Genomic DNA, 144,179 nt, shown 5'->3' with positions numbered 1-144,179 from the left:
CTCTACTAGAAAGCTGTCTACATATTAGCTCAACAAAGTCAACTACTATTATCGTTAGCAAAAAGGTAAATGCAATTTCCAGGAAGAGTTGCGTCTATTTCAGAAGCAAGAAAGATAAAGAAAAAAATAATAAAAGAAAGAAAGAAATAAAGTAAGTTTCCAGTCGAAATATATATATATAAAACAAGATTGCCAAGTTGGTAACACCAAGAACGAGTAGTATAGTTCCTTCATCGATATCTTTTTGTGAAAAAGAAGAGGGTTGAAAGAATCGGGAAAGGAGAGGATGACGGGTATAAAAAAAATTATTTGATTTCCTTCAATCACCGCTGGTACCCTCTTCTACCTCTCTACCCCACGAAATACTCACCGACGAAGATTAAATATAAAAGAAAAAGAATATATATATTAATAATACGTTGATATGAACGTCGCGTCGATTGATTTATTTCTAATTAAACTTTCAATTTAATATTAATAACATAATATCATTATCATTATTATTATTCTTATTGTTATTAAATATTCCTAAGCGTTTATCAAGACAAAGGTTTATCTAATTTCTCGTTTCTCTTTTTTATTAATTGCACAAACATAATCCCATGGCAAGTAAGGGCAATTACGTTAGTGGATAAACACGATGGTGGAATATAGTTATAATAGTTATACGCTACGATCACGTTTACCATCATCCAACTACGTGTTTGCAATAATTATTTTAAATACGTTCCTACGTAAAACATTCTTCTTTTTTTTTTTCTTTTTTTCTTTATCTTTGTTCAAGTCGTTTGAAATAAATTGCATTTATTGGGATTATTCATTAGAGGATGAATGGATTTGGTAGATAATATCGGTAATGATTTGCGTACGCGATCGCGAAAATGGCAATAAAATAGTAGATGAATATGAAAAGAGGCAGAGAGAATGAGAGAGAGAGAAAGAGAAGGAGAGTTGTTTTTAATCGTTTATGTTATTAGCGATAACAAAAACAAATGCCATAGAATGATTATAAACGCATGACACATTAGGTATTATCGCTAGAGCATTATACCGAAAATATGCAGAAACAATGAATAATGCGTTTAATGCAGCCATATCGATTGCCTATAGCATATCGTTCATTTCTTTCTCTCTCTCTCTCTATATATATGTATATAAATATAGGTATATATATATATATATATATTCTCTATTCATATCAAGCCAGTTAAAAATGTATGCGAGGAAGGAGAATCGAAATAACAAAGATTTATTGACGATACATTATTGATATTAACAGTCTCGAAAGTACGCAGAGATCGAGTGTTACTAATGAAAGTTAGCTAGCTAGCATCGATCGCACTATATCTTTTCGAAGTCTTTACAATGTTTTATATATATATATTATAATACTCGAGTAAACAAATGACGTGCAGAAAGATAAAATCATATTTTATGACCGAGTTAAATGAAGAATAGAAAATTACAAGAATAATTATTATAATAAATATTCGAATATCATATTTTCTCAATATTTTTTTAAATAAAAAAAGGAATAATAATAATTTTTCACGATAAATCATTCGTTTTTTTTTTTCGTTTCTTTTTTTATCTCAAATAATCTCCTTTAATATTTGTATTTATTTAAATGAATGGCAAAATATATTCTATCGTGTTTGGGAGACGTTACGAGGAAAATGAAAATTAAAATAAAAACATCCTTAATTGGAAACGTTACTTTTAATGAGGAATAGTCGATGAAATGTCTGACTAGAGTTAGCAATTACTACTTTCAGCACATCTGCGTAGTAGAATATTCGCACGATATAAATGGATATATATACAAATGATCTGTAGGAGAGAAAATTTCATGAATAACAATGTTTAAAAAAGGAACAAAATTATGATATCAATCATACCATATATTTTATCTCAGCTGCTTTTATAAATAAAAAAGAAAAATAAAATAAAATAAAATAAAACAAGGATAAAGATGAAAGACGATATCGCACGATAAATAATTCATTTTTCTTTTCATATCAGCAACGATCTCAGTTGAACATTTTTATTTATATAAATGAAAAGAACAAATTTATTACAAATAGTAGCGTTACATTTATTACAATGTAGTTGATTTAAATATCTGACTAGGGGGGGATTAGCAGTTACTATTTCTGTGATATAACTATGTGGATTATTTATTGGACAGAGATCGTATATATCGTACCTATCATCGATAGACGACTTTCTCACCCTCTCTCTCTCTATTTCTCTATAGTTTACGTTTCACTACTACTGCATCATTACTTCGGACGCGAAGGGTGATTACGAGCTTTACGAATAGCCTGCAATAAAAGCGAACTTCTGCTTTAATTCGACATAACATCGCGGGCCATTAAGTAGAGCCGGTACTTCGTCATTTCACCATCGTATCTAACTCCCACTACTACTACGTGTCATATACACATACACACACACACACATACATATTTATAATACATACGCACACCTTTTGTTCCTTGCCATACGTTGGTCATTAAATCGAGAATGTTATTTTAAATAAGTGCGTATTCGAACTTATTCGTGTCTAAAATTGTTTTGAATTTCGTGAAATATCATTCGTTAAAATCCATTCGAACGAAACGCAACATGATTTCTGATCTATCTAAAACTTATTTATGTTAAAAAAAGAACAACGAAAATATAGAATAACAAGAAGAAAGAAAATAAAATTATAAAGATAAACCAGAGTGCGTACCTTAAGGAACTCCAATTACAAAAGAATTCCGAAAGAAAAGAAAAAACGTGAGAATAAACTTTTCCCAAATGATCGTACTTTGATAAAAGAAACTCTCCACTAAAGGGAGAAAGAGATAGAAGTCCTCGTGTGTAAAATCATCAGTCACTATTTCTACGTCGAACGAAATGGAGATAAATTTGAGACGCGAGATTAACAAAAAAAAAGACAAAAAAAAAACAGAAAAAAGAAAGGAGAGAGAGAGAGAGATAAAAAACGAAACAGAAGGGGAAAAAAATCTCGTGGAAATTCTATGGAAGCATTTCGTTGCAAGAGTTACTACCGACGATGTGAAAAGTCGTGGTGAATGTGAAAGGGGATAGAAAAAAATAAAAAAGAAGAAAAAAAAAAAACCATAGGAAGACGAGGCGAGAGAAGAAGAAGGAGAAAAAAAAGTAATAATAATAATAATAATAATAATACTAAAAAAAGAAAATTAAAATGAATAAAAGTAGAAAAAAAAATTGAAAACTTTACGGGAAAACGTTGTCAAACGTTGCATTTACATCAAGATTCGTTTTTTCACTTTTCTCTCTCTCTCTCTCTTTCTCTTTCTCTCTCATTTTATCCTTTTACTTTTATGTGTGCACATTTTGCGCATCTTTTCTTCCCCCTCTGTTTCTCGTTTGCACCATCAATTATATCAAGAAAGCAGAGATATTTCGGATTCTATCTCTATTTCGCGGTAATATATCTGCCGCCTAGTATATTACACTTTTAAAAGCTGTGAATGGGAAAAGCAAGAACGCGTTTATCGTTATCGTTTGACACCCGAGAATTTCACTACTGACTTTAGAAACATTGAAAGTGTTCTTACGTTTAAGTTACACTTTCTTCAGTTCTGTGAGAAACCCGTCAAAATTTTTCTTCAAATAATAAACACCGATAAACTCCGCGAAAAGAGGAACGAGGAAGGAGGAAAAAGGAAGAGAAGAAACTTTTTGCATACCGTAAATATTAAACGATCCATTATTCACCTAACTTCGGCCCGTTTCATTTCGTAATAATAGTTCTTCCATAGTACTCTGTGGGGGGTCAACGGAGAGAAAATGATAGCACCCTAGAGAATATCGGTCTTGTTTTATCTCTATCCTACTTTATTTTTCGCTTTTTTTTCTTTTTTCTTTTTTTTTTTTTGAAATTTTTCCTGTATTAGAAAATCTTTTCCCGTTAACGTACGAAACACTCTTCTCTCCTTTTTCTTTTTTCAGATTTTATATATATATACGGTTTTTTACGATATATCGGAAATAATTTATGACGAGTTTTAAATAATTTTCTAAGCCATTTAATCGCTGTTTAAGATAGACGATAAAAAATGTTTTACGTTAGTTTAAGAAAATAAAGAACGTGAGAAGATATTTTATCAAAGATTTATTACTTATATGATACTGATAACAAAATATACTAACAATTATTAAATATTTACTTGTGATTTTTAAAATGCGTTTTAATATTCGCAGCTAGATGTTTTCAAACAACGGTAGGTTGATCCGGTAAAATCTCGAAAGTTTCAAGAACAATTTCACTTAACCGATTTCTATAAGCTTCTACTTGTTGGCATTGACTTCGTATAAGATCGTATCGTTTTTCACCGTAAATAGATTCTTCAAATATATCGGGCGATTCCATAAATTGTTCCGTAGCTTTAGGTGGCATCAACATTATTTGAAGATTCATCAGGGCGTAAAAGAGTGCTATGTGTTTGACATCGTCGCAACTTTGGCGAAATGCCGTCCACGATAAACACTCGTCGACGTTGACTCCCTCATCTTCTAAAGATTCTTTCAAGGTTTCATAATAAATCTTGACAAGTGATTCGAAATATCGATCTCTAGTGGCACGATCGGTTGTCAAATATAAACAACAGACAACATCCATGGCAGGTGGACAATAACGTACCAACTGAAAATCTATCAAGTAACAACCAAGTGGAGTACCATTGGAATCGTGTTTGAACATGATATTGTTTGCCCAAATGTCGCGATGACATAATACGTTGCGATGCTTGTTAGATGGCTTTAATAAATTGGGCAAAGCCCATACCCAAGAATTGACGCGTTTCTTTAACGATATTTTTTGTTGTTCGTTCAAACTATCGATAAGATCAATGGTAGCTGAAATACCATAGATAGCAGCTTTCATTCCCTTCTTGGATAAATCGTCCTTGGTATAAAGTATTTCGTGAAGTAGGTGTCCGTAAAGATCGAGTATCGTTTGTCCCGTACAACGAAGCTTCTCGTCAAGGATCAAGGATCTCGAGTGAAACTTAGAAAGAGCTCTCATTGTCCAAGCGCAATGTTGTTCATCGAACGGTACATGTTTGTCGTGGGTTACGTATCCCTCGAGTTTCACATTCTCAAGTATTATGATAGAATCCTTCTTGCACAAATAACACTCGACGAACCACTTAAAACCTTTACCAGCACCCATTCTACGTATCACATCGGTGTAAAATATTACCTCTTTGTTGAACGTGTCGTATCGTAAAATATAATCGTACTGTGGGCTATCAGTTGCCGGCGGTGTTTTAGCAAAGAAATCTAATTTCTTCGTACTCGAGTCCTCGAGTTTAACGGTCACGCGAATATTGTAATATTGACCCAAATAACCACTCGTATTCTCAACCGATACCATGCTCATTTTCAATACGTTAAAATTATTATTACCGCGTAGCTTACGACTAACTATATATCTCAGATCCTGATCGGATAGAAGAATTTCTGGTTGTTGTTGTAGTTGTTGTTCTTGTTCTTGAAAATCCTTCGGTGAAAATTGATGCAATGTGCAATTAGAATCAACGCTCGTTGCCATAATGAATTCTTTTTTTTTTGTTATTTTTTCTCGTTAAATGATTACAGAGACAACCAATCTGTGATTTTATACCTAAAGTGCACTCCTTAAATATTCGAAATTCGTTTGAGAAATGTTACTACGTAACCGTGCTTTTAAAATCACGTAAATCGATGAACGACGAACGACGACGAAATTTCTCTTATTAGAACACGACCCAACGACTTATATTCCTCGCACTAAATCTTATCTTCTCTTGCATTGCTCTTGAAAAAAAAAAGAATAATCACGTGAAGTTTTCTCACAAGATCACATTTTTTCTATTTCTCGTATTTAACTAATAATAATTTGAAGATAACGATTGTCGGAATTTTACCGGAGATAACGTCGGTGTCTACTCTGTCTGCTTGTATATCAAACCTGTCTTTAGTGAAATCCTTCGAATAAACAATAATCGATATAACAAATGATAAAAAAGAAATATATCCACAGAGAAAGGAAAAAGAAAACAAGAAAAAAAGCTTAAATTGGATTCGTCGTGTATAATATAGTGTATGAGGATGAATAAAAAACGTCGTGTTATTTAACTACGCGAATCCGTCGATTCGAAATGAAAAAGAAAAATAATAACGACGTAGTAGAGATGAGAGAAAGAGAAAGGGGGAAAAAAATTAACAAAATAAAACAAGAAGAGATGAAAAACGTAAAAAGAAAAAAAAGAGAGAAGTGTATCTCGAATTTTAATTAGACTGATTAATGCGGTTGTCGTATAAATCCTTCAAACGATCTTCAAATATATGCATTTCACACGAGACAGTACACATGGAGTGAAGAGGAGAGTGAGGAAGAGAGAGAGAGAGAGAGAAAGAGACGATATCGCAATGCTAAATCGAAAGATTTGATGAGAATGCAGACGTCATTAAAAACGTGCCCGTTTTTTACATTGCAGAAGTAGATTTAATTTTTCTTTCTTTTTTATCTTTTTTTTTTTTTATTCGTATTTTTTTCTCTCTCTCCCTCTCTTTTTCTTTCAAATGATATTTATAAAAGACAATACGATACAAAGAACTTCCTGGAGAAAAATATTCTTTCGTGGTTTTCCATGGAATTGAGAATTTTTTTATTATTACTAGAAAAATAAGACGGAAAAATAAATTATAAGTGGATAAAAAATAAAACAGTCGAAGTAAAAATAAATCCAGGTCGTAATTCTCGTCTAAGAATGAGTGATTGGTTTCATATAAAAAAGTTTTCCGATAGAAGTCGTTATAGGTACACACACACACACACACACACGCACACACATATATATATATATACAGGGTGTCTGAGGTGTTTCCGGCCGAAAGGTGTCAGCATATTCTATACACGTAAATAAGAAAAAAAATATTGCATATGCATAGATCATTTGTAAGTTTGATTAAAAAATTATCATTAAAATTATGATTGTCCTTAAATTTCCTATTGTTTATGGTTATCCTTGTTTTCTTATAATTATCTATCATGTTTAGTATTTCGAAGTGATTTAACAAATAATCTCAATAAAATTTCCTGATAGTAGAGAAAGCATCGTTCAATTTGTTTCGATTGTGTATTCAAAATTAAGTGAAACAGGTTCGTTTTATTTCACAATAGTATTGGGCTTGCATTCATTTGGGATGTTCAGCACTTCGAACAAGAGATTAAGTGATTTACTATACGTGTCATAAAATTTGTAATCAGTTATTTAAACAACCTATGGTACGTTTATAGAATATCGTTTGTTCTTATTTTCGTGAATAGAATTTGTCGAGAACAACAATTATTATTTGGCTGAAAAAAAAAACTTTAGACACCCGGTATATTTTTATATTTATGTCCTATGTATATATAATATTCCCCAAACGTGACCATTATTTCAGTGGGGGTTACTCGATATCCCCCGTCATATTCTATCGTGGATCGTATGTCATCAACACACAGGGAACGTAATTAAGCATAGTCGCTTGTACGTTGAACATTCGCTAATTAAAATGGACAAGCATATCGTATGAATTAACATGATCGTACATTTGAAGGAATTCGACGTCGGATCTCTCTAGTATACCATATAATAAATCATATTAACTTAATTCGCGTGAGAAATAAAAAAAAATATCGCTAAAACGGATTTATCGTTATCATCATAATAATATAACGGGAGAAAGAAAATAAATATAATATATTATATTTGTATAACAAACTTAGTTAGTTTGTTCTATTAATTAGAAATGTTCTTAGGAAGGAACCTTTATAAAATATCCTTTCAGTTAACTGAAGGAACAAGTTTAAACAGCCTTTCAAAATTGACTGTTGCTTTCCAAAGGTAAGGGAAGAGAAGGGAAGAGAAGGGAAGAGAAGAGAAGCACGGAACCGGTAACTTCTTACAAACAATATATTTAACAATGTCGCACTCTAGGTAACACCCTAGCTGGTTATGCTACTTTACGCTTAAGCGAAGATAATTCGATTAACATCATTCTACAGGACAAGTAAACTGGGTGGAGTAGTAGTAGCCGTGTACTTTGGGCTTAAGTAATATACATAATAGGATAATTACTGTTGCAAAAGTTTACTTGCTTCTAACGTGTAGCTTCGAACAAAAAAAGGAACGTATAGAAAAGGAGAAGAAAACTATGCACGTTCTACACAACCGCTTACGCAACGTAATATTTTCACAAAAGGAAGATTATACTCTTTGACTTTTGAGTTGCAAATCGTTTAAAATGCATATTCTTTTTTTGTTTCTTTTTCTTTTTTTAATTAAACCCCCGTTTGACGAGCTTTAAATATAATAAACAATGTGACGTGAAATAAAAAAGAGAACATAGGCATTCTCAACTATCTATTATGTCATTAGGTTATACGCGTGCGCGAGCAAAAAGAAAAGAAATAGAGATAATTCGTAAATTTTTAATTTTTACTTTTTTTTTTTTTTTATACCTTTTTGAGGGAGTAAGAGGAAGAGGAGGAGGGAGAAGGTATTTTTTTTTTCTTTTTTTAATTCTTTTTAGTCCGGTAGATTTATAATTACGTTCGTAGGCACATGCAAACGGAACTGGAACGACGCTGTACTCCCAACTACGCGTTCATATCCTTTTTTGTTTTTTTTTTTCTTCTTTTTTCCTTTTTTATTCTCGCAAATAGAACACACGCGTCTCGCAGCGTACAGGGGGTCGAACGTACGTACATACGAACGAACGAACGAACGAACGAACGAGCACGATATAAATGCCATTCTAATTAATCGACGCGGTTTTAATTAAACTTTTAATTAACGAGTCGGAAATAAACAACGATTCGAAGAAGAAGCGTTTGCTGCTCTGACCACGCGTACGAATGATTAACTGCTGCTACTTCTACTACTGGAAAGTATAGGGAAAACTCGAAAGTAGAAGAAGATTAAGAAGAATAAGAAAAAGTTTCAAAGGAAAAAGCAACAACAAGAAGAACGATCGTTAAGTTCTTTAGAAACGAAGAAACGTTTACGCGCGACTTGCATATAAATTTATTACAAATCTTTGGTTAATAATCGAAATTCCCTGTCTTCCAACGACAACAACTTTTCCCCTACGTTGTTCGTCTATCTTTAATTAAAGCGACGACGAACTTCGAGGACTCCTAAATTTGTTACTCCGTCTTAGAATCTATTTGATCTTACCTTGCTTCAATTATTTACGATAAGTATGGTTTCAAATTGATAATACAAACTTGTCATGAGAATTAGAAATAATTTGGATTTTTATTTATTTTTCGTAAATTAATAATTAATTACAAAATATTGTTTGAAATACAGTTCGTTGATTAGAATGGATTAGGTGTACTTGGACGTTAGTGTGTCTCTTATTGAAGTTGAAACGTTTCGAGAAACTTAGCAATCACGATGATGCATTCGATTTGAACAATGCTGGGATCTTCAGGATAACGTCTCAATTCTATTCTTAGTTCTATCGGATGTCTATTTAGAATCCTATTCAGAGAATGCCAATATGTTGTTCGTCAATTTTTATTTAAAAGAAAGAAAAAAGAACAAACGGTATTTAAATTTTGTACAAAATTATTGACAACGTGTATAACCAAGATCGTTTGAAGGAAGAATGAAAATTGTCGATAAGAAAAAAGGAGAAAAAAATGGTATGATAAAGGTAACCATAGTACTTCTGACAATTGTAAGAATTATCAACTCAACGAGTATATCCTGAAAAGATCGATAGTCGTGTGCCGGTGTATGTAAATTTCCCACAATCGGATCTACGCTTTCCACACGACTTTATACTTTCAACCTGGATACAATAGGGAATTTTATATCCGTTAGAAACTTAAAAAGATCCCTGAAAAGTTGCGTTACAATGGTCTAGATGTATCCTCTACGTGTATATACGTGCTCGTATATGCGAGTATACGTACACCTGTACAAGAAAATACAATATATCATAGAAGTTCCTTTCAATGATAAAAGAGAATAATCCATAAAGAACGAACGACTTGCGAATTGGCTCAGTGTATGTATATACGTATTCCTCTCGCGATTTTTCATATCGAAAGTAAACGAGAACAAAAAAAAATCTTATGAAATTCAATTGAACAAATAGAGATAATCGTTTTCTGCGATTCCAGCCATGAACTTTCACCATTGGTGATTATTCACGCATTCTTACTAATATCAATATTTTTTCTTTTTTTAATTCATATCAAAATAACGAATGAATTTGTGGGGAAAAATAATGAATCATTTTTTGTTAATGAACGTTAGATTATTATCGGTGACTATAATATTATACATAGTATCTAAAACATATAGGATCTAAACACAACACTAAACACTTTGTAAGCAGCTGTGAATGAGCACGAGAGGTAGAACTTAACATAAATAAGCGGGCTAGGTATACAGGTGGAGCATTACGATTCTCTTTATGAGTTTCACCTTAGAGAATAGACTAGTGTACTGCATATACTTGCAAGGAATATACATAAGAGAGAGAGAGAGAGAGACTGGTAAGTGATCGTATTTTCTCATTCAATTAAGTTTACACTTTGTTTATTAAATATATATATTAATTTTAAAGGGTTCTAACGATTTCATTTTTTATCATAAAGTGTATATAGATTTACTTTCATGATCATTCGTAAAAATAATGTATATGAACGTTCGAATAATTTGATTTTTATTTAAAAAATAAAATGTACCGATTTATGATAAAATAAATATTTAGATAATTCTCGTTGTTAACACGTTTGAAGTTCTCCTCTGATCTCGTCAGCAATCAAATTGAGATCATTACGCCGGTAGAACTCACGTGTTTGCGAAGCCCGATATAGGGATTTATCAGGGTAATCGATTTGCTGACGATTCGGACGACCGTACCAATGATTGCTGATCATTGGTACGATATGATGTTTGTTCTCTTGGTAAATCTCGGACCAAATCAAAGAAGGATTCTTACGGTCAGCTCGTATCTTTCGAAGATCGAAATCTTCTTGTTTGTGCAATCGATCGTATCCCGATACAGTTTCGATTATTCGAGTATCTTCCTTCTTGTTATTAAAATATGTTATCGAGTGACGCGGTGCCAATGGTTCGGGAGTAGTAACCTTAAATTTGATATTTAAATTATATTTCAAATTAAACGACCAATTTTTATCTATCGTTCGACGATACATTATTAGGGTGAACCAAAAGTTCGTGCATTTTTTAATTAATATCTCCGAAGTAAATTTTACAAAAATAATTCATTATATGCAGTTTATATGCACAATAAACGCATGAACTTTTGGTTCACCTTAATATTACGCCTGTTTTTCTTTATTTTTATTTTATTTTGTTCTTGTTTTTTTTTTTTTTTATTTTTTATTTTACCCCATCGATACGTTTCCATTTGCGAATGTGTTCCAGGGTTGCTCTCATTCGAACCAACGGCGTGATAAATTCGATAAATTCGTGCCGATCCATCTTTACTATTTAAAATTCCACGCGAACGATATGTCAATTTTATAAATCGAAAATCAATCTCTCTCCCTCTCTCTCTCTCTCTCTCTCTGTATCTCCGTTAGCAGATTACCAGAACAACAACGGCAAAATTTCAAACTTGTTTTTTATTTTTATTTTTATTTAAATTAACACGACTATATATTTGCCATTGCGCCAAAATATATTACATTTGATAAAAGAAAATATGAAAATAAATGGATAAAGTTAACAGAGACCGCGTACAATGGACCAGGAAGAAATGTTATCCAAACGTCAAGGAATGTTAACCTAGTGAATGAAGAAACGTTACTATATCTACTACTATTTCATTCATACATTGACTATTAATGGACTTGATTGACTACTAACAGTCACACCGCGCCATCTTACGAAATAAGCTATAAGTTTACAAGTCATTCATTAGTTCGACTACTTTATGTCGTGAGGCGCTACTTGTACAAGGCTCGATTAATTTGTCAATGAAAAAAAAAAAGAAAGAAAAGAGAAAAAAAGAAGGTTCATTCACACATAAAAAAATAAGAAATGAAAATTGTACTATAAAAGTACGGAAGCAGCACTCTTCGAAGTGTTTCAAGAAAAGAAAAAAGAAAAAAACAATTCCTCGTTCGTTTCGAAAAGAGTTTAGAAGAAAAAAGAAATGGACAGGAAGCAGGGGGAGGGGGAGGGAAGAAATTGGAATTAGAAAAAGAATATATATATATATATATATATCCTAATAAGTGAAATAAATGAAAGCAATAATATAAAAAGGGGTAATAGTCGAATAAGGAAGTGTTTATTGTGATTCTAGTAATGACTCTTAACGCGTTTTCTACGGTTTATCCAAGAATGTCTCATACATTCCTAAGCCTAATCACAAAAGGGCACGAATATTCCCATGAGGAGAGTTGCCTTTTTCGTACGTTCTGACTTCCAAGTAAAAAAAAAAAAAAAATGCTAGAAGGCGAACATCTGCAGAGGTGAACAATGTTCCTTCGCACGCATACACCTAAACACGTAAGCTTACTGTTATAGCGTACTACCACTGAGGAAGAGGAGGAGGAAGAGGAGGAGGAGGAGGAGGATGCTGCTGCTACTTTAACCTCCGAGACGTGGAGAGTACTACTACTACACCTAACCACTATGATGCCCGAAGATCAAGAAGAAGATTCATTTCTCTACTTTCGTTGAATTCGAAGCGAATGAACCTACCGAAGGGGGGAAAATACCATAGAATCTTCGATGTCGGACAATAGACACGCCTTGCGTGGTGCTAGTTTCTTCTTAGAAATATCAACGCTAAGGGGAGAAAAAGTTTGGAACGTCAAACGGGAAACTATTTCAAACGTTCCCAAGGAAACTCTACTACGAAGGCTGTCAACCTAGGATTTATCAAAGAGAACAAATAGTTTCCTATCTTTAAAAAAAAAAAACGTACATTCGATAAAATACTATTTCCTAATTCTCTCTCTCTCTCTGCATCTTGAGTTTAAAAGTCGAGTTAATAAAATAGAACGTTCTTCCGTTCATTAATTCACGGAAAAAGAAAAAAAAAAGAACAGAGAAGAATGGAAAATATAATATAATCCATTATAAGATTTAAACGTTTAATTATTATTAATTTAAATTCTTAACGAAGCTAGCAAATCATTCCATGCATAAAGATATTTTTTTGAAATTTTTCCTAGTAATACGTGAGACAGACAGAGAGAGACATGTGTACAGACGTAGGTAGGTAGATTCGAAGGTAGTAAATGGTAGGTTGTACTTAGTATAGTATGTACTGCTAGAAACGTGAGAGTTCGTTACGACTTGCGACGTGCGTCACGTGAAAAGGTGGGGTCTAATCAAACTGAGTCCGTCCGAGGAACACGGTTAATTGCCTAATCAAATTAGTATAAGCAAACGTCGGAAACTCGGAGAATTTCTGACCCGTCAACGAGTCACGTTTTACCGTTTGTCGACTACAACGACGACAACGACGACGACGACGACGACGACGAACAGGAGGAAGAGAAGAACGAAGAGGTGGTTGGTGGTGGTGGAGGAGGAGGAAGAGGTGGAGGGGTAGGAGAAACTCGCGTCGCGAGTTTGCGCCCGTTTATATCCAGACGACCCTCGTCCACATCCATCCATCTCTTCTCTTTCAACGGAAGAAGATAGAAGCGTCGTGACGAAACGAAGAATCGAATCGCGTTTGCACGTGCCGATTGTCCATCTCACCTGAGCTTATCTCGATCGGTGAAAAAAGAAAACCACCACCACCACCACCACCACCACTACTACCACCACCACCAAACTCGTTTCTCCTCTTCGAAACGAACGAACTGAGTTCTTATAAACTGAACTACTACGCAACCGCTCCGGTTTCTCTATCTCTTTTTCTCTCTTTCTTTCTATCTTTTTCTATCTTTTATCGCGATCAAGTAAAACGTAACTAAATCCTATGTTCACAAGTAGATAGATTGATTGTAAAGATATTGAATAGAATTTGTTGTTAAGCAACCGAATGGTAATTCGATGGTAAAGGGGAGAAGGGAATCGTCATGGTTTAACGAATATGGTATTGGTACATTCTTGTAACGCGTTTGTTGTCTCTTGCCTTAGGGAACACGGTGTGCACTCTCGTCGAAGCGGTCCAGATAGAGAGGAAAAATAATATAAAAAGTATCGGAGAGACAGAGCGAGTAGAAGGGAGAAGAAGGGTTCGGAAGAGAAAAGAAGGCAGGATTGAGGGAAGAGTAGTAGTAGTGGGAGGTGGTAGTTGATGATGGAAGAAGAGAAGGATAAAGCAGGGGGAGGGGGGAAGCGTATAGACTACTCCTCTCATACGACACATAGGGCAGAGTTTAATCAGGTTCGACTAGTTAGTCAGCAGGTGCGAGCAACTCAAGCACGCACGCACGCACGCAGGTAAGGAGGAGTGGAAACGGAAGGAACGAACGAGGAGCGAACTAGCGAGTGGCCTCCGAGAAAACACAACTCTGTAAGAGCACTTCTCTCCTATACCTACCCTACCCTAAGACAGCAAGAAATGTCAGCATCCGCAGCCACCGGAGCTGCAACACAAACAACAACCCATCCCAGTGACTATGATCGTCATCTATCGCACTACCTTAGTCAAAAACAAAACCAGATCTTTTATCTCTTTCTACCTTTTCCAACCATCTTACCTAAGAGTATTTCCAAGAGCTCTTCTCACACTCGTTCAAATCTCCCCCTTTTTTCTTCTTCCTTTTTTCTTTTTCTTCAATCTAACCATTGGTATAGAGGTGTGTCAATCTTTGATATTTTAAAATAGAATGATATTTCAATTTAATAAATGAATAATGAAATAATAATTAATAAATCTTTTTGTTTAGACATTTGTTCATTTTCAATATACATTTATGTATTATATCGATCAGTTTATCGACGAACAATCGAACTCATCTTCACTTGAACTGATTCCTTCATCGTAATCCATGCTTATTATGCTTCGTAATTTCGTAAATAATATTCTTATTCTCACTATTGTCGAGTTCAAACTATCGTCTAAGTCAATATGCATTTACAATGCATATAAATGCATGTATTTAAGATTATTGTTTTGCAAGCGTGTATTATCGAAGCCATTCATGAAACGGTAATTGCCCAAATAAAACTTAAATAAACATTATTATCGTAGGAATTATCGCGTTAAATCGAATTATCGCGACGACCGAGTGTAACCTCTCGAGTGTTAAAAGGATTCATTTAATTGTCATTTCTTTTTTTTACTTTTTTTTTTCTTTTGTAAATAAATATTCAAATTAGTCGAGTAAAAGAGTCTGCCTAATAAACTTTCAACGCTCGTCAAAATGTATAAGTAACATAAAGAATACGATAAGTATTAAGTATTCCACTAACGTAACAAAATGTGTGACTTTCATTAGAATCAGGAAGATTTGATCGAACTGGCATCGAATTGTCGATTGCGATAACTACGACGAAGACGACGAGGACAACGTTGGTCGTGTTAATGGCGACGCGTCTCACCGTATACCGTTAAAAACCTCGCCAATGCCCAGTGAACCTAATTAATGGCGAGATCGTGCCTGCTCAGCAGGCAGTACCTACTAGCATAAAAGCTGGACATTACGAACACGTTTCTGTCTTTCTTTCTTTCTTTCTTTCTTTTTCTTTCATTCTTTATTTCTTTCTCTCTCAATCTCTTTCTGATACATCAACGATCAGTAATAACATAGGATCCATTCAACGATGTTCGCATATATCAAAAAGATATACTATTATGAAAGTATATACGAGAATTACATGAATAGAACACGAAGGAAGAATGATATTAAATCTTTTCAAACTTTCTTGCCGTGTGACACACTAATATAGCAAAAAAAAAAAAAGAAATAATATAAAAATAGAAAAATAAAGAAAAAAAAAACAAATAATAATTAAGCAAATTTTAAAGTGAATAAACACACAGATCGACTATATGGTTATATAAATCATCTAGGAATGTTTTTACTGGACTGTATTAATATGTATACCATTCTATTATATATACGTAGGAGATAGCAAGTTCAATGATGGTTTTAAGTTCGTAATAGGATTCTTAACTAACATTCGTCATACCAGTTGTCACGCATAGCTATTAACGATGTCGCGTTGTCAACTATTTAACGGATAATAAGCATATACCTTACTCGAGTAGCAGCAAGCAGGTTGTGCAGCAGGTACGGTAGAAAGATAGCCGCAGGACAGGAACGTGGCACGTGCTCGAGTACACCCGTTAAAGTCCTTTTACCGTGAGAGAGTATATACATATAATTAGTCTGTTCCTATCGCTAATCTACGCTCGTTTGCTCGCCAAAGATATCGTCGCAAAGTGTCTGGTCAATCAAGATTCGAGTACTGCTGCTGTTGCTGCTGATGTTCCTGTTGCTGTTGCTTGGCGCCGGTCGTCCCTTTAATGATCAACCAACCGTATTCAAATAAAATATTCTTTGAATTTTATCCAATCTAAAAATAATATATATATATATATATACGTTATTTATTTTCTATTCATAAATAGAAAATATCAAAAATATAATTAAACGTGTAATATATAATACGATTATTATAAAATTAAAAAAAAAAGAGCAGGAAAAATGATACCAGCTTAAATATATTGCTTAGGATTTGAAGAAAAAAAAAAAAGAAAAAAGAAAAAAAGAAGAGAAAATTAATATTTAACCGTTGCATTGTTCATGCAAAATAGATGAGAGAAAAGTTTTAAATACAAAGCAGGATGGTCCGTAATAATTAAAGTGCAAGTGCGTGTGTTACCTTTGTAAGAGTTATTATATTTCTTTTGTACATTATGTGAATCGTATCTCGAGGATGTCATAGGAGGAAGTGGAGGAGAGTTCAGGTCAACGCGTGAAGAGAAAAGCTGTTGTCTTGCTGTCTCGAGCGTACTCGATGAGAAGACATCTTCTTTTTTTCTTTTTTTTTTTTTTCTTACTTTTCTTCATTTCTTTATTTCTTTCTTTCTATCTTTCTTTCGTGGGACTAGGTAGAGAGAAAAAAAAACCTGGAGAAAATGAGACACAGCCATGTACTAGGCTTCTCTCTCTCTCTCTTTTTTCTTTCTTTCTTTGTTTCTATCTCTTTCTAGTTGAGAGATAACGACAAGTGGAAGAAGAGGAGGAAGAAGCAGGCCACTCTGTTAATGCGAAGTAATGGACGACGGCTGAGTCGCGAGCTACACAAATAATAGACTACCACTCACTCGTTGGAGACGAGGACGTGTTTCTCTACCAAGTCGATTCATCCTTTTCCTACTTCCCCTCTTCTTCTTCTTCTACTTCTTCATCTTCTCCTTCTTATTCTTCTCAGTCCTCTCTTCGTTCCTCTCTTCGTTCCTCTCTTCGTTCCTCTCTTCGTTCCTCTCTTTACTCCTTTAAATAACGGGCCATCCTTTCGAGAGATGGCTAATTCAGATTTACCCCGGAAGTAAATACATATATACATACATACATACATACATACATATATACATACATACATACATACATGCATACCTTCGAACCTGCACAAATCCAATATGCTGCACTTCGTCCACTCGAGAATCCCTCTTTTCTTCTTCTTCCATCCGCTAAATAACCAATTGAAAATAGCAATCTCCTGTAAGAGAGGATCTCACACTCTCTCTTTCTCTCTCTCTCTCTCTCTCTCTCTCTCTCTCTATCTCTTTTTATTTTATTCGGCTCTTTACATCTTCCGGGCACGTGCGAGTACTTTGCACGTTGAACTCTAGTTGATTCTTTTCCAAGTACCATTTCCATCACCTTTTATAACAACAAAAAAAACAAAGGTTTTAATGAAAATAATTACCCATTAACTCACTTTTATGATTAACAATCGACAATCGTGTGAACACCGCTCTCTACCTCTCTCTCTATCTCTTTTTCTCTCTTTCTCTGATTATAACTATTTGATTTTCCGTAACGATAAGTAAAAGGAGAAAATGATTCCATAAAATAATCATAAAATAATCATAGATCTTTTATCAGAGCAATTTGAATATAGGAACGTGTTAACGCGAGAGAAAATAGTGGGTCAAGTGCAAATCTCGAGAGTGTGAATAATATATTTCACATTTGCTACTGGTGAGCAACGGCATTCTCGATCTGAACGTCTAACGTTTAACGTTGAGAGAAATAATAGTAAGTTCTTTAAAAAAAAAAAAAAACAAGATAAATATTAGTCGAATATCAAATTTGTTTATATCAAATGCAATATATAATAATTCGATATATGATCAATGGTTAATGCGTTATATTACTTTTATTCGTATTGTGTCGTACCTATTGGAAATAATTCATTCGATATAAATAATAATGAAATATTTTATTCGAAATACTGATACGTTAAACAAGAGTTTACGTAATGATAAACAAATGTTTCTACTCGATTTATAATAATTTTTTAAATCTTATAAAAATATGTACATATATATATATCGAATGGTTTGCATCGGTGTCATCGTATTCACTTTGCTACGTTCTTGATTTATCGAAGAGAAGCACTTGTTGTTCCACATACGTGCTTGCTTGCTTGCTTGCTTGTCTACCGATCGCATGACACGTACAAAATCTTCATAGCTAGGTAACATACATGTCCGGTTGTCGTACCCAAATCCTGATTTTTGCTAACTCAACTACCCGTAGTAGTAATAGTAATACTAATGGCAGAGTAGTAACGAGTGAATAAAGCAAACTAAAGCAAAAGAAAACTCATTCGCATCCAGTTTGCGTAAAGAGGATGGTCATTGCTCTCTTTATTTATTTCTTTTTCCTTCTTTCTATCCATTCGAGACTAAATTAACCGTAAAACGTTTAAGTAAGTAAACGTCCCCGTTAGAAAAATATAATCTACTGTAAGATCGAATCGTTTAAACGAGAATAAAAGAAGAAATAAAACCATCGAGATAATATCAAATAGAAACACACAGCTGAAGACTACGTGATTGGCTGCTATCATCTTGAAATGTTTGAAATGGTGGTCTTTAATCGTGTAAATATCATTTAAACGAGGATAGTTCGCACACATCGAATGATTCGATGCGAATAAGCGTTATCATTAAATACTAATAAGATATATATATGTACATATGTAAGTACAAGTAACAAGTACATACGTAGACGACCGGTGCTACGGTCCATGTAAGATACGGCTACTGTGTTACGTACATGAAGAAGAGAGTTTATTCAGGTGAGCACCTTGGGATTGCCTTATTCGTAGCGCCAATGGATGACTTCTTCCACCCAGTTAAAGATTCGTCAGCGAACGGCCTTGACATCGATCGTTTGCTTCTTGGTTGATGCTATCGAGGGAAAGCGTTTGGTGCGAAAGTATCTCTCTCTTTCTCTCTCTCTCTCTCTCTTTTCTTAACTAGAGAAAGAAAGAGAAATAAAGGATAGAATAATAAAGATGTTTATTATCTACAGGTAACCACCCTTCTACAACATGGAATCCTATAACACGGTTCATAAATTGCGAAAATCTTCTTACAACACTGTATTTCTATAACACTGGATAACACAATGATTGCTTAACATATTTAAAAACTAAATTACATTAAAATAATGACGCGAAGAAATAATGAACTTATCGTTAGGATCTCATATAATATGGTTTCACTCAACACGGCATTTTCTAGGAACCTATCTACCGTGTTATAGGAAAGTTACCTGTATATAAATATATAAATATATATTAATATGAATATAATTCATTATTAATACTTTTGTTAAATTGGTTAGTGTTTTGTATTTCTTTATTATCTTTATGTGGTTTTCCTTTTTTTCATGGATATATATATATATATATATATATATATATATATATATGTATAGACGTGCTAGTAAATCTTTCCGAGTAAATGCAACCCCATTGATTCGCACCAATAATTCTCACGAGAAATAGAAGATCCGTTGGTCCGATATGACGCGTGGCGTGGCGGCGGCGCATTTACTTTGTTGCGGTTACTTCGATCCGCTTAGAAAACTAGATTAAGAAGCCTAAGAAATTCTACACTCGTTTACGTCAAGCGTAGTTTGAATGGCTCAGCGGGTAGCCTCGATCATCGTAAAACTTCTTTGAACGTGTCTCTTCCTCGTCGAACCGTATCCGCTTCTTAATAGTTCACATTTTCAACCTTTCGTAACCTGAAAATTTAATCAACTAGGATGATCACGATGATTGTTCATTGATCAATACTCGCGAGAACCTAATTTACGTTTATTCTGATAGGAGGAGGAAGTGGAGAAGGAGAATTATAATAATTTTTAATTCTGTTTTTTTTTTTTTTTAATGTCAATAATCAATTGGAAATAAACAAAAATATTTCATACGAAAGGGTAGAGGCTAAACTAATCATTCGCCGAGAGGAAAAGAAAATCCTATCTATCTTCATTCGTACGCGTATTTTCCATCGATGGAATTCCAATTAAGAAAGACGGAAGCTTAAAATCCCGCGATAGGAAAGTAAAGGTATGCTCTGTGTACCTTCGTTTAAATTATTACGGAAATACTTGAGAGAATTTGTTCGCGATTCTTTAGAGAAAATTTAACTTTGCCATTGTGTTTTAATTCGTTTTTTTTTTTTTTTAGAACGATATTTAAAATATAAGAAAATATATCGTTTTCGTTTGAAATTATTCGGGAAAAATTCGATTTCGTTAACTAGAATATATATGTATATATTATTTTTTTTTTTTATATTTTGATGAAATATTATACGATGTTAAATTTGTTATTAATTATAATTCGAGCCAGTTGATATTTGAAATATTGTTTTCGTAATGTTGGTATATTTCAATCGATACAGCGTGAAAATTAGACGAAAAATGAAAATTGTTTTATCCGTGTAGTATGATTATCAACAATAGTTGGTAACAAAGTTCAAAAGTTATGACACATTTGCGAAGAATAATTTTTATCGTTGCCATATTTCTCTCTCATTTTCTCGCCTACCTTGAATCATTCTTCTCTCTCTTTTCTTCTCTTCTCTTCGTTTCTTTTTGATCTGTGAAAATAGGAAGAAACTTTATTACGTATAAAATAAGACGCCCTTTTCTCGTATAACTAGAAGGGCCTCATAATTTTCTAAACAAAGGACAAGAAACTTTTGCTTATTATTATACATGCAATTTCTAAGATTAAGCAATAAAAAAAAAGGATAAATGGTTGTGAATATTTCAAGAATTTTTCACGATAAAACCTGCATCCAACTTATTCCTGAAGAAATTTTCACGTAATAGCATCGAATAATTCCAGCACGATCGTATCCGTACTAAATCGAAGACTATAATTCAAATAATGAAGTAAATAGGATTTTTCTATATATATATAATTATGAAAATTTATTTGAATAATAATTACAAAAAGTTATGAAAGAATTTCAATCCTCTACCCTCTCAGACCCCCTTTTTTCATCAGCCTTTTTCCTCTAGAAGAAAAATAATTTTTATAAACATTTTATCCAATTGATTAATATTATTTTGTATTTTGTTTTTCTTTTCTTTCAATTCTATAATAAAAATGTGAATTAATATAATATGTAGTATGCAATAAATAATAATATTTATAAATAAAATGTAATATAATATATAAATGTATATTATAATAAAATATCTGATATGGGATGGTCATTTCTATAGGGGAAAATCATATAAATTAAAATCGTTACTTTTAAATTAAGTCATGAAAATTTAAACGTTTCCTTTTAAACGGTAATATTCCATTGATATACTCGAGGGAAGAAGAAACAACGAGAAACGTTAGATTAAATTTCTAATAGAAATATACGTTCGTCGATCATTTCGATCAAAGGTCGAAAGCAAAGAAGCAGAACGGAAAAAGTTGAGGGCCTGTGTTAGTTGGAACAATAGGATACCGTACACGTTCGTTGCACTTCACAAAAAACAGGAAAGAAGTCACGATTGGCCTCGACGACCGTGCGAGTTTGAAATAACTTGAGACAATCGTCCGTCCGTCCGTCCGTCCGTCCGTTCGTCCGTCTATCCGTTCTTATTCACAATACACGTACATACGTCAAATTGTTAAAGTACAAATATAGTCAAAATATGTCGTAATTTAACAATGGGTATAAAAATGAGATAATTTTCTATGGATTTACTTCGAAACCATTAACATACGAAATACGTTGGCATTTCAAGTGTTAAAAAAAAAGAATTCTTCTTCGAAGCGTACGAAGTAAAGTGCATTGCTTCGAGTTAAAAAGAGAAAAACAAATAAAAAACAAAAAGGAATAAGATAAGAAAAAGTATTTTCAAGCGACCAATTAACGATTGTTAATTAACATAAGAAATCTGCCGATATTTTAAGAACCTAACGATTTTGAATAGAGAGAGAGAGAATTCTTGTAACTAGGAAATTAGGATAATGATCGGGGTGTTCATTGGAAATGCATCGCGTCGTGTTGTAATAGAAATGAAAAAAAATAAGATAGAAGAGAAGGATTTGTAAGAAAACAATGACCACGAGCAGCGGCAGTTGTTGTCGACCCTATTCTTTCGAGTTGACTGTTCGAGAATGCACATCACGTGCTTGTATGACACGCACGAACGTGGTCTAGGGTCTGGCATCACGATCGAATCGATCGCGAACTCGACAACCTCGTGAGAATCAGACGAGAACGTTTCAGCGAGCACGAAAGTGAACGAACCGAGATCGCGACGTTGAAAACACGCTGATATTTTCTCTTTTCCTCTCTCTCTCTCTCTCTCTTCTTCGTGTGTTTTTTTTTTTTTATTTTTTTTTTCTTATTTTCCATCCTTATTTTTCTTCTCCCCCTACTTCTTCTTCTTCTTCTTCTTCTTCATCTTCTTGTTCTTGTTCTTGTTCATGCATTCAGTCAACTTATTACTCGTTTTTTCTTTCAAGGTGAAGGATCAACGATGTTCGTCGCATTTCGGCGCCTTCTTTTGAGAAATGCGACGACATTTTTATTTCTTCCTGGGCCAGTAGGAATTTCACGTCGTTATTCGCGAAACAGGCGAAAATGGTGAACGTCAGTGAAGACGTCGAGAACGTGAAAAAATTGGTTCCACCTCTCTCCCTCTCTCTCTCTCTTTTTTCTCTCTCATATTTGGGAACGAGGCAAAGGCAAGGGATTGTGGATTGGTTGTGGTATATACGTTTCGAAATGTAATTTACAAGGCAGAACGGTTAAAATAATGGTAAACTTGGAGGACAAAAAAAAGGGCGGTTCCGTTTCCCGTTCGTTAAATTTAAATGATGCTTACATTAGTCGGAAATTAAAACTGATTCTATGCTGAGATACTCGCTCGAATTATTTTGTCCGTTACTCCTTTATATAATTATCTTACGTTTGTGTAACAAAATTTATTTTAAAACACTTATGGTTAATTAATTAGATAGAAGACGTCGATGGAAAAATGATTTCCGATTAATATTTTTTCTTTTCTTTTTTTTTTTTTTTTGAATACACACGATTAAACGTATCTCATTGTTGTATTTTCCAAATACAAATAAGAAATATGTGCCATCATTATCATCATCATCCTCATCATCATCATCATCATCGTGTACTATCGTACGAGTAATCGTCTCTCACAATCCAGCAAGTTGTTTCTCGTTTCTACGCTGTTACGACTAACCCGTTTATCGCATACAACTTTCCGTTCGCGATACGGTACGGTACGATACGGTACAGTACGATGCGGTTCAGTACGGTGTGGCCAATTTGATTCCGAGACATTCTCTCTCTCTCTCTCTCTCTCTCTCTCTCTTTCTCACGTGCGCGCGAAATTTTGCACTCTCAAAGTTGTAATGTAAATTTTTTAACATTATCCGCAGCATCAATTTTCTCTCTCTCTCTCTCTCTTTCATACACACGCAGCAGAGTGGTAAGAAACGTTCTCTCTCTCTCTCTCTCTCTCTCTCTCTTTCTCTCTCATTTATTAAAGATACCACAAGAGTTATAATTCACCAAACCAAATTTCTATATTACGCTGAACAATATTTCTCTTCATCTTTCAACCTATACAATAATTTCTTCGTGTTTTAATCTTCGTAAACACTGCTCGTACGTTTGTGCGGTCAGTTCGTGGGAAAAAGTGTACGAATTTATATTTTTATTTATTTACCGTCCATATTAACATAAATACCAGTAACTATAAACGTGAACTGAGTCAAAAGAAATGGAAAAAAAAAAAAAGAAAAATTGATCTTATGATTTATATAATATTACAATTATTTATATTATAAAATCAAATTACGAACTCCTTGATTTTAATAGATATTCTAAAGAAAATTGCAAAAGTACGAAAAAACAAAAATAATAAAACCGATAAACTGTGTGGAAAAATTTAAATGTGAAATATTTCATTCTCGGAGATTTGAACGCTTGCATAGACGGGACAAGGGAGGACAATTTTAATATCAATATATTTTAATCATATAAAATATAATATAATAATAGATAAATCACATGAAATAAATTATAATCATTAGTTAACTTACAGATTAATTCCAAAATATCATAATTACGAAGCACATATACCTGTAGATCCATTTATGACAACAAAAGCAACAACGACAAAAAGAATAAAAAGAAGAAAAAAAAACACAATAGAGGGGAATAAAGAATCAATAGATTTATCGTTTTAGATGGCAGACAATAAACGTTCGGGAGGATTCTCGATAGACATGATGATGGTAAGCAATACTATTGGAGAACAACAGTGACTATCGAGTAAAGAGAGAACTGCCTTTTAGGGCAGTTAAGCGCACGACGACGCCTCACCTCGTCCTCGGTCTTGTCTCGTCTCTTCTCTCTTCTCTCTTTTCATCTTCTCATCTCTCTTCTCATCTTCTCATCTCTCATCTCATTTCTTCTCTTCTCTTCTCTGGGTCTTCTCTTCTCTTCTCATGTTGACTAGCCTCGCTTGGTGGATCGGTTCGGATCGCTGTGCTCATCGCACTCTTCTTCTTCCCCTTCCCCTTCCCCCTCCCGTCCCTTCCCTTCCCGTCCCGTCGTCTCTCTCTCTCTCTCTCTCTCTTTCTCTCTCTCTCTTTCTCCTGCCGACCCCGATCCTTCTTAGAACGCGCGCAGGAGACTACACCGGGTTTTTAGCGCGATCTTGAAAACGGAAAATGTCTCTTTTTTCGCTGTCCACGATCCAATGCCAAGGCTCAAGGCTCACGGCTCACGGCTCAGGAGATCTTCAGACAGTTTAATCCTACTTTAGTTTGTTTCGTCCATTATAAAAGCTAGATTTGATTTTAAATCAAGATTTTTCCTCGACTAAGTTGTTTTCCTCCTCTATGGGATTTCAATTAAACGCGATAAATAATATATTATTAATTAGATCGTTTAATCTATTCTCTGTCGTTCTTACCCCAATAAAAAAACTCACAATTGCGATTTCATTTATTTGTCAAAGATATATCATATAGAAAAAAAAAAAAGGAAGAGGAAAATTGATCACACTTGAAAGCAATTTGTCAGAGATTATCCGAAGATAATTTGTCTTGTCTGGATAGATGTGAACAGTGTATTCCCATTCGAAGAAGAATACGAGGAAACAGAAAAGCTGATTGGTTAGGGGGAAAGTGCACTCATGTCGGTAAGAAAAGGATGTGGGGGAGAAAGAAGAAAAGAAGAAGAAGAAGAGGACGAAGAAGGGGGAAGGGGTGGAGGAGGAGGAGGAGGAGGATGAAATGGTGCGATAGCGGTAGAGACAAGAGAAAAGGAGAGAGGGTTCAAGAAAGTAAAAGAAAGAAAGAGAAAGAAGTAAGTATAGTAGAAGGGAGGGAGGTGGAAAATGCGCCCGGCTACGAAAGGGGGCCTGGGCAGGGGCCAACGATCGAGAATGACCAACCAACGGCGGCGATGTGTGTTCGATGATGATCCTGATATACTAATTTTTCGAATGTCCTTCTTGTATAGAAAGAAAGAGAGAGAGAGAGAGACAAGATCGAATACTCGGTTGCTGATAGGACTGAGTTTTTCAGAGGGTAGGAGAAATCGAGTTAACATCTGAGAATCGTCGTCGTCGTCGTCGTCGTTGTCGTCGTCGTAGCTGCTTACGTATCATTCAGAAAAGAAACATCATAGATCCTTCTCTAGAGATATTTGTCTCGTCTGAAGCATAATGATAAAGAAAGATTAAATGCGATCGAGTAAATGCGAAGAAATAAAAAAAAGAACAGACCCGATCTGTCGGAGGTGAATAGATATCACAATATTTGAATTTAAACGGATAGATTTTGGATCGAGCAAATGTTTAAGACGATATCGTAAATCGTTGTAAATGTAATCTTGTAAAACACCCGGGTCGTAGTATTTTCTAAGAAAATTTAGAACTAGTATAGGGGATAAGAGAGAAAGAAAGGAAGGAAAAGAAAAAATTGGCAAATAAGTTGGAAAATGTTAGTGGCTGAGGTCTCTTCTTCGGTCAAAAGCGAAAAAGCTTAATTAAAGGGCCAGGTAGGACTGGTAGAGGTAGAGAAGACGGCGAATTGCAACGGGACGTCCGGCGCGATGCAACGGACAAGGAAAGGTGGGCCAAGGAAGAAGGGGGAAGAAGGAGGAGGAGGAGGAGGTAGACGCATTCCAGGAGGAGACCGCGAGCGGACTTTGAATCACGACGAAAAGTCTGGGCCGATTACTCGGGGCGTTCGATTTCCAAGGGATTCGGAGAATCCTGTCGAAGAAGGTTGGTTGGCCAGTGGCGGCAGCGCCGGTGGCGGTGACGGTGGCGATGGCGGTGGCGGCCAAGTTTTCGGTAAATGTGTCGAAGCCCGTTCGAAGTACTACGGCGAGTCCAGCAGTGTCGTTGGCCTCTCTCTTCGTTGCTGCTGGTGCTGCTGGTGCTGCTGATGTTGGTGCTTCGTTGCTAGCGGGCTGTTCGCCCTGCCGTCACCACCACCACCACCACCACCACCACCACCACCACCATCGCAACCACCGCCACTTACATCGTCCTCCTCCTTTTCTTCTTCTTCTTCTTTCTTCTCCTTCTCCTTTGAATTTGTCTCTTTCTATGCATCTCGTACCTTCTCATTCTCTCTCTCTTTCTATCTGCAGAGGACGGATGCGTATACGGTGACGGTAGTGGTTGCCGCCACTGGTTGCCGTAGCAGCGGCCGCCACTGGCTGCCTCCAACGGCACGGAGAATCCGAGGCTGCCGAAGCCTATCCCTGTCCCCTCCTGCCCAGAGAGAAGCCATCCTCTTATTCCCACTCCTCCTACGGAGCACCTGTCGTGCCAGGGAGTTCTGCGCGTTAGGGGCGCTCGCCGGAGGTAAGTAGACGGCAGGTTATCAGTCGACAGAACATCTTCGTCGCGAACGGAACGGAACGGAACCGTGAACCGGCGTGCTTGCGCATTCTAACGCGGTGAACTAGACCTAGACGTATACTGAACTATAATATCAAGAAAAACGAAAAAGTAGAAATAACTTTCTTAACGTTTTCCTGTTACAGCTGTATCGAATCTTTTTATTTAAAAAAAAAAAAAAAAAAAAAAAGAAGCTAAGAAAACATTAGGGTCTTATCGATTCTCGCGTTAACGGGATTAATTATATTAACTTTAACAAGTGTTTATATTCTTCCCCTTCTTCTTCTTCTTGTTATTATTAATATTTTAGTATTGGTATTCGGTATCGTTAGAAATATCGTTTTGAAATCGTCCGCGTTTAGGAATCGCATGCGCGAGAAAAAGAAAAGCGAAGTATAATAATCTCTCTGTGAGTTTGCGCGATGCTCGCGACCGCGCCAAGGTAAACGCCGACAAGGAGGTCACGGCACCGGTGAATTGTGTTAAGTGACGGATCCAAACTATCGTTAAGAGAAACTTAGAGAAGAGCGACTACGATTACGACTACGACTATATAACAATTATTACGAGGAACTTGGTCTGATTGAAAGTCTAGACGAGTGTTCGATAAAGTGTTAGATACCGAACTTATTAACCAGATAAATCATCTTTATTACGTTCCTCGCGTTCTAACTCACGAGAAGAGATCGAGAGTTTATACATTCGGATACCTGGAAATATCTGGAAAGAGGAATAAAGGAAAAGAAAGACAGACAGACAGACACGAGAAAGGACGAAAGCGATAAGGAGATAAAGGTGTCTGCCGGGATGCGGCACGAGGAACCGTTCGGTTCCAGCTAACACGTGGTGACGATCCACACACTCCAAGATCGCGAGGTAAATTCTTTCATCATTTCAATCGTCATCCTAATAGTAATATGATATCTTATTTAGAGTGTTATTATTCACCTAAAAGTTGGCATCAGAGTTTTCGATTAAACTCGATATATTTTTGTCTAATTTCTTTCTTTCATTATCTGGCTATCATAAACAAATGATTCCTCTATTAAGTATTAATAAATTGTAATTTGGCAGATACTCAATTTTTTAGCTATAATACACGCAATCAGGGTATCTTAATAATTAATATCATTAAAGTACAGGATTATATCAGTTTGAACGATTAATCGATAAATGTTGTATTGTTCTCATTAAGAATCTAGGACAATTTGAATGAGAAACCAATGAACCCGATAAAGTCATATATTTCTCGTTTAAACATTGCCGGACAATTTTAATGGTAACAATTATTAATCGATATAATCGTTCTCCGACTAATTAACTCTCTCATACAAGTGTAAAATTTGTAATCATCCGTTGGATAAAAATCTTTCCGGATTTATAGGCTACGTATATGCACGTATATGCACGTATATGCACGTATATGCACGTATATGCACGTATATCGAATTGAACGTGGCTATTCAAACGGATTTAACAAATATATATATATATGTGTATTTAGCAGATGTTTGTTCAACGTATCCGATATCGTTTAACGAATCAAAGTATCCATATAGTCCGTGGAATGCGAATACATATCCATATGTATACACATACATGTATACATACATAGGTGTCCTCATTTTCCACGGCTCGTTTACCTGAATTTTCACAATAAATCGATACCAACGTGTTAGAAAATTTAATATCCTTCAAAAGCAAACTCAATGAAACCTGATTATAATATTATTCCATTTAATCGATTGGATACTATTTAAAGTATCCAATATAATCTATAAACAAACAAAATATTATATTTAATCCGTCGTTAACTATTAATTACTTGTTGTCTCGCATATATTACACGTCATTTAAAAACATAAAACAAGAAAATATTTGTTTAATATGTGCACGATGCACGTACCCTATACTATGCTACTACGAACAAATAAAAAAAAAAGACAATTTAACGGATTACAGTTAATCAAAATGAAATTGAAAATACATATTTAATTATTATACTTTACTTAATATTAGGATGAAAACCAAAAATTCGTACAATCATTATGTTCTTTCAGATAATGCAATTTAATTGAGAAGTAACGAATAAAATTACATTATACACGAGTGAAATAATATTTAAAAAAAAAAAAAAGAAACGCACGGAACTTTTAAAATAAACCTTAATAATACTTGACTTAACAGTTAGAAAAGTCAAAAGAATATTTCTAAAGGATTCGAAAAATCGTGTGATCCTCGATTTTGGCGAATAGTTACTCGAGTTAACATAAGTTCTCATCGCCGAATGTCCGCTTGGCGATGTTAACGCGTGCGGATTGAGCGAAACCGCGGCGAGACATCCAAGCGGATAAGGTTCTCTTACGAGTAAATTCGAAAGTGGGGAGGGAATGTGGTCGGTCGGGAGGCAAGGAGGCCTCACCAAATTTTCGTGCCGCCGTGATCTCGGCGCAATGTGCCTGGGATCTCCACGTGCTTCGGGACCAACTCTTTCTCTCTGTCTCTCTCTCTCTCTCTCTTGCACTCATCTTCGATCTACCAATCCTCATCTTTCCTCCTCTCATCGACCTCCTCATTCCCTCTCGTACGAATAGAGGCCCCATTCCCGCGGGCCTTACAACAACCTCTTCTCTTCTCTTCTCTCTTCTTCTTCTTCTTCTTCTTCTTCTTCTTCTTCACCATTCTCTCTCTCTCTCTCTTTTTCTCTCTCTCGTTCTTTCTGTCTGTCCGTCTGTCTGTCTCTTTTACTCCAATGGTTTCTCTCCCTGGACGCTTCGGAACCAACTCGAGCACCCAACCGCTTCGCAAAGCCAACTGAGACGAGAAGTTAGCGAGCCCATTCCGGTTAGCGGGTTCGAGAAACGCTTGCTCTTTGCTCCCGTGTCGTGTGTCCGACGACAGTAGATCGATTCGTTTCTAAATAATGTAAGATTACACACGCATGCATGCACGCATACACATACACACACACACGCGCGTATCAGGTACTCTCGTGTGTTTAAACATTTAACGTTAAACGTTTTTTTTCTAAATTATAATATTTTTAAATCATTACTTCACGAATGAATATTAATCGATACGATCGAGTATTAGAATATAATAGTCCTTTTAACGACACTATCATTTAATTATCTTTAAAATCAATATGTATAAAAAATAATAATTACTCAGGATAGAAATGATTACATCGTGTTTGGGATTCCTAATGGTAATAAATGTCTATGTTCATTTTAAAATACTTTTATCAACATTGCCACGCGTTATTCGAATACTTTTAATTCGTTCTTTTTAAAAAAAAGAAAAAAAAGAAGAGAAAAAAAAACTAAGAGGTAATAAATGTCGATAATGATATTCCCGTGAAATGCGTTAGAGAAAGAGAAAAAAGAAAAGAAACAAAAATATGATAATTTATTCGATAATAATATTAGAAATCTTATTGACTGCGAAAATGACGAAGATTAGTTTATCTAACGTTACGATTAATATATTTGTTCAAAATTTGTAGAAGGGGGAGAGGGGGGGATTAAATTTCATATTTATTTATGACTCTATAATCGCGATTTATTAAGATTATTCGTCAAATTTAAATAATATGGATATTACGAAAATAAAAAAAATGTCGTTCGATTAATAATCGTTCGCGAAGAAAAATTGATCTACGGGGAACGCGATGAGAACGTGAAATCTATGTGAATTATCGTTAGAAAAAAGAATAGAATGATATATTTATTTTAAACGCGGACACATTTATAGTTATATTCTCGCTTTGATAGAAATCAATGGACATTTTTTGGCAGGACGAAAAGAATGTAATTTTTTTTTTTTTTTTGAAAATTTACATCGAAATAAGACGGGGGAAGGGGGAGGGGGGGAGGGGAACGTTCGTTTGTCGTCGTCGTCGTCGTCGTCTCACCCGCCGACGGATATCAGAAGAGAAGAAGAACGGAGAGGTAGAAGCGGGGGGGATAGAGGGGGGGGGCAGAAGGAGTACACTAACGGTTTTCGAACAGGTGTCATCTCCTTTTTCCGCGCTTCATGAAATATTCACCAGGCATACGATTACGTTAGTAGCTGCGCACTAATCCGTGTGCTTCGTCTTCTTCTTCTTCTTTTTCTTTTTCTTCTCTTCTTCTTTCTTCTTCTTCATCATTCGTTTCTTCGTGGTCGTGGTCGAAGGGCATTCAACCTCGGCAATGTGTGGTGCGTGTGTTGTCTCAATGTGAGATCACGCCCGACATAACTTTGCATTTGCTTTTTCTCTCTCTCTCACACACTCTCTTTCTTTCCTTCTTTCTATCTTTCTTTTTCTGACCCCCCTCCCCCCACCCCCCCGCTCCACTAATTTCTCTTCGAGAATTAACATTGGCACTTCGCGACTTCGCCTATTTGTCCAAAGCACACGCGAGAAATAAAAAATATTATATACTCTCCCATCATATTTCTTTCTTTCTCTTTCTTCCTTTTTTTTTTTTTTTTATCGTCTATGTATTATACAGGTATGCATGCATATTTGTTGCGCGTATACGTATCTTGTCAGTCCTCCTCGTGGGAAAATAACGATCGACTTTATTCTCTTACCACGTTTTTCCAACGATACACATACATATAATACTTACGTGTACCCCTACCCTAGCAGTCGCATGCTCTTTTGCGAATTCTAATTCCTCTCTTGCGCTTATGTAACTACGTTTTCGTCTTTCGGAATTACTCGGCACGAATTTTGCCGACGGCGACGTTCCTACCGGAATCGTGAAATACCTTGTTTTCTGACTCTTTCTTCTCTCTTCGCACAGATTTACGATTATTTTTTTTTTTCTTTTCTTTTCTTTTCTTTTCTTTTCTTATATTTTTCCCTTTTTAATATTTTCCTTTCATTCGTTAATAAAACATACGAATTGTTTTTTGATTGTACGCAACCAACGGGATATATCTTTAAATAAAAATATTCATTCGATTTACAATGAAATATTTTGTATTTAATATCAATGACAATTTTAGGGGGATCAATTGAAAATAGCCAACGATAAATTGCGATCGAAGATTTGATCGTAAAAAACTATCGATTTTGAATTTATAATATTATATTAAACGTTGCGTATAATAATAATTCAAATAATTTCAAAATAAATAAATATATATATATATTCTATAAAATAATAATAAATTTATGATTTAATAAATAATCAACGTTTGTGATTTTTAATACAAGAAATTTATTATTTTAACATATTTATATGGATAATAAATGTGAAAAATGTATAAGTAAGTCGTTAGATTCCGAGTAAAGGCTTCTATTCATTGGTGGCTACCGTGTATACTGTTGGAACGATCCATAATACTTTAATCAACGTATCGAAAGCCGAGATATATCTTTAAATAAAAATATTCATTCGATTTACAATGAAATATTTTGTATTTAATATTAATGACAATTTTAGGGGGATCAATTGAAAATAGCCAACGATAAGTTGCGATCGAAGATTTGATCGTAAAAAACTATCGATTTTGAATTAATAATATTATATTAAACGTTGCGTATAATAATAATTCAAATAATTTCAATATAAATAAATAAATATATATATATTCTATAAAATATTAATAAATTTATGATTTATAAATAATTGACATTTGTAATTTTTAATACAACAAATTTATTATCTTAACAAATTTATTTTAATAATAAATGTGAAAAAAATGTATAAGTAAGTCGTTAGATTCCGAGTAAAGGCTTCTATTCATTGATGGCTACCGCGTATACTGTTGAAACGGTCCATAATACTTTAATCAACGTATCGAAAGCCGAGATATATCTTTAAATAAAAATATTCATTCGATTTACAATGAAATATTTTGTATTTAATATTAATGACAATTTTAGGGGGATCGATTGAAAATAGCCAACGATAAATTGCGATCGAAGATTTGATCGTAAAACTATCGATTTTGAATTAATAATATTATATTAAACGTTACGTATAATAATAATTCAAATAATTTCAAAATAAATAAATAAATATATATATAAATTCTATAAAATAATTGACATTTGTAATTTTAATACAACAAATTTATTATCTTAACAAATTTATTTGAATAATAAATGTGAAAAATGTATAAGTAAGTCGTTAGATACCGAGTAAAGGCTTCTATTCATTCGTGGCTACCGCGTATACTGTTGAAACGGTCCATAATACTTTAATCAACGTATCGAAAGCCGAGAGATATACGAGGCGTGTTGTAATCGGAGCGGAGTTAGGCTCGTCGCGTGTTCCTGTGCGTCGATTATTGCCCGACGATTCGAGAACGCGTGCACCACGGACGCACGCAGGCACGCATGCACGCACGATAACCGGTATCGTCACAGATCCATGCCATTATCCATTATCCGCGCAGGTATTACGTTCATTTGACACGCTATCCGAGTATTCGAGGTGCGCATAACCGACAAAGTAACGCGATTCCGCGTCCCGATCTGGGACATAACGCGCTTGTGTATCCCCCATGCGTGGCTAATCCCACTTGATCTCATTAAACCGATGTTGGTTCAAAGATAGAGAGAAAGAGAGAGGTAAAATGAGAGAAAGAGAAGACCGATCAAAGAAATTCCCAATGATAACGTTCAAGCGTATTTTGTTTCGTTCGCGCGAAATTGTGATTTGAAATGAAACTTCGAATTAATATCTTCGCATTTCAAACGTTTATAAACATTTTTTAATATATAAACAGGAATATATTGATAAATTACTCCTATCCTATATTATATCTTATGTTTCTATACAGGTATATTAGAGAAATCCTTTGGTTTTATATTTTATTTGATTTTTCATCGTCAGTTGTATTTTATACGAGTTTGGCAATATGTATACAAATTTATAATCTTATTTTCTTTTAATTTATTATAATTTTCTTTACTATTTGTTTTTTCTCTTTTTCTTTTTTTTTTCTTTGGTAAATATCGTAACTTGAAAGAAAAAAAAAAAAGAAAAAAGGGATTGAATATAATTGTAAGTTTTATTTATACGAGTTAAGGAAGAATGGAAAAAACATTTGCATAATCGGTTTGAAAAAGGGAAGGTATAAAAAAGAAACGTTAGAAAGAGGTGTTTAACTCGTCGGAAGTTAACTTCCACCCTTTGGTAAAGTCGTTTCTTATATATATATATATATACCACGATTAAGCATTAATGCATTGCGCTTTGCATGCGCCGGATTCCAAGATTTTCCTACATCTTATTTCCTGTTACTTTACTTCAAGTAGGGATTTCTTTTTGCCAAGTGTTTCGTACTTAGGCGCACGCGCGCTATATAAACCAACAACCATTTCTACAACTTCTACGGGCCCATTAATTCTTAACGAACGAGTATAATAAGGATTTGAAAAAAGAGCAATTAAGGACCAACCGAGTTTAGACGAGAGCACGCAGCGTTACTGCCGTTCATTTAAGTCTATCTTTTTTCTTATCATTTCAAGTAGACTTTTTCTACCCTCCCATCCACCTCCTACCTCCCCCCCCCGCCCATTTAAGACGAGCCAACTCTTTTTTCAAGTTTTACGATCATCCTCTCTAATAAACTCCTTTAGTACACAAATGTTTAAACGTGTTTATATTATTCTTCTACTTCGATCTATCAACTTATATTCATTCTGCTTTCGTACGAATAAATGAAACGAATAAAAAATAAAAGTAGGTAAATCTATCGATCATTGCTACCAGTCACGTACCCGATGATCCCGACGAATGTTGCAATAAAACCGGAATGAGATTCTCGAAACTTTGTAACGGGGTGACCACGGTGCTAATTACGTCGACCATTCGTAGAGCGTGACTCGTTAACACAACCATTACCACCATACCTTTCAAACTTCCATTCACAATGTTACATCGTCAGTCATACGATCATCACTATAATACTATATACCTGTATATTTTTATCGTATATACGAGTACACGCATACACACACGCGTATATACACGTAAGTAGATACAAATCGTATCGAATTAACGTGAAATTGTATATGTGCGTGGTAATAGTGATTGAAAATCGTATCAATTGGCACGCGATAATTGTTCCTTCTTTTTTTTTTTTTTTCTTTTTAATTCTTCTTTGATTTCTCATAATCGTCGTGTCGCATCCCCGCTGACGATGCCAACCGACGACCGAGTTGCATTTAACCGTTAACGTTAACATAAGCGATCAGAAACGTGCGCAGTGAATGGATCGTAAAGTCAATTACGTGCACTCTTATACGGGTCGTGCGAACTCGTCGTGTCTCTTTCTTTCATTCTTTCTTTCTATCTCTCTCTCTCTCTCTTTCTCTTTTTCTTTTTCTTTTTTAACAACATGCTCTTCTCGTTTCGTTCTCGATATTCTTTACGATTCACCGAGTGATAAACTCGCGTGTTACTGTACTCGTATCTCGTACCAAGACACCAAATAGAGATGTAAAAATTCCATCGAGAGGAAGAGTTTAATAAAAGTCGATCGTTCGGTTCGGAAAGTTTCCGGAAGAATCGAAGAATTGCGAGCTATGTTCTTGCAGAGATATACATAGTACATTCCTCGGATGAAAGGGGAAACGAATGAATGCGAGTAGTTTGAAAAAAAAGAAAGAAAAAAAAGAAGCGAAAAAATTCTCGGGGCTAATTTAATATTCGTAAACAACGTTATAATATTCGTAACAACATTCGTAAACAATATAACATTGTAATATTCGTAAGAACATTCGTAAACAACGTTAATTAAATATACACGCGAAAACATTGGATGGATAGAATCGAAATTTATCCATTAATTATTTTTATTTCGTTTCGAAAAATAGATTACCTTTTCTGTTTTTTATCGTTTTACTTTCACTTACATTAAAAATTTGTGCATTCGTATTAATTATCATCGGAGACGCTTATAAAAAATTACGTACGAGAATTTTGGTCTTTTGCAAAAGTATAAACAAATCTGATGTCTTAAATATCCGATCGAGAATTTTCACGTCACTATCCGTCGATGATAAAATTATCAAAGTATATTTCTCGATTGGTTTTTATTTTCTCCGCGAGGGAAGCAGGAGATAAATTATTAAATTAATTAATTAAATGTAAATATGTAAAAAATCGATTAAATCGAAATACGCGTGAAAATATTAAAAGATCAATGTTACGTAAAGAAAGTTCGTATTATTTAATCGCGTTGATCTTACGTACATTTTCAAATTGAACATATATAAAAAAAAAGTAATAATAATAATAATCGTTGATAAAAAACTTGTTGGCAAGTATCAAAAGAACTTTTATCATCGATCGAAATTATTTAACGCGTCCCTTTGTTACTTTCATTCAATCTTTAGTTGATAAATTCGAGTAGATAGTAATAACGTTTTATCGAGTAACAATAACTATGGGGTTCTCGCTTGCTTATGCGTTCGGAGAAATCTATAAACTTTATCTTGACCGGCTGTCGAGCATTAAACGGCCAGGAAGAAGAAGAAGAAGAAGCTGGACTCTGTAACGCTATCTTGACCTGGTTCTCGTCATCGGCAACATTTCGTGTTAATTTCCCTCCCCCTTCTTCCCTCCTCCTCCCCCTCCTATCTCCTCTTTCTCTCTCCCTTTCTCTCTTTCCCCTATTTCTCTTTCTGTTTGCCAGTTATATCCGGTAACAATATCTCTCTCTCTCTCTCTCTTTTTATCTCTTTGAAAGTTGAAAGGACACGCAAAGAATTAAAGAGTTGGACCACCATCGTAAAAACGTCATCGAACGACGACTTAATCTCCGCACACACAGTTGGCCAAATTATTCTTTTAAAAAACATAAAAAAAATATAAAGAAAGAAAATAAAAAGAAAAGAAAAGAAAAGAAAAGAAAGCAACTTCTCACGCAACGCGTATAATAACCTTTATCCCATCCAATTTGTATCCTCGAGAAAGACATGTACACGCGCCACCGGTGGTGGTTGTGGACTTGTATATCCCCCTCCCCCCACCTCCTACTCCCCCCTCACTCCCACCCCTCGTGCTGCTAGCAGGTTACCTTTCGTAAAAAAAGATTTCAAACAGGTTCCTCATTTAATTTCACGAATGAATATGAAATTGACTATCCTTCGAATACCCCTCCCTCCTCATGCATCTCGTGCGAAGAAATGATTAGAATCTAAGATCAATCGTTCGATACATCTATCTCTCTCTCTCTCTCTCTCTCTCCTAACCGTTATAAGTCGACCATTAAATCGAATGATTCACGAGTTCCTAAAAGTATATGTAATGTTAGATATTTACCAATATATGTGTACGCGAATACGTTAGATAAAAATACGAATTTATAATATATCGTATTATAATTTCAAAGGTTTGCATCGATGATCCTTTAAAAAAGAAAAAAGAAAAAAAGCAATTATCATTACTATCATTCCAGTAAAAATCCAATGATCTCCGATACGCCGCTTATTTTAGATATAAATAAATAAGTAAAAAAATAAATAAATAAGAATGCGAATAGAAAAGTTGTTTTGTTAATGCGACGCACGTACCGGCAACGAGACAAATCGACGGGGCCCCGTATATGCGAGCTTTGCGTGTTCTCGTCGCGCGATTGACGGTGAGTGACATTGAGGTAGTTGGGATGAAGAAAAGAGGGATCCTAGGTTGGATACGTTGGTTGGTGTTGTCACATTAAAACGTCTTTCGAACGGTGAGAGCTGAAAAGGGGGAATATTATTATTTGCGTGGGATCTGTCTATCCCTCGCACACATTGATTTAAAGAATAAGAAGAAGAAGAAGAAGAAGATGATAGAGAAATAGAAAGAATAAGAAATAGAAATAATGGTGCATAGAGAAAAGGATAGAAAGAGAAAGAGAGAGAGAGAGAGATGGAATATCTGGCCGAGCGGTCTGCTTGAACGAGAACCACCGTTATGAAGACGCGTGCAATCCAACCGGCTCGCTCGAAACATTTCTGGAATGTATTGTACGCGTTCTGCCACTTCTGCGGCTTCGTTTCTACTCGCGTGTAATGAGAAAGAGAGAGAAGAGAAAGAGAGAGAGAGAGAGAGAAGGTAAAAGGAATATGGTAGTGGAAGTAAAAGAGGAAGAAGAAAATAACATAGGTAGAAACTTTTCCGTTGTACTTTTCTACTTGAATAAGATTCGATAAAATTTCTATATAACATTATAATATATTTAATACTATTCTATTCGCGACGATTATTTGTAACGTCTACGTTCCGCGTCAGATATTTATTATGGTAGTAGTAGGTACCTGTAGTTCTGTAGTGTGTAGGCTTAATCAGCGTTTTAACAACGTGTTGTCTGACGAATCTAAAACACACGAGGCAGGCAGGCAAGCAGGCAGGCAGGTAGGCAGGTAGGCAAGCAAGCAAGCAAGCAAGCAAGCAGGCACTCTGTCTACTCTCTGCTACTTGTCGCCCACGATTAATCCTTCCGCATGCGGGACCACCCGTTTCGAGTTCGACACGCTTTCGCCTAGGTCTAATGAGTCCTGGAATTCATTGCCATACCTCTATTTCTCTCTCTCTCTCTTTTTATCTCTTTTTATTTCTATTTATTATCTATCCATTCTCGTTAGAATATTTATTAACTCGGTACGAGAGGATAAATACATTTGTATCGAAACGAAATAGAATACTATTACACGGTATGTAGAGAGTGTATCTTTATCCTCGGTAATTTCTTCATTGACAGTTTTGATGGACGTTAAGATTACAGAGTGATTCTGAAAATAACATCCGTAGCTAAATGCATGCTATTGTCTTTGTAACATTACGACGTTAGACACGGACGTCTCGGTTCGATTTCACGCTACTTTCAGCAGCAACACAACCTTTCTCGATCGACCAACCAACGACGAGCATCGTTGCGCTCGAATAAACGTCCAATGAAAACTTTCATGAACGTTTAAAACGTTAATCATTATGTAATAAATAATCTGAGGAATTCATTTTTTCTTTCTTTGTTTCATTCGATATTATTATTATTATTATTATTATTATTATTCGACTTCTTTAACAATCTAATCATCGGTCTAGAATAATTACATTCAGATTAATGATATGTATATGGTATCGAGCTTGTTTCGAATTATTATTTTATCAATAAGTCCTGTGCTATAAATTCTTACAGGTATAAATAAACCCCATTATAATTAACGTCACCAAGCCTGTTCTCCTTCGTTTCGATCGTTCACGGTCCGTTGAAAACTATCGTAAAGTCGGAGAGAAACTGTACCGTTCAAACTCTGTGTTTTCTTTTTCTATTATATATATCTTTCTCTTTCTTCCTTTCAACTATGACTTCACGTAGTCGTTGTCCTCTCTCTCTCTCTCTCTCTCATTCTCTCATTCTCTCATTCTCTTCCTCTTCGTGTAGGAAGAGTTAACAACATCCTATCCTCCTTACTATCTTACATTTTCTGCTTCATCTCCCTTGGAAGAGAAGGAGACTTACGAAGTGTTCAGTCCGTTCTACTTGTTACTTTGTTCGAGTAAACAAAGTACCACGTGTACGTTTTACTCTACCTACAAGACGATACATAATACGACGTATATCTGTTTTTGTTTGCTTTGTAACGTTTTGGTTACTCTTGCACTATCGCGAACTAGCTTTGAATTTAAATTCAAGATTATAAATAGGTTTATTTTTATAAGAACCTTATATCATCCGATTGATTAAATATCATAGAATAATTAAATCTAAACTACGACGATCTCGATTCCTTTCCCTGTCGAAGTAAGTTATTGCGTTAGAATGAAATAACGTTTCATTGAAAATGATATAGAAAAAGGATCGATATCTCTTCTTACTCTCGCCATCGGATCACACACGGAAAGTCTTTGAGCTCTGTCAATGGGAACGATGAAGCAACGATGCGTTTAATCTGACAAAAACGTGCCGAACCTAACGAGCCTTGAACAGGCTTGAAATCGTATCGACTCTTCTATCCAAGAAGATATTTTCTTCTTGAAGATTCTAAACTTTTACCATCGTTTTTTATTTCCCCCCCCCCCCGCCCATTCATCGTTTCATTGATTATAAGAGACTTTGTTATGATTTGCAATAAAAATGATCGTCAATTTACTTTCGTATTGAGATATCTCTGTTTGTTTTGTTTTTTATGGGGGGGAGAGGTTTTTTTCTTCTTTTCTCTTAAACTATATTCTCTTTTACTATTTTAACATCGATGTTAGACAATTTATAGCTCGTAGAAAGAATATTTCTTTGGTAATAAAACACCGGTCATATCTTTTTCTCTCTCGTTCGCACGTTTCAATCATCATCATCATCATCGAGGATAATCGCGTTGCAATGAGTTTGTTCCGGGCAAGATAATCGCGTGCCAGAAACAAACGTATGACCCTTCCTCTCCAACTAATTTATTTTTATCTTTTATACGGAAATTAAATACCAAACACGTTTTGATATTTCTTTTTGACGCAATCACACGTTCGAAACGATAGAAAATTAGCCGATCTTTTTTTTTACGAGCAAGTCTTACCGTTAGAACGATCAGCTAATTCGTACGAAGCAAGCAAGCAACCCAAGCAGCAACCCAGCCAGCCAGCCAACCCAGCCAACCAGCAAGCAAGCAAGCAAGCAAGCAAATGTGTTGGCTCGCGACACTCGTAATTCCATTGTCTTTAGAAAAGAATAACTCGTATTTCCGGAAGAGTTATATTGTATGGTAATTCTCTTGAAGTTGAAATGGAAAGGTGGTAATATCAATAAACGCACGACGCGCATCGTCGATTTGTAATCGAGCTCTCGAAGAACATCATCTCCAAAGGCGTGGGAATGTTCAAGCAAATTCTTTTCATAATGTATTTTCATTTTCATACGGTAAGTTATAATATAACGTTCTTTCGTTTTTTTCGTTTTTTCGTTAGTTCGTTCGTTCGTTCGTTGATTCATTCGCCATTAATTTATGATTACATTCTTTCTAAGTAAAACAAAAACCCATTCCGGCCACTTTTCCTTCCTTCCGTTCTGAAATAATCATTCCAACGATATAATACGTACGTGTTCTAATTAAATAACTTCACGAATTAACTTTTCCGGATGTTTAAACGAATATGAATAAGATATACTCTAACTGTGTATACGTCATAACTTTCAGTTATGTATTATTCAATGGTGAAATTTCTGATTAAACAATGCATCATTAATGTTCGTTAAATAAATATTTAAAAATATGAATCGAAACCCCCAATCCCCCATCCAACCAGACCAGGAGAAATATATTTAAATTCGACGAATCATCGTTGAGAAATTTACGATCCCATATAATGTCGTTTATGTCTGTGTAAACGTCGGATAATATATATGTGTATCCTGATCGTAAATACACATATGTATGTATTAAAACCATAAGCATGATTTCTCTCGGCTGCGTCAATTTTGCGCTCCAAACCTCGTTGGGATTCGAACCGCGACCTGCCGGACGGTGTTCAGTTAATTTGCTCGCCAGACCATGCTGCTCGGATAAATTAAAATAGATCCGGCTAGGAAAGTGTTCCTTCAAGATCGTTGTCCCGGTCTTTTCTCGTTTCGTTTGGTCTCCTCTCGTCTCGTCTCGTCTCGTCTCGTTTCGTTTCGTTTCGTTTCGTTTGGTCTTACAATACGATCGATCAAAAGAAAAAAAACAAAAAAATAATAAATAAAATCATAAATAGGAATATCAACATTGATATATTTTTATCTCTTTTAGGGAAGCGTGTTTCATCGTGAGAGGCTGGGACCTCCAGGATGCCAGGGGTGTGGAAGTTGCTACGCATGCTGATCTATATGGTAAATTAAATCGTTCATTTACAGATCCTAAGTTAGATACTTAGTATCATAAATTTGAACAATCGTTGATAGACACATTTATTTATTTATTTATTTATTTTGATTTTATTTAACGCGAAATAAACCCATTAATATAGAACCTTATAAAAGGGGTCAGGTAAAAAATAGAAATAATTACAGATTATTTAAACAATGTTTGGTAGATGATATATAAACTGATTAAATATAATATCTTATTATAATGATCTTATTACGATGATTTACATTACTCGTGGTAACAAAATTAAATTCTCACATTTAACGCGAGATCATTTATCTTTCATCGTTATAATTATTAATTTTATTATTATCATAGTAATAATATATAACGAGATCGTCAATTGTATGAAATTATTTCTAACGTTTAGACAAAATCGTTAAAATAAAATACGAGAGATTATCACGGAGCATCACTTTCCTCCCATCTTACTTAAGATTATTATCTTGACTTATAAAAAAAAAGTTAAGTACGTCGATAGTATTATCAAGTATCGATCCCTGGTTGTACGATACATGTTTCGATAATACGGTACAAGACATCGCGGCTCGTTCGAACTTTGATCATTCACCGAACTTATCTAAGCTCTCTCTCTCTCTCTCTCTCTCTCTCCTTCTCTCCTTCTCTCTATCTGTCTCTACTCGAGGAGTTATATTAGAATCGAGTTAGACGTGGGAATCTTTATGGTAATCTTTATTCCTCATCTATCTTTCGTAGCGGTTTCTTTTGTCCATCAATTAGATCCTATGAAGGAATAGCAGCATTAGAAACGAGCAATTCCGATAATGGACTGTAGTCATTCTCTAGCGCGATCCTTTAATTAAAGAATAACGGTTTGAGAAATACGAGGTGGATTTTGTCGAATCTAATGATCCTCAAAAAAGTTAGCCTTGGTACCGGTTTAAAAGAACTATAATAAAAAAAGAAACGAAATCTATATATATATATATGTAATTTGGAGAAGATGAAAAGAATAAGTAAAAAGAAGAAGAAGAAGAAGAAGAAGAAGAACGGAACAGAAGGAAATAAAAAAAAAAAGGGAAGAAGAAAATAAGAGCTAGTCTCGAAAAAGCGATCAAAGAGAAACTCTCATGATAACTCGATGACAATGCGATGACGACGCAGGAATCGCAACAGCTTGCAAGCGGATATTGGTGTCTACTCTAAGTACCGTTAGGTGAACATCCAAAGATCCTACCTACCCCCACCATCACCACCACCATTACTACCACCAACATCGACATCGATATCGTCACCCTAAGATCGTCCCCGTCTACCAGCACCATCCATTTACATTATTCAAGAGCACTGCACCACTGCTAGCTGCTATCGACGGTGTCTGGACAGTGAGATCTCTTATTGCGCTTTCGCCTTTGAAAACGTGCCTGCACGTCACGGATTTCACGTTTCCTTCTTCTTCTTCTTCTTCTTCTTCTTCTTCCTCCTCCACCACCACCTCCACCTTCTTCTTCTATTTCTCTTTTATCCTCTCTTTCTTTCTTTCTATGTCTATTGCCTTAACTCGACTTCAGATATCTCAGGAATAGATCTCAACTTAGAACGGGGAATCTCGATGCCAGAGTGAACTCGATAAAAACGATTGACTGGACTGTATATTTGTATACGTGTTGCGTGCGTGAGTATGTCTGCTTCTGTAAACCTACGTGTCTGCCAGCTTGAGATCTAAAGCCGTTATCACGATAATCTGATTATTTTCAATAGATATTATACATCGAAAATCGATTCCCGTGTCGACAATTAGTTTGTTATTAGTTTTCTAATATCTTCTTCTTTCTTTTTTATTTTATTTCTTTTTTTATTTTTATATAATAGAAAACAACGAACACACACGCCACCTGTGAGTGGGTGTGACTTGGCGAATCGAACGCGCGAATAAAAACCGGATACGCTTGTTCTCTTTGACTCGTTCGGAGGATATTTCACAGTTAAATATACAAAGAAATAAAGAAAACAAAAGCAGAAAAGCACAAATAAAAAAAAATAAAAACAAAAGGGTTAAAAGAGAGAGAGATAGAATGAACGAAAGGGTTGCTGATCGAGTTTGGTAGGTGAGTCAGTAAAGAGAAACTATTTCCGCGTGTCAGACGTGAACACAATCGAGTGGGCAGTTACGGGCATTAGTATTCGAAAAGCCGGGGGAAATATATCCAGAATGAGCAGCTAGCTAGCTGACTAGCTGGCTAGCTGGCTAGCTAGCTGGCTACCAGCATGCTTGGCTCAGTCGAATAACTCGGAATACTGATACATTCGTGGTTTTAACGAACTGCCGTTGAGGAATCGTAAAGCTTACCCCTATAGAAGAAGAAACGTTTCCGCTTTTAAAGTGTGTACATGATAAATATCATTTTCATGTACTTATATTACATAAAGAAATTTTATAATATAACCATAAATTATTTCTTATCCGTTGTCGTATCAATGAAATCGTTCGAAAACGTTTGAACGACTGTAAACGTATTCCATAATCCGATCTTTAAACTCACTTTTTGTTAAAAAGGCCACAACATTTCGGACAACAAAGTAGCCCTACGTTGCATGGAAAAAATTTGATTGCTATTCAAATGAAACAAAATTGATATTATATTTTTATTAATAATGATGTAATAAACATAGGAAATTAAAAAACAAGAGTAATAATAGTTTAATTACATTCTTGTAACATTTGTCGAAGATACTATCAACTGTTTTACGTAAATAAGACGAAAATATAGAACCCCTATTTACGTGCAACTATCGCAATAATTAAAAATGTTCCACCGTTGCATTACAGCGGTGGGACACTTTTAATCCCACCGTACCCTACCTCACCCAAAGAGTTGAGAAAGAGAGTAAAAGAGAGGTGGGGGGGAAGGAAGGAAGGATTGTAAGATGATCCTGAAACGATCTTCTCTCGACGAGTTAGCAAAAGATTCAGGTTTCTGATATAGAAAGAGATAAACGACGAGCACGAGCTAACTGATAGCTAACGTATGGTGGTGATGTTGATGGTGGTGGTGGTGGTGGTGGTGGTGGTGGTGGTGGTGGTAGACGGTCCGCCAGGTGCGTAATCATTTCTAATGAAACGTTGTCATTTAACAGTGCGATTGTAAGAGCTCAGAAACTTGTTTTCACTTGTGCGAAAAACAGCGACCGTTAATGCAGCGGTAAAGACGCCTCTCCCGTTACAGCATTGCGCGAGCATGGAATACATGGGGAACACCTTCCATCGTTTCAGCCTCGTTTACGTACGTGTCGCGGATTCTCTCTCTCTCTGTCTCTCTCTCTTAATCCCCATATCTCTCTTTCTTTCTTTATTTATCTTTATTGAGCTAACCACGTTCAAAGTAATACGACAGGATAGACTTACATGCACATACGACACAACGGAACGGAACGGAACGTCATTTCTAGAAACGTTCAGATGAGAGACGGACACGCCTAATCTCTCGTGACCTACCTCGTAATCTTCTACCTAGTCGTGATCTTCTCTCTTTCTTCCTTCCTTTCTTTCTTTCTCTCACATATGTGTGTATGTGTATGTGTGTGTGTTTCCAGTCACGATGGCCTTCGACATAAGACGACCGGATTTTCATCTCTCTTCAAGTTGTTCCGTATATAACTAACTGCTACTCGTAAAGGTTTCATTAATAATATTTGAAAAATCTTGAACAAATTTAATATCTGTATAATATCTCTTAACGTGACGAATTGAAAGTAATCGAATATTTTATATAGTATAATACGAAAAGAAAAACACTGGAATTTATTCATTTCATACTCGATTTCGATTTAATTATAATTAATAAATAAGTATAATTATATATATACACACTCGATACACTTATATATGTTTTTGATAAAAGTGCGCACGATAAAACGCTTAATAATAATATATTGGATCTCGAATATGTCCTTAATTATAACTATTATTTGTTATTATAATAAAAGATAGAAAGTTAGATCGGAAATGGAAGATTCTATGATGCAACAGAACTCTCGTTGCGATCCATCAATCGAGATGATTATTACGCTACTCGTGCACAGTCATTATCTTCGCTTGGTAGCAAAATGTATTGGATGTTGCTGCGTATGATCATAATATTTCTTCGATCGAGCATGAAGAGTATTTCGCATAAATCAATGATTCCAGTTTTCCCTATCTATTTTTCATGTTCTCTCTCTCTCTCTCTCTATCTCTATGTTTTCCTTTTTCTTCTTTTTATGATAGCAAAACATGGTAGATAGGGGTGGGGGGCAGAGGTGGGGGGGTGTAAGTAACGTTTAAATGCTTTTTTATGATGCACGACTAGATCCTATTTCATCGGAGTTTAAGTATACGCGAAAGAACTGTGAATTATCTGTAATTATACGATCACTCACTCCCCTAGTGCTATTTCATTATCGATAATCATGTGAAAAGCGTGTAATTATTTCGCTGCTGACGTAGAACGTGTCTCTTGTGATCCTTACTTGTCTGTCCATTTACGTATATAACACGACAGATTTTCTATAATCAATCAATTAAAACGTTTATTATGAGAGCTTCGGTCTTCGTTATCGCTTAGAATAAATCATTTATATGAGATAAGCAAACAAACTACTCGACGCAATCCTTTTTTTCTTTTTCTTTTCTTTTTTTTTTTATTTAAAGAACTGTTATCTCCTCCGGCACGTTCGTTGATTACAAATATTTGCTAAACAGACACGACGAAAATTTAATTATGCATTCCTCGTAAACCTCCTTCTCTTACGCGATTGTTTAATTTCTTAATTTAGAAATGAAAAGAGAGAGAATTTTGAAAAAAGAAAAAAGAAAAAAAAGGTAAAAAAACGACGAGGAAAGATTTTCTCGAGAAAATAACGCGCCGGAGAATTTCATAGAAATTTTTCGAAATAAACGAAATAACAACGCAATACATACGCCGTTTCAGCAATGCAGAAAATTATAGTTGGCGAGGAATAGGAAGAAAACGATGTTACTTTTGACCTAAGCTCTTCAAAGACAAGTACCCTACACCCATTCAACATTGTCGTGTGAGATAGTAGTATTCACGTGAGATTTCAAAGAGAGGGTCTTTTTTTTTCTTTTTTCTTTTTTTTTCCTTTTTTTCTTCTAGTAAGAACCATAATTTTCTCTAACCTCGATCGGAGAGGTCGTAGCCGTTTCGTACCCGTGTGTAAGAAGAAATTTTCTGAAATAACAGAAAACGTCGGTTAGATCACGTTCCAATGAAATAATAGGATCTCCTTTACTCCCCGTTTTTCATTTCTTTTTTACATTTCTTTCTTTTTCTTTTTTCTTTTCTTGTTTTCTTTTTCTTTTTCTTTTTTTTCGATCTCTTTTCCATACACCCATATCATAAATACGAAAGAAGGAGGAAGATTTTTATATCCCGGCAATAGGAAAAGGGAGACATTTTCTTGAAAACGTGATTCGATTCCAGCCACGTTCGTACGAAGAAATCCTCGTAACTTGGAAATCCTTTTTAACATTACTCCAGGCAAATAATATCTCGCGAATAAATTTCTATTTCAAAGAAAACTTATCTAAGTTTTATGTTACTACGTTAAAGACGTGGATCAACATGATCGTAACTCAGTTAGTTACTTCTGTTCAGAATTCCAAGAATATGTGTTTCTTTCTTTTTCTTCTTCTTCTTCTTTTTTTTCTCTTTCTTTTCGTACACACGCGGGTACGGTTTTATTTATCCTTCTTCTCCAACTTATAATTGGAAAGGTAAAGATATTATAGGTAGGTATATTAAAAAAAAAAAATAAAAAAAAGAAAAAAAAAAAAGTTGAAGAAAGTTTATTCTTTGGATTCTTAGATGGTTGGCTTGAAGAACGTTGGTAGCAACGGGGACATCTGGCCGCTGGAAAGGCCAGAGGGCATGCCAGCCATCCAATCCCTCGAAGTGATGTGCGGAAAAGATCACATGGACGTTCATCTCTCGTTTTCGCAACCTTTTGAAGGAATAGTATCGTCCAAGGGCCAGCATGCCGATCCACGATGCGTTTACGTTCCACCGTCGACAGGACAAACCTTTTTTTCGTTTCGGATAGCATATGCCAGGTGAGATCAACGAAACAATATTACAATCAATTAAGAATAATCTAATCGTTAGAGAATTTGAATATCTGCTGTTTTACAGATGTGGTACAAAACCAGACATGCACGGCCAGTTCTACGAGAACACCGTTGTCGTTCAATACGATAAAGATTTGCTCGAAGTTTGGGACGAAGCCAAACGATTGCGATGCGAATGGTTCAACGATTACGAAAAAACTGCATCTAAACCGCCAATGGTGATAGCCGATCTCGATGTTATACAATTAGATTTTCGAGGTAAATGTTGACACGGTTTAACCATTAATCATACTTTTTCTTATCCTCTTTTTCTACACGATTAAATTCTATACAAAGTTATTGACAATGATATCACGTGGCTAAATACAGCGGGCAGATACAACAACACCGGGGGTACCGTGATCTTCGTGGTAGAAAGAGTTTAATGCGCGAAATCATCCCGCTATACTCTTCTACACGGGGACTCGTGTATCCGCGGTTGACCACAGGTGTGGAACCGCAGGATTGCTACTTAATTTTAGCTTTCGTAACGCGAATGCATGCGTCTTCGCGTAGGAGAGCAGTGAATCCTCTCGGCAAGAGAATTTTAAACTTGTGTTTGTACGAACATCCACGAACGAATATTTGCGTGTTCATTAACTGTGTAAAAAAAAAAAAAAGAAATGCAAAGGATTTCGTTTGCGAGAGAAATAAATCGTTATTTTCTTGTTGTTCGATCTCGCAAAGGGTTTTACGATCGTGTTAAAGTCTCGACAAAAAAAACGGTATATAGAGATTGAAACGATTTGATATTCAAAAGGGGACAACGTTGACTGTTGGATGGAAATACAACATGGAAAGGGACCGTGGGCTCCACCGGTGTCTGGCATCGTTCCTCTTGGCTCGACTCTCACGCTGGTCGTCGCAATAAACGATTACCGAGGTAACGAGCGACAGAACTCCCAAGGTACACGAGACTCCTCGCACACCTAAGACACGAACTTACTCTAACATAATTCTCGTTATTAAACTGGGCGCAGGTGAGTTCGACATGCGAGTTAAATCGTGCGTAGCTTCGGACGGCGGGGGTCACACGATACAGCTAAGCGACGAGTTCGGATGCGTTCTCAGGCCTAAGATGATAAGCCGTTTTCTCAAGGCTAGAGGATCGGACGATCGTGCTACCGTAATAACATACGCGTTCTTCCATGCTTTCAAATTTCCCGACGCTCTTAGCGTTCACATCAAATGCAAGGTGAGACGAAATAGTGTTTCGATTAATCGATCGAACGATAATTATTCGTTCGTTTCACGATGAACATTTCATTTCATTTCATTTCATTTCATTGTTTTGTCCGTCAAGGTGGAGATCTGTCGGCACGGTTGTCTCGACCACTGTCAGCTCAGCGGTTCGGTCGGCCATTATATTCAAGAACGCAAGGATCAAATCCTTCAGCAATATCACCAAACCACAGGAACGCCCATCATTCATAACGACGATAATAATAGTGCGGAGAAAAATGACGGAGGCGTAAACGACGAGCAAAACGACGGTTCTCTTTACGACGACATCATTCAGAACGGCGACGAGATGACTTCGATAGGCGGACAATTTCTGGGTATCGAGAAGTCAGTTGTTAAGGCACAGCCGCAAACTAACAATCGACTACCAGCACCCGTGATAGAACCGCAAAACGAGGACGACGTACATCCGGACGATCTTTCGCGGCCGTACTTGGTAATTATGATTTATATATTATAACGATTTAGAAATTCAATCTAAAATTCCTCCTATCGTATCATTCAACACCACTCCTAATAAGTATTATTTCAATCTATTCGCATTGTAATTGAATCACTCTAATTGTCGGTTGCATCCAATTATCAGCCGTATTATATTTCCACCTCGTTTCGAGTTCCCAAGCTATGTTAGTAGGCTCGCTTTAGCCAGATCAAAGATCTAATTAATTAACGATACTCTCTACTTTTCTCATTGACATAATGATCTCTTTAATCACAAGGGGGGAGAGGGAGGGAGTTTATATATAATCGAATAATTCTCGCGAAATAAATAGGTTTATTTAAATAAATGAAATCTCTCCTCTCTCCAATTAACTCAGCGTTAATAATGTAACGTATTATAAATGAACGAGATAAAGACCATTTGATTCCCAGTGAATTATTCGTTATCTTATTCCAGGAACCTCCAAGAGTGACGAGATACGAGAGCGACCGGGAACAATTTCCTCACGGACCGCGTAACTTAGAAGAGGACGGTGATTCGAGGCCAGTGACACCGTTGTCTTCGGCCAACGTGAGGCGAAAGAGATCGGTCGTGGTGTCGGACAGAAAGGTACGAAGCGCGGACGTCGGTGTGAGTGGAATCTACGAGGTAATCTCGGAAGCTGACCTGGCCTTCAGTCCGGACACCCACGCCGAAGCGGTTACGGTCTTTCAAGGAAGAATACGGGAGGAGGTCGTATATGGTATTTGTTTGCCGATGCCAGGCTTCAGTGCTCTGTTCGTAGTGGTAGCCCTTTCAGCCGTAGTCTCGGCACTGGTTGCCGGTGCTATGTTGCATCGATTGCAAGCCCAACGCGAAGCGGTCGTTGGCGGTAGCAGAAAAAATCGAGCAACGGCGGTCGGACCCACGACCAACGGTTGGTTGCTTTATGGTCTGCTTCGCGTACGTTGCACGACGAGACCACCACCACCCCCACCGCCGCCACCCTCATCCGCGCAATTGCAAAAACAAACTAACGAAATAGTCTCCAGAGAGACACCTTCGGTTGAAAGAGGCTGATGATATGTTATGAACCTGTGTACACGACTCCCGCGACTCGACGATTCATTTCATCGGACAGCTTATCCAAGCAGTGATAATATGCTCTCCGAGAGACTATGTGCAATAATACGCTGTACAAAGTAAAACGTAAGGATGCGTAGGATCAAGCCCGATTAATCAATCTCTCCGAGTCGTATTTAGTCGAGAGTTAGTAATCTTTTTTTATTCATTCTCTTCCTTTCTATCTTTATTCTACCTTTCGTTAGTTCTTTCTCTTTCTCTTCTATTCTCTTCATTCTATTCAAAGGACATCGTCGAGAGATTTCGTCGTTCGTATTCACGAGAGACAGTGGTCTTCGATCGTTTCAACTACATTTCTCGAGCCATTAATGCCAATCTTTATTGTCTCTTTCTTTCTCTCTTTCTCTCTCTTTCTCTCTCTCTCTCGAAGCTCAGGATATCGTGAAACCTTTAAGGATAATAGCGATACGTGTCTGGAAAGATACATGTTCACCTTCATTGCCGATGCACGTTCGGAACAAAAATCGTCTTTCTTCTTCCATTTGAAATCATCGAAACTGTTTGACGAGTTCTATTTGACTATCATTTTATTTTAAGTTAATCAAACGATCCTCCATATCACAACGATGAAGTTGAGATTTCTTTTCTTTTTTTTTTTCTTCTTCTTAGTAAGGAAAGGTGAACGAAATTGATCATTTCTAGGTGTCATGATAATGATGATGATGATGATGATGATGAAGTTCGTAAATGTATGTATAATCTAAATTGTAAGATCAAATGACACACGTACTTAGTTAGATTTTGAAAAACTAGAAATGAGATCGTTGTCATTTAACCAGACGCCATCGAACGAGAAGAGACAAATATTTCATTTTTTTTATTTTGTCTTTTGTATGTGTGTGTGTGTGTGTGTATGTGTTTTTTTTTTCTCTCTCTTCATATCGTAACGCATCGTCTTCTCTCATTTCTATAACGAAAGACGTTAATACATATTTTTTGTTCTTCTTTAGATGATAATTTGTATACTCGTTGTAAAAGTTCATTAGCCTTATTTATGGCGTTCGCGTCTCGTCGTTTCTTTTTTTTTTTTATTTTTTTAATATTTTAATATCGAATCTTATATTATTTTATTTATCCCAAAAAAAAAAAAAAAAGAATGAAGAAGAATAAAACAAGAGAAGACAAAATGGAGAGAAGCGCCGCGAATGCCCCACAACAACACGTATTAATTGTTAAGAATCAAACTTTAAGTTTATATATATATATAAATAATAATAAATATACGTGTGCGTAGACGTGTAAAAAAAAAATTATTTTCTCTCTTTGTACGTTTAGAAATTTAAGAAGATAAATATTAATTTAATTGTACGAACAATTCTTCCAATCGTTCTCGATGATTTTTATTAAATCATATATTTTGTTTTTTATTCCCTTTTTTTTTTATAAATATAAATTTTTCTTTGTATAGCGTTAAATACAAAACAAAACAAAAAAAAAAACAAAAAAACAAAAAAACAAAAGTATTCGAGTTAAAATTAATTCATAATGATTTGATTCGATAATATATTTCCCGAGGTTGTGTTTTTACTATTTAAACAATATGCATTAAACAACTTAAGACAATAAATATATTTACAGAATCTTGGACGATTACTGCAATCTCCGATGATTATTCATCCCACAAATAAATATTTAAAAAAATAAAAAATAAATAAAATACAATAAAAAAGGAGAGAAAAAATCCTTTTCTATAAAAAAAAAAGAAAAAAAAAAAAAAAAAATATAAAAAAGAAAAAACAAAAAAAAAACAAAAGCACGAACTGTCTCTCCTAGCGGATAGAATATTATTATATAAAGAAAAAATATACATTTTTGTAAATAAAAAATAAATTTATTATAAACATACGCGTATAAAAAAATATAGACATTGCCTTTCAAATTGGACACGTTCATCCAATGATCAAAGGTACGTTTAAATAAACTTATTTCTACGTTCTCTTATATGATAATAATAATAATTCGCTCGCGTCTCTGAGTTAATTATTAAAAAAACTATCGTCTAAATTATCTTAATCTACTATCGGATATTCTCTACGGCAACAATTTTGGAAAAACATTTTTTAAAAGATATTTGATTATTTTTTTTATATCAATTGAACGTAAAAAAAATTAATTTATAAATATAATGATCGATATACTATAGTATTATTATTATTACTTAATTACACGACTAAAAAGACGCAGAAAAAGATGTGGTATAATAAATAAATAAATAATAAAATAATAATTTAAAACAACGTCGAGATGTGAAAAATCTTGTATAAACGCGAGAAAAATCTTTCAACTAAACCTTACTTTTACATTTTATTTTCTCTGTCATCTTTTACATGATTCATCCAATTCCGATATTACTCTATTGAAATTACATTGATAGATTATTATTATTATTATTATTATTATTATTATTAATATATATAAACAAAGAATAATTTATTGGCACCGTCCAAGCTTGAAAAATATTTTCAGCTTCTTTTTCTTCTTTTTTTTCATTCGCAACACAACGAGAGTAAAAAAAAAAAAATAGAAAAGTATTTCTTCGTCTTTTTCTTCAATTTGTTTTTTCATATCGTTAACGAGAACGTCACTTAAATTAAACGATTAAAAAAAAAAACTTCAACCCAGATACCAGATAAATCGCATACAATTATTATAAACAATTAGAAACGACTTGTGAGAACGGAATAAACAACGCATGAATAAAGTTTGATTATCTTTGACTAAGTATTTCGGCACTTTTAATCATCGTCGCTTTTCGATATTACATCGTAAACGAAGAAGCACAGTTTCATATGTTCTTCATGAAATCCAACAGAAATAGAGAAGAAGAAAAAAATGTTTAATTTAAATAATGACTACGCATATTGTAATATGAAACCGTGCTTACGAAAAGCGATAGCCTCTGCGAAAATTGGCAATGAACATGGGAAGAAAGAATAATAATAATCTTGATCAAAAGTTTTCGTTTAAAGTTACAACGTGTTTATATATATATATATATAAATATTTTTCTTTTTTTAATTATCATATTATAATAAAAATGATCGTACTTGTAGCATCTTTAAATGAACACACAGTGCCAGATGTACGATAATTTTTATTAAAATCGATAGTTCTTTTCGTCTTTCGGCATAAATAAAATAAAATAAAATAAAATAAAATAAAATAAAAGAAAAAAGATGTTGGTAACTGACGAATGCGTTTGCGAAAAACAACAATTGTACTACATTCGATCAAGGCACAAAAGTAACTGATTCATTATCCTCTCAGTCCCAATAGTTCGCCGAGTTAAGAAGATAGTTTCTTCTAAAGTTAAAAACGTTCAAGGAGACACTAGGAATAGAAGCACATCCTCGACGATTTTTTCGGTGCACCGTTCTGTTCTCTGCTGCAATAGGACACCGATTTTCGTGATTTTATCGAGAATGGTCTGAGACGTATGCAGAGGTAGGTTGATAATATGCAAGAGCAAAGTAAAACTGCAAGTAGAACTACGAGGGTCACCGCAAAGCCAGGTGTAGTCATGCAAATCATCGTTGAACCAGCTGAAGTCTCAGTTTTTTGTGGGAACACCATAGTTGGTCCGTTCAAATCTCCGTTGTTATTCTCGTCGATGGAAAACGTTAAATCACCGGTAGACACGACTCTGATGATTCTATTGACGCCGACAGATTTTTCCGGTGTCGCTACGATCTCTCGAGATTTCCTTCGTCTTTCGTCTCTCGGTCTACCAGCAGCTGCTTGCAAGTAAGCTTCCAAATGTATGGGCAAAGGTGGTGGTAAACCATAACCAGCATCAGGTGGTCCATTAGATTGATGATGATGATGATTCTCGAATAAGCCTGGTCCTTGCGGTTCGAGTAACGGAGAGGATTCGGAACATTGTTCTGGACAGTGATATCTGCATATCTGTATTGTACACTGAAAGTGAACCTCCATGGAATCTGGAAACTTGAATGCTTGGAAGTGCGCATAAGATAATACAGAAGCCGAAGCACCAAAGTTCTTGATCTTAGTGAATCTCGACATTAATTTAGGTCTCGTGATGCAACCTCTCTGATCTACGAGCTGTATCGGTGCTCGTTTGCCATCGTGAGCCATGCAATTTCTTACAAGCATGTCAAACTTCGAATCGTCGTCCTTGATCGCCAAAACCATCGTCATAGTTTGTCCAATCTTAACCAAACCCGAAACTTCGGAAGCCCATGGACCTTTACCAACCTGTATCTGCATCCAACAACCGACATTGTCCCCGGCAAAATCCGCTCTAACTACGTCCAACATGTCGACCGGGAATGGTCGGAAGGTAACTGATTTCTCATAGAGATCGTGCCAAGTGCATCGTAACTTGCGAGCTTGGTCCCAGACTTCTTGCACCTGGGGATCGTATTGTATGACAATGATATTTTCAAAGTAGGTCCCTGATCCAGCTCCATATCCATAAAGACCATTCTCGGTATTGCCAGCAGTACCACAAGCGTGTACGCTTATTTCAAAGTTTACGGATGTACGACCAAGCCCGGCAGGTAAATGAACACAATTGACGTTACTGTAATGTCCCTTGCTGAAGACTATGCCATAGAATGGCTTGTCGAAGCCAAGATAAACCTTCATTAAACTTTTCTCGCACTTTACGTCGAGCGATACGATCATTGGCATGTCTGGGGTCGGTGCAGGCCATGGTTCAGCACCTACCGCGGTACTGACGCCACCTCCACCAGTCGTATAGATCTTATCCATGGCCTCGGGTTGCGTCTTATGAGCTGGCAAGGGCGGCGGAGGACCATGATAAGCGACATTGTGATGAGGTCTCGGATGAGGCATCCCAATCCCACCTCGACCTGGCGGCAACGCGAGTGGATTACCTCGGAGTCCGCCAGATTTGTAGTGACTTCCGGCCCCATCCTTTTCACCCAACGAGTCCAATACCAGCTGGTCGGAACTATTGATGTCGTTGTCCTGCCGATTTAACGCAGAGTTTTCGTTCCTCTTCTCCTCGCCTGGAATCGCCTCGACTACTTCCACCTCTTCTGTTCGAGCCAGCTGTTTTAAAATAAAGAGAAAGAAAATGAGAAGTTATAATATTGAAAACAGTTTTTGCCAAAGTACGACGGAATCAAGTGCCTATGGAGAAGATTAATGATGGCGAGGAACGCGAAAGTAGATTAACGTCGGCCTCCTGCATAATTAGCGACTCGCAAATCTCTCTCTCTCCCTCTCTCTCTCCCTCTTTCTTTTTCCCCCTCTCTTCTTTCTAATTCTTTTTCTTTTCTCGTTCCTCCCGTCCCGAAAGACCACACGCGTCATCGTCGGGGAACAAAAAAAATCTTCTCACGTTTTTATCACCTTCAATCTTGTTATTAAAAATGAGAAAAAATAATCTCTCGTTTCGATCTATCTTAAAAGAAAATAAATAATAATCATTTCTCAGGCTAGGTAAGGCTCATTTATTATCGTCAAATTGTTTTTAAACAACTCTCGGAAGAAGAAGAAGAAGAAGAAGAAGAGACTTAAGACAATGGGGGGGGGAGAAGAAGATCGAGAAACTCGATCCAGATTGGTTCAACGAATGATTACTATAGGTCGGCGGCTTGGGTAGTAGGGACAAGGTAAAAGACAGAATAGGAGCATCGATGTTGTGTGTACTCGTATATAAGCGTTCGAACATGGTGGCTTATTGCGTCACGCGTAACCCTGGGGCATAACGGGCCAGCCGTGTCTTTAGCTGCGGGTCAATCGGCCATCAAGCACCAAGACACCACTTCTGATGCGCTCTTCGAATGCGCCGAACAACTCTCCTTGGCCTTCCAACGACCGACCGATCGGCAATGTCCGGGCTCGTCTCGTCATGGCTTTCCAACCCGCATGTCCCATAATTCGAGGAAGGCCTACTAGGTCACTCGTGCTACGACCGTTGCTTGCTTAACTTCCTTACTTGCTTGTTTCATTGCTTTTCCTCATACCCATTCGATTCTCCTCAACGTAAAAAGATACGACACTTTTTTTTTCTTTTTTTTCTTCTCTTTTTCCCGTTGTAAACCGTACGAATTTGGAACAATACTTTTTAACTTCCCGATTAAAACAAAACACTCTGACCGACTTTTAATAAAATGGAACATTAGTTTAAGCTCCCCCTCCCCCTCCCCCACGCTACTCATTCCCTTCCTTCCTTCCTTCCTCCCTTCACCCTTCCCCCGTCGTATAATTGTACGCGTCAGCGTTAAAATAATTCAGATCAATTTTCTTGACAAAATAAAAAAGGTTAAAGGATACGATAGGGAGAGAGGGATGAGGATGAAAAAGAAAGGCGTGTAAATGGGTCGAAATAATCATTCTCCCTCCCTCCCTCCCACCCCCCGTTTTCTTCCCGAAGAATGCAATAATGCGATAAAGCATCGAGAAACCGGTCGTCGTCGTGGACTGTGCAACATTCTTGAGTACTACCTTGTACCATAAAGGGGTCTCTTGAGAGGAAGATCACTGGTTAAACGTTACTTCGAAGAAGAGGACACTGATAAGTTGTAAAACGCTCCATTCACCATACTCATGGTGCTTCCATTGATCGCGTAAACGATCTTTCCGAAGCGTTATCTAACTTTATAAGCGTAGATTTATGTTACTGGTTTATCGATAAGTAACGACTTATTTATTAACTATTACCAAGTCAAATAGAATTTAATTAGATTAGATTATACCACTCTTATCGAGTCAACGCGAATAAACGTTAAGATTAAATCTAACGATTTCTTTTTCATTTAATTTAACAAAATATATATACGATGACAAGCTAGTGTAAAGATAAAGTATATAGATTCTACTTGAAATAACAGGTTAGTTAAAGTTACTTTTCACGCACTGTGACGCGCGACTAAAAAGATTAAAACACAATTCTAAATTCTTCACGTTTAAAAAGAAAATAAGATATAAATAATACCGGAATGGGGTTCGATAACTGTCAAAATGTAAATGAAAAGAATGTAAGAGAAATCGGTAGAGAAAAAAGGAAATGAGAGATTTTGGTGTATGTGTGTATATATACATCATGGTAGGTACCCGTTGTTCTTGATAAAAAAAAAAAAAGAAAAAGTAAGTAACCGCAAGAAAATGTTAGCCATGGCTAAGTAAGATTGCATTCCGAATGCGGGTCTGCACGGTTGTTGCAGGTTTGTTGAAAGATAAAAGGCGTGAGCCTTTTGCGAACGGATCGAAAATCGTGTCGGGCCAGGAGAGGAGAATGGTGGGCGAAAATATATGTAGGTGTATGCGTTTTTCTCTGTTTGTTGTGTGTGTGTGTATGTGTGTGTGTATATCGTCGTCGTTGTCAAGGAACCGGTCGTTCTGAGCGCAACATTTTTGCCGGCACCTTGCAAAGAAGCGTGGTTGCAATAAGGGAACAAGAAGAAGAGGAAGAGGATGAGGAGGAGGATGAGAGAGGGTAGAGAGGATGAAACGTTATACAGTGCTTGAAGAACAGTCAGCAAAGACATGGCGGATGAGCCGGATCGTACAACCATTTCGAGACATCGAAGTCGCCCTTAGCTCTGGGTCAGAGCACTGGTGGGTAACGGCATTGCGACTACTCCACAAGTATCAACTGAGAGAGAGAGAGAGAGATAAATATGTGGGTTATAATGTCGTAATTATCCGAGAGCAAACTCGTACCGATCTCGCTTCTGGGCGGTCTCGACCTATTTCCAAAATCTTTTACCTTTCCTCTTTTATTCTTATTCTTATTCTTATTCTTATTCTTATTCTTATTCTTATTCCTCTTATTATTATCATCTCAACCATATTTTTATCTCTTTGATATACATTCAAGATTCTTTTACCTTATCATCCCTCTTTCTTACTCTTTTTATTTTCTTTCCTATTGTTATTATTATCTTTTTAATAGATATTTGAACTCACCCCCTTGATTAGGAGACAGGCTAGGACGAAAACACGTAACCGCATACCGCGTTGGCGTCCACGGTGAGGCACTCGAAAGTGCAACCCCTAAAATAAGAAAATATCAATAAAGAAAATATATATATATATATATACTAGGTAACACATTTGAAACTAGATCAAGTCACGGTAAACTTATCGTTGTAAACATTGAACTACCTGTATTTAATCGAGGGACGTTAGCACGATACCGGGACGTTTTTCCCGCGATAGTTCACAATGGCCAACTGGATCCTGTAATCGTAAAGTAGACGTTTTAACCGTAATGAGAAAAGTGCAATAGACGTTCGTCGTAAACGGGAGTCAACGAAAAAGGAGACGAGAATAGAGGCGTTAACCGTTAACCGTAGTCGCTACCGAGTAGTACGAGAGAAAATACTTTTGTGAGCCGACATAGCACGATGTCCTTCGACAGTTCGCTCATGTTTGATCGGCAATTATCAGAGAGACGAGCACGCCTCGTTCAACCAACCACTAGGTCACCCGTCCCAAATTCCTACCGAATGTCCGGCTTTTCGCTCCGTTATCTTTTTTTTTTCACAAATCCTCCCCTCCCGATCATTCGATCGATCGATCGAAATAATCAATTATTCGTAATCTAAAGAAACGTTTCATATATTTTTTTGTTTTGATAACACATCCAACTCGCGACGCGTGTTGCATTTATCCAATTAAATAATAACGTTCTTATCGTAATAATATTTGATTGCTTGGAAAATTCTCGTCGATTTGAAAAAAAAAAAGAAAATAATATTTAAACGAACTTTCCAATTGTACAACTGCAAAACCAATTTGCCGAGTGCTTGCTGAATAAATTGAAAATTATTCTTGTTGTCTAACGAATATAGAAAAAATGTAAAAATTTTTCTTTTTTTTTTTTTCAGTATAAGATATTGTTTAGTATCGTCACGTATTTGCGAATGTAGGCAAGTGGGTTTCGTTACTCTTGCATATACTTGTCTCCGTTGAGAAGAGTCAAGAGACGTTGGGAAGACGCGAGACCTTGACCAGGTGACACGGTCCGTCGGGTTGTTGGACGTTGACTCTCCGGCATTGAATTAGCGGTTGATATACAGTATGTACCTACTGCACGTACTGTTACATCGCGATATACCCGTTCACTGTGTCAGTAACGCGGAACAATCTTACAAATAAATGACTTAAGTATCTTCGTTAAGAGATAACTATAATCACAGGTTTCTACGAGTAAAACATAACAAAATCGTTATTCGTAAATAATATCCTTTTATTTTGCCATCGTACCGATCGATTCTCTCTAAAAGTACCGCATGGATTATTCGAAACGGACGCAAAAAATGCCTCGGGGCAAAATGTTAAAACAATTACGGGATCTTTGGTCGAACCGTTCTCGATCTCGAGACTCCGGTGCGTGATCGATACCAAGGACAAATCGTGACTTGTTGTTCCAATAAAATGGAAATTAGATAAAGTTCGATGACCTCCTCCCCTCCTCCACTCCTTATCCCTCCCCTCTCCTCCCACTACTATCTTCCATCTAGTATTTATAATCCAATATTCGGTATTAAAATCTTAGAAAAATCTCTTCGTATATAATACGAAGAGATCGAAGAAACTCTCAAAATGAACGGGTCGTAATGTAATAAAACAAAAATAACGTATTCGAATTTTAATCGATTTGCAATTCGTGTCGTACTAATCGTGAACACTTGTTCCCCTCATACAACGTTCGAATAATAAAAATCACCTGGGGGCTATTTACACGTCCGTTCTTTTCCATACTAACTCGCTGAATCGAGCACGAAGAAGATGTGGCGTAGTGCCAAATACATATAACGGTTTGGTAATTCCAAAGTCAGGCATTCGTATAATGAGTACGTACATACCTAATAGTGACCCATATAGAGAAAGGAGAGACCTCGAGACCTCCTCTCTTCTTTCATTCTTTCGTTCTTTCGTTCGTTTACCCGCCCCACTCTCCTCCTCATTCCCCCCTCATTTCCCCTTAACATCTTTCCTTTCACTCCCTCTTATTCTCATCGTAGCCTACCAAAACCGTCCTCTCTCTCTCTCTCTCTTTTTCTCTCTTCACAAGTGTGATTTTGACCAACCTACCTCGAAAAACGTTACGTGCATACTCATTTGAATAACACGAGAAAAAGCTTTGCCTTCTTTCGTAGCTTTCTCAAATCTGTTAAACGTTTATGTATTCCTTATAAATATGAAATCTTTCCAAACGGTGATTTTTAGAAGAGATTTTAGTTTTATGTTATATTCTTTAATTAACTATATTTCTCGAGATTAAAATTGGAACAACGGCAAATAGAAACGCGAGTAATAAGGAGTAATAATTAATCAATTATAATGTTATTACAGGAAACGATTAAACCAACACGTTCATTAGCTCGTTTTTTTATATACCTTTACAAAAGAAGTAAATCTAACTGAGAGATAAGGAAACATAAATCTAGATCGATGATTATATTTCATGTATCATAAAGTAAAAAGGAATAAGGAGAGTATGTACGTGTTATCTAGATTAATCTATCTTTTGCATGGTATCAATCGCATGGTAATTGATTACTAGGAAGAGCAACCCGACAACTCGATAGTGAAACCATACACGTTGCACTTTCTCAGTGTGGTCTGAAACGTTATTAAACTGGATCATCGGCCATTTATCTATACATACTCGCTTCTAATATACTTTCTAATCTTAAACGATATCTTCGATTGAAATAGAAATAAAATATAAGAAGAAAAACATGAACAAAAAATATGATAGAAATATTTCATGTTATCAGCAAGTTGTTTATTTACAAATTTCATACGTAAACGAAAGTAGATACGGAAAGTTATCTTCCCGTACGATGACAAGAAAGTGAAAAACCACGTGGTAGTTTGTAATACTACCTTTACCATACGCGGGACACGTAATTTTGCTCTCACCGAGATAAATAGATGGAGATAGAGAGATAGAGAGAGAGAGAGAGAAAGAGAGAGGTGAGAAAGAGATTATTATCACCAGCAGTGTCATTAACGCATTAAGTGGAACTAAATTGCGCTACTCGTCGTAGGCATAATAACTCAATCGTTGACGTAACGAAAATTGGATTAAATCCTTCGCACGATATTCCCTCGTTAAGCTTTATTGATAGCAAACGTAGCATTGTCATTAAATTATTCTCTAACGGCAAATAAATTGTTTCGCAATTAGATAATCCGATATCAATATCTAATTTGCAATTGTTTTAATATTACATGTACCTTAAATTGGCTTGTTTTTTTCTCTCTCTCTCTCTCCCCCTCTTTGTATAAAACGTTATAACAATCGGATGCCTCGTCTCACTTCTTCGAATAATTCCAAAAATTCGTGAAAGGTAGATAATAATAAAAGCGTAAGAAAATAAAAGGAGGAAAATTAGAACGAAGAGGGCAAAAAAAACAATCAAAGGAACTCGAACGAAATAGTTAATTAATAAAAAAATAAAATAAAAAGAAAAAAATATAAGAATGAAATAAAATAAACGAACACGAACGACACTTTGGCACGACGTGAATTATAAATGAAAAAGAAAAAATAAATAGATAAATTATTTATATATTTATATATATATAAAAAAAGGTGAGAGTTATATAAAAGCCTCACCTAATATTCGTAACCCTGATTTACGTCGACCGCGATTCTAACGCAAATTAGCAGATTAGTAGAGATTAGCCGCAATTTCGCGCGACGACACGCGGTTGCGGCGATTACGGTGTTGATTGCGGCAACTGCGGCGTGTCCGCGATCGCGAAGGTGCACGCGAGAACTCGTCGACTCGGAATGGGATACACCTGTCCGATATACAGAGTATACTACAAACTTGCCGGCCCGCCCCCTGACCCAGACACACAGTACAGTTATATAGGTCCCACACGAGGAGAACCGAGGATATCTCTCCTCGTTCGAGCTCTTGCGATCCTGACAACCACCACGCTTGCACCTCCTCCTCCTCCCCCTCCCCCTCCTCCTCCTCTTCCTCCTTTTCAATCTCCTCATTCTCCTCCTCTTCTTCTTCTTTCTTTTCTTTCCCACCTCTTTACTTATTGAGTGGTCCACTACCACACCGCAAACCTAACTCGTGTTCATTCGAACCCGATGACAGCATCTGAACATCTCTTTTGAACAAGAGAGAGAGAGAGAGAGAGAGAAAGAGAAAGTTTATTACAGAATTTTGTAAATTTTATTGTTTTCATTTAAAATTGATCGTTTTAATAAGATTATGATAGAGATTTTGACCAGATATTTCTGTCTGGATCATCATTTTTTAAATTGACAGAATGAGATTGCAAGGAGATACGGATGTGAATAATTTCTTTATTAGCGAGTTTATATATGTGTATATATAATGTTATTGCAATCAATGCATTTTTAAAAAGATTTTATAAGATTATTTATTAGGTTGAAATTATATTATTATTCTTAATTATTGACGATTTGAAAAGTTATATCCTATTTGGTCACAGTAATAATCCGATATTTTATTCAACAACCCATTAGTATTATATTTTACCAATGTGAAGATTTAATTTCTAGGCCACGAAAAGCCCGCCTTGGAATAAAAATGCGCGTCGAGAGCTTCCAATTATCGACACTCTGGCGCTAGTGTAGGTCGAACAGGGAAGGAACAATATTACCAAGAACCTGCGTATTTTAAATTAGGAAATTTTAATATATTTATTCGATTATGGCATCATTTTCTTACCAATTTTTATAAACAACACTTGAATATGTTTTGACATTTTTTTAAATAGTTAAACATTTTCCTCTTCTATTATTAATGGAAATAAATTCTATATTAAATTTAGGTTTACAAATTTTTTAATTTTACGTTCATGTGGAATTATCGATCTAATATGTTGTGCAAAAGATTTATATATTTGAATTATTTTCAAATAATATAGCAAAACAGTATTGAGAATAAAAAGTAATATATGTGAGAAAAATATAATAAAATGTATTATATATTATTATTTTTTTAAATTAAATACTGGTTGAAGAAATAATTAAAAAAGATCATTTTCTGGTACGATAATTTGATCTTTATTTTATCTAATATTTACAATTGCATTTACACAAAATACCTACATTCCTTCATTTTCCTGCATATTTACATTTAAATTACAATATAATTAAAATATGTTGTACGTTATAGCCAATCCGCGAGCTGTTCCAATTGTCGTCGTACTCTGTAAATAATATTGATAATATCCAAGTCGTGTGTTCTTCTCATTGTCGTTTAATAATTAATTATATAAACAGCCAATGATCGTTCTGTTTGAATTTATTTCGTGTAGAAAACGAAAAGAAGTACAAATTTTTTTCTAATAGTCTTCTTCTGCAGAATTATATCACACTGTCTTTTTCGCAGATTGTTAATCATTTTGCGCTTCTTCTTAAAAACTTTATTATCTGCTTCTCTATAATTGACAGGTCACGAAATGTATAATATTTCGCAGACAACGATACTACCACCGGATAAGAATGACATACATTATCTTACACCATGACCAATACTAATTAGCGAGTGTCGTGAGCACGTGACAATTTCTATACTAAAACGTTTAATGCACAGGAATAACCATATATGTTTTTTTTTTTGTAATTTTGTTTTTTCTCTTTTTTTTTGTTTGTTTGCTTGCTTGCTTGCTTTCACACCGCTTGTGATGTTAAATTACGTGCTTTAACACATAGTGTGATCAATAAATTATGTGAGCCATCTCAAACGTTGATCTAAAATCTCATATATTGCGAGTGCAGCAATGTTGCCCCCTCCTCTTTTCTAAACGTATTTTTACGAAGAACACTTTTTAAGAAAATTACATTAATAATGTATTTTGACGTTAAAACACATTACTATATTGTCTTTCGTATATTGCGCCATATATATTTACTTTAAAGATTTAAAAAAAATATTTTAGAAATCATTATTCAGATTAAAAAATTCTTAGCTTAACAGTAAATTATCGAGTTTATCTATTCGCAAAACTTTACTTATTCAAATCGTTCCTCTAATAATTAAGTCGATTATTATTGCATTGCAATACAAGCGTAAAATGGTTACGCTTTCTTTTTCATTTCTCTTCTTACTTTTTCTTTTTTTTGGTTTTGTTTTGCATTGCTTTTTTATGAAAATGCTCTCTTTGCGCATCTCTCTGCGTTTCGATAGAAAAACGAAAACAAAAAAAGACACGTATATTCATTATTTTTTTAATTTTTTGTTGTTGTAAAAGAACGGTTGTGTATATTTTTTTTGTAACGTAACTTTGGTGGTTTATACTTAAAAATATAACGACTACGCGACTACAGTGAACCAGCACCGAAAAAGATATTTTACTTAGGAAATTATCAAATGTGTGGCTTATTTGTGTGTATGCTTGAGTGTTCGTTTGGTGGTTTGTTTTTTGCAAAAAATGTCGATTAAAGAGGATTACATAGTCATCATCACATAGCTTTACCAATAATACTTTTAGTCTCTTCGGCAAAAGAGTAAATATATATGTATATATGTATACGTATATATTATGAGAATTATCATCATATATGCATAGGCGCGCGTACACGTCTCGTGGCTACGTTTAAAATAAGTTTCTTTTTTTTTTTTCATTTTTTTTCATTTTTTTTTCTTTTTTAAATAGGCGTATATCACGTAAGAGCTTTGAAAAATATATGTGTATATCGCACGCGATAAATAGTTCTCTATTAACGATTAGGTAATACTCGCGGCATATAACATATAGAATTTGTTTGATAAACTTCCAATAAACAGCTTGTAGTTATTTAATACCGTTTAACCGCATCATCATCACCATCATCATCATCATCATCATACAACGTATCAGAGATTCGTGATATTGAATAAAGACAAAGAATGCTTTGATATTTAATTATTATATCTATTCGACTATTCATTTTTTATGAATAACGATGTTGCGTTACGCGAGAGCAGAAGCAGGTAACGAACTGTGTTTCGGTTTGGTTTTATTTAAGAAAACCTTGATGAATCCATTGAAATCAGCGCTGACAAGTACGTGACCACCGCAGCCTTTAGTACGTTGCTCTACTACAGGATCAACTGGTGCATTGTTCATATTTGAATGTCCTATACTTTTAGAATCATCCTTTCCTTCCCATTGCTCCCTGGCTTCTATCTGTTTAATGATACTATCTGGATTTGGTGCAAATACTGCACAAGTAACAACAGCATTGTGAGCTTTTATTCCTTCCCAAAAGTCATTACGATCTCTACGAACGCTTGAAAATTTGGAATAATCGTGATGCGTCTTCCATATGTAAATGCATTGATTTTCTGATCCGCTTACTATGTATTGACCATCCGGACTAAAGCTCGCTTTTATTTGACTGCTTACGTTAACGTATCCCTTGTACTTGCAGGATAAATTTAAATCTCTTAAATCGTACAAACGTATTCGACTATCGTTCGAGGTAACTAGGATTTTATCTTCGCCAGGCATCGGTTCGATACCACTTATTTTTCGTCCGGTTGAATTTTTTCCTCTCGTCGAACGTACGTCTATTTGAGTATGATACTTTAAATGATCGGTGTTATAAAATATACATCGACCGTCGTAAGAGCCAACGACTGCGAATTTGCCATTTTGACAAAAGTTAGCAGCCGTAATTAGTTTTGTTTGGCCATCTACCTCGTTCCATACAGCTACCTTCTTATCGGGTATATTCCAGAGACGAAGTTTACCATCGAGCGAGCCGGAAAGGAAATATCGATCATCTCGTGGATGAAACACTATCGCTGTTACAAAGTCTATATGCTGAAAGCAACATAAGCATTCCTTTCTTGATATATGCCATAGTCTGACGGTCTTATCCATAGATGACGATAAAACGAAATAGTTCTTCGACCATGAAACGTCTAGTAAATCCGACGTATGTCCTGTATACGTACAGAATGGCTTTGGCATAAATGGACTTTTCGTTCCTTCTATCTCACTGAAGGCACTCGCTACGACGTTAGGATCCTCCATAGATTGCTGAGATACTAAAGATTCTTGAGACGGCGTTGGACTGACCTTCTCCGCGTTATACTTTGTTCTCATATCTTGGAAATAGGAGAATGCATCTCTTAAAACCCAAATTCTTAAAACACGGTCCTGTCCGGCAGTACCTAATAATCTACCGCATGCTGAAAATTTCATACACCAGACTGGACCAACATGTTCGCCACTAAGATCCTGTACATGTTGCAAACAACTGAATTCGTATGGGCCTTTGTGACTATTGGATGCTTTTAATTTGATGTATTGTTGTTCCCCAGGGTAAACGTCGTCGACGATATCCATCACATCTTCTTTGTGTCTTGCGTGTGATACTTCCTGAGCGATAGACTTAGCTTTGTCCATCGTTTTCTTAACCGTAGATCCTAAAAATCGTTTTAGCTTTTGCGTTCGCTTACGAACTCTACCAACTGAAACATCCTCGTCAGGTGGTATACTCGACATTTTACTATCCACGCTTTCCTCATCACTTTCTTTCTCTTTTTCCAAACTGGAATTACTTATGTACTCCGAGGTAAGTCTCATTATATGTAAAGATAAAGGATTAATGCATTGTGGTAATTTATCTTCGGCTATGCTTAATGGCACTCTTTCTCCTGTATCCAAGTTGAGTACAGTTACTTGTTCTAATATTTCCTAAAATCATATAGTTAAGACAAATATTAGATCTGTTAATTGATTTTTTAAATCGATATTATTAGCATTGATTGTATTGTAATTACCATATCTGTAAGACGTTTTCCTGAATCAGTTCGCGTTCTTACAAACATATTTAATTGTTTCACCATATCTTGATCACCAGCAGATTTTCGTCTTTCTCTAGAACCATGTGGACTAAAGCCAGGAAGTTTATGAGGGCCTAAAGAATATCGACCGATACTGTTGCTCGATATAGATCCCATAGGACTACTACTAGATTTATCACTAGATCGTACGCTAAGTATTTCTGCTTTCATTCGTTCTATTCTTTCTAGTTCTTCGGTCGACGGTCCTTCGGCTTTTGATTTATCTTCATCCTAGAAAAATAAATGATAGTATTCTCAAGATATTACTTATTTCCATTCGTACATTTTCTCGTTACTCACTTGTGGCTTCACAACGTATTGTCCTTTGGTCGCAGATCTTATATCAAGAGAATGTTCGAATTCTCTTGTAATAGACTCAATGGTACTTGCTGGACTTGGTAAAGGAGAAGCTGGTACTAAGATTTCTGTAGTAGGTGGCTGAAATTTGTATATTCATGTAAAGAAACGCTTTTGAACGTTAAATTATGAAAAAATTAGATAATAGAGAATTGAGAAAGATTTGTCAAACCATTATGTTCTTACGTATGAATGATAGGCTGCGTATAAAAAGGACTAGAAGGAATTAGGTGTGTAGGTCTATTTGTTGTTTTTTTATATAGAAGAAAAAAGATATTAGAATATCTTACAGCAAGATCGGTAGGCGTTTGCACTTTAGATTTCTTCTTACGTCTTGGTGGTGCTACAGGCACGTCTACTTTTGTACCATCCTCCAAGGCCTTTCCATTATTTTTTGTACTCGCGATGACGTCGGGTTCTTGAAGCATCACAGTCTTGTCACTTTGCGGACGAGAGACATAATCACATCTACCGTTAACAGAGGATTCCTGAAGGATATCCCCTGATAAGGTAAGGACGCTTGATGACTGAGACAGCTTACCAGACGTAGTATCCTCGTCTTTGTTTTGAATATTAGCAATGGAGGACATCTGGTTTTCACGAGTAATAACAGTCGATCCAGAACACTGGGCTACACCTGGTGCAAGTATCCCAGAAACATTATCCGTTGGACCAGCTAAAATTCGACCTACTCGGCCTAAAGAAGTCATACTTTGCAGACTGAGAGTATCATGTTCTATTATTCGGAACGGGTGGGTCGTTTTAGAAGGCATCGGATAAACTCCTTCGATGGAAGAAGTTTGACTATCCGGAGGAGAACTATTGACAGGAATATCTTCATCTTCTGTCTGCATGCGTTGTCTCAATTCACGAAATCTCCTTCTACCCACAATCTTATCCGTATGTGTCACCTTTCCATCTTCCTCCTACAATGTTAATATAGATTGTTAATTTTTATTATATCAGATGTTATTTATTAATGTAATATTATGTGATACTTACTAAAAGTCTATCCTTGCTGTGTACTCTTTCTAAAACTACATTATCTTTAATATCAGAAGTCGGTTTAGGGTCTGCAGGTTTGACAAAAACATCATCCACTATTTCTTTAGTAGAATCCGGTACACCCTGAATTTGTATCTCTGCGCTTGTTGAATCACGCTGTCTGACTTTCCTATAATACAATTATTATTACATTAAGCGATGAAATACATTCATATATATATACATATATATATGCAAAGAACCTGTTGTTTCAGTACAGATCATTGACTCATATTTCTCAATATATTTCATATAATTTAAAATATTGACAAGATAAACAAAGGAATAATCTGGAGATGTTTATTATGTAATAAAATAGTTAACTAAAAAGATATTTGTAGAAGTTATTAATACAAAAGATATCAATGAATTGAAATAAAATTGCATGAATGTAAAATAGATTTTAAATGATATGATAAAGAGGCGTAGTAAAGTAATAAATAATTACTTCGATACGCGATGGAAAGAATCGTCCTCCGCGTCGAAGAACTCCTCGGAATCGCTGCTTCCAGACATCGTCGTCCTTGGTGAACGATCGCCGTTGACACTCTGGTCAGCATCGGTGGTAAGGTCGCAACGCGCGTCACGCGATCGCGAAGACAGTAGTCGTGAACGTAGAAGGAAGGTAAGAAATTTCAGGACGCAATAGGAAAGAAGGAGACATCATTCAGTTCGCTCTCTGTCTATCTCTCTCGCGAGGATAAAAGAGAATAAGAAGGAGCGAGGATGAGGCGATGCCAATGAGATTAGAGGAAGCTTACGCGAGGGACGAATGCGAGGGTGAAGCAATGAGTGAGGAACTTACTAGTACGCACACGCGTAGTACATAGGTTTGGTATGCGAATACATATCAAATACATAGGTACTTGTTATACGCACGTCATGTCGTTTGTACAGGGCTAAAAGTCTGAGCGGAGCTGGTGATGGAAGTAGCTACAGAGGAGTGAGATGGAGAGGGTAAAAGAGAAAGATAGAATAAAACTAAGAGAGAGGAAGAGAGAGAGTAAAAACATCCATGTCCAAGTCGAAAAATAAAATCTCTAATTTTTTCTAGGGAATTTTCTGAATGCTCTGAAGTTAGTCGAAGTGGCAACCCTGTTAGAGAAAATTCAACGAGAGCGCCATGTCGCTCGAAGCGATATTGCGATTGGTCGAACGGAACGAGTTTCTTAATCTCGAAACTCGTGCCGTTGCCCGCTCGTCGGCATGCCTGCCGCAAAGGAGGCGAACCGTCACACAAAAGCAAGATGGAGGATCTCACAGTCGAAGTATGCGGCGAAAACGGAGCATATTATAAGGTTCGTTCTGTGGAAAGTATAGAAAATGTTGAGAGGAAGATGAAGGCCGTTGATAGTACGTGCTACGAGCCGTGAAGAGCTTCTAATATAACGTTACGCTCGCTCGTACTTCGCGAAAGCGCGCACCTCAAATGTTCGCGAGGTAACGCGGCTTCTTCCGACGCCATGTCTCGTTTGACAGGGCGTGAATTTTTCCCACGAGTTAACTTTTCGTCTATCGTGATATCCCACGTCTGGATATATACTGGTTAAACTCTTACGTTTAATCGTTTCACCTAGAAACGGATCCTATCTACGCATTAACGATGGCATTGTCTAACGCGTGCCGCTGTCACGTCCAGTCTCGATCCATGCCACTCGATGCGTTTTCATCATTTTTATTTCATATATATTTACATGATTTCCTTTTCATCTTTTTCAGGCCTTTGTCACCGACGTCTTTGAGGAAGAAGTTCTGGTAACATTTGAAAATGAGTAAGTTTCTTCAGCTGTTACTTCCAAGCTCCATTACATCTACAATATTATAGAAGAGCTTATACTACTATCTAGAAAATACATACATACTAGAAATTGCATCATACCAACGTTTTTTATTACCTCGTGCTTTAAAATTCTAAGAAAAAGCTTATTAATTATTTATTTTATTGCTTACTTACGAAATTATTAATGGGAAACTATCACTTTGTATTTCTTAACATGTTCATGTCCATGTTTGGTCATCTCTCTTGCCCATTAATCTTTTGTTTAATGCACTTGCTAAAGCAAAGAAATATTCATTTTTTTTATTCACAATTATATTATTTTCTAATGCTTTTACTTCAGTTTGATCATATTTGTTGCTATAATGGCATATTTACTTGTTAAATAATTAGAATTTTGTTTAAATGTATGCTCTCTTTATTTTATTCCATTACAAGTATATTGTTATAATATAAAAAAAAGATACAAATGCGGTATTGCTTTATTCGCGTATTGTACAAGCCAATATTATGCAAAACTTTTGATTTATATTAATTTAACTACATAGCCAAAAGTTTTAGCATCTAAAAAAAAAGTTCATGCATTTCATATCTTATTTGTACTGTGTATCATTTAGTATGACTCAGCATATTATATGACATTTTAGCTGGCAACCTGAGTCCAAATTCCCTTTTGCTCAAGTACGATTACCACCAAAAGATGGTATCAAAGCAGATTTCCAAGAGAACCAAGAGATTGAAGTATTTTCTAGATCTAACGAACAAGAAGCATGGGGATGGTGGAAAGCCCTTATCAAGGTTCGTAAACATCTGCATAAGTATTGAATAATTTGATTCGAAGTACTTTAAATGTATTTATTATATAGCGTTATGCGATACTATGTAATTCACATTTTTATTATCTTACAGATGATCAAAGGAGGTTTTCTAGTAGTCGAATATTTGGGATGGGATTATACTTATACAGAAATTATAAGTAATGAACGACTAAGAGTAAAAAACCTCAATCCCCCTATTGATAAAAATACATTTCACAAGATCGAAATTGAAGTACCTGAAGATTTGAGAGAATAGTAAGTAATAGTTTAAAATTATGATATAAAAATTTGATTATCTTTTAAATCTGAATTCTAACATTGTCCTACGCATTAATGTAAGTTTATTCTTTTATTGGAAGATAATATGGATAGCATGTAATTTAATTTATTTTATTATAGTGCAAAAATGGACAATGCCCATAAAGAATTTCAAAAAGCTATCGGGGCAGCAGTGTGTCGATATGTGCCTGATCGAGGAGTACTGCTGGCCATCTCCCGTCATGAAAATATACACCGTCACAGTACCATGCTCCAAGAAATGCATTTTCGTAATTTATCACAAAAGGTATATTTTCTTAGTCTAATAATCAACTATAATTATTTTTGTAATATTTTTGATAAAACGTTTGAATCATCATCGGTGATCATTCATCACACTTTCGTTGTATAATTTTATATACACTTATTTATAGGTTTTGCTGTTGAAAAGAACAGAAGAAGCAGCTCGCCAACTCGAATCTACGAAACTTCAAACGATGGGGGGGTAAGTCAATGATATAATAATTCATCTCGTAAATTAAAAGTATGAATCTTGTGACATTCATCACCTGCCCTTATCCACATACTGTCCTCATAACCATCCTGTCTGTGGTTTGCATTTACTGGCAGAAATATGTTCACAAGATTTTTAACAGATGGCTATTTTTGCAAGCAGTGTAAGCAATATTTTATTCAATTGACGCTTATTAATTATTAATTTAATCATTAGTAGGATTAATGATTAACAATTAGAGGTCTCATTGCTTTGAAATTAATTTTTATATCGTATTACAATTTAAATATTAATTCTTACAGAATGATTTGTCTGTAGAGAAATTAGTTAATGTAATCGTTAATTGTTAATTAAATTAAATATTACTTACAACACTGTTTACAAGATTAATTATCATATAACTTTATAGATATACAAAGGCACATTACTACTCATTTTTCATGTACTAATGCAATCTCATTTATCTTTCATTAGTACCATAACTGTAAATAGCACGCATAAAACATAAGCAAAGTACAATAAGGAAATCTATGTGGAGTGTAATTTATTGCATTAACAATTTTACACATAAGCATGTTTCTTTGATAATGTGTAATAAAAAAAGAAAACAATTCTTTTTATTGCAAAAAAAAATTCTTAAAGAAACATGTTTCTTAGTGCAGTATCATTAGTTTTGATTTTCGATTATAAACGAAGTTAATTTACTTCGATGGCTTGATGCATCCCTGTCCAATTATAACATCCAGTAGGATAAAGTGATCGCAAGGAGTTATTTTCTACGTTTTGAAAAATTTTGGTTTATAGTAGACCACATTATAGGAACAATTATTTAAGAAAATTGATCAAATTCTTCAAGCATAACTCATATTGTTTTCTTCTACATTTCAATGGCATTAAATTAACAAATTTCTTTCCATACCGTTTGGCAACATATATTTAAGTTTTTAATTAATGTAATTTAAATGCGACACGGAGATAAAAATATTGAGTTGATTTTCAAAGATTTTTGCTGCAGCCATAATTCAAGCAGTAAGCTGTTTCCTCCCATTGATCATAGTTGAGTAAGTATTCCAAAATAAAATGCCAAAATATTTAATAATTTGATGCAGGTATGTGTGAGTTGACTTTTGTCTAATATAATTTAATATAGATAATTCAGTAGATCAGTTGGAAACAAGAAATGACACACCTATTTATATTCTTTATGAAGGAACAAACAGACAGAATGGAAGGGACATAGGGTAGGGCCATCTAATATAGAGATTTCACTGAGCTACACCAGAGTTTCTTTCTCATTTCAGCAAGTTTAGATCTTCAAACTTTATATATCAGCGTGTCTCAGACTTTGAGGCAGGAGTGAGAACAAATTCAAGGTGAGATCACAGCAGCGTGGTTTAGATATAAGTTAGCTTACTGTATGACAAGCTACACAGCTGTATTTTCCCATTGAAAGATAAAATTACACTATAAATATGCATGCTTCGGCGTTGTGTAGTTCTTTCACAGAGATCATATGCTTTTCAAATACACTGATACAAGATCTATATATATATATATATTTATATTTATATTCTTTTATTTTTTTTTATGTGCTCCGTAGTCAATTTTGAGTGATTGTGTAAAATAGTTAACTGATACATAAGCGTGTAGCTGTGATCAATTTTTTTTAGTTACAATCTTTATCTTTAAAGTCAAGTAGAGTTTTAAGTTCATGGATTTATCTTTTAAAAGGAAACATTAAACCTTGGCCTGCCGATGTTTGAGAAACACTGATATATTCCATGTTTTGCACATATGTATTTAAATAAATGGTGGCTCTATCCTATGCTGATACATGACGCGAATATACACATGGTACCACATACTGTATATTATCTTATAAATAAAGGGCATTTCCTCCAATGATCCTCCAATGATCAACAATGTTAATCAATATAAATTTATATGTGGTAACTACTTTTATCAAAATTTCTTGTAGCCAAATTTTAACATAACTTCATCATCTCTTCCTTCAATTCATACACCCTCAACATTTCATTATGTGTATTCCATATATATACATAAATATATTATTATAATATCATGATTTTTAATATTACAGTTATAATTGACTTTGCATGCCAATTCGATGATTTTGAAATGCATAATTTAGTGTCAATATACTCATTTTTGTCAATCATTTGAACATCAATATTTATGCACTTTAATTTTTTTATTTTACAGTAAATGTTAATTTATGTATGTTCATCTTGCATGATTATTTTTTTGCATTACTATACATATTCAGATAAACTTTCGGTAAAATAAGAAAATATTATTCTCTTACATAATGTATTTATTGTGGAAAGTTATTCACTCGAATCTGCCAAAATGCAAGCCACAGTTAAAAGAAAAGAAAATTTTTTATATTTATAAATATAAAAATTTATATTTTATGAAACAAACATGTCGCATTTGGCATGTTATGATATATGAATATATAAATATATATGTTTATGTACGTACATATATATGTATTTATATATACATACATCTTATTTTATATATTTACTGATATATATAGTTAAGGCATGTTACTTTCTGTGTGATACGATCATTATTATCATATTATAATATTGGAGAGTTTAAAAAATCAGTTAGAGATCATTTAATATAACATTAAATAATTAATTATCAACGGTACGTGACACATTGGCACATAATCATAATTTTATTTTATATTTCACATAGGATAAATCAATCGATTATAATTATTAATTTAGGAGACCTTAAATTTGTTACATGGAAAAACCACATGTTATCTTTCCTTATCATCTCCTAATTTTTTTTTATAGATATAGTGATGTCTGATATCTACACAGTGATATTCAAATGCAAATTGTTACGATAAATATTTTGATGTTTGTAGATACACAGATGAATTTAATGTTCGAGAAGACCTCATGGGACTAGCTATCGGTGCTCATGGTGCAAATATACAACAAGCAAGAAAAGTAGATGGAATAACAAATATAGAACTGGAAGAAAATTCTTGCACATTTAAAATATATGGAGAGGTAAAGATTTAAATATATTAAATGAACAATTTGTTCTCTCTCAAGTTTGTAATTTTATTTTGATAAAGCTGTTGCATTGTCATATTTATTTCAATACTTTAGTATTTATCAGATATCTTTGATTATGATTGCACGTTAACAGAAATTTATATATAAATCTTTTTTTTTTTTTCTTTTTTTTTTTTTCTCATTCTAGACGCACGAAGCTGTCAAAAAAGCTCGTTCAATGTTGGAATATAGCGAAGAGTCCATTCAAGTTCCACGCGTGTTGGTAGGAAAAGTAATTGGCAAAAATGGTCGCATTATACAAGAAATTGTGGACAAAAGTGGTGTAGTAAGTATTATTTTTATTAATATTTTTTGTTATAAATTTATATTGGTAAGTTTTTAACTAATTAATTGCTTGAAATTAAAAACTGAAAGTAATATTAAATATGCTTGGTTGCATTAATTTTCATTTTCAGTTGATATTCTAATCGTATTATGGTCAGTTCTGTTTATGTAGTATAGGGACAGTATATCATAGACCCTCCTCATCTATTGGTGTATCTACATTTTTATTCTGCAGGGTATACACAAACTTAATTTATATTCACTTATTAAAGTTTGTCCCGCAAACAAGACTAATTCATTTTATAAAATGTGGAATCTCTATGCATTATTAGTTTCAGTTTAACAGCCCTCAGAAAATTGGCAAAATCGATATATGTTTCAATTGAAAATGGAAGTTATAAATTAACATAGAGTTACGTTGTATTTGATATACGTGCATTGTTTGTTCTCGGTAGATAACAACTGGCTCGAGTGGGAATACTCACACTGATAGAGTAAGTATATTACATTATATTGTTTGTGGAATTATTTCATCTGGTTCATTGTATCAATTGAATATGTTTGAAAGCACTTACACATCTTACATGAACCACTCGGGCCAGTTTTACTTTTTCAATAAACACATCTTTGTGATTTATCAATATTAAATAATCACCTGCCGGAAAGATATCGTTAATCATATTGCATTATAAGTAAAAATTGTTTAATTTAATGAATATGCCTCTCTTTCTCTCTCTTTCTTACATTTTATGATTATTATACATCATCTGTTTTCTTATTTTATATAAATGAATGTATACAATAACTATGAAGCAAAATCTCATAGTATATATAGGGTCTTTGATAATGCCAAATATTAATATCAATCCATATATGTAAACACATATCTTTATATGCCAAAGTATATCTATTATAACTTATAGGAAACATATATATATATATATATATAACAACATTATATGAAATATTGTTGTGACAATTAATTTATTAGTTAAATATTTTTTAAATATTTATCTCGTTTCAACTTTAGTATATCAAATCTTTCGCATAATAGAGTATTTACTTGAAAGAAAAAATATATGCCACAAGGCTTTTCGTTTTTCTATGTCAATTAGCAAAGTTTATTACGGTGTGGTTACAAAATGTAGAGCTGTTATTACAATATTATTAATGCAAAAATAACAGCCTACATTATACTGCATATTTAGATAAATTTTACAGACTGATCAACATTTCAATTGACGGAAATAATAAACAACGATGACTGAAAACGGATGGTATGGATATGAAATAGAATTACAATCTGTATCGGTAAAGCTAACTTTTAATGGTGTTTAGGATTTATGCTAAGACAATATACATTTCAGGTACGAGTGAAAATAGAAGGCGACAACGAACCGCAACCGACGATCCCACGAGAAGAAGGCCAAGTACCATTTGTCTTTGTTGGAACAGTTGAGAGCATTGCGAATGCCAAACTTTTGTTGGAGTATCATTTGGCACACTTAAAGGTATATTCGTAGATTTATTGTTATCCTTTATGATAAACATACGAAAGATATACATTATATACAGAATTATATTTTAAAAAAGTTAACATAAATATATCTAAATAATCTTTAATGTAAAACTATGGGTATTTGATTTTCTAGGAAGTAGAACAGCTACGACAAGAAAAACTAGAAATTGATCAGCAATTAAGAAGCATGCATGGCTCAACAACTGGACCAATGCCTAACTTTCCACCAACAAGGCGAGGAATGGTTACTGGGCCCGAAGAGGGTGGTAGTGGTCGTGGTGGACGAGGTGGCCAATCTAGAGGACGGGGAAGGGGTAGGGCCCCTGCCAGACATAATGCCGGTAATGCTATTACTGATTACATCAACAATATAGAAAACACGCATAAACGTGACGGCAGAGTTCGTGGTGGATCTGATAACAGAGACATTAACAATAGAAATCATCTCATTACTAAGTAACAAACAATTCGATCTTTATTACTGCTTTGTGATAATATGCCGAATTTTATTACATTACACTATTTCATTATAAGCTTAACTTACGATGCATTCTTCGTCAATGTATGTGTTAATTATCTGGCCTCTCTATAAGTATTAATTTAAAATGAAAACATGTGATTTAAAGAACTATACACTGTATCAGAGAATTGTTTTTAAATATCACGAAAATTGTTACGATTTAATTACACATTTTGGAGTAATTTTTACAATTATACATTGTACAGCAATAATATCTTAGAGAGTAGGATTGTTTTGGATCACTATATATATAGATAGAGTTCTAACAAAATCCTTGTTATTGTAGTACTTAGCCTACGTTCTTATTCTTTATAGTAACTACTTATTGTTAGTATAAGTAAAATAATGTAATTATTTAATTTTTATTCATACTTTTTTACCTACTGATCTATATAACGTCATAAATACGAGTGCAAAGCATATTAAACTTTGCTTTCACTTTTCTGTTATTTGATTCGAATGTTTCTACACTTGTTACGAATTGAATAGATGGAAGAATTATGTTCTTCAATTTTTACATGTCCATATTCTTAGGAAGCAAATACATTACATCTCTTTCTCTCTTTCTCTTTCTGCACATTTTATGCAGTTGTAATTAGAAATATTTCAAATCTGTATCTATATAATAATAGTAAGCATTTTTACCATTTTTACAAGATCAATACCAAATAAGACTGTACTCTAAGAACACATTTGTTATAATATCTTTCAAGAGATTCATTATTATAAACTGACTTCAACACATGTACAATGATGGCACGTATAAATTTACTTCACAATTACAATTTATTTCATATACATATAAATATTATATAATACAAAAATATTTTTGAAAATAATATGAAAGTATTATCATAATATTGGACAATAATATGTATTTATGTACTAATCATGCTGTCGTTACATTGCCTTGTTTAAATATCTAATTGTTTAATTAAACGCGTTGCGAATTTAGAATAAAATCACAGTATGACTAATTTTGTTAATTTTGTATTATGATCATATTTATCTAATATCTAAATAAAACTTATCTTGGACATAAACATACTGTGCATAAAATTAATTATTACAATCCAAGTTAATAAAAGGATTGATTAAATGAACTCATTTTTGTCTCACGATTGTTAATTCGTTAATTTCGTATACAAGAAAAAATTTAATGTATGTTTCGTTCAGTAATAAGTTTTATTTCTTTCTATAGATCATATTAAAACTTTTAATTTGAGAGTTGGGATTTAATTTCTTATTTTAATAATATTATAAATGATCTTTGTATGAGGTTTTGATAATTTTGTTCTTTTTACTTCCACATTGTTTCATAGTTTTAATTTTGTTTCTTTTGTAGGATCACGTCGTGACACCTTAGACGGTAATGAAGATCGTGTACGAGACCTTCCACCAAGAGGTGGTCATCAAGGTGGTGCAGGAAATTCAGGGTACATGGGGGGCAGACAAGGTCGCCCACCGGTTCAACGTAGAGATCGTAGAGACGAACGTCGTCGAACGACAGACGACGAAGACACTGTTCTTGATAGTCAAGACGTTTCGAGCATTGATAGAGGTAAAATTGTTCTTTAAATCGTGTATGAAAGAGAGAAGATGAGAGAAAGTGAAAGAAAGTGAGAGAAAATGAGAAAAAATCGCTCCGTCCTAAAGAATATACTCATCATACATAATTGATCATGTAATACTTCGGAAACGTAGCATGAAACACGGTGCAAACATTTGTGACCATCTAACACTAATTCTTTTTCTTTTTTATTCATGAAATAATAATTACTAATATATATCTATATATATACATATATATATATGCAATTAATGACTTGTGTAAGCTAGAGTGCAGCTTTGTTTTTGTATTGTCATCCTTTTTTTGTCTGAATGTATTAGATAAATTAGAATAATGTTCTTTACCTATTGCTAAAGATGGTCACAATAATTTGTATATATAGAATCGGTGTCGAGTATGGAGGGAGGTACAAAAGTGATCAGACGAAGACGAGCTCGGCGATCTCGACAGAGAAGTTATACGCCAACTAATAGTGATAAAGGTAAATGAATATTTGTGTTTCATTAATTTCACGATGTTTTTAGGACGATCGATCGGTTTTTTCTCAAAGAAAATGAAAGAAAGAAAGAGATAGAAAAAGATGATGATAATAATAATAATAATATTAATTTTAATTACCGTTGTTGATAATAGTATAGTCAGTGTTAAAATCTACATTTGTTCAGGCAGTAATGCCGGACCGGGTGACCAATCAACAATAACTAATAAGGAAGGAACACCTGCAAATGACGTATCTGTGGCGAACAATAGTTCTCAAGGTTCAAAAGGTCATCCTCGACATCGTCCTCCCCGAATGCAGTTGAGCAACAAGCCTAAGGAAGCTCTGGTGAACGGTACCAGTGGCTAAACAACCATAATGGTTAACCGTAACAGCTGCTACTTACGTATAACACTACACCTGATGATGAGCTATTAACACCCAGCACGTAACATGACGTATACCTACGCAAGGACTTCACGATTATGGATCGCGACATGATTAGTCTACGCTCGTTGTTAAGACTGTTTGCTACCGATAAGAATATGACAGTTTAAGAAATGGTCATTCTCCTTAAACACATTTAAGGACACATATTAATATCCATGCATGGTTTAGTTTAATGATAGTAATTATGCTATCATGTTTGATATACGGATACATTCATTGGGAGGTAGTAGCAGCACAATTTGGTAAAAAGGGTTCCCTGATTGTGAAACTGTGCCTCATTTTTATACCGAGCTCTTAACTTACATGACAGTGCTTTGGGTGTACTTTATAAAGTATCTCCATTGGCACTCGTTAATGTTTAACGATCCAATAATAGGCTGGATATTCGCGGCTCGTACGTCAATTACCAATTTGATTGAATTTCACCTAGATATGCCGTTAAGCTTTAACGAATGCATCCAATAATTAAAACCCTCTTTTTCTTCTTTTTTTTTTAATATCTTTGATTTTAGTTTATTATATTATCATAATTGTCATTATTAGTTGTTAATTAAAGCATTTATAAATTGATAAGAGATAGATCATAATGATATTTTGGATTATTAATTATTCGTCTGCATTCTTAAAATGATTAACTGAACAGGAGAGAAAATTTCATTTTACTGGATAATGTTTTACAGTTTAAGAGGACAAATAAAATAAAATAAAATAAAATAATACGAAATGAATATTGCTGATGATTTTGTTGTGTTGTTTGAATATGTTATATTTTTATACGTGAAGACTAGTAGAAGAACGAATTAAATATGAATTTAATGATTTTTGACAATGTAATATTCAAACTGTTCGTTAAATATTCATTTTTTTAAAGTTACGCATAGTTGATTGTAACACAAGTTTATATTATTCTTTTATATTAGTACAATTTAATTCTAACGAATCATTTAAATATTATACTTTATTTTCTATATGTCTTAAAAATATAGAACAAAAAAGAAAAAAAAAGTATACTAATTCAACGAAAAATAATAATAGAAGTGTAAAATTGTTAATCATAGTAATTAGAAAATATTTTCATATTATATACAGTTTGCTGAGAATATTCTTCTGAACTGTAAAACTGCCATGAATGAAAAAAAAAGAAAAAGAAAAAAGAAAGAAAGAATCTTTTTTGTCCTTCGTATCTACATTTTAATAGACGATTCATTAATTTTTACAGATAGAACCTGTAATGATATTTAACGAATGAATTTGTACCACTGATTAAGTTGCTTAGCGTCATAACTGGGATGAAATTTAATGAGATACAAGAAAAAGTGGATTTCGTTGTTAAATTTACAATGGTAGGCGGCAGCTGTAAGAAATCCTGGTTCTAAGGTGTTCCCAATGATGTTCCTTCTATTACTTCACAAGATTTGAGTTTTTTTTCTTTTTCTTCTTGGTTTACGGTTATTAATAGAGTTGTTAACGACACTAGATTTTTATGTTTCAATACTGAGTGTTGATTAATAATACCACGATGAATGCTAAAATGACTTCTTTGATTATATGGGAAAACACAAACGGGTGTGCACAAGGAATTAGACTTTTATTTCTGAGTACACTTCTTTACGTGGATTTAGCTTTTTTTTTACTACAGTATAAGCATGCTATATCAAGTATTAGAATTTGATACGAAGTTCATTTCTGCATTGTTTCGTATGATTTAAAAAGAAAGTAAACGTATACTTAGTAATACCAATGTATGATGTGCCAGAGAGAGGGAATGATAGATGTTTTATGATATCTAGCTGAAGTGCAGACTTAGCGCATACCTTTATTACTATAATACTACTTAGTCGAAATGTGGATGTCTGAAAAAAAAAAAGGAAAAAAAAATAAACTGGCTTTACTATACTAAGCTATAAAATAGATATGATTGACTGTTTTAAATTGATTATCAGTGATATTCAAGATTCAGTTATCAATTTAAAACAGCTATCTCTTCTTCCGGATATGACAACTAATCGGACGTGTCTCATGGATTTTGCAAAAAACGCATGGCGGTTAATGCAACACATTGACACCTAACAAAACAGCTGCCATATAATCTGAATATTTTTATGGCAGCCCAAAAACTGAGATATCCTCCAACTTGCTTGTTTCAGATACATTTGTATTGATTGCAATTTGTGCATAATTTAAGAATAAAACATTTCTGTACATAGACTGCTCATTAGTACATTGAACAAAACAAAACAAACAAAGAACAAAACAAAACGAACATAAACCGAAATTTTGGTGACCTCTCCTTCATTAAAAAAAAAAAAATTATTATATATCCAACGAACGCCAATCCTTTTTATCCATTAACATTTTTTCTTAACATATGTATGCGTATTAGAATCGAAGTAAAATATCATTTGGAAGTGTTGATGTGTAAAATACTTGACAAAAACATCAATTTTATAATAATAACTTATGTAAATAATTGTTTGCGCTAATTTCATTCTTAACAATCAAATAATACCTCGTTTGAATTCGAAAAAAATGTGCGGGAAAAAGAGCGTCACTATGACAAATAATTTGTTTATCTTTTTATACAAATATCGTTTTTGTGGTCATATATTTGCAATCTATTACTTTATTAATTAGTATATGTATTGTTTTTCGTAATAATAAGTTATTTTTCGCTATCATTTATTTTGATTTGTAAATTTGATTTAATTTTTTTTTGTATTCGGTTAAGAGGCGCTTAATCGTTTGTCCAATTGGCGTATACTGCGCACAAATTCTAAACAGCTATTGGACATTTCAAACGAATGTTCAGTTTTCAATTACAACGTACAATTTAATTTATTAATATTGTAAAACTAAGTCGTATAGTTTTATCACAAGTGTGTATAAAAATGAATTTAACGATAAAAATTGTTATAAAAAATAAGAAAAATAATCTATAATTTGGACAGGATTGGCAAAACGCGCGTTTATCCAAGATGGCGCCTTATGCAACTTGTCAATGGACATTTAATGTTCTTCTGACAAGTAACGTAACCCGTGATAATACCATAATCGGAATCCAGTCAGCTGTTATGTCAAGCGAATATCCTTAACCAACAAAATAAGTCAAAAAGAATTTATTAATCGGCCTTAATTAACAATTATTTCGATAATACTGTGATCTTCCAGTGTGTTGTAGAATTCTTACGAAAGTTCTGAAAAAATAGGTGAGTTTAATACTTTCTATCAACTGTAGTTATGCTCTCTCTTTATGCTTTCGAATTTATTGCGTTTAAATTCTTACTTCTTCTGCATTAATGCTAGTCATCTGAGTAACTCGTTTGTCCCCTAATATTTTTATTTTGTTTTATTTACTTGATTTTTTTTCCATTCTTTCCTCTCTCTTTTTCTCTTTCTCTGTCTCTGTCTTTCTCTCTCTTTCTGTCTCTTTCTTTCTCTCTCTCATTCGATTAGCCAAATTATTCATTCATATTTTCGCTCATCAATCGATCTCATTGATTGACGTACTTGTACGATCTCTCTTTTTAAAACGAAGAGGTCAATGCTACTTCAAAAATATTACTCACTCGTTATGTTCACGCACATATAAAAGTGTGTATCACCTAACTTACCTGTTCGCTTGGATCATTATGCAAATGGCGTTTGTTTTATGATACACCTTGTCAAATGCTCATTTATTTTCATGATTAATTGATTTTCAATGAACAATAAATTGCACTTTCGCATATCGTATTTATTATACATATTATTTATTATTTGAGTTATTATATTGAACTATTTTATGTAATAGTTTTTTTTCTTTTTATTTTTCTGTTTTTACCACTTTATTTAAAAGCTCGCTTATAAAAATATTACTTATCTGCGTGACAAATTAATTAGATGCAAGGCCTTCAATTTGTAATTTACTTTAATTATGCAAATAATCGTTGCGATATAACATGTAAATAATTCTTATTACGATATTCTTGTTTTTTTTTTTTTTTTTTTATTTTTCGTACTGTAACCTTCTGCAAATTTTCCTATTTTCTTAATAAATGTAAGATATCCATGTAATAATCATTGAACAGAACGAATGAAAAACTATTATAAATTGCATTACATAAACAACGAGTCCATTTTTAGAATCTTGTTCGAATATGAAAAATACTAAGAACAATGTCTTATGAATTAAACGTGTCGAAATGATTTCTCATATTACGTGATTTTCAAATATTTCGACATACCGATTATTCATGCGTGCTGTATACGCGCGGAGAAATCGTACAGAAAAAGAAAAAGAAAAAGAAAGAGAGAAAAATAATGTTTCTTTTACATCGTGTTATTTTTACTTTGAGAAAAGATCAAACATATTGAGAGAGTATTCGAATAAAATTCGATGATCTAAACGTATTTTCTTTTCTTGTTTCCACAAATATTATAATAATTAATAATTGTTAATTGTTACGATCGATTAAAAAAATAAAAAGAAAAAGAAAAGAAGAAGAGAAACACAAAGTTCACGAATAAAATAGTCTAATAATGTAAAATTTGAAATTCAAATTCAAAATGATTTGACTTAATTCGTTTAATTTAAATAATTTCAATATGCGTATATAAATTGAAGGTAAATAAAAATCTTAGTCTCAATGATGCGACACACGTACGTAAGAATTTCGTATGGTATGACTCATTAAATTGAAAAATGGTTTTCTTTTCTTTTTTTTCCGTGAAATGTCATACGTGCTTGGATTAGATACAGTTATCTTTGTGTCGTGATCGAAAAATAATTTTTTGCAGTCTAATCAAATATAATAGAATTAATCGTGTATTTAAAATGTAAAAATGTAAGGTATATTTTTCATGATTATTATTCAGGTACGAAAGTTTTAAGAAATAATAATATAGTTTTATATTATCAATTTGATGAATGATATTTAAACGTGTCTTATTTATTATTACTGTTGTTATTTTTGTTGTTGTCATAGGTTTTAATTTATCTAATTGACTGAATTGAAGAATGATATTGTAACAGTATTACAAGAATACTTCCAAGATGTTCAAAGAAAATGATAATGCTTCTGGAGGATGTAATGGTCCCCCACCACGTGCTCGAAGATTTCCAAGATTTTCCTTAAGAAGATTATTATACTCAAGTCCACTCATTGGTCGAAGAATAGTCCGAGCTCCTAGTTCTGGTAATAGAAGTAACACTAAAGGTAATTAATCCACCGATCGTAACTTTGTATTTATTTATTAATCGTAAAAATACATAGACTCTTTTCTCTTGTTCCATTTCTTTTTCATTTTTACAGCTAAAGATCCAGCGGGCAGTAGAGTATTTATAGAAGCCAGAGTAAGTAATGGTTCAAGCCATTATCAATTTTACAACATAGACCTACAACGTGCTTCCAGCAAAGGCTCTGTACTTTCTTCTGCCGGAAAGGTATTTATAGAACTGTTAAAGTTCGACTGAGAAGAAATGTTCGGAGGAAATCGTATTGTAGAAAATTCCCTTTTTTTTCTGTCATCAATATTTCGACCTTTGGTCAAAAGAATAAGATATTTTTCTAATAATAGTATTTTCCCGAGATTGAATAATTCTTGCCTGTATTAACATCTTCCTCGTATTTTCTATTACAGAGTAATGAGAGTGGATTAATGGAGTGTCCGCTATGTTTAGCCGATCTACCAATTGAATTATTTCCTGTTATACAATCTTGTCATCATCGTACCTGCTATGATTGCTTCCAACAATACCTTAAGATCGAGATTTCCGAATCAAGAGTTAATATAGCTTGTCCTGTATGTTCAGAACCACTTCATCCTAATGGTGAAAAATTAATTAAATTTTTAACAATATTTTTTCACGTATTATATCAATTTTATCTAAACAAAATTATTTAACGAAAAACACTAAGACGTACCTTTGTTTTGGTTTTAATTGTTAACAGATATTCGAATGATTCTAAATGATTCAGCTCAGTTAGAAAAATATGAAGATTTTATGGTACGAAGAGTTCTTGCTGTCGAACCCGACGCAAGATGGTGTCCAGCGCCGGATTGTAGTTTTGCTGTAATCGCAAGTGGTTGCGCATCGTGCCCAAAATTACGATGCGAAAGACCCGGTTGCGATTCATACTTTTGTTACCATTGTAAAGCTCGATGGCATCCTAATCAAACATGCGATGCAGCTAGAGCTCAGCGTTCGCAATATTACGAGCGAAGTTCTTCTCTTAGCTTTAGTCAAAGTGATTCGCAGCACAGTATGTATTTTTATTTTATAAGTTTGCATTTGTTTATCATTATTCTTTCTTTCGGTTATTATGCCATTCTTATTCTTTCAGGAGATGATATTAAACCATGTCCACGATGTCAAGCTCTCATCGTTAAAATGGACGATGGAACTTGTAATCATATGACATGTGCCGTTTGTGGAGCCGAATTTTGTTGGCTTTGCATGAAAGAAATCAGTGATCTTCATTATCTTAGGTATTAATATTATTATTGATTAATGATATCAATTATATTAGGCAAAAATTTCAACATGTTTTAATGATACGTTTCGATTATTTTTGAACAGTCCTTCTGGCTGTACTTTTTGGGGTAAAAAGCCGTGGTCCAGAAAGAAGAAGATTCTTTGGCAGCTAGGAACTCTCGTTGGTGCTCCTGTTGGAATTGCTTTGGTTGCTGGTATAGCGGTACCTGCAATGATTATCGGTGAATATATATTTATTTATTATATATATTTATCATTAGAGGAATTTTTATCATTGACATTTTATATGTATATACTTTTTTTTTATCGTAGGTATACCGGTATGGGTTGGAAGAAAATTATACACAAGATATAAGAAAGCCAACAAGCACAAGAGAAATGCTTTTATTGCAGGTGGTGTTACTGCATCGGTAAGTCGGAAGAAATGTCTTATCCATTTATACATTTATATATTTTTTTTTTATCAGAGTTTTCTTTTTGCTTTTTTTTTCATCACTACCTTGACATTTTATTGTAATTTTAATTTGACACATATTTCTATGATCGGAGACACGTGGTCTATACGCACGTATTGAAGAGGCTTGATATTTTTTCATGACAACATCGAAGTGTAATATTTTATTTATATTCAAACAAAACTGGCTTATTTTTTGTTATTTTCTTTTTTTTCTTAATTAACATAAGAAATTAGTTTAAAAAACAGATTTGATATATTTTTTAAATTCGTTAGAATAATATGATCGGTATTTGACTCATAAATAGTGATAGAAGCACCCATAAATACTGTTATTATCATTTTCTCTATTAATGTCTCACTTATTAATGAATATAAAATGATGAATAATAAAACACATTTTCAATATTATGCACAGCATAATCGCACGCTGAAATAGATGTACTCTACGCATATACGCATATTTAGTTAGGTTATTGAAAAGGTTTACAGTAGCAGATATCAGCGAAACGATAATATGATTTTGTTCGGAATAGCTCGTTTTTAGGAACGCTTTTTAAGCTTCTGCTTCCGTCCTCGTTATTGCAGTTTCTTCGGTTAATATACCATCTTCGTGTAAATCTTGTAGAACGTCAATTAAACGTTGCTTCGTTTGCGGATATTCCAAGGCTATGTCTATCGAGCCAATACATAACAACAGTGCTAATAATTGAGACTTTCTATAATCCTTAGAAAGATCTTCTCTCGTGTAACCCAATTCTTTGGGTATATCAAGGCCGTAAATTGAGCACCATTCGTTCAAAGAATTCCAATAAGCATCCAAAAGAAATTGAGTGTATTTACGGCGTAATTCGCTTGGCAGGGAGCTAACTAATAATAATGCAACGTCATTCGTTGGTCTGCTATAAGCGACCATTTGCCAATCGATAATGTAACACTTGATGATACCAGGAGTATAAGCGAATTGAAGATTCTTACACCAGAAATCCGTATGCGTAATCGTTGCTATTGGACTTTCTGGAGCAAGAAGATTCATGATGATGTCTTTGGTTTTTGGTCGAAGTGCCATCAAAGCTTCAAGAACAGGCTCGAGACCTGGCAAACATTCTAAAAAGTTAGCTAATTGTGAAAATCCACGTTCTACCATTTGTTGATAAGAATCAGTTGCTTTGGTCTTTTGAAATAAGAACGGATAACGATCTGGCAAAGATTTGTCGTCCCTCATTTTCATACAGAGAGACAATCCGTGTATCCCGGCTATCGAATCTAATGCAGCTTTAGCGTGAGGAACTGATAATCCTTCGGAGAATGAAAAGCTGGTTAAATCAAAATCGGATAAGACCAATACAGACTCAGGTGGTATCAAACTGTCGGCGTCTGTCTGTTTAGGACTATCATCGTTTCTTTCTGGTGGACTATAATGCGCGTAATAACACGTTAATAATTTTAATGGATCATCAGGAGTTGTTTGTCCTTCTATTCTTCTCACTTTTTTTCCCTGTGGCTGTAGTAGTTTAAGATCCGGTACTATCTAAAATGATAAATTAGATGTTGATGATACAATACAGTTAAAACAAAAATTCGAAATAACACAGAATTATATATACAGTTTCTTTTGTTTTTTTTTTACCTTGGTATAAAATTTGATTTCACGTAGATCGTATTGACCCTCCGTTACGAAAAAGCGATTAAAAAGATCTGCTGGTAATCGTTTGATGACGATTCTCATTTCGGATACATCAATGGGACCAATGAGGTCAAATTCGGCGTAAGTAATATCACAGAGAACGTTTTCGTTCGACAGGGTTGCATCAGGTTTCCGTACCGATATGGTTTTTAATTCACATATATCAACCTAGTATGCAGTAAATAATTTGAAAAAGAAGATATTTTTATTTATTGTAGAAAATCTTTAAAATAGTATTTCAAATAGTGCATTATTTATCTCCTTTTACGTTACGTTAATTCTTTTTGTTTTCTTTTTTTTTACAATTTATCTTCAAACTAAATACTGTTAAAAATATATAATACTTATTTAAAATTCAAAAAAATACAAATATTTTATTTTTGATACTTTAGATCATCAAAATCTAACTAATACTTAACTAATCTTTTATCTATTGAAATTTCGTTTCTTATTTGAAATACTATTATATTTTGTTTCAATCAAAAAATCGACTATTTTAAAAATAATATTTGAAATATTATTTACATAAATATTACCGAGTGCATATAATATTCAGAAAAAATTCCTTTAAGCCACTCCCTTGTAATTTCCCATTTAGGAATCACTTCCTCCTCTCCGCAATAATCCTCACTGTCCTCGTAATCTGACATTATTTATTGTCCTCAAGGGGCAACGATCCCGTCTCTTATACGACAAACAATTCCTCTTTGGCTAGATCGAATGCAAATATCATAATAATATATATCTTTAAAGAATAACCTAAAGAAAAAGAAAAAGAATAATCCGGTAGAAACTAGAGATTAAAAAAAAAAAAAAAAGAAAAAGGAACAAAAAATAGAGAAAGAGAACGTGAAAGATGAGAAGTAGTTGTTTAATTAAAAAAAATGTCGAACAACCAACACGTCCTTAACACTTGTTATAATTTCATCTTTTCTTTTCTTTTTTTTTATTACACTTTAGGTCAAATTAAGAGATCCAAGTCAATTAGCTAAATTTTCTATCCTAGCACTCCAAGTAACTTTTTGACAAGACTCGAATGGTAACACGGCACACCCTTTAACGCAAATCGGTGCTTATTTTCTTCTCTTTCTATCAATTTATCCCTCTTTTTTTTTTCTTATTCCCTTTTTTCTCTCACTTTCTCGTTCCTGTTATAAAATGATTCAATTCTTACGAATAAAACGATACGAAAGACTAAACTCGACTAAGTAGTACCTAAACAGTGACACGATCCTCTCCCTTAAGATCTTATTCTCCTCTCGCCTATCAACCTTATCAGACTTCTGATGGAGAAGAGGTGGTCCCCACCACCATCACCACCACCATCACCACCACCACCTGCCTCTGCCGGCACAAGCTGGGGACAGAAAGTATCTGCCATGCGCGTGATACTTCTCTCTTCCAGCAGATCAATATCCTTTTCCCAACCATACTCCTCTTAAACCTTAAACCACAGCGGTTCTCAAACTGTGTACCACAACTGACCCACAGGTGTACCGGAAAATTGTCTCCAATTTTTCCCCTACGATTTATACAGCAACTCATTTCAATTACGTACAAACATATGTAGAATTAATAATATCGTTCAAGGAGAATCAGCAAATTACTCTTTGAACAGGCAGAGATTTGAACAAAAAAGTAGTTTGGGAATTACTGTTATACCTCCCTTATACGATTCTATCCGCTTTCCTTTCCTTCATCTTCCTTTTTTATTTCTTCTTCTTCTTCTTTCTTTTCATCTCCCCTGTTTTTTCTTTTTTATACTTTTTCCAATCGTTAAAAATATATAAAAAGAGTTTTTGTAATATTGGGGAAACCCTAATTAATTGACCTGAATTTATTCTTTCTATGAGGGGAGAAAAAACCGATGCTTTTCAGATATTTTCTCTTAGGGAGGATATTAAAATATATTTTCGATAATTTTGAGATATATTTTGATGAGTTTGTAATATGATTTTGTTATTCCCGTAGGTTTTAGTGTCGCCTGTATTGGCAGGTTTAGCAGTTGGAATTGGTGTACCAATTCTTTTGTTCTACGTCTACGGCGTGGTTCCGGTTTCTTTATGTCGCAGCGGTGGTTGTGGAGTATCCACTAATGGTACCGGTGTACGATTCGATTTCGATGATGAAAATGAACTAATGGGTGCCTTGGGTGTTCGCAATGCCGGCGGTAAATTATTATTTTCCAGATGATTACATTAATAACAAGGGAAACATAAAGTTGTAATAAGACAGAAACAAATTAAATCCTGTTGTTATATTTAGATGCAGCATCGATAGACGTAGCCAGTCATCGTGTTGGTAATCCTTCAATAGGGGAAGCATCCTTGTCATTGGGTAGTGGCAGTCAACTGGAAAAATTGGGCCGAGAAAATGATCGTGAAAGTGCGAGTAATGTTGCATTAGCTGGGCTCAGTTTAGCAGGAAGCATTGCTTCTAGTGTTCTTCCCGGTGGACAAAGGTATTGTATATAATTAAATGAACAATTTGTATTTTTAAATATAATCCTTTTAATCCTTTTTTTTTGTATATTTTTTTCTTTCTTTTTTCAAGATTGGAAGTCCAAGCAGATGTAACTTCAACACAAAGATGTAGTCTGTGCAGCGAAACAGCTTCGGCTGCTACGAGCCTATCAGAAAAATCTGTTAATGCTTCGTTAGCTCTCGATGATGGAGCAGCATCTACGAGAGCATTATCAGGTTCAGTTCTTAACTTCAAGGTATATATATGTATATATATGTAGGATATTTTTCATGACCCCACTCTTTCACTCTAAATCTCTCTAAATTCTCTTTACTCTTAGCTGCTTAGCCTCTCTTTTTTACTCTTAAACTCTTAGACTCTCTTATTCGACTCTCTCCTCTTTATTTCTTTCTTTTATATCGCCGCTTCTCGTATCCTCTCACATCCACGCTAAACACACGCATGTACCCATACTCTCTCATTTCCAGAAAACCATTCATATCGTAACGTTTCTTGCCTTTATAATTATTCACACTTTTACTTATGAATTTTCTCCAATCACACATATATATGATCAAATATAATATATATCATTTTTTTCTTATTGAAATTATTGAACAAAAAGATGTTAATATCCCAACGCACGATTAGATGGACAGTAGCTCGATCAGCGGTGGTAGAAGTACGGAAGGAGATCAAACAGCAAATTCTACTGCTGGAGGTCATATGGACTCAGCTGGACAAGCAACTTCTTTGAGTTCTTTAGAGGAGGTAGTACCGGGTCTAGCAAAACGTACGCGTCGTAAACCACCTTTGGATCGACAACACAGCGATTCGAGCAATTGGACCGTATGTGGAGAAGATGGAGGTTCTGAACGTGTACGGTTCGACGATCACGTTAGTTTTATTGAAGCAGATAGAGACCAAACCAGTACTGGAACGTGCAATGCCAATAACAGGACGACTGGTGGTAGACGAAAACGAAATAAAGAGATAGAACAGGAATTAGATACTCAAAAGTTTTCCAAGTACGTAATTATTTTCTTATCTTTTGATTTCATTTCAATATCATTGATTATTATTATATATTGTTTTAATATATTAATTTTAATTAGTTATATAAATACAAGTAATCATAATATTTTCGTAGGAATTCAAATAAGGAATTGAACACTGATACAACTATTGAGGAACATCCATCCGTAGAACGCATTAACGTGGCCACATTGAGAAATGTTTTTTTTCACAGTTCGACAGTATCTACGGATCGTGAAAAAAGATTATCGGTAATAGAAGAACCAATCTCAGCCGTATTACAAAATTCAGGAAATAATCAAGGATTTTCATCATGCGATGTTAAACGTATTATTGACGAAAGCTCACATTGTTAAAGAAAATTAAAAAAAAAAAACAAGAAACAAGAAAAAAAACGAGAAAAAACGAAGACTGAGTACGAATGTAGCAATATACATACGTCTCTCGAAGTATCTGGATATGTAGGATATGCGTATTTACATATACATACATATGCATCACGCATGCACTATACTAAGTGCATAGTGTGTGATATATGAAAATTTAATCGCATAAATTGTACAGTCATGTACACAAAACGTATCGCTATAAAACTAGACGCGTAATGCAGGGTGCAAGCATATAAAATAAAAGAACAAAATAATAAAAATTTTTCCCCTTAAAAAAATGAAATTTTAATTTGTCATTCTAGCAATAAAACAATCTCGTCATCTCGCATACAATGCGTTTGTACGCTATTCTACCTGCACGTGTTTACGTATTTATATATATACGTGAGTGTGTATATACTTGTAATTGCAAAAAGCCCAGAGTTTAGAAACGATGAAAGTCATAATCTCTTTTTATCCCTTTCTCTCCTTCTAACTGTCTCTTTTTCTCATGTGATATTTTTTATCGTATGCCTATATATTCCCGGTTCAAGTATAAGTTTTATACCTAACGAAATTACGTCTTTCGTATTTGAAAAAAAATGATTGACCGTATTTTATTATTCAATCTTGGTAGCTTTCATCAACGAATTCGAAATGAAGAATTATTTTTTTTTTGTTCTCATTTTTCTCGTTAAACGAAAATCATTTTAAGCAAGATTGTATATATACGTATATATGATCTTGGAAAAAAAAAAGAGTTTCACATTTAAGTAGGATACATTTTTTGCATTTTCAGTTAAACGCTAATAATATAATTTTTTTTTTTCGTATATATAAATATACACATACAGTCAACCCTCCTATAACGCGGTGAGTGCGTACCGCGTTATATGGAAATCGCGTTCTCAGAATGCCGCGTTATAGGAGGGTTGACTGTACATATATATATATATATAATAAATATGTATTATTCTAAAAGTATATATATATATACACTTTTTTGTCTATGTTATCACTTGTATTTTAGTTTGATCATTCCCACTTTACAGAACCTTTGGTGATTTGGCAATGATAAAAGTGGCTATATATATATATAGAGAAGCATAAGGTATTATAGATCTACCTTTATACAACATATATATTATATTATATGCTTGTTTGAAGGTATATTTATATGATATATGAATATATATATATATGATATATGTATATATATATATATGATATATATATATATGATATATGAATAAAGTGATTATTTCTTTTATAACATTATTTTGCATTTTCTTTTATCATTGCTTTTCTCTCTCTTTCTCTTTCTCTATTTCTTATGTTATACCATCTTGTGCGCAGTATAATCTCATTTTGCTTTTCTTTTCTTTTTTTTCTTCTTTTAATAGAACGCAAATATTAACGTAGATATTTCTTGCCTATCAATTTATACTTTAAACATAATATATATATAAAAGATAAAAGAAACAGAGGTATCACATACTAAGGGTAACAATTAACATTATTAAAGTATTATATTATAAAGAAAGGAAATGATTGATTAAAAAAACACAAATTTCCGATTCTATTTACAATATTTAATATTTGGATTTATTAATATTATTTCTAGAGACAATTTACAGATTTCGAAGTGCTGTGCCATACTTCACAAGTTTTGTTTCGCTCACGTGTATAGTTTTTTTTTTCATTTTTGTTTAAATACTATATATATATATATATGTAAAAATAATATATAATTTTTCAAATGTTTCAGAACGCAAACGTTAAAAACGTTAAAACGATTTAAACTACAAGTATCGCTAGAAAAAGAATATAATATTTGAGTTACTATACAGTATGACTGAAATATCAATTTAAGTACCAATAAAAACTTAACATTTAATTGTACTAATTATAAACTTTTCACAATGGCCATTTAAATGATTAAGAATTTGCATACCCTAATTATCTGTATTTCATCGTCAACGTATAAGCAGGGCACTCGTTATTTTAGTGTCATATTCAAATGATCATTCATAGCATGTACAATATTCGATATTTGACACTCATATTTGTTAAAAGTATTGAAAGATATAATATATGGGACAACAAAAGTTTCAAGACCTGGAAGTTTTACATAGTGCGAGCTCTATAATATAAGATAATAAAGATAGCAAAATATATGTAAAATTAGAGGTATACTGTGCAATGTAATTAAAGAATAATTTTAAAATAATTCCTTCAGTTACCGTTATTTATTTTTAATTATTCTTATAATTATATATTACAACATACACATATGTATAATATTAAGTTGGCAACTAAGTTCTCTCTGTTTGTTTATATTTTAATTAGGAAGAATACATCGTTGATTAATAAATTGTTAATATTTATTGAAAAATAGACTTTTAATAAAAATTAGTAAACGGCGGGAACTTAGTTGCCAACCCAATATATGTAATGAATAGGATAGGACTTTTCAAAGTGTGGGATCTCCATACAAGGCCAAGTAATTAAATTTGAAAGTTATAGAAATTTGAGCAAAATTACAAAATTGATTTAAAATCAATTTGGCAAAAGCTATGCGTATACTACATTTGTGAATTTATGATAGCAAAAGATAAGATAATATAGAGTTTATACTTAGAAAATATTTGCTCGGGTAAAAGTGAAGTCAAATGGAAAAGTTTGATGGCCCTGAATCAGACCACTATAAAAAATAACTCTCTCACACTGTCTCATTGTCTCATTGTCTCATTGTCTCTCTTTCTCTCTCTCTCTCTTCCTCTCTCATGATAATAATGATGATAATAATAATAATATTTTACAACTCTAATTGTACAAGTATTTTTCTGAATTTCTTTGGCTATAACGATCTGCTTAAAAATAATGGCGACTTTTTAAACAACTCGTCAACTTTTAATTTAAATAATTCACTTTGTATTGGTTCATTCAGTTGACAAAGTGGATTCTTCACGACGTATTCCAAATATACCTGAACAAAATAATACATACGTATAAATACCTAATAAGGGGTAGATTAATGTTGACACAGGAAGCCTATTTTTTTTTAAATTCTACACAGTTGAGAAGGCTCCATCAGAATCATACTACAATACTGTACAAGCAGTAAGTAAAAGTTTCATTCTTATATACCAATTCATTCATTCCATGTTAGATAGAAAAAATAAAATTTTTACAGTTTAATTCAAAAGATATTATAGAAAAAAATTAACATGGATAGGCTAAAAAGTGTTAATTCTAATAAATGACTATGAATATAAGAATTTAAAACCTACTACGAGATGGGCTGAAAAGTTTTGAGCCTAACACGAGGAGGGATTTTAAATTGACTCTAATGTGTTAGGCTCACAACTTTTCAACCCACCCCTGTATATTTCTTCTATAATATATCTTGAATTAAACTCTGTAAATATAATTTATTTTTCTATCTGTAATGAATTGGTATATAAGAATGCATGTGAAACTTCTCCTTTCGTTTTCCTTGAAACAGTTAAGTATTTAGTTTTACTGATTATAAAGTGAGAGATGGTACTGATGTATTTCTGCAACTGTGTATAATTTAAATAAAAGTTAGTGTATCTTGTAACTTTAGTTTTCTTCTGTTAAAATTCAAAGTTTCATTAATGGTAATTATATTTCTTCATTTACCTCGCGATACAATTGTTGTAACAATTCTCTTGCATTTTGGGTTGCATTGTCCGTATTTAATACAAATTTTAAACCAGACGGCGTTTCAAAATAATGTAGAGTATATTTACTTGTTTTGTAATACAAAAATCCTTCCTTTGGATCTAAAGGTGATATTTTACTTACAAATGATTTTATGGAAAACAGCATTCCATACATCAATTTTGCTTCCTAAAAATATAGAATTAATATTGCAAATGAAACATGACATATGACAAGAGGACTTAACCAAAAAATATTTTGGTATCAATGAAAAATAGAAAAATTAAGTGTATTAAATGTACCTCTTCTTTTGTTATTCCAGATTTATTCAGCCTATTCCATTCAGAATAATATAGCAACAAACCATTTCTAGAAAATATGTATAAATTGTGGATTGTCATAATCGTATGTGTTAAGTTGCACCAAAGTGCAGCCTTTGACTTTGTTTAAAATTGAGACCGCAAAAAAGTTTACATGGAATCTCAACAGCTGAAAAAAATGAATAAATGCTCTTAATTGCTAACTAAATGCTCAATCAAAATTCATAATTGTTCACTTTATTAAATAATTATTTAATTAGTTATTAATAATTGAAAGAAGTTACTAGAATAAGCGAGTTTAAAATTTATTGAAATTCTAGTAACATTGCTAAGGCGATATCGGTAATAGTAGTGTTCTACCTTTATCTTTTCGACCGTCGGTAACTGCCACCGTCGGTAATAGTAGACTTAAAATTTTTTTTACTCTACGTCGGTAATATTTTATATTTAGGTTCCTGACGGTCAATATTATTAAAGTACAAACTCTCATTAAAAACGATTGATGTTTTAAAAATAGGAAAGTTACCGACGGTGGCAGTTACCGACGATGGCAGTTACCGACGGTGGGAGTTACCGACAGTGGCAGTTACCGACAGTGGCAGTTACCGACAGTGGTAGTTACCGACGGTCGAAAAGATAAAGGTAGAGCACTGCAATTACCGATATGGTGCTTAGCTGGCCTGCCACTAAAGTGGCTTTTGCGATTATTTTTTCCAGGTCGATGAGCCACTATAGTGGCTCACTCGAATAGCTTAATTACTCGCTGTTTAAATTAAATAATCGTCTTCATAATCATTCATATTTAAGTGAAATATTAAAGTTTAAGTATGTACAATATATTTTTAAGAAAAATTATAATTTGATCATTAAGAAATCTTTACGTAAAATATACGAACTTTTTATATATACGGCTGATAATTTTAAAACGTTTAGATAATAAAGTACTGTTTTTATATACGATAACTGTTTAATAACAGACTTCGCACACATTAACTTCTATTATATTTTATTATTATTATATCGCGACAGTTGCATAATACTTCTGAAGAAGATATAAATAAAAAATAAAGCGAATAAAAAGATGTTAATCAGTCAGGGCTAACAGTTTATTTTAAATAGCACAACCATCAACTTTTTGTGCTTGGGTGTTTTGTGATCGTAAAAAAAGACTATACTATATTATTTATAGTATTATAGTATAAGATAATCTTAGAGCAATGGTTATCGACGTTTCACGGTTCTAAAAATTCACTGTTCTCGGGTGGTTTCTCTTTTAAAGTCCAAAAACAAAAAAATAATAAGATAAAGGACCACTAAAATACTCGAAGCTCGTAAAGTTAGCGAATTTTGTAATATTTTTTCTTCTGCATTAATTTCACTTGGATGATAAACATAAGGTGAATGATATTTCTTTATTTCTTTTTCTTAAATTAGTATTTTCTAGTCTACAAATAGAGATTGTTTTTTTAAATAAGAAATCATTATTATCGTTAGAACCGAGATACTATGATATATGTGCTACATTGTTCTGCACGAACGAGAGTTCCTATTTCTTTAGCGCAACTACCTGTTACGTTAGATGAGCATACAGTTGTCTCAACCGAGAACGTTACAGTATTTTGACGAAATCAAGGAGAGAGGAAGAGATGAAATCATTAGCATGTACCTTAAGTTCCTTGCTTCCCTCGTTTATCTCGTTTTATCTGTTTCAAGTTATTTCCCCCATAAGTTAGTAGTATATATAGACGGAAGAAGTAACTTTGTAAACGTGACTTGGAATTTGCATATCGATCGTAAGCATTCCACTAGTCATTTACTGGTCCTTCGTTGGTTCTACACACAAAACAGATTCTAAAAGATTAGAATGATTTACTAATAGCAAAACATACACACACACACACACACACATGATAAGAATATTATTCTCTATGTGGGAACATAATATTCCCATAAACGTTTATGGCTTATATGGCCGTGCTTTCGAAAGGAATCAAATTGTACCGGGCTACAAATATTTATAGGTAGGTGTAATATATATTTAAGAATGTTTTATTGTTAGTCCAACAAGAATAATATTTTTTTAGGTCAGCCATATACCATGGATATATTTTTATATACTCATATACATATACACACCAGGATACTTATCAATAAAAATACATCTGTGTTCGATATAGATTCCTCTAGTGTAATTTGGAGAATTTATGTAGGTCAGAGGGGTACCCTTGCACGGTAGAGAGATATCGAAAACACACCTGTCTATTATTGATCGTCCAACCCAAATTCTGAGGATTTATGTAGGTCAGAAATACCCTTATGTAGCACCTGTTAAAAGCACATCTGTTTGGTATGGACTAGTTGAATGCAATCTTATAAATTTATGTACATCAAAAGAATATATTCTAACATTATGATATTTATACGTATTGGAATAGTTTAATATTGTATGTAGACAAAAAATTAAGACAAAAAGAAACACGGGTAAAATTTCGAATAAAAAACAAATTTCTGTAAAATTTCTTCGCACCTTCGGATTATTTTCGTTCGATGAACGAGGAGGAAATTTGTTTGTGACCTTTCGTTAGATTTTCTTTTTTTTTTCTTTTTTTTCTTACCTTACCTTAGAATATAAACAGAACGATAGGAGCGTGTAATTTGTTTCGCGTCTTTTATTGGACGCATAAATAAATCGATAAGGCGGGGCGGGAGGATCTTGTTGATTTTTTATTTCGCTATTGAAAACACCGAGCTTCTTTATCGGTCAGGTACGTTTACATTTACTTTTTTTTCTTTTTTTTTTTTGAAGTTATTTTACATATCCTTTTATATTGTTTTATTTGACATGTTTAAACAGATAGATCGGCGGCAAAATAATGTACGTTCGTTATCTTTTCGTTTGCTTTTCCTATTTTTTTTTCTTTTCTATTTTTTTATTTATTTTATCTTGCATACGAATTACAAATTACCATTGAATGCACACAGACACCATTAGATCGGCTAGATAATGCATATTGTTTAGCTTAGGTTGGAAACAAGATAGAGAACTTACGTTATTATAGCAAGTTTACTAATATCGATGTTTCCGATTACGATCAGAACTGTTAATATCATCGAGTATATTGGTAGTAATAGTTGACTTGGGGAAACCCGATAGATTTGGCGATTTAATGGGTAATGCATCGGTAACGTTGATTGCATCTGTTAGCCGTGCTTTCTCTGAAGGAAAACAGAAAAAAATAAATAAAAATACACCTACTTGTGCATTAGCAAATGGGGATAAACGTTAATACCGATAATGGGCTTCATGTAAACTTAGAATAGATATATAACATTACGTTTAGTATCCTCAATTCGAAATCATCGAAATCACAATGTATATGTATGTATCATATTTGATTTAATACTAGTAACTATTATAGAATATTTTAATATCTTCTATAAATATATATATATATATATATGTATATATATATGTATTGATTATCCCCTAATTAATTACATCGAATAAGTATAATTTAGGTATTAAGCTAATCTACTCGTCTCTTATTTCAATACGAACAATTAATACTAATTAAATAATTCTATGCATTCAGAGATTTTGAATGAATATTTTCAATATTTAAAATATATATATATATATATATTGTGTTATGAACATAATTTATATAGAGTACATATTAAAATAAATGTAACTTTTTTACGTTTAAATTTTTCCTTCTTCTTTTAACGAATGAAAATGAAATATTTTAAATGATTATACGCGTATCATACATTTATTTTTTTTCCCATAAAAATTACGAATTGTTTAATATTCACTTAAAAAAAGACGGAAAAAGAAAGAGAGAGAGAGAGAGAGAGAAAAGACACACGCAATTAATAAATTCTTTCATTGTAAAAGTTGGAATGGCGAGGTAAAAATACACTTATTAAAAATGTGAGCTCTCTCTCTCTCTCTCTCTCTCCCATTCTTATATATCATCCCATTTTTTCTTTTTTCAATCGTTCTTTCTTCTTTTTTCTTTTTTTACGTTTGCCCCTTTTTTTCCCCAACATCTATTTTCTTTTCTCTTTTTTTCTTTCAAAGAGAGATATTTTAAAAACGAGCTCGACGTAGTTTGAATAGATCAAAAAGAAGCCAAGGATGGAATAAAGAAAGCTCATAGGAATAGAGAGTTAGACATACGCGAGAATATCGTCGCATTTTGCACATGCCACAAATTCGCGAAATTTGTAGGCTGCCAGGTGATATTTATAATCTGTAAGCTTTTGTTTGTTTGCTTGTTGGCGCAATCGTGAAAGATTCCGTGTCGTTTCGTGCATGCGCGTACGAATATAATTTCGAAAAACAGATGAAACGTACACACGCAAACATATATATATATATATATATGTGTATATAAAAATATGTGAATATATATATATATATATACATACACTTTTATAAATGGAACACACCTACACCCACACGCCTACACACACATCGATTTATATACATAAACTTTTATATATGGAACACAGTTACATACACGTATATACACATTGATATATACATATATATATAATATATGTGTGTGTGTATATAAAAATATATATATATACACTTTTATAAATGGAACACACCTACACCCATACGCCTACACACACATCGATTTATATGCATAAACTTTTATATATGAAACACAGTTACATACACGTGCATACACATTGATATATACACACATATATATACACATATATATATATATATATATATAGGGAGATGGTTCGTGCGAGTGAAACCAAGTTTGCAAAACGTCCCTTTTATCCCTGAACTCGTCGAGCAGATTTGTTCGCCTTTCCTATTCAAACTGGTCCCTTCCATTCCAACAGTCGCACATACGCGATCGAGAGATAGCGAGATCATCTCTTTTCCGGCCTCTATCTCTCTCTCTCTCTCTCTCTCTCTCTCTCTCTCTCTCTTTTCTATCTTTCTTTCTCGTATACATGCAAACTCACATACCTCACATACGTACACATACACGTACATAGAAATGTCCTTTCTTCCTCCCTCTCTCTCTCTCTCTCTCTCTCTCTCTCACTCTCTCTTTCTCTTTCTTTCTTTCTTTCTTTCTTTCTCTTTGGCTTTCCCTTTCTATTCGAAGCATAAACGTTTTTTTCCACTCAACGTTTTCGCCCTGTGAAATAGTACTCTCCCATTTTTCTAGGTTTTTCTTTCCCATCGAATTTTCGTCCACGTAGATTCCTATGTTAAAAGTTTTCAAAGAAAGAAGATTGACGTATGAAATAGATAAAAAGAAAACTTTGCCGTAAGCAAAGTGAACGCGCAAATGCGCGATAGAACCCGACGACTATTATATCAGAGAAAAAGAAGAAAGAATTATCGATAAAATTATATCGGCTGTTTATTTCGATTATTTAAACACGTTGGTGAGATTTGATTTTTTTTTTGCCCGGGTTCCCACGTAATCCGATTGTCAATACGGCGAAACGTAAAACCGCGAACGACGATAATGATATTTTTTTATCTTAAATATAAATTAATGTAAAAGTATAATGTGTTAATTTATATATTCAATGTATATATATTAATTGTGTATATATATTAATGTATATATTAATATGTATATATATATTATAATGTATATATATTAATTTGTATATGTAATTTATATATTAATTGTGTATATATATTAATGTATATATTAATATGTATATATATATATATATTATATTATAATGTATATATATTAATTTGTATATGTAATTTGTATATGTAATTTGTATATTTAATTTATATATTAATTTGTATATGTGTTAATTTAATATTTCGTTATTAATTATATTCCATTAAATTTCTATTTAAAATTGAATTTCAATTTGAATAAGAAGAACGTTATCCATATCTCTCTCTCTCTGGGTGTTGGGGCCTTCATGGATTCATATACATCACTGAAATATGGATAATATAACGTGATGACGAACGTGTTGAACGTTTAATTAATTGTAAGTTCAAACTTGAGAATAATAAAAAAAAAGAAACAATATTTCTTTTATACTTATCGTTTGTTTAAATTAAAAAAAAAAAAAACAAGGAAAAAATGATAAGAATACAACGTGTAACGATTTGATTTTTCAAGTGCAAGAGACTCGGTTTTTTTTTCTTCTTGCATTAGGTATATCGTTATCAAAGTAATTCGATTGGTCTTTTATCAAAGTAATCGATATATATATGACGTTTTCATGAGAATTTGAGATATCATCGAGTATGTATGTATGCATGCATGCATGTATGTGTACAGCAGACAAGTAAGATCTAATAAGAGAGAAAAAAATTTGTTTTGATATGCCATTCAGATATACCGGTGTATTTTTCGTTTCTCGAAAATCTTATAACCTTTTGCTTTGCATTTGAATATCATCGATAACGCGAACGATAAGGTGAAATCATGTAAACGTTACGTGTATACCTGTAAGGAAAAAGGTGTACGGAAATGTTACTTTTTTATATTTCTTTTTCTTTTTTCTTTTTTTTTTTAACATAAGAATGCAACGAGAATAGAAGAATGCAGTACTTGAATTTCACGATATTAAAGTTACAGATAAGAGAGATATAGTCTGAATCGTTACAACACGAGCTTGCTCGTTCTACATTCGTTTCGAGATTCATTCGAGAGATATAACGTGTGATAATGACGATTTATCGATCATATTTGAGAAAAAAAAAAAGATTTAAAAAGAAAGAAAATAAAAATAAAAAAGAAAGAAACTCATGTATATTAAAACACGATAGAAATACAACGATAAATGATCAATAGGAATATTTGAGTTTAATTCTATTTCGCGATAATAATTTTTATCTTTTCATTCATATTAAATTTAATCTTATTATCGTACTCGAATAAGTTAAATAAATATTATTTTCTTTTGATTTGAGTTAAGAATCAAAAGATTGCCATTTCCTCTTTATCGATCTCTCTATGACGAATCCCAAGATACGAAAATACAATGAGAATCCCCAATATTCTTATAGAAAAATTATAGAATTAATGAAATATGTTGAACACGACAGTTCACACGTGAAACAATTGTAAAACATTTGGGTTTGACGAGAATAAATTATAATTAAATAATTACAAAATCAAATGAGATATAAAAAAACAAAAGTTCCCCGACCCCCTACCCCCACCCATCCAAGAAAAAAATCTTTCTATTTGGATGAGTCGAAATTTGTTCGATCGACGATGAAAAAAAAAGTAATGAAGTGGTCTCGAAATCCTTCTTTAGATAATGTCCAACAATCATCGCGATATCTATCGTCGTATTACAATCTTTCCCAATGGGTAAAGCATCGAAGAGATTGTGGTCAATGTCGCAGAGCCAAGCCGAGTGTGTGGCTGGCAAGACAACATTTAACACACTGATAACTAGTTAATATTATATATATATATATTTTTCTTTTCCTTATTTTCACATTAATTTTTCATATTTTTTTCAAATCGTAATGGATCTCGAAAGTATAACACCCCGTACGAGTAGTAATAAAAGGGTACGTATTACGAAGGTTTTATTAATTCATTTCAAATATTTTCTAATAATATCAAAATGTATATATATATATATATATATATTTATATGTGTACATGTTTCTTTTTTTTCCTTTTCTGATTTTGATTTTATTTTATTTTAAACGATCAAATGAAAATGACACGTTGCAATTGTTAGCCCGAAGCAAACAACGTACCGTTATCTCCTGACTTAAATAACGAACGAGTGTGCTCGATAGATTTCATTAATAATGTCATTTCCGTTTGAATAAAAAGCGATATCACGATGATATCATTTTTTTTTCTTTTTTATAAAAAATAAAATATATATATATATAATACCGTCAATCAATGTAATAATAATATAAAATATAGTAGATAACTTATAAATATCAATAGTTGGAATAGTTCGAATAGTTAGAAATAAATGAGTTTTCATTGAAGATTCTTTTACAAAATTATAGAAATCAGTATGAAAAATAAGAAACATCGTATTCAATTTCAATATAAAAGAATTCTACAGTAGTACAGTACACTTAGTGACAATCCTTATATATATATATAAATAGCATATAATAATATATGATATATATATATAAAATAGCTTCATGGTTTATTTGTCAAATTAAATTAGCAACGTTTCTAATCGGTGAACTTTGGTAGATAAAATTTGTTCAGTACGATATTAAATTTATTTACGTAAATATCTAAAAATCTATAATCCATAAATCGACATTACCAGCAAATTTCTAACGTCTCAATAAATATTACTTCGGTTAAATATCATTTCAATAATATTCTCATTAAAATTCTCTCTAACTCGCGTGCAGTTAAAAAAAATATCATTGAGATTTTCCTTACCGCGAATCCGTTTTGTATTTCTTTGTTTCTCGGTTTAACTCTCCCCTTTGTCGAGTTTGAGATAATTTATATGATGCAAATATGACGTAGTCCATGTTATTGGCAGGCAAAGAGGGTTTCTCTTGGGGTTGGTGGAGCTTTGGTGGAACTACCAGCGACTGAACGAGGCGGATGGGCCAACCCCATCGAGTTTGTTCTATCCTGCATCGGGTATGCCGTTGGCATCGGCAATGTTTGGCGTTTCCCTTACCTCGTATATCGCAATGGCGGTGGTACGTATATGTATTATGCGTGTAGGGTATATACATTATGTGCGTAAGTGCGTGGGAGGCGTGGGGGGGGGCATACCTACTACGTGAGTACTAGTTCGTTCCCTCACGTACAGTTACTCCTGTGCAACCACCCCTTCTCCTTCTCCTACTCCTTCTCTCCTTTCTCCTACCCCTATTTCTCTATCCCCTATCTATATGTATATATATATGTGTATATATATACCTACTAGGTAGCATTGTACGTATACACGCGTTCATCCTTCGTTATGTGTCTACGTAGCTGCTGCAACTACATCTGCCGCATCAGAAGGGTGCGTGTTCATTGTCGTGATTGCAACCACGAAGATCACCCCCTCTAGTCGCAGTGTACATAACGTAGCATACGTAGTTGTAATAGTAGTAGTAGTATAGTGTTGCTATACATTAGCTTGCCCGGAGGGTTCGTGACGATTTATATAAACATATATTTAATTGAATTATTTGTTAATGTATCGTACACGTACGATATGTGTTTTTTTTTCTTTTCCTGTTTTTTTTTACTTAAATCGATATAATCTATTTAATCCAGTGCTCGTGATTATTTCGTTAATATTGATAGAACAATTGTTATCGATTTTTTTTATATTAAAAAAATCTATTATATCAAAATGTATTTAGAAATATCGATCGAACTTTTCGATTGATCCGTCTAATTAAAAAAAAGAAACAGAGTTACGTTATAATAAATGTTAAATTAAAATCGAATATATATTTTTTGTTCGTCGCGTTGTCAATTTTTTATATTACGAATCATTTTCTTCTCGAGGGACTATATTTTCTTTTTTTTTCTTTTTAATACCTTTGGACTTTAATTATTATATTTCAAATAACGATAAGTCAATGAGATAGGAATTAGTCAGAACAAATTAATCTCGTTATCACATTATCATCGATTTCATTCGACGATTCGAAATACGATTAATTCCTTTTAGTTCATTTCACTTTGACAAAAGAGAGAGAGAGAGACAGAAATAGAGAGAAGGGAAGGGAATGAGATTTTATCGAACTTCCTGTTGCTCGATCAGCAACGTAACTTCTACGTAGGTATATTCGGGAAACCGTCACTATACACACCTAACGCATTACGTTATCCGGTATGCGTTGAAAATTGAGCCGTTTGTGTCTCTAACACGTGCTTTGGATTTTCGCTTTAAAATATATATATATATATAATATATACGTATGTGGGTGTGAGGGTGTGGGTGTAAATTTAAAGCTAGATATGTTTATACGCGTATATTTGACTACGATATCTTGATACGAGTAAGCTCTCTCTTTTATGAATTATTCAAAAATACAGGCAGACGGAAGAGAATTTCCAATATTTCATGAATCCGTATAGGATTACGAAATACCGATAGTTATCTCGTTCTCCTCGCATCATTAGAGTACATTCTAGGAGTTTCAATTTCTTCCTTTCTCTCTCTCTCTCTCTTTCTCTCTTTCTCTTTCTCTTTCTTTTCTACATTCCTCTCATCCCATTGAATCCTTTTTACCCCTATTTTCTTTTCCCTTCGACAGTATCTTTCCTTTCCTTTTCTTTTCTTTTCTTCTTTTCCCTTCTTATTTTTATTCGGTATGAGTCACCTAAACTAGGGGAAATGTAAAGACGACCGAGTAAGAATGCAGTGATGTAAAAGAGAGTACGTGCATCGTATAATATTTTTTGCTTTTTTTTTTTCTTTTTTATCTCGATCATTACAGTAATAATATCACAAAAATTGGAAAATTTATGTAAAAACAATACGAGATATGTTTGTGAATTGTTTTTTCTTTCTTTTCTTTACGAGAATATTTAGGAATAATTAAAAAGAATAATTTGTCTTTTTTTTCGGTATCTCTCTCATTTTGTATCTTACAAACATATGTGTTTATTTTTTTACCTCTAATATTCAACGACGGTTTACGGTTTCTTACGAGACCACAGACAAAATTGGGGTGAGGGGGGAATTTTCTTCAGGTCTGGAGTTATATATATTTTTTTTTTATTTTATAAATAAATTTATATTTATAAAATTTAATTTTATTAATTAAATTTTAATTTAATTTAAATTAATTAAAAATTTATATTTTTTATTTTATAAATATATTATTTTATAAATATATATATATATATATATTTTTTATTACACAAAAATAAGTCCAGCCCCCTCCCCCTCTTGGATAGGAGCACTCTGCCATCAATTTTGTTCTTTTTCGCGTCGTTGCAAATATCATTTTTATTTTTTACCAGGTGCCTTTCTCGTGCCTTTCATCTTAATGCTGATCACAATGGGCTTACCGATATTCTTTCTGGAACTTGCAATTGGACAATATTCTGGTCTCGGTCCTAACGAGGCATTTGCGCGCATGGCGCCAGCCTTTCAAGGCCTCGGTTATTGTACTTTAGTTGTTATTGGATTTGTTTTAGTCTATTACATGGTAATCGTGGCATGGACAATCTTTTATATCTTTGCATCCTTTTCACCGAATCTCGCTTGGGCACATTGTGATAACGACTTTAACAGCAACGGTAAACATTATCATACTTTTAATGTCAAAAAGATTAGAACTTTGTTCTAATACGAAGAATAAGAATAAGAAAGTTAGTTTTCATTCTATAAGCATCGATTTAATTTAATTAACGCGTTTATTTTTACTCGCATTTAAAGACTGTTACAGTGGTATTCAAGATCTACAATGTCAAAGTAACGACACCACGACGATATTTTACAACAGAACTTGCACCCCGATTAATACAGTTTGTCAAAAATTTGGCTACGAATATGGGAACATCACGCATTGTTTGAAAAACGAGAACAACAACAACGCTACCGCGATTCGTCATCTTTACAAAAGAGTATTGTCGTCCGAGGAATATTTCAGGTAGGATTATCTTTTGTTAATGATATAATAATATATTATTATTATTATTATTATTATTATTATTATTATTTCTTTTTTTTCTTTATCGCGAATTTTATTATTTTCTTTTTCTCGTTATTATTATTATTATTTCATAAAATTTCTTTTGCGAAAAAATCTATTAGAATTGTTACTAGTTCGTGTTAGATCGAACGGTAGGGGGTAAAATACTATGCGCAGGTAGTGTGAAAACGAGAAATTTGCTATGAATCGAAGAAACCATCTAATCCTGAACGGACATGATCGTTGATCGCGTCTAGCGACTACGTTCTCGGTATTCGTGGAGCCACGTGGGAAAACTTTGGTGGCATAAGATGGGAATTACTCGGATGTCTCACACTCGCCTGGATTATCTGCTATTTGTGTCTGATACGAGGTGTCCAATCCATTGGGAAAATCGTCTACTTCACTGCAATCTTTCCTTATGTCGTATTATTGGCATTGTTAATACGAGGTAAGTCCAAACATTATTTTGTTTTTTTTTCTTTCTCAAATTTAACCCTTTTGTATCGTCGTACGTGTATAAGAAACCCCTTAGAGAATGTAACATCGTTAGTAACACGAAAAGGTTAATCATTTTTATCAATCGTTGCTACGATTCTTATTAATTGTTAGATCATTTTACTCCAACCCCCACCCCCCTCCCCCTCCTCCTCCCCGGTTCTCTATGTTTCTTTTTATCAAACCGAGTCATTTTTGCTCGGGTTTTGCGGAAACAACGATGACGATTTATCACCAGAGAATAGAAGAAAACTCTAGGATACGTTGGACGACGATCCTGCAATTAATTTGCGCGTCACTTGACTGTGAAATACGCCAGCACGTATTTTTGCCAACCGGGATATAAGGTGTTTGTTATTATAATAGTAGTAGTAGTAGTAATAGTAGGAGGAGGAGGAGTAGATAGAGTAGAAGAAAATCGCTAGATGTGTTTCCACGAGTATTTATGGTGTTGCCTGATATATATAAACACACAAACACACACACATATATATAAATATATTTCAGTATTACAAGTAGTCTTCTCGATCATTATTTTTCCTTATCGTTGATAAATTTGTCTTAATAACTTTATTATCCCTCCCACCTCTTAAATAAGAAAATTCATCATTGTCATTCAAATAACAAAACCGCAAGGATAGAAATAAACATAGCGGGTAAGAAAAAGATATTCCGAGTTATGAATTTTTCAAAGCTTTTCTCGTATTCCTCGAGAGAAAGAGAGATAGAGATACATTTGGTGAAACACGTTGGGAGGCATACAATTCGATCGTAGTGTTGGAAAAATATGTTGAAACGTTTCCCTATTTTGTTCCCTCTTCTAACGGAATCCGATCCGTTTCTCGTACGATTGCACGAGACTCGAATCGGACATAAGAAACAGGGTGGTCTGGTTTTTCTATAAGAGTGAACAGGAGTAAGACCAAGTGAGTGAGTAAGTGAGTGAGTAAATGAACAAGTGAGAGAAAGAGAGAGAGAGAGAGACAGAAAGAGACGATGGCGTTATCGATTCAAAGAGACACCTTCGCGCAGGTGTCACACTGGAAGGTGCTGGTGAAGGTTCTCTCTGGTACATCACGCCCACCTGGTCGACGTTGAAAGACGCCAACGTATGGGGAGATGCAGCATCGCAAATCTTCTATTCACTTGGCATCGGTTGCGGATCTTTGGTCACTCTTTCGAGCTATAACTCTTTCACCAACAATTGTCACAGGTGTGCTACCAATATCACGTTTTTTATTTACAGAAATTAATCTTTTTAACATTTTATTCAATTTAACATGGAAATATATTATCTGGTAGGTATTAATATATATATATGTATATGTATGTGTATATTATAATTTATTACTATTGAATTTGATTATTTTCAATAAGACGACGATTCGTTAGAATTTTCATGGAAATACGCGGAGATCGGATTATTTTGATATTTCATTTTATTAAAATATTTATTTTCTCTAACGAACGTCAGTGTATTAGCAAGGTGATAAGGTAATTGTGACAATTAGGGATAATTAGCAGCATACCAGACACCTCTAAACACGAGTAACCAATCACAGGAAACAGTATCGTTCGCTTTCCTCCAGTTCTGATTTGTACTCGAGTTACAGATTGACAGAAACGTTCGATAGTTCCCTATGATGCATAATTCCCAGGTGTCAGGCTTAAACGTTCGTCGGTATGGTGTCGTATGATATCGTATAGTATGGGGTACGCATCGCGAAATGTAGGATTTCGATTTTACGACAAATATGTTTCAATGATCAAACGAACATTTGCGTGACGCCAGACTCGTCCGCGGAAAAAGCGGCAGGTAGTAATTTTGATAGAATGCTATATTTGTGTTAGGGAAACGATTCACTTGCCAATTTGTTTGCCACAGATCCTTAAGGATAATACGAACCTACCATTTCCTATAGTTTATCCCTGCATTTACGTTTTTAACGTTTTAAGTGAAATATCACGTTTTAACGTATCATTATTGTTTTTCCACTAGGCAACGATACACAACCTACGATATTCGATTTATCATTTTTTTTTCTTTCTTTTCTGTCCTTTTTTCCGCGTTAACCCCATCTATCGATTATATTTTTATACGATTAAAGTGAGAAACTATTTCTATATATATATATTATATTATAAATATTATAACAATATATATTTATATATTTTTTAATATTTGTTTAATATTTTTATAATTTGTTTATAATTATTAAAAATTATATATTATTACAATAATTTTTCATTTGTTTTTTTTTTTTTGTTGTTTTTTTCGATATCTATAGAGACGCCATTTTCGTCAGTATCACGAATCTCTTCACGTCGATATTTGCGGGCTTCGTGATCTTCTCCATATTGGGATTTTTAGCTAAACAGATGCAAATGCCAATACACGAGGTGGTCAAAAGTGGTACGGGATTGGCTTTTATCGCTTATCCAGAAGCAGTGGTGAGAATGCCCTTACCAAATCTCTGGGCATTTCTTTTCTTCTTTATGCTTTTTATCCTTGGTCTTGGTAGTCAAGTAAGTAGTCATTATTTTACTTTTATTATTATTATTATTATTATCATTATTATCATTATTATCGAGAGTTAATTTCTTCGTGGATAATTACAACATCCATATTTACCTACTTTGTCTTTCCAAAACCAATTTCACTAGCAGACGCAAGCTTTTAAAAGAGAATTTATTATAAGGATCTTAAAAGAAGCTTATTACAGAAAAGATTTTTCTCTTTCTCTCTCTCTCTCTCTCCTTCTCTCTCTCTCTTTATCTTTTTATAAATTTCTCTTTTATACAAAATATTATAAAATGTCTGTAATTAACAATGCTCTTTTAAAATTGTCCCTCTCTTTCATCAATTCTAGAAGCTACTTTACTTCAGTTGAAAAAAAGTTACACTTCTTTGAACGATTCTTATAATAAAACAAAACAAAAAATTATAAAAGAAAATAAAACATATTTCAAAGTATACTTATAAGGATAATAAGTATATATTATCGATTATTATTTCTTTTGTTGATAAGTATACGATAAAAAAAAAAAAAAAAAAAAAAAATACAGGAAAAAAAAAGAAACGTTTGTAAGTAAATAAATAACACACGTTCCACGATGTTAATAGTAGAGAAAAAGATTTTTGACGAGCGATTCGTAGGAATGGCTAAGAAGGCACTATGCGAGAAACTCTGAGAAACGAGTGGTGGATGTTGCTGCTGCTTCGTGTATTTATCAAAAGAAGCTGCAAGTGAGAATGTACTTGCTAGTGAGCGAAAAAAAGAAAGAAAGAAAGAAAGAAGGAAAGAAAGAAAGAATGAGAGAGAGAGAGAGAGAGAAAGAAAGATGATAGTTGCACGAACGCGTTACTTTTGCATCGTCTCTTAGCCCTTCTCGCTCGTATATCATGGAAAGAGTTATGGTTTGCTGTCTGAGTGAAATCCACACCTCTCTTTTTAGCCCCCCTCCCTACTGTCTCTCTCTCTCCCTCCCTCCCTCTCTCGCTCTCTCTCTTATCTTTTTTTCTCTCCGGGAGAAGAGAATAGAAAGGGTGAAACTGTGAAAGAGCGAGTAGATCGAACGGGAGAGAAAGTCTTTGTCTTGAAACATTTTCTGTCCTCCGAGGAGTGTCTCGCGCCAAGAGAGAGGTAATTAAGGCAGAGGCTGGAGCAAAAACTAAAAAAAAAAAAAACAAAAAAAAACTAAAAAAAAGAAAAGAAAAGAAAAAGAAAGAAAAAGGGGGGGAGGAAGTGGAATGAGTGAGAAAGAGAAAGAGAAAATAAAGAAGAAGAAGAACAAGTAGTAACTAGAGAAATAAGAATAAAGAGAGAGAGAGAGAGAGAGAAAGAGAAAGAAAAACACACAGTACAACACATCGAGGAACAGGATAAACGAGTAGTCGTTATTTTTTACGATACAGTTCGCAGGGGTGCAAGCGATAAATGCGGCAATACTGGACGTACGCCCGGATTTACGAAAATACGAAAGTTACGTAATACTGGTAATATGTATCTTCTGTTGGTTACTGGCAATACCAATGATCTTCGACGGTGGAATTTACCTGTTCACTTTGATGGATTGGAATACGGCATCTTGGGCTATACTATTGATCGGTGTCGCGGAGGTCGTACTGGCTTCTTGGTGTTATGGATGCAACAAATTTCTCTGTAACATCGGCGAGATGCAAATGAAGTTCGGTCGGTTGTTACATAGCTATTGGTGGCTCAGCTGGGTCGTGCTCGCGCCTATCACTTGCTTGGTAAGTGCATTACCTACTACACATCGTCTACATCTGTGACCTTCTCCTCCTCCTTCTTCTCCTTCTTCTTCTTCTTCTTCTTCTCCTTCTTTCGAAAAGGAAGAGGAAGAGGAAGAGGTAGACACCATTCTCGAGCCAAGAAGAACTTGGTTAAACTCTTCGATTCTATTAACCATCTCGAGCCGAGAAAGCCGAACGAGAGAGCATCTTTTCTTCTTCACTTTCCACCCGATAACAGAGTCTCTTTGGGAAAACGACCGAGTGAGATGAAAATGATAGGAAAGTAAAGGCTTATATGTATGTTCTTTTACACCCTTGTCTGTACTCTTGTAGAAGATCACCCTACTCTATTCTTCCCTCCTTCTCTCTCTCTTTTTTTTTCTTTCTTTGGAAATGATTTTTTTTTCTTCCTCCGTTCCTTTTCAATTCTTTCTTTTCTTTCTTTTTCTTCTCTTTTCTTTTTTCTTCTTTTTTTCGTTGTTGTCGTTACCCCGTTATATCGTTCACGTAGCTTATGTTATCGGTAACTCGCGTACGGCATATCTGCCTTTTAAAAAAGGGGTCAAAGGTCCTTTGCCAATCCACCGGGAATAAGTTGGAATTGTAAACCGAAGGAAGAAAAACTTGACGACGTATTTTCTTTCCCTTCGATTTATCGATCGGTCGGTCGTCCAGGGTTTCGTTCAGGTAGCAGGTAGGGTAGAAGGGCACCTCCCCTCCCCTCCCTCCCACGTTTCCCTGATGTTCCTTTGATTGAAATAGTTCGCCTGTGAAACATCAAATCGAAAGTTATTACGTCTAGTTTCGCACTCGAACGCATTCAATGTTCCAATGTATGCGTGATTTCTCTCTTCCATGTCTCTACCTTTCTTAGTCGGCCATTAAATAATTGTCTAAGCTTTCACCTAGAACGCAATCATTATTGAGTTTTAGACAGGAACAGCACGGAAGTACTTTTGTCTAATGCATTCCAACCTTCCCCACCCCATTCCCCTTTTCTCTCACCCTCCCCCCCCACCCCAGTCCCTAAACTTTCTGCTTTCTCTCAGACTTACTTTCCATTGTAGACAATCCATTCCACGGGGCACGTACTTATCTTCTTTCTCTTCTTTTTATTTTGATCCTTCTACTCGTTGAATTATTTTCTTCCTTTGAGTTTTTCTTCTTCTTCTTTTTTTTGTTTTTTTTTGGGGGGGTATACACTAGAACGTGAATCGAATTAATTTACGAATCATTCGGGGGCAAAAGGGCATCGGGAAAATTATTTGGAAATTATCTTTCAGAATAGAGAAAATTGATATCGATGATATTGCGAATGTTTTATTTTTTTCAAAAAACACGTTCCCGCAAGTTTATACACGATAGTCGCAAAATTGAGAATATCCGTGAAAGAAAAAGAACGGAACTATATTTGTCGGTTTAATTTTCTACTTGCAGTTTGCTTGTTTGTTTGCTCGCTCGCTCGCTTGCTTCCTAAAACTCTAGACTTCTTATCCGTGCCCTTTTACTTTTCTGTTTTTTATTTTGACCGTTTGCTAGGTAATATTCTAGATTGTTTCGCTTTAACGCAGTTAGTCCAATCAGAACTTTTTCTTATACGTGTGATCAAGGGATAGGACAGGTTTAACCAAGGTGAATTAACAATTTCCATTGTAACTATCAGCGGTAGAGAGGTGAAAATTCGTAACGTGGCAAGTAATTTGTAGTAGAATTGGGTGACCAACAAAAAGTGGTGACCATCAAAAATGGGTAAACGGGCTAACCGCCTAATTGCCCGACCGCAGGAACGAGCGATATGTGAACGTAGTAGAGTGTATTGGTGGTTACGAGTACCCAAGCATATAGCGCGAGAGGGAATACACGTATATGCATAGACCAATACATATGCATATGCGTTGTGTTCCGGTAGAAGAGACCATTTTTCAAAGTTTCTTGTCATCCTTTGGGTGGGACACGCCTACGTAACTAATACTACATACAATAGGTAGGTATTTTGCCAACAAGCAGGCAACGTCCAAGTGGATCTCGTTGTAGAAGGTCTTTGTCATCCCTTATTTACCAACAGTCCAGAAACAGAAGCCCGTTTCGAAACAAATGATCGCAGAGAGTAGGTTTTTCCTAGGTGCACCGAGTACCACCAACCAACCAAACAACCAACCAACCAACCAACGTGGCGAACGAAGGACAGTGTCCAGTAGCGTTCTCTCGGTTCACTCGGATTTAAAGCAGCCCCCGTTAGATCGATAACTTTGCTGTCACACGCACGAGTCAAATTGATTGCGGCAAGAAGGGTTCTGTTCGTAAAAGGGCGTATGCTACCTTCGAGATATCGTTTGCGATATAGAAAGGAAATGGCAGAAAACGTCACAAGGATTTTCCATCCCCTCTTCTTCTTCTTCTTCTTCTTCTTCTTTCTTCCTTTTTACCCCGTTAACTTTCTCATTCTTTTTCTATCCCTTTTCAACCCTCATCTCTCGGTGTTCTTTGTCTCCTACTTCTTTCTTTTTCCTTCTCTTTATTGTATCCACCCCACTTCCTCTCCACCCTTTTTTCTTTCGTACTTTCTTTCTCTCTCTCTCTCTTTCTCTCATCATTGAAATCGTATAATCGAATAGAATCGTGCTTCGTTCGAGTATTATTTCGTTATTCGCAAATCATCGTTTATCCCTTTCATAATCACGGATTTCTATTCGAGAAGAAATATACGTAAGGTTTCTACTACGAGATCGATGCGTATCGATTCCTCCAATCAGGCGTGAAACCTTTCCGTGCAACCGCGTACGCTTCGAAGTTGATAAGCGAATTCGAGTCCGCCTCTCCCCTAGCTACATCAGATTAAATTTGCAGAGCATAGCCACAGAAGAGCGAACAAGCGATACCGATCGTCGACTCTTCCTCTTCCTCTCTTCCTCTTTTCCTCTCTCTCTCTTCCTCTTTTCCTCTCTCTCTCTTCCTCTCCCTCTCTCTCTTTCTCTCTACGAAATTCACCTAATCTCGTGTATAAGCTGCGTTTGATCTCCAACATTAAAGAGATCAAATTTAAGATCGGGAAAACAAAAAATTCATAGAAAAATAATAATACGAATCGATTAAAACGTTATCTCTTTTAATAAGATATTTTATTAAAACTATTTCTTTTCGTTTCTTTTTTCTTTTTTATTTTTTTTATGTATACCTAACCGTGTAGCTTTCTTTCTCTGTTTTTATTTATTTTTGTTTTCTTTTTTTGTTTTTAAATGTAACGTTATTTAGCTTATATTTTTTCTTCTTCTTCTTCTTCTTCTTATTCTTCAGTCAACACACCCTCGCTACCTACATTTGTTCGTTCGTTGGTTTCATCCCTCTTTACCTCTCTTATATTCCCTTATGTTACAACACGCTGCACCGGTTACGAGCGTTTACGCGCTTGTGTCTGTCTACAGGATTTCGAGCACGAATAACACGTTTTGCTTTTCATCCGTAGGGGGTCTTCGTGTATCAAATGTATACCTACGAGTCGGCAAGCTACGGTGAGTACGTCTTTCCTGGCTGGGCGAACACGATTGGAATACTAATCGGACTATCTACCCTGGCACCCTTTCCGATCTTTTTCGGCATACATCTTTGGAAAATATTGGTAAGAGTTATACTCCTGTTATTATATTTCAAAGAAAACATTTTTAACCATCCATTTCTTTTCCTTTTTCTTTTTTCCTTTTCTCTATCCGTGAATTTATTAAACACATAAACAAACGATAACTCAATACGTTATTTATTTCGATATTTTTATATACCATTACGGTAGAATTCAAAATAATCTCATCTATATTTCAATATTCAATCTATTTATTCTTATTTATTCGATATTATATAATAATATTTACTTTAGTTACAAATGTAAATATATCTAAACTATTTCGCCCACCTTAATTTGAAAACGATATGTATCGAATATTATCATTCATTCGATATCTATCATATACAAGAGAGCCTCGATAATTATTATGAGAATTATATTCGAATACAAATTTTCATCGGATATATCTCGTATGAATCTGTTCGATTAATTGTTCATAAGTAACCGGTTAAAATCATTTACACGAGAACTGGGTTAGAATTAAAAGGCAAGAACATTTCTCAGCATTCGGAAGAATCGGGGGGGGTAGGGGGGAGGGGGGGAGGGTAAAGTGTGGGGTGGTATAGTAAGCGGTCGCAGAATGCCATTTAAAAGTTGCCTATCTACTGATAGGATCTTCGGTAAAGGAGAAACGTCTTAATACAAGTTTTTCAAGGATACATTGTGATTTGATAGTAGTAGTAATAGTAGTAGTGGTAGTAGTAGTAGTAGGTAATCGCACTTTGGTAAGGAAAAGTTTGGTCCGGTGCGCGTTTCATCGCACCTATTTCTACGAAAAGTTCGAACTAACGCCTACCTACTTCTCTCTCTCTCTCTCTCTCTCTCTTGGCTACTTCCGCTTTGTGTTAACCGATAAATTTACCATTACTCTTATCTCCTTTCCTTCTGTTTCCGATTCACTCCCTTTCTCTCTCTCTTCCTATCCCTTCCTTCCTTCCTTCCTTCCTTCTTGAAGTAGAACTTAAGGAAACTACTCGCGAGTCTTCGCAAGGGTTACAATTCTAAGGAAGAAGAACAAAGGCCCTTTAAGATTTTCTATAGTCAACCATTCAAAAGCTTTGCTTCAATCATTTACATATATATATATATATATATATATATATATATATATATATATAAAATACCTATGTATGTTGTGTACCGTTCCTAACACTTTATGAGAAAACTTTTCGACTATATTATTATTAATACTACTTGTCCTGGCTAGTTTAGTCCCTTATTTTGTTAACGAGTTAAACGTGATATAATTATACGTGTAAATAAACATTAGATTCCTGTAAGAACAATAATAACAAATTGTCGTATTATTATTATTATTTTGGCATTAATCGATTTACCAACGAACGTTCCAACAATTTCATTTAATGTAAATGGAGAAAAACGTTTCTGTTCCTTGTATTCGCATCTATTGATTCCCATATTATTAATTTGCTTACAGTTAGATATAATTGATCAGTCGACAAGTTATGCTTACCGTGTTGGATTCGCGATTGTAATGATAATAAACGAATGAAAATCCGGTGCCCAAATTCTGTCGGAAATTAACATGGAGCTTGATTTCATTGATTTGTATTTCGATTAGCCGTTTATACGTCGAAATCTAATTGTTGTTTAAATTCGAACTTAATCGAAAACTACGTTCTCTTCTCTCTCTCTCTTTCTCTCTCTCTGTCTGTCATAGCACCGACGTCGTTTTCATTTGATTCGAAACTTTATGCGTCGTTTATTTTTTATTTTTTCCCGTTCGAGTTCGAGCCCAAGGACCAGCTGCAAAAGTTTCTTGTCGTTCGAATATTAAACTAACACTCAACCTTATTTTATAATACTTTTCGACGTTTGAAAATTTATACCAATCCCACTTACCCATCCTCCCCCTCTCTATACTCTTGCATCCTACCAAAAAGAAAAAGAAAAAAAAAAAAGAAATAAATAAAAGAGAAGTAAAAACTTTAAATTAGATCGTTAATTAGTGTCATCCAAACAACTACGAGGCAAATTAATTTTCTTCTCTTATCATCGATCGTGTTCTAACATTTGTTTAAAGTACTCGAGAGAAAAAATGTAACAAAAAAATAATATACTTGGAGGAGAGAGAGAGAAAAAATGAAGAACAGGTTAGGTAGAAAAGGTAGACATATAATTACGAGTTTTCCCTCTATCAAACATTTACCCTTTTATCATAGAAATAGTTATGCAAAGAGTGTAGAGGAAAGGAGTAGTACCTTCTAACGAATATGTGTGTGTGTGTGTGTGTGTTATCTTAACTCTTTTAATTATACGCAGAGGAAGAGCTATTTATTCCGGCCGACTAATTCGTGGGGACCAGCCATCAAAAAGGACAATTTGGATTCCGATAGCATCGAGACAGCCATCGTCAAATCTGAACAAATCTGCAACGATCATTGAAAAACACCGTGATAAGGAAAAAGGAAACTACTCAACGACTAATTTCTATTACACGTTATTCCAGTATGATCTTTTCATTTTCGCATATTAGAGTTAAGAGAGCGTAATAACGTTAGAGTAAGTTCGTTTTATTAAGATGAAGAAAATCTGCCTAACAACCGGGCTCCCACTCTAGTAAATCTTATTTCATTACTTCGTTCTACGTTATATTCCACCAACGATAGGGAACGTTCCCGGTGGTGTAATTAGCCCTACTAAAATAAGCCGTTATATTATATTACATATGCGATGATATATATATGATATATATATGATATATATATATGTACAATATACATCTATGAATATATATTCACAGATATATATGTATATTCGTATACGAAGGATATCTCGTAGGAATAGATATTACGCTAACTATACTTAATTATACTGTTTCGTGCGTAACGTCTTGTCAAGCAGTATGTGTGTCTCAGGGACCGGAGGGAGGATGACAACGACGACGATGAGAATTCGCAGAACTTTAACTACAACTTCTTGATCTGCCGAAACGTAAGTTATGATTTTGGCAAACGAAAACAAGACTATCATTTACACAAAATTGTCTTATATTCATTTAATTTTATTTCTAATGATTAGTTTCATTTTTATATATATATATATATAAAAGAAAAAAAAACAAAGAAAAGCGCTCGACGATGTCATAACTGCAAACAATTATTACAAACAGTTACGATTACGTTGTAAATAATTTTATTTTATGTAACATAACAAGATATAAGTAGATACGCTTCGTGTGTCGTGTATTTATTAATTTATAATTGTTTTTGTTATTACGTTGTGTTCGATAATCGATCGAAATAATAAAAAAAAAAAAAAGAAAATTTGAATAAAAAAGAAAAAGAAAGAAAAACACATTCACGTAGCAAACGTTTCTCATATGCTGCATATGATTTCCCACCTCCCAACCCACCCACTTAAAAATAAGTTTGAAAAGCATAAACATTAACGTCAACGAATAATCCGGTTTAAACGGTCCTATGTGAATAGAAATGTATGGTGAAATATGAATGCGAGTTATTAGAGTAGAGTGTTGACAACAAGAGAAACTCTGTCTATATTTGCTATGTTGCATCGATCGTTTTAACGAGATGCAAAGGGTCGCGTGGTACTTTTATTGCATTATATACTCGATCAATTCGCTATACAATTCCCTTGTGACGTTCTTGTTATTGTTACCATTGCAGCATACACTCGTGTTGTAATAAACTTGTTATATCGGATTGGTCGATTTTCGATTTAGTTTCCAAATGCAATAATATCTAACAGTCATTGATGAATTTCTCTTGTTTTGTAATCTTTTCAAATGAATTGGACTATGTAAAATGTAACGTTGAACTTTTGTTTAATCTTTACTGCTGTTGTAGAATAGGTATACACGTGTAAATATATATCACTATCATGATCATCCTATCTCACTATTATCTATCTAACTTTTAGCGTGCACGTCTCTTCGCCAGTGGTCAGAATGGAAGAATTAAAATTGAGCTGAATCGAAGTGGCAAAGCGATATGATTACCATCGCATCATACTAATTGCAATAAACTTGTTAGATCGGATTGCTTGATTTTCGAATTTACTTTCCAAATGCAATAATATCTAACAGTCATTGATGAATTTCTCTTGTTTTGTAATCTTTTCAAATGAATTGGACTATGTAAATGTAACGTTGAACTTTTGTTTAATCTTTACTGCTGTTGTAGAATAGGTATACACGTGTAAATATATATCACTATCCTGATCATTCTATCTCACTATTATCTATCTAACTTTCTGCGTGCACGTCTCTTCGCCAGTGGTCAGAATGGAAGAATTAAAATTGAGCTAAATCGAAGTGGCAAAGCGATATGATTACCATCGCATCATACTAATTGCAATAAACTTGTTAGATCGGATTGCTTGATTTTTGAATTTACTTTCCAAATGTAATAATATCTAACAGTCATTGATGAATTTCTCTTGTTTTGTAATCTTTTCAAATGAATTGGACTATGTAAAATGTAACGTTGAACTTTTGTTTAATCTTTACTGCTGTTGTAGGATAGGCATACACGTGTAAATATATATCACTATCATGATCATTCTATCTCACTATTACCTATCTAACTTTTAGCGTGCACGTCTCTTCGCCAGTGGTCAGAATGGAAGAATTAAAATTGAGCTGAATCGAAGTGGCAAAGCGATATGATTACCATCGCATCATACTAATTGCAATAAACTTGTTAGATAGGATTGCATGATTTTGAATTTAGTTTCCAAATGCAATAACATCTAACAGTCATTGATGAATTTCTCTTGTTTTGTAATCTTTTCAAATGAATTGGACTATGTAAAATGTAACGTTGAACTTTTGTTTAATCTTTATTGCTGTTGTAGAATAGGTATACACGTGTAAATATATATCACTATCATGATCATTCTATCTCACTATTATCTATCTAACTTTTAGCGTGCACGTCTCTTCGCCAGTGGTCAGAATGGAAGAATTAAAATTGAGCTGAATCGAAGTGGCAAAGCGATATGATTACCATCGCATCATACTAATTGCAATAAACTTGTTAGATAGGATTGCATGATTTTTGAATTTACTTTCCAAATGTAATAATATCTAACAGTCATTGATGAATTTCTCTTGTTTTGTAATCTTTTCAAATGAATTGGACTATGTAAAATGTAACGTTGAACTTTTGTTTAATCTTTACTGCTGTTGTAGAATAGGTATACACGTGTAAATATATATCACTATCCTGATCATTCTATCTCACTATTATCTATCTAACTTTTAGCGTGCACGTCTCTTCGCCAGTGGTCAGAATGGAAGAATTAAAATTGAGCTGAATCGAAGTGGCAAAGCGATATGATTACCATCGCATCATACTAATTGCAACAAACTTGTTAGATCGGATTGCTTGATTTTCGAATTTAGTTTCCAAATGTAGTAATATCTAACAGAGTCAATGATGACTTTATATGTTTTGTATGTTTTCAAATGAACGTTACTATTAGAAATGAAAAGTTGAACTTTAGTTTTATCTTTACTGCTGTTGTAAGATAAGTACACGTGTAAATATATATATATCTCTGTTTCTATCTTCTATCTAGATCATTCTCTCTCTCTCTCTCTTTCTATTTCTATCTCGCTTCCATGCAGGTCTCTTAGCTGTCGGTCACAGAAGAAGGAAAACTGAGGTGAAGCGAAGTGGCAAGACGTTTCTTGCGGTTGACGCCTCAGGGCCGTGAGGATGTTCGCAGTGATCATCGCTCAACAAAGCCGGAAAAGCCGAGAATGTCGCGCGGTTTGGTCTCGTGTTTTCCCCTAATTAATGTGGGGTGGGTTGGCTGGGGCTGGGGCAGGAGGGAGGGGAGGGGAGAGGAAACGCCAGTCGTTCCTACAGAACTCTCGTTGTGTTATACGTTCGTTCCTTGTTCGTTGTAATATCGCACAAGTGAGGGAAATAAGAGAGGGAGATGGATAGATATGGAAAGAGACTGAATAAGAGAGAATAAAAGTGAGAGAGAGAGAGAGAGAGAGAGAGAGAGAGAGAGAAGGGTAGGAAGAAGGGAAAGACGATGATCAGTAGAGGAGGAGTTTAGCTTGACGGTAATGAGAATCGTAGACCCAACTCCGGAACGCGGCGTCGATCGATAAAAAAGATTCTGCGAAATGGTTCGCCACACAAAATTGCCTCTCAACTTTGAATTATCTGCTACATGCATTTTTATAAGTTTCTACCCGCATATGAGTGGGAATGAGAGGCAAGAAGATGGAAAAAGAATAAGAGCGAGAGAGAGAGAGAGAGACGGAGAATTACATCGTGTTCTAACCGTGGTGGTGTGTTAGCAAGGTGTATTATAAAACGACCTTCGCACGGAGGATAATAAAATAGAAAGCGAAGAAACGGAAAAGATCAAAAGCAAACTGAAAGAGAAAGATAGGGATAGATAGATAGAGAGAGAGAGAGAGAAAGCGAGAGATGCGATGATGATGAGGGAAAAAAGAAAAGAAGTAACAATGAGCAAAAAAGAAAAAAGAAAAAGGAATAAAGAATAGTTAAAGGATAGGGGGATGCAAAAAGAAAAAAAAACGAGAAGAATAATAAGAAAAGAAGAATAAAAAAAAGAAACGCAAAGGAGAAAAGGGTGCAGCGTTAGGGGGCGTGTGCAATCTTGGCGTGATAACGAAGTAACCACCACGCAGTCTACTTTATAACGGTCTCTAAAGCGAAATTTATATCGCAACACTCCATGGGATCTCTTTGCGAGCTATGTACGTTCGGCGCGAGGTATGTTCGCTTGGTTACTAGAACTACCTAGCTAGCTAGCTAGCTTGTTTTAACTTATAGGTAGAAAAGGCCGTTGCTGGTAACTGATCCGACGCAGCTGTACGCGCCCAGAGTCTCGCTGAAATTAGGTAACAACTTCGATAACTCGAGCCGCTTATATTACGCGCTTAAGAAGAAGAAGAAGAAGAAGAAGAAGGTTGGCATCGCGTATTGCGAACTATGTCGGTGTATTTACAAATATATATATGTATGTATGTATACATACACGCACATACACACATTTCTCTCGCTTTCTATCTCTTTTTCTGAAAATATGCTTACAGTTATATCAAGAAGTCCTGGAATATTATGGGTGTTGCTCGAATAGCTGAGTTATGCGTTTACACGCGTAGAAGCCGTTAATTAATACCGCTTGGTATTACCCGTTAAATCCGACCCTTTTTTATTCGATAATCACGGAAACTTATGGTTCTTCTTCTTCTTCTTCTTCTTCTCTTACTTGGAATAAACTTCGAGGTAATTATGGTATAAAGGTTAAAAACTATCCTTTCCCCCTTCCTAAGGTATATGTATATATATTTTACTTTAAACTAAAACTATAAGTTTCTAACTAGGATTGGTATTTTCTAGTGATTTCTCTTTAAACCGTCTTACAATAACTACAATTGCAATTATTATTATTCAACCCTATTTCCGCTACTATTACTAGTACTACTACTACTACTACTACTAAGGATTTACCTTAGATTAATTTTCCTATCGTAAGATGGAAATTTACGTCGATCTATCTTTTAGATCGCTTGCATAAAAGCGGATTAAGTAGGTATAAGTGTCGATTAATTGCTTGATCCTGCCGAGGTTTACGCTAGTATCGATTGCTCGTGTCATTGGATTACACTCTCGCACTTTCTCTCCTTCTCTCTTGCTATATAGATAATTAATCGTAAGTGTGTGTGTGTGTGTGTGTGTGTTGTACGTGTCTTGATTTGTTTAATTGAATAAATCAATTTGTAGATCGAGTTAAATATATTCTGTTTCTTTTTGTTTTAATTTGGGAGGATATAAACCGTTTGAAAGGAATGCGAAAGAATAATAGGTGGGTGGGTGGGTAGGTGGGATAGGAGGAGGGGGGGGGAACGCTTTATTTCTACTCAACGAATAGCAAATAAAAATCATTAGGAAAAGGGGAGTCATTTAACGGGAGAGTCAGCTACGAACGAGGTCAGCTCTAGCAATTAGTCTTTAATTCTCATTACTTTTCTCGAACGCTCGAGGCCATTCTTCGTACTCTTGGCACTGTCCGTGGCTCACGGCTGTTGCGGTCAATCGTTAATTGGATAGAAGGTGCTTGCGAATGAAGGAGCGCATCGGCCTCCAACGTTGCTGCTGATGCTGGCTGGCTGGTGCCGGTTGCTTGCTGGTGCTACTGCATTCGACCGTTTAGAAGCAAACCTGATGGGTTTGAGGAAAAAAAAAGAAAGAAAAAGAAAGGAAAATAAAAGGAACAGAAAATAAATAGAAAGGAAGAATGAACAAAATCTCTTCTTTCTTCGGGAAATCAAGTTGCCATTGTTCTTTCGAGTTTCATCGAATCGTCGATCCTCCCAAATCATCTTACGGGAGAAATAGAAAAGAGGGTGGGGGGACAAAGGGAGAGAGAGAGAGAGGGAGAGGGAGAAATACAGCATCGAAAGATTTATGAAATAGAAAAGGATGTAAATTCAGAGTACGTTAGGTAGGTAAGATTCTTAGCGGACTTATAATTCTTAAGTAGAAAGAAGTCTAAGAAAGAATGGGAGAAAGGAAGGGGGGGGAGGGGAGAGAGAAAGAGAGAGATGAAACTATTAGTTGAGAGAAGTGGCAGGTTACTGGCCAACGCAAGCTTTTTATTAACTCTTCGTAAGTTCTGAAAGGAGTTCGGTTATTCCACCGAATGCAGATTTTTATTACACTTCTATTGTTCATAAGACTTACACGTTTTTACGCCTTCGTTCTTTATGGCTTTTCAAGTTCTGTTTCATATACATCTAGGGGAACATTTTTTTGGTCTTCTTTCTTCATTTCTCTTTCTCTCTCTCTCTCTCGGTTTTTCTCTTTTTTTTTTTTTCTTTTTTTTTTTCAACTCTCAAATACATAGGCAACACAAAGCGATAGAGAAACGCGCGGTGGTGGTGGTGGTGGTGGTGGTGGTTATGCATTTTCGAGGTAGACTCGAGCGGTAATGCAATTTGTCAGAATTTTCCCCGGTAAAATTATAATAGCTCCGAGCGCGGAAACGTAACGATGGTTTATATTTTTCGAATAACTCCGCGCAGTTTACAATTGCGTGTGCCTATGTAAATCATCGCACGGTGGTTACCGTATCCACGTCGCATCCTCCCAGAGAGCGTAAAATATTATAATGCAAGTTAAATAAAAAGAACGATTTGGCGCAGGTGCGATGTGGTGCGGGTACGGGTACGGGTGCGGGTGTATCTATCGACCGTACGAAAATTCTTTCATTATTATTTTTTTTTCCTCTCTCCCACTTTAACTCCCCTCATTTCTCTCTCTCTCTCTCTCTGTCTCATTCATTCTTTCTTTCTTTCTTTCTTTCTCCCTTCCTCTTTTTTTTTTCCTCCGGTAGCTCGTCAACGTTGAGCTTAAAGTATCATTTTAACCGAAACGTACAATATCGCGCTAATTAATTACGTAGATACTACCGGGAGAGAAAATTATAACGATACGCAATTCTACAGAGAATAATATCAGGATCGTTCCACGGTTATCATCATTTATGTCAGATTTTTCATTTTAAAATGATATTTGGTTAAGAATTTATTTAATTAACAATTTATTGGTTTCGCATTACCCATTATTATTATTATTATTATAACCTGTCATCATTAAATGAACAAACTAGTTTTCACAGTTCCGCGATACAAACAAAATTTGTAGTCCACCCGTACCCATAACCCACCCCCCGTTCTCTCCACCCCCACGTACGTTACATACATCACTTTGACCGGACATCTCTTGGACAGAAATTAGGCAACTACTCTAATATATTTACTTTACACACCGAACAAATAGTTTATTTAATTACATTGTTACAAAGCTACGCGTAACAAATTCATAAAGATACGTACGTTAATGTTACACGCGTTAACCTGACAAACGCATCGTTCCTCTATGCTGAAATATTAAAACAACACCAACTATTTCTAATATTCTTTTTCCTGTTTTCCCTTTTTTGTTGCTAATAAAGAAGGAGAAGAATAAAAAAAAAAGGAAAAAGAAAATGAAGACAGAAATGAGAGTGAGAGAGAGAGAGAGAGAGAAAGAATTGCAGCAACTGGACGAATATTTTCCTTTGACGATTTTACAAACTAGGAGAGGATCGTTCACAATGAAAAAGATACACACAGAGAGAGAGAGAGAGAGAGAGAGAGAAAGACTCAGGTTTTTCTTTTTTCGTCACCATATCCGAATTCTCTTTTAATTGCACCTTACCTCGTTGTTTCAAGCCACTCTTCCATTAATCGTCTCGCAATTACAGTTAACCGCAATTTCTATGAGATTCCCTAGTATTCTTTTACTCAAAAGGGAATTTACGATTTATTGTTTCGATTTATTATGCACTCTGCACTCTCTCGTTATTACGTCTTTAACTGTCCCCCCTGTCCCCCCCTCTCCAACCTTTACCATCCACCACTTTCAACTTTTCATCTTTTATTTTCCTCTCTTCTCTTTCTCTTTCTCTTTCTGTTTATTTCAATTCCTCACCTACTTCTTCCTCCTATTTATATTCGTCTCAACTTCGTTTCTTACTTTCGATATAATATAAAAAACGTATATAATAAGAGATTTGAATTTTAAAGAGAAAATTTCGTTCACTTACACCAAGGGAATTGGAAAATTCGATCGAGTGCTTTAGAATCCATTTCTTAACGGTACCAAAGGAACACAGCAGAGTTTCAATGAGTTTCGCGTTTCTTTCATTCCATCGTTCTTCTCCCTCGAGAGAAAAGGAAAAGAGAAAAGAGAGAGAGAGAGGAAACAGTCTCCCCCCCCAACCCACTCCCCCCTATCCCGTAGAATTGGTGCTGCTAGCTACAAGAGTTAGGTATTTGATAAATGTGCCGATAATGATTGAACCCCGATATATGTACGTCGAAAATGTTGGAAACGATGCTACGCGATTGGAATCGTCGATAAGTTAAACTTATTGCCTAACATTCTTCTTCTAGTGTGGTCAGTCGAAAATGGAAGTTAATAGCAGACCAGAAAGGACGATAAAACGTCGAACATACTTCACCATTGGGTACTTATCGTCGGTGATATATAATCTTTACTTTTTAACAAGGTAACACCTGTTGTGTTACCCCTTTTCGTGACACCTAATCGTTTTCCTATGAAAAATCTCAATGTGTATTTTCTTTTTTCTTGATTTTTCTTCGATAAAAAGTATCGTATCTTTTCTTTCCATCGTAAGAATCTTTTGTTTCATTGATTTATCTGGATTACCGTGCCACTGGTGAAATTCGTTACCATTGCATTCACGCGGAATGAGTGCATTTGCATTATAATACACACGTTTCTGTGTTACAATATTTATGAATTTTCATTTTGTCGTTTAATGTAATTTGGATTTTTTTTTCTTTTTTCCACGAGTATCACTTTTTCACTTAATCGTTATCAAAAGTTTATTTAAATTTCTTCGATGTTAAATGCACAATGGAGATTAACGCGGGTATTTAATACAAACTATTATTATATTACCGATAATGTTCCAATTACCCGTGATTAATTGTTCCATGATTTATTTATTCTCATTGAATTTGAAATATATCGATGAATATGATCAAAATTCAGTTTTTATTCATTATAATATTTATTTCCCCACTGTAATTATCACTTTATTTTCTAATAATCAAAGTAGATCATATCTAAATGAGTTATGAGCTATATTTTATTAACATTCCTTTAATAATTTATACGACTTGAACGAGGAGGAGGAGGAGGAGGAGGAGGGGGGGAGCATAAGAAAAATTGGTTTACAGGTATCATTTTAACTGTGAAAGTTACGTGGGGGAAGGGGTTTCAGTTGTTGTTGTTGTTGTTATTCTTTCTTTACGATGTCATATTTTTTAATCAAATATTTTCTAGTAATAAAAAGAAAAGGCGATGGGGCGGGGGGCGAGGGGGGGGGGGTTGCTTACAGTTTTAACGAAAAATCGATGGTAACGATAAAACACAGTTTTTAAGTCGGTTATTAAATCCATTATAGGAATATGACATGGACGAGATTTTCTCTAGTTTATGTAATGCTTCCCAGTAAATCAATAAGTGAATAATGCTCGCCAGTGTTCTATATCGGTGTATATATACACACACACACACACATACATAAACACACTGTATGGACTATGTGCAAACGATGAAGGGGGGAACGCGAAAAGAGACGAACGAGATGGAAATAAAAACTATGGAGACGACGTAGGACCATTGCACCAATTCTAAACTGCAAATATTGTTTGGGGCTGGAACGGGGGAAAAAAGAAAGAAAGAAAAAAAAAAAAGAGAAAAACGACACGAAACGAAGCGAAAAAAAAAGAAAAAATAAAAATAAAAAAAGAAAGGGAGCCCTCCCGTTCCCCTGGTGGAACGGGGGAGCAAAAGCAAAGTTTAAAAGTAACGCGATATTTTTTTTCAATCTCTCCTTTAATCCCCCATATAAAATGACGATATTTTTTCATTAATCGAACAACCATACACACACACGCATACACACACACACAGATACTCCCGAATGATTTAAGAGAGAAAAATATTTTCGCGGTCAATTATTTCTTTCCCTTTTTCTTTTTTCCCTTTTGCCATGAAAGTCGATCGAGTTTATTGATAAATAAAAATGCGATTTGTCGCAGGTGGCAAGGTGATGGTGCGCGTTACTACAGTCCTCCTTCGATCGCGAACGAGATATTTTGGAAAACTATGCAATAAATTTTCATGCGAACTGTTTGATTTTCAGTTTCCAAAAAGAGAGAGAGAAAGAGAAAGAAAAGGTGAAGGAGAGTAAACATAGTTCGAAAATAGTCATAACTTTGGAAAGCTATAACCAAAGTGAGAAAGAAAGAGAGAGAGAGAGAGAGAGAGAGAGAAAGAGAGAAAGAAAGGGAAAGATAAAGAGAGAAGAACAATCGTGTGAACGATCAGCTGATTCGTTCGAGCAACGAGATCCTCGTAACCTGTGAACGAAGCAACATCTACCGTGAATAGCAACCACCATAGGCTAAAGCTGTTCGTGTAGTATAAATACAAAGGGGAAAAAAATTCATACCGGCCTAGAGAGGTGAGAAATTTATATTTATCGAAATAAATAATAAAACATAGAACACTCTCTCTCTCTCTTACTGTTGAATTTTCAAAGATAAAATATTAGTAAATTAAAAGATAAAAATATTAATTATATCGAGATTTCGGTTAGGATTATGTCGTTGGGTAAAAACCACAAACACAGTGTCCTATTTCTGTAAAAATTCATATTGGTATAAGAATAAATCATAATAATAAATGATAAAAAGAAAAATAATCAAATTAATCAAATTAAAAGATAAAAGATAATCGGATCGAATGTAATAGAAATAGTCGAGATTTCGATTAGGAGGAATAGTCCGGGTGGATGGATGGTGGTGTAGCAACAATTATAGGTGCCTACTCGTGGAAAATTGGTCAAGGGTCGACGGTTACATTGGACGACGTTGGAACGTAGAAATTGCTCTGGTTAGGTAAGTTCCTAGAGGCCTGTCCAACTTGGTGCGACTGCAGTTAAGCACTTTCGTTCAGGGGAAACCACCGAAATCGGCTTTCTCTTAGACAGGAGAATATCGTGCGGCGTAAACCAGAAAAGGGGGAGTGGGTTGGGGAAAGGAGGGGGGTGGGGTTTACTAGTGGATGGTTGGCATACTACTCTCTCTCTCTCATAGTAGTGCAAGCGACACGCACTAATTATGCAAATGGGGATTTACACGGAGGCTTGTCAACGAGCTTTACCACATGTTGGTGGTGCTGCATGTTAGGGAGAGAAAGAGAGAGAAAGGAAGAGAGAGAGAGAGAAAGAGAGAGATTCGCACACATCTGTGTACGTATCGGTCGTGCGTAGGGTGACGCCGGGACTTTGCCTATTTTTCTCGAACGTTCTTCGTATTTTCCTGATGGCCAGTGACCGACGACAAACGGACGATTCGTGTTTCCTGCCACCAAGAGAGAGATGCCTACGTGTATGTGCGTTCTATTCTTCTCTTTCATTCCAACTCAGCCACCCTCCCCAACCTTCCCTCGTCTCACTTCCTGATCACCCTCTCTTTCTCCATCGTGTTTCATTCGTACCTTCGATTTTTCTATTCCCTCGAATCGTCCCACCAATGGTTACAGAACCGAAAGCTATAGATAGCTATAGATAGAGAAAAAGAAACATAGCGAGATAGATGGAACGAAAAATAGAGAGAGAGAGAGAGAGGGAGAGAGAGATAGATAGATGGATGAGTGCGTTGCTCCTGGTATATTGACACAACGTACAACGAGCAATTCCGATCTCGAATTCCAAGCGGCAGTCAACTGCTCCAGGGACTACGATGGTTAGATACCCATCCGAGCGTTCCCACACGTGGAGAAAATTATGAATGCGAGTTCACTCGTTTCTAGGCAGAAAGATAGAGAGAGAGAAAGAGACAGACAGATAGACGGACGGACGGACGGACGGACAGACAGAGAGCGCGCGGGTGTGTACGCGTGTATGTGTGTAAAGGAAAAGACGAGTTGGGTGGATCGTCGAGGGGGTGCTCGGTAAAATCGGGGTTGTCGTTTTACCTTTTTGTCCCTCTCGTTCCTGTTTCTCGTTCCTGTTCTCGTTCCTGTTCTCGTTCCCACTGACTATCTTCCTCTGGATTCTATCCTCTCTTATAGATGTGCGCGCGCGCGCGTATATAAATGCCGCGCACGGCGGTCGAGCAAATCTATTCGCCGGATCCAACGGCATTGTCAGAATCCACCTCCCGCGGTTGTGCCGTTGCCGTGGGCTTCGGTTAAATGAGAATCTTTTATACATTCCGTGTACCGCATTTCCGTTACCCTTTTTCTTTCCATATTTTAATTAATGGTAGCTTCCCCCGCGACGTACGAGAAATGAAATCACGAGGGGTATCCCTCCCACAATTCCTATCTCAACCACCACCCCCATTCCTTCTTCCCAACTTTCCCCTCTACTTTCCTTCCTTCCTTCCTTCCTTCCTTCTTTCTCTTTCTTTTTGTTTCTCACGGTTGATATAACACACTGAAGTAAATATACACACGTATTCTTTTCTCTTACCCTCTTCTTCTTCTACTTCTTTCATCCCCTTTTCTCCTATCCACGTTACCCACCAACCTCTACCCTCTCTGTATTCTCAATGTTTTCCTTTACCAGTTTTCTACCATCACTTTCTCCTCTTCCTTATACTTTTCTTCCGCTTGCCTCGCTTTTTATATATTTTTCCCTCTCACGTCATAATTTCTGGTCTTTTTTTTATTTCTACACGTTTCAACGTTTCCTTCATTTCCAGCTACTCTTTCTTTCTCTCTTTCTCTCTCTCTCTCTCTTTCTCTCTCTTTTTCAATATACTGTGTTGGTTTCAAACGTTAAATTATGAATATTTTCTCTATGTCGCGCATTAATATTAGTAGTAGTAGTAGCAGTAGTAGTAGTAGTAGTAGATGCGTGACGCGGCGACAGACACCGTAAAAAAGATAAAGTGAAAGAGAAAAGAAGAGTGTGTACATTTCGTTCGTTAATTTTATTCTAACGAAAAAATTTATCCTCGTTAAAATGTTTAAATCTTTATATAATCAGACGTTTCTCTCTTTTCTTTTTTCTTTTTTTTTCTTTTCTTCTTCTTCTTCTTCCCTCCGTTTTATCACGTTTTGTTTTCAATTTATCGACGTAGTTGTTGTTCGTCGTCGTTTTCGTCGTCGTCGTCGTCGTCGTCGTCAACGTCAACGTCAACGTCAACGCGTAGTTAATCGACGTTAATTTTCCTTTAACGTAGAAACAACTCGAATATTCCGCTACTCAACAGTTTATTCCCCGTTTATTTTTATTCCGAAATCGTACTCTGACGCGAGATCGCTAGTTCGTTGAGTTATTTTTCCCCCGCCCCCCCACACACCCTCCTATTCTTTTTTTTCTTTCATCCCTTCCCTACACTCCGTGTTTTCTTTTTACCTTGACCGCCCTATTTTCTCGCGTACGCTGGCCAACGTTGTATCACCCCCTCCCCCTCCCCCTTCTCACCTTCATCTTTTCGTGCAATTTTATACGTCCACGAGAGTGCGGCCATGAAGCATAAGAGTAACAATAGAAAAGTCGTAAAAAGTTGTTCGCACCCTCTCTCTTTCTCCTTCCTCCTATTACCTTTTATTCCCCTCGCCACTCCCTCCACCCCTCTCTCATTTTCTATCATTCTATCTCCCTCGTTCTCTCTTTATTTCCCTTTTTCCTTCTCCCACTTTCCACTATTTCTTTCTCGTTCTGTTCATTTATTCATGGTTTTGAATAAAATATTTCTCGCTTCTCTTAATATATGCGGGAGAATTAAATGGTTCTTTGTATATTTCAGCTCGTTTCGCGTGAGGGGAAACAGTAAAAATGCGATATCGAGTAAAACGGGGGGGAGGAAGGTGGAGGAAGGGGGGGTGTTGGTAATGCCAGAAAAGTTCTCGACCGTGTGAATATTTCGCGGACGTCGGTTTGTAGAGGCAGCTATGAATACCGGACGAAGTTGAAAGAGTAAGGGAGAAAAAGAGAGATAGATAGATAGATAGATAGATAGATAGAGATAGAAAGAGAGCGAGAGAGAGAGAGAGAGAGAGAGGAAACACGTTGTTTCGTTGTATAGATCGATGCAAATTCGATAAGGTCGCGTCTGTTATTTAATTCAAGCCGCGTTAAACGTTATGTTAACCGGTTTCGAGTGAACATCCTATTGCATCCCAACGTTGAATTCGTTTACACCCAAAATCCACCAAACGTGTTTTTGTGTCACGATCAAAAGAGAAACTTTATCAATCTGATATATAAAGGAATAAATAATATATAACAGCAGTACCACCACCACAACCACCACCACCATCAAGCTCGCCCATAATCCAAATTTGATTTTCCTTCGCGAATAGATTAAATCTAATGAATTACAAATTGTATTATATTATTTTGGTTTTATTTGGAAATAAAGAAAGAAAGAAAGAAAGAAAGGAAAAAAAATGAATACAAAATGAAAAATGTAGGTCTCGTTTCTGTGTATCCATTTCTGGATGATTTCGCGAATCGGCAGAGTCCTATCCCGGAGTTTACATCGAATTATTCGATTAATTATTCGCGCTCTCCACCGAGGATAATTGCATAACGCTGGCAACTCGGGTGGGTGCTTTTGATTAATTAAGGCAAAGGATGACGAAGCCGATCTGAATTATAAATCACGACACCGTTAAGGCACGCCAGTCGAAAGTCTTCTTCTCTCTCTCTCACTCTCTCTATTCCACTCTCTCTTTCTCTTTCTCTTTTCATATCCTATCTCTATTCTCTCTCTCTCTCTCTCTTACTCTCTCTTTTCTCTCTTATCCTTCTTGGTTATTCTCGGCTTTGGTGTACTCGATTGTCAAGCAAGTTCCGTTCTAATTTATGATCACGAATGACTTGTACTCGGCAACCACCGAATGATACACTCGAACGAAACTTCCCGTTCCCCTTATTCTTTTTCTTCATTTTAATTTTAATTGTTAATTATAATTGTTGATTGAGTTAATTTTTAATTTTTTTAATTAAAAACTTTTAATTTTGTTAATTTTTAATTTTAATTTCATTTCCATTCTTTTCGCGTCTCGCTGGAACATTAAATGAACAGGAACGTTTTCATAAAGTTAAAAAACAGACGAATAAAGGGAAAGAGAGAGAGAGAGAGAAACCATTTTCCTAAGACGACGCGAGTTTATGGGTAGGAAAAGATCGAATTGTTCTTGGTTATGGTCGACTTAACGATCTTGTTTATTCCACATCTCGAATGGTCAAGCGATATTATTCAACGTGATGTAGTCGTTAAGATACAAGGTTGTTAAAACGTTATATGTGCGAACACGATCCCCCATACCAGCTGAGCTTTAATGTTATCTTCGATAATTATCCTACCGCAAAGGTTTAATAATCCATTATTATTACTCTTATTATTATTATTATTTTTTTCTCTTTTTTCTTTTCTTTCTCGTAACATAAAGTCGAATTAATAGTTGAAGATCGCATCAACGAAGTGAGAAATGATTTAAATATCTACACTGTGTTGCTCGAAATTTCGATAATAATTCAAAAGAATTTACAAAATTCGAATAAAATAGAAGGAAGAAGAAGAAGAAGAAGAAGAAGAGGAAGGAAATGGAATGCACAAGAAAACAAAAAGAACGTTAACAAAAATCTTGAAATATAAATATCAAAGTTGTTGAATATCACATCGACCAATAAATAATTGTTCCTCGTTCATCTTATATTTTTTCTCTTATCATTTTAATGAAAAAACCCGTCTGGCCGGATAAATACAACGCCACGCTACGCCACGCCACGCAATTACGCGCTTTGTGAATTATTACAACTCGAGAGAAAATTCACGTTTACCTTATCGTTCAAACTTAATGAATAATTAAACTATTTTATTAAACCCCTAGTTATTATTATTATTATTATTATTATTATTATTATTATACTTATTTTTATTATTATCGTATTATTTCATTTATTTATGTACCTTTTCTCTTCTACCTTACCTCCCCCCTCCCCTACGACCCTAATACACCGATTCGAAAAGCTTTGCGAATTGTAAAAGGATCGAAATACGTGTATGTTTAAAAAATGTTTTCTCAATTTCGCACCGATTTCGAAATGATAAATACGTCAATTTCGAGGGTAACGAACAAACAAATCGTGATAAAGAGGGAAAAGAGAGAAAGAGAGGGGAAGCAAAAGGGAGAGAGAGGAAAAAAAGAAGAAGAAGAAGAAAAAGAAAAAAAAAGAAGTAAAAAGCAACTCGAGCGCCTAGTTTCCGATCATTGTGAAAGTTCCGAACTCCACTCCATCAAAGGCATTGCATTCGAGTCGACGATAGCAACCCTGTGTACGTTCGCGTTTTTGAACTTTAGGAGAGGCGGGCGGAAGGGGGAGGGGAGGTGATGGAAGAAGGAACGGGTACAAAATTGTGAGCACGAGAGTATGCGAACCGGGCGTTACGTTTTTCGAACATCATTGTATATAGTACGCGATTCCATATTCATGGAGAAGCTATATTATTTTTTTTTTTTTTTTTTTTTTTTTACTTTTCTTTTCTTTTTTTTCCCTCTGTCCTTACCGTGCGTGCCGATGTACACATGTGTGTAGTACTACACGTGGTATATGATGCGATGCGTATAATATGTTCTTTATTTATTCTTTTTTTTTTTTTTTTTCTCTATTAAAAGGCTACGTTTTTATACTCCTATAACATTTCATTTCATTCAATTTATTTATTTATTTATTTATTTATTTATTTTATTTATTTTATTTATTTTTATTAATTTTATTTATTTTTTATTTATTTATAATTTTATTTATTTATTTATTTATTTTATTTCATTTCATTCAATCTATTTATTTATTTATTTATTTATTTATTATTATTATTATTTATATTATTATTATTTATATTTTCTTGCCGTTTTCTCTGTCCCTCCTCCCCCTACAACCCTTCTATCTTTTTCTATCTTTTTGCATTCGAGGTGCACATGTTTTATCCTACCTTTCGCATTACATTTCAAACTTGATCCGATCGGAACCAGAAAGATAAGAAGAAGAAGAAGAAGAAGAAAGAAGAAAATAAAAAAAAAAAAAAAAAAATAATAAGGAAAAAGAAAAAGAGAGAGAGAAAAAAGAAAAAAAAAACAAGATAAAAGAGGAAGAAGAAAAATTCGTCAGATTGTTCTGTAGTTGGGTAACTTTTTACGAACGCGAGAGTTGAGTAAAAAGTAAAATATTATATTATTCTACCCTTCCATTTGTTTCCTGCCTGCCTGCCTGCCGGCCAGTAGAAGAGTCGTTCCCATTTTCTCTCTTTTTCTTTCTCTTAAAAAAAAAAGAGAGAAAGGGAGAGAGAAAGCCCTTTTTCTATCTAACACTAGCCGGACGTAAAACGGATACCAGAACGCTTGCCATGGAACTTCTCGCTCTCGTCGGATTATAAAATGTTCGAATCCCATCCTCCACCTTCTCCACCTCCTCCACCTCCTCCTCCTCCCCCACCCCTTCCTCCACCACCCCTTTCATCCCCTAGAACAATTTCCATTGGGCGATGACGAAGCATCTATTGTTCTGCCTCGCGGTGGTTCACGAACAGAAGAAGTTCATCCGTGAAGCTACGTAAATACGATTTTTCCTTGTGGATGCTAACACGATCTCTCGTAACTGTTAACTATCCTTATAAATTCATATCTAAATGTTCTCTCGTCCGATTTTCTATTCATTTCTATTCATTTCTATTCACTTTTTCCTTTTTTTTCTTTCTTCTGTATTTTTATACAATAAAAGAAGAAAATATAATTCGTATTTTTTTTCTTTTTCGTTTATTTTATAATATCAAAATATAGTTAAACGTTAATAGAAAAATTATTCCGTTTTCTATGATTGCAATCGTTACACGAGTTACGTATTAAAAATTGTTACAAAGGATCAATTCAATCGACATAATTTCATGTTGCATCGAGATCAAATTTGAAATAATTCGTCACATTTGCAATAGACTTTGATCAACATTGTTTTTTTGAAAACGCGAGAAAAAATGAATAATTGAAATGATAAAACGTCAAGAAAGATAGTTACAGTAAAGAAATATTATCAGAAATGAATTATATTTTGTTCGGTGTGACAACACCTTAATCAGACCTTAAAAACATGGATATTTTTTAAGACTCTAAACAATAGTAGAGATCCCCATACGCGAAACGGGATCGAAAAGTTCAAAGCCTAATACCAAAGTGGGTTGAAAACCTTTTTTTCCTCGTGTTAAGCTCAAAACTTTTCAGCCTCTTTCGTGAGAAACTCGAAACTATAAATATAATTTCTTGTTTTTTTTTTTTTTCGTTTCGAATATTAAACTGTAAGATAATTTATTGTTCCATCTAACATAAAACTAACTGGTTGGTAATGTAAGAATGCAGAAGAAAGTTTTTCCTTTCATTTTCTAAAGAACGGTTGATTATTGGATTTTGCTGCTTGCACACAGTATGCAGGTGTGGAGGAATTTAAAACCGTGTAGAGAGTTTTCTAAAAAAAAAAAAAGGAAAAGAAATCGATGTTTTGAAGATCTAGAATAGAATTTTAATCGAAAATGAAGAGAAAGGTAGACGACGACGAGGGTATTTTGGGAACGAAGAATAATTATTATCTAATTAGAATGATATTAATTATTGAAATAAATTGTCTTAGTTCGTTAATAATTATTATCTAATTAGAATGATATTTTCATTATTGAAATAAATTGTCTTAGTTCGTGTCATAACAATTACGATTTAACATCATTTATTCGTGAAAATATTTATTTAAAATCGTATAATTTATTAAATCATTCGTCGGAATTGTTAGACCAATCGATTTTGTTTTACGATAAAGCTTTTGAAATGAGATAACTCGAAGATTATGGGTTAACTATTGACGTGACCCTCTTTTTCTTGTTTTTTTTTCTTTTTCATGCAGAATAAGGCTTCTTCCAATTACAAGAGAAAGAGAAAGAGAGACAGACAGAAAGAATGGGAGAGAGAGAGAGAATAAATTTTGTAAAAGGTAGCAATGGCAGTGATCTCCGATCTAACAATTGTAACAATTACTTCGACTTAACTATTTTATTTTTGACTTCTACGTTTCACGTAGAAAAATAAAAATAATAGAAAAGTGTAGTGGTTGTCAAGTCGGGTTAACTTCAGGAGAGAAGCGACAGAAGAAATTTCAGGTTGTTCCGTTGTGATAAAAATAAAAAAAAAAAAAATAAAAGAAAAATATAAAAAAATAAGAATAAAAATAAAAAGTAAAAGAGAAGAAAAAGATAGAAAGAGAGAGAGAGAGTAAAGAGGGAAATGGATGAAGAGGTGAAAAAGAAGAAAAAAAAAGAAAAAGGAAAAAGGCTATCGTTCACTATCGATTCCTCGAGACACGAACGAGAAGAGTGTTGTGTCGGTGGCGTAGAGCAAACTCCGTTCTATAATCGAATTCGACGTGCTTTCGAAAGGTGGTCACGCGGCTTGGATACGCGTGTATGGGAGGAAACCTATGCGAGTAAGGAGAGAAGAACGTGTCCGAATAGAACGATGCAACTTTATGGAAGACTTTTTCTCGGTTACATATATAAATACATAAACTTATGTATACCACATATATAAAGTGTATTTTATTTTGCCTAAGATACATTTATCTATTTTTTTCTCTTTTCTCACTTTCCATCGATATTTCAAATACTTCTATTCAAAAAGAAAAAACAAAAAGAAAAATAAAGAAAAAAGAAGAAAATGTAAAATAATCAATCGATAGGGAAGAAAGGAAAGAAATGAAAATGTTAGCAAATTAATCGTTTTCAATTAAAAAAAATCAATTTTCATGAGGAGAGAGAGAGAGAGAGAAACAAGTTTTATTATTAAATATTTCTTTTTTCCGTTCCAAGGGGAGATATTGTTATCGACGAAGAGAAGCCATCAAAATTTCAAATACTTGTATTTAGAAAAAGAAAATGTTAGCAAATTAATCGTTTTCAATTAAAAAAATCAATTTTCATGATGAGAAAGAGAGAGAGAGAGAAACGAGTTTTATTATTAAATATATTTTTTTTTGCTATTCCAAAGGGGATATTATTATCGACGAAGAAGATACCGATTTTCTCGTATATTTTATCGAATATTTTCATCAAAAGCACATAACGAGTTTTAATAGGATAGTAGAGGGTAACTATGATTACGGCTTTTAACCTAACGCTATCTAAAGGAAGATTTCCTGTAGACCCGCAGTATTTTAGGTCACTTTCGTTATAAACGGCAATCATCGGGTTGGAGTGCACGTTCATACGATGGCATAAACGACCGTTGTAAACGTTCCCTTTAGTGTGGCTTCCCTTAGCCTACCTTTTATCGAGATACGAATAGGAGAAACAAGAGCAATAGAGAGTATATACTCTGACGCGAAGGTATGCCAGTTTCTTTCTTTCTTTCTTTCTTTCTTTTTCTTCTTTTCTTTGAGATAGACAACTGTGTGGAAAAAGAAAGAAAGAGAGAGAGAGAGAGAGAAAGAAAAAAAATGCAAAAAAGGGGAAAAAAGGAAGACAAGTCTCTAGGGAAAATGAGGGAGAAAATAAGAAAGGAAAATAATAGAAAAAGGAAAAGAGAAAAAGAACAAAAACAAAAAAAAAACAAAAAAGAAATGGAGAATAAAAGCTAGGGTGAAAATAGAAAAAGAATAATAATAGAAAGAAAGAGAGAAGAAAGATAGTCGTATCATTCGAATAAAATATTGGTTCAAAGTTCGAGAAATAAATTCCAATATATATATCTTTATTTCGAATATTACTATCGAAAAAATATCGTAGATTTTCATTTGAAAGTTTTAACGAGAAAAAAACAAACAAACAAAAAGAGAAACAAGAAGGGTACTCGTGTCTCCTACCAAACCCCCCCCCTCCTCCTATCTTATAATCAGTTATCTATCTATCTTATTCATCTTAATGTACGGATAGGATACTTATCTACAACAGAGAATAGCTTTCCTTCGTATTCCATTTCTCATTGTGCTTTTCTCCTTGTTCTCGAGATGCAATAAAGCATCAGTTTACACGAGGTGGATATCTCTCTCCTTCTCTCTCTCTCTCTTTAGCAACGCAATCCCCAAGCGTGAGTACCTATATTCGTGCAAATGTATATTGATAGTTTATGTAGAGGGTATCTCAGAATTGACACATTATATATAGCAATACTCGTCATGAATATTAAGTAGTCTAGGGGTCTTACGGTCAGACTACCTGACAAGTATCGACCCTTTACTATCGAAGGTACCATTTACGCGAGATACTTTGTAGTAGTATGCAAGTAAACTATATTTACTGTGTGACAAACTTGTTGACGTATCTCGTTTTATAAAGATTCATTCGTTACCTTACTTTTATTTTCTTTTTTCCGTTGCTTATTTTTATAGAATAAATATATATATATATATATATATATATATATAAATATGTAATTATATATAAATATAATATAATATATAAATATAATTTTATAATTTTAATGTAATTATATATAAATATAATATAAATATATATAATATAATGTAATTATATATTATATAAATATGTAATTATATAATAATATATATATATATATATATATATATATATATAAATATGTAAGGATAGTAGTTTTAGCTATATTGAATTTAGCGCGTAAATAGGTTAGGGAATAAAACAGGTGGCGTTAGTGCTACAAAGAAAGCAGGAGTGAAAAGATACAGAGATTAAGAAATATATGTAAGAAAATTAATCAAGAAACAACGGTGTGGATATTAGCATTGAATGTTGTTTCTTTGTTATTACAGGTAGGATAAATAATTAATCTAAGTTGCTACATTATTATTTTGTTCAAAATAAAATAAAATCTTTGTTATTACAGAGAAACAATTCTACCTATTATTTACCCATAACCTGCACAATAAATAAGACATTATATATATATATATATATTATATTTATTTAGATATCATTTACTTAAGTAATATTAAAATAAATATTTGAGATTTGTTATCAAATGAAATACAAGTTTTTCCAATTAAAATAATCAATTTGATAATCATATAATATTATATTTTTTTTATTTTATTTTTGCAAGATAGGGTAATTCCTTTTCTTTTTTTTTTTATCTAACCTGGCTTACAGAAAGTACACTCCTCCACTCGAGGTTTTAAAACGGGAAGCGTAGTGAGTCTTTATTTATCCGGAATACTAAACTCCTATGGGAACCGTCGACTAAGTTTAGGATATCCTTCTCTACCATAAGCGTTACACACGTACGTATCAACACAAACTAGTATAATATCCTATGTGTTGTATGGTCTTATACATATTTAGCAGTATCACTTAACCGCGGACAATGAAAGAGGAGAAAAGGTTGGGGGTGCTGGTGGATGAGAACCAGGAGGAAGAGGAGGAGCGGGAGGGGGGGGGAGGAGGAGGAGGAGGAGGAGGAGGGAAGCGAGCGTTTCGCGACGCCCAGCGAAATAATATTTACTGCACCGGAACTGTAAATATTTATTTGCAAAGGAAAGAAGAAGAAAAAACTAAACAAAAAAAATAAATGTATAGAGATAAAGAGAGAGAGAGAGAGAGAGAGAAAGAGAAATATAAAAATAAAACTCCCAGAGAATTCTTCCCTTTACGCTTTTGCGGCATCAACATTTGGAGAGTTACCCCAGTAGACTTCTTCATATTATTTAACACACGCGTCAACTTTATATTTCTCATTGTTATTTATTCTATCTCGAATTCCGTCGCACGGCAAATAATAATCGTTTGAAACGTTCTTCTATAAACTTAGTCATTTTTTTTTGTTTCTTCCTTCGTTCCTTCCTTCCTTCCTTTGATTTAACCCACCTGGCATTTATTTGCTTTGGAAAAAATTGCTTGTATTTCATTCGTGAAAAAGAAAACTAGAGAAAACGTGCCTGAAATTTGTCATCATCGTTCGCCGCGTACATTTAGTTTATTTAACAGATAACTAAATTTTGTCCATGATTATAATTTAATTTAATCGTTCGTGCGAACATTCCTAATTAAATTGAAAAAGTTAAACGTTAATAGTTTTCTCCTTTTCAACATCTTTTTCAAAATTGTTTAGAGCATAAACGGAGTCATTAGGAATATCGGAGAGAAGGATTTTGTAAATCACGTAGTACTCGACGGAAACGTATCTCTTCCCTCTTGACAGTCGCCATTTTACGGCCCTTTTCATGAATATTCAAGGCAAAGGCATGTCGCACTTTTGTTTGGATTCGCATCAGGTGCAAGTAATATGATGCTAGTTGCTCGCGGTTAAACTCGAATACACCGATCGTATGAACCTTTGAATATTTACCGATTATGGGGATTAGCAAATTTATACAAATTGAAGTATAACGCTTATCTTAAAATCTTATCAACAAAATGATCAGATTCTTAAATCAAATTTTTTGTTTCTTTTAATATTATTTCTATAATAGGATATTATATTATATATATTATATTCTATATTATTATTCTATATATATTCTATATATATTCTATATATATTATTATATATTATTATTCTATATACTATTATTCCTATTATTCTATAATAATATCCTATAATTCTATAATAGTTTCTTCTATAATATAATTTAATATATATATATATTAAATAATATTTAATATATATATATATATAATATTTAATATAATATTTTTTATTATATTAAATATAATATAGTTTTTTATAATTATATATAATAATATTTAATATATATATATATAATAAAAATATATCTTTACGTTGTTTCTTTTTTATCGAAAAGTATTTTAATTAAATGTTACCTTTATAAAAATGGTACTCTCGTGTTCTCACCTATTCCAGGAATTTAATTTTGTTTTGTTTTGTTTTGTTTTCTTTTTCTTTTCTTTTCGAGTATATCAAATTGAATTGAATCTACAAACAGAGACGAGAGAGGCCTATTTTGAAATTCTTCTCGTAAGCACGCGTTCATCTTTGAATTACGTAAGTACCTAGCGAAGGTAAGTAAAGGTGGCGGGTTTGTTGAAAAAGAAACGAGAAAAAATGAAAAGAAAAATAAGGAAAAAAAAAAAAAAAAAAAACGGTAAAGTAATTCGTCGCGATCCTTAGCTCGCACGAGTACCCTCGATCGTTCACTCGTTAGCAATGCAATGAAAATACGCTGCTGTTGCCATGAAAATAGCTCTTTCTTACACCGATTTTCTATTCATCTGGAAACTAGATTTCCTCCTTCACCCCATCCCCTACCGTTAAAACGCGAAATTCACGAATTAGCTTTGCTTTTTGTAAAGCTTTGAATTTCAAATAGGAAAAGACGACGAAGAAGAAGAAGAAGAAGAAGAAAAAAGAAAAGGTCTCGCGTGATATAAAAAAAAGTTCACACGATTTGAATCTTTTACTTGTTAATCTAGAAAAATTTATTGAAAATTTTTGGCTTCAA

General features: G+C 34.3%; 9 protein-coding genes and 4 long non-coding RNA genes across 27 annotated transcripts; 5 read left to right on the top strand and 8 right to left on the bottom strand.

Annotated features, from left to right (window-relative positions):
• Positions 1-4,249: 4,249 nt before the first annotated feature.
• On the bottom strand, positions 4,250-5,590 carry LOC122513929. Its single transcript, XM_043630464.1, has one exon. The coding sequence runs from the start codon at positions 5,588-5,590 to the stop codon at positions 4,250-4,252; it is 1,341 nt and encodes a 446-aa protein (XP_043486399.1).
• A 22,103-nt stretch (positions 5,591-27,693) lies between these two features.
• LOC122513812 lies at positions 27,694-51,895 on the top strand. Of its 4 annotated transcripts, none has more exons than XM_043630288.1 (8): positions 27,694-28,285; positions 42,126-42,205; positions 48,071-48,315; positions 48,395-48,588; positions 49,130-49,252; positions 49,350-49,564; positions 49,673-50,047; positions 50,510-51,895. In XM_043630288.1, the coding sequence occupies exons 2-8, from the start codon at positions 42,164-42,166 to the stop codon at positions 51,110-51,112; spliced, it is 1,797 nt and encodes a 598-aa protein (XP_043486223.1). In that variant the 5' UTR covers positions 27,694-28,285; positions 42,126-42,163; the 3' UTR covers positions 51,113-51,895. The 4 variants fall into 4 exon arrangements, with proteins under 4 accessions (XP_043486223.1, XP_043486221.1, XP_043486222.1 ...); XM_043630286.1 differs by having other exon boundaries at positions 49,130-49,276; XM_043630287.1 differs by lacking the exons at positions 27,694-28,285; positions 42,126-42,205 and adding an exon at positions 45,428-45,487.
• Positions 51,896-53,698: 1,803 nt separating this feature from the next.
• On the bottom strand, positions 53,699-62,908 carry LOC122513962. The gene is made up of 4 exons (XM_043630507.1): positions 62,748-62,908; positions 59,279-59,353; positions 59,081-59,167; positions 53,699-56,215 (listed from the first exon to the last, which is right to left on the bottom strand). The coding sequence occupies exons 3-4, from the start codon at positions 59,123-59,125 to the stop codon at positions 54,506-54,508; spliced, it is 1,755 nt and encodes a 584-aa protein (XP_043486442.1). The 5' UTR covers positions 59,126-59,167; positions 59,279-59,353; positions 62,748-62,908; the 3' UTR covers positions 53,699-54,505.
• Positions 62,909-64,160: 1,252 nt separating this feature from the next.
• On the bottom strand, positions 64,161-70,233 carry LOC122513959 (WD repeat-containing protein 44). 3 transcript variants are annotated; one of them, XM_043630499.1, is made up of 7 exons: positions 69,809-70,233; positions 69,319-69,490; positions 68,858-69,242; positions 68,607-68,734; positions 68,260-68,397; positions 67,897-68,190; positions 64,161-67,810 (listed from the first exon to the last, which is right to left on the bottom strand). In XM_043630499.1, exons 1-7 carry the CDS (start codon positions 69,874-69,876, stop codon positions 66,077-66,079), a joined length of 2,919 nt encoding a protein of 972 aa, XP_043486434.1. In that variant the 5' UTR covers positions 69,877-70,233; the 3' UTR covers positions 64,161-66,076. The 3 variants fall into 3 exon arrangements, with proteins under 3 accessions (XP_043486434.1, XP_043486433.1, XP_043486432.1); XM_043630498.1 differs by having other exon boundaries at positions 68,607-68,953; positions 69,029-69,242; XM_043630497.1 differs by having other exon boundaries at positions 68,607-69,242.
• Positions 70,234-70,414: 181 nt separating this feature from the next.
• On the top strand, positions 70,415-81,443 carry LOC122513960 (synaptic functional regulator FMR1). Of its 7 annotated transcripts, none has more exons than XM_043630505.1 (15): positions 70,415-70,658; positions 71,080-71,132; positions 71,785-71,935; positions 72,047-72,210; positions 72,355-72,520; positions 72,648-72,718; positions 74,029-74,100; positions 75,636-75,783; positions 75,980-76,117; positions 76,572-76,610; positions 77,484-77,627; positions 77,769-77,976; positions 79,501-79,716; positions 80,108-80,206; positions 80,391-81,443. In XM_043630505.1, exons 1-15 carry the CDS (start codon positions 70,608-70,610, stop codon positions 80,570-80,572), a joined length of 1,902 nt encoding a protein of 633 aa, XP_043486440.1. In that variant the 5' UTR covers positions 70,415-70,607; the 3' UTR covers positions 80,573-81,443. The 7 variants fall into 7 exon arrangements, with proteins under 7 accessions (XP_043486440.1, XP_043486441.1, XP_043486438.1 ...); XM_043630503.1 differs by having other exon boundaries at positions 70,532-70,658; positions 80,395-80,510; XM_043630506.1 differs by lacking the exon at positions 76,572-76,610.
• Positions 81,444-83,754: 2,311 nt separating this feature from the next.
• LOC122513958 lies at positions 83,755-84,010 on the bottom strand. Its single transcript, XR_006302912.1, has 2 exons — positions 83,937-84,010; positions 83,755-83,847 (listed from the first exon to the last, which is right to left on the bottom strand). It is a non-coding gene; the product is annotated as an uncharacterized LOC122513958 (long non-coding RNA).
• Positions 83,773-93,434, top strand: LOC122513953 (E3 ubiquitin-protein ligase RNF19A-like). 2 transcript variants are annotated; one of them, XM_043630492.1, is made up of 13 exons: positions 83,773-83,859; positions 85,618-85,848; positions 85,945-86,075; positions 86,273-86,462; positions 86,584-86,895; positions 86,977-87,121; positions 87,213-87,349; positions 87,441-87,538; positions 91,241-91,439; positions 91,535-91,730; positions 91,823-91,988; positions 92,384-92,760; positions 92,883-93,434. In XM_043630492.1, the coding sequence occupies exons 2-13, from the start codon at positions 85,686-85,688 to the stop codon at positions 93,121-93,123; spliced, it is 2,355 nt and encodes a 784-aa protein (XP_043486427.1). In that variant the 5' UTR covers positions 83,773-83,859; positions 85,618-85,685; the 3' UTR covers positions 93,124-93,434. The 2 variants fall into 2 exon arrangements, with proteins under 2 accessions (XP_043486427.1, XP_043486426.1); XM_043630491.1 differs by having other exon boundaries at positions 86,584-87,121.
• Positions 86,155-86,814, bottom strand: LOC122513956. The gene is made up of 2 exons (XR_006302910.1): positions 86,557-86,814; positions 86,155-86,456 (listed from the first exon to the last, which is right to left on the bottom strand). It is a non-coding gene; the product is annotated as an uncharacterized LOC122513956 (long non-coding RNA).
• Positions 86,949-87,515, bottom strand: LOC122513957. Its single transcript, XR_006302911.1, has 2 exons — positions 87,425-87,515; positions 86,949-87,334 (listed from the first exon to the last, which is right to left on the bottom strand). It is a non-coding gene; the product is annotated as an uncharacterized LOC122513957 (long non-coding RNA).
• Positions 87,820-90,725, bottom strand: LOC122513955. Of its 3 annotated transcripts, none has more exons than XM_043630494.1 (4): positions 90,485-90,725; positions 89,806-90,028; positions 89,213-89,437; positions 87,820-89,113 (listed from the first exon to the last, which is right to left on the bottom strand). In XM_043630494.1, the coding sequence occupies exons 2-4, from the start codon at positions 89,917-89,919 to the stop codon at positions 88,139-88,141; spliced, it is 1,314 nt and encodes a 437-aa protein (XP_043486429.1). In that variant the 5' UTR covers positions 89,920-90,028; positions 90,485-90,725; the 3' UTR covers positions 87,820-88,138. The 3 variants fall into 3 exon arrangements, with proteins under 3 accessions (XP_043486429.1, XP_043486428.1, XP_043486430.1); XM_043630493.1 differs by having other exon boundaries at positions 89,806-89,980; XM_043630495.1 differs by lacking the exon at positions 90,485-90,725 and having other exon boundaries at positions 89,795-89,873.
• Positions 93,435-95,917: 2,483 nt separating the features above from the next.
• LOC122513952 (trafficking protein particle complex subunit 1) lies at positions 95,918-97,305 on the bottom strand. Its single transcript, XM_043630490.1, has 3 exons — positions 97,125-97,305; positions 96,802-97,011; positions 95,918-96,124 (listed from the first exon to the last, which is right to left on the bottom strand). The coding sequence occupies exons 1-3, from the start codon at positions 97,221-97,223 to the stop codon at positions 95,996-95,998; spliced, it is 438 nt and encodes a 145-aa protein (XP_043486425.1). The 5' UTR covers positions 97,224-97,305; the 3' UTR covers positions 95,918-95,995.
• Positions 97,306-104,643: 7,338 nt separating this feature from the next.
• On the top strand, positions 104,644-119,822 carry LOC122513928 (sodium-dependent proline transporter-like). Its single transcript, XM_043630463.1, has 10 exons — positions 104,644-104,688; positions 105,654-105,819; positions 108,092-108,370; positions 108,510-108,723; positions 109,023-109,216; positions 110,296-110,476; positions 111,552-111,789; positions 113,180-113,518; positions 116,982-117,134; positions 119,418-119,822. Exons 1-10 carry the CDS (start codon positions 104,644-104,646, stop codon positions 119,538-119,540), a joined length of 1,932 nt encoding a protein of 643 aa, XP_043486398.1. The 3' UTR covers positions 119,541-119,822.
• Positions 119,823-141,354: 21,532 nt separating this feature from the next.
• Positions 141,355-141,673, top strand: LOC122513820. The gene is made up of 2 exons (XR_006302881.1): positions 141,355-141,533; positions 141,608-141,673. It is a non-coding gene; the product is annotated as an uncharacterized LOC122513820 (long non-coding RNA).
• The last annotated feature ends 2,506 nt before the right edge of the window (positions 141,674-144,179 follow it).

The sequence above is a fragment of the Polistes fuscatus genome, unplaced genomic scaffold, assembly GCF_010416935.1.
Source record: "Polistes fuscatus isolate 324 unplaced genomic scaffold, CU_Pfus_HIC Scaffold13, whole genome shotgun sequence".
In the NCBI taxonomy this organism is placed as follows: Eukaryota; Metazoa; Arthropoda; class Insecta; order Hymenoptera; family Vespidae; genus Polistes; species Polistes fuscatus.
This window is presented reverse-complemented; position numbering and strand designations above follow the sequence as displayed.

What these genes read in the sequence shown, in the direction of transcription:
- LOC122513960 (XM_043630505.1), top strand. Translation starts at nt 70,608, where the DNA reads ATGGAGGATCTCACAGTCGAAGTATGCGGCGAAAACGGAGCATATTAT. An exon ending in CTGGTAACATTTGAAAATGA is followed by an intron (nt 71,133 to 71,784) that starts GTAAGTTTCTTC and finishes ATGACATTTTAG; the next exon opens with CTGGCAACCTGAGTCCAAAT. An exon ending in TTGTGGACAAAAGTGGTGTA is followed by an intron (nt 76,118 to 76,571) that starts GTAAGTATTATT and finishes TGTTCTCGGTAG; the next exon opens with ATAACAACTGGCTCGAGTGG.
- LOC122513952 (XM_043630490.1), bottom strand. Translation starts at nt 97,223, where the DNA reads ATGACAATCCACAATTTATACATATTTTCTAGAAATGGTTTGTTGCTA. An exon ending in CTGGAATAACAAAAGAAGAG is followed by an intron (nt 97,012 to 97,124) that starts GTACATTTAATA and finishes CTATATTTTTAG; the next exon opens with GAAGCAAAATTGATGTATGG. An exon ending in TACAACAATTGTATCGCGAG is followed by an intron (nt 96,125 to 96,801) that starts GTAAATGAAGAA and finishes TATTTTGTTCAG; the next exon opens with GTATATTTGGAATACGTCGT.
- LOC122513959 (XM_043630497.1), bottom strand. Translation starts at nt 69,876, where the DNA reads ATGTCTGGAAGCAGCGATTCCGAGGAGTTCTTCGACGCGGAGGACGAT. An exon ending in ACAGCAAGGATAGACTTTTA is followed by an intron (nt 69,243 to 69,318) that starts GTAAGTATCACA and finishes TTAACATTGTAG; the next exon opens with GAGGAAGATGGAAAGGTGAC. An exon ending in GAAAACGTCTTACAGATATG is followed by an intron (nt 67,811 to 67,896) that starts GTAATTACAATA and finishes ATATGATTTTAG; the next exon opens with GAAATATTAGAACAAGTAAC.
- LOC122513929 (XM_043630464.1), bottom strand. Translation starts at nt 5,590, where the DNA reads ATGGCAACGAGCGTTGATTCTAATTGCACATTGCATCAATTTTCACCG.
- LOC122513953 (XM_043630491.1), top strand. Translation starts at nt 85,686, where the DNA reads ATGTTCAAAGAAAATGATAATGCTTCTGGAGGATGTAATGGTCCCCCA. An exon ending in AGTGATCTTCATTATCTTAG is followed by an intron (nt 87,122 to 87,212) that starts GTATTAATATTA and finishes ATTTTTGAACAG; the next exon opens with TCCTTCTGGCTGTACTTTTT. An exon ending in GGTACCTGCAATGATTATCG is followed by an intron (nt 87,350 to 87,440) that starts GTGAATATATAT and finishes TTTTTATCGTAG; the next exon opens with GTATACCGGTATGGGTTGGA.
- LOC122513962 (XM_043630507.1), bottom strand. Translation starts at nt 59,125, where the DNA reads ATGCGGTTACGTGTTTTCGTCCTAGCCTGTCTCCTAATCAAGGGG. An exon ending in CCTGTCTCCTAATCAAGGGG is followed by an intron (nt 56,216 to 59,080) that starts GTGAGTTCAAAT and finishes ATTTTAAAACAG; the next exon opens with CTGGCTCGAACAGAAGAGGT.
- LOC122513928 (XM_043630463.1), top strand. Translation starts at nt 104,644, where the DNA reads ATGGATCTCGAAAGTATAACACCCCGTACGAGTAGTAATAAAAGG. An exon ending in CGTATATCGCAATGGCGGTG is followed by an intron (nt 105,820 to 108,091) that starts GTACGTATATGT and finishes ATTTTTTACCAG; the next exon opens with GTGCCTTTCTCGTGCCTTTC. An exon ending in TACATCTTTGGAAAATATTG is followed by an intron (nt 117,135 to 119,417) that starts GTAAGAGTTATA and finishes AATTATACGCAG; the next exon opens with AGGAAGAGCTATTTATTCCG.
- LOC122513812 (XM_043630285.1), top strand. Translation starts at nt 45,443, where the DNA reads ATGGAATACATGGGGAACACCTTCCATCGTTTCAGCCTCGTTTAC. An exon ending in CGAGCGACAGAACTCCCAAG is followed by an intron (nt 49,277 to 49,349) that starts GTACACGAGACT and finishes AACTGGGCGCAG; the next exon opens with GTGAGTTCGACATGCGAGTT. An exon ending in GCGTTCACATCAAATGCAAG is followed by an intron (nt 49,565 to 49,672) that starts GTGAGACGAAAT and finishes TTGTCCGTCAAG; the next exon opens with GTGGAGATCTGTCGGCACGG.
- LOC122513955 (XM_043630494.1), bottom strand. Translation starts at nt 89,919, where the DNA reads ATGTCAGATTACGAGGACAGTGAGGATTATTGCGGAGAGGAGGAAGTG. An exon ending in CTGAATATTATATGCACTCG is followed by an intron (nt 89,438 to 89,805) that starts GTAATATTTATG and finishes ACTGCATACTAG; the next exon opens with GTTGATATATGTGAATTAAA. An exon ending in AAATCAAATTTTATACCAAG is followed by an intron (nt 89,114 to 89,212) that starts GTAAAAAAAAAA and finishes TTATCATTTTAG; the next exon opens with ATAGTACCGGATCTTAAACT.